General features: G+C 35.1%; 4 protein-coding genes and 1 long non-coding RNA gene across 8 annotated transcripts in view; 4 read left to right on the forward strand and 1 right to left on the reverse strand.

Moving 5' to 3' along the window:
- The first annotated feature begins 7,796 nt into the window (after positions 1–7,796).
- On the forward strand, positions 7,797–22,628 carry LOC132644612 (telomerase reverse transcriptase). 3 transcript variants are annotated; one of them, XM_060361213.1, is made up of 13 exons: positions 7,799–8,281; positions 11,191–11,268; positions 11,410–11,475; positions 11,570–11,735; positions 13,651–13,714; positions 13,803–14,097; positions 16,069–16,195; positions 16,485–16,629; positions 17,725–17,863; positions 18,270–19,367; positions 20,177–20,736; positions 21,405–21,677; positions 21,908–22,628. In XM_060361213.1, exons 1-13 carry the CDS (start codon positions 7,982–7,984, stop codon positions 22,176–22,178), a joined length of 3,582 nt encoding a protein of 1,193 aa, XP_060217196.1. In that variant the 5' UTR covers positions 7,799–7,981; the 3' UTR covers positions 22,179–22,628. The 3 variants fall into 3 exon arrangements, 2 of the variants coding, with proteins under 2 accessions (XP_060217196.1, XP_060217197.1); XM_060361214.1 differs by having other exon boundaries at positions 8,149–10,933; positions 21,908–22,627; XR_009583875.1 differs by lacking the exon at positions 21,908–22,628 and having other exon boundaries at positions 7,797–8,281; positions 20,177–21,112; positions 21,405–21,523.
- A 35,129-nt stretch (positions 22,629–57,757) lies between these two features.
- On the forward strand, positions 57,758–60,459 carry LOC132644157 (uncharacterized). The gene is made up of 3 exons (XM_060360735.1): positions 57,758–57,775; positions 58,085–59,832; positions 60,027–60,459. The coding sequence occupies exons 1-3, from the start codon at positions 57,758–57,760 to the stop codon at positions 60,457–60,459; spliced, it is 2,199 nt and encodes a 732-aa protein (XP_060216718.1).
- A 19,004-nt stretch (positions 60,460–79,463) lies between these two features.
- On the forward strand, positions 79,464–84,936 carry LOC132644616 (ATP synthase subunit O, mitochondrial). Its single transcript, XM_060361219.1, has 6 exons — positions 79,464–79,681; positions 80,457–80,504; positions 81,548–81,791; positions 83,590–83,702; positions 84,347–84,433; positions 84,517–84,936. Exons 1-6 carry the CDS (start codon positions 79,595–79,597, stop codon positions 84,634–84,636), a joined length of 699 nt encoding a protein of 232 aa, XP_060217202.1. The 5' UTR covers positions 79,464–79,594; the 3' UTR covers positions 84,637–84,936.
- A 24,184-nt stretch (positions 84,937–109,120) lies between these two features.
- Positions 109,121–119,315, forward strand: LOC132644617 (uncharacterized). 2 transcript variants are annotated; one of them, XR_009583877.1, is made up of 4 exons: positions 109,121–109,829; positions 110,185–110,264; positions 110,475–114,873; positions 115,052–119,034. It is a non-coding gene; the product is annotated as an uncharacterized LOC132644617 (long non-coding RNA). The 2 variants fall into 2 exon arrangements; XR_009583876.1 differs by lacking the exon at positions 115,052–119,034 and adding an exon at positions 119,043–119,315 and having other exon boundaries at positions 109,122–109,829.
- An 8,692-nt stretch (positions 119,316–128,007) lies between these two features.
- LOC132644158 (probable carbohydrate esterase At4g34215) overlaps positions 128,008–144,179 on the reverse strand; it is a 29,728-nt gene continuing 13,556 nt past the window's right edge. Inside the window, exon 3 of the mRNA XM_060360736.1 lies at positions 128,008–128,220. Within this exon, the coding sequence (XP_060216719.1) occupies positions 128,008–128,220 (213 nt within the window). The remainder of the gene's footprint in view (positions 128,221–144,179) is intronic.

The following is a 144,179-nucleotide window of genomic DNA, read 5'->3' on the forward strand; positions in this document are numbered from 1 at the left end:
CACTTAACTGTGCTTTTTGTTTGTTTGTTTCTGTTTGTGGTAAAAAATGTGGAAATATGTTAGACTGCCCCTGAGTAGAACATTTGGAGTGAGTGGTTGTGATATGATTAATTCTAACGGTTTCTCTAAAGGTTGCTATAATAAGCTAGGTTCAGGGTAGCTTTAAGTGGCCTATGTTTAATAAAGAAAAAGGGGCAAATCATTTAGCTTAACAGGTCGGTTAAGGGGGATGATTATTATGTGCTTGCTCTCATCTATCAAATGGAATATGTCTATTCTTATAAATGGCACAAAAGAAGGATTTAACTACTGGAAGTTTGGTTAGGAGTGTGTGTGCATGTGTGAGTCCTGTTTGGAAGAAAATCTTGTTCCTTCTGATGAGGATCTACCACCTAGTTACAATATTAGGTAAATAAAGGGTAAAAGAAAGAAGGATGATAAGATCTCTGGTATTTTGTTACAAATATTGCCTAACTTGTCCTTGTGTGGTCTTTTCTGGACACTGTGGTGTTTTCTACTTGACATTAAGAGATGAGTTTCCTTTAAAGAAAGTGGTAGTAAGGCTAAAAAGATGGTGATGAAATCTATTTGATTGCTTCCTTGTGTGGTTTGATCTTGATAAGCAAAAAATGTGTATTCTTTCCTTTGAACTATAATGTAGTCAAAAACAAAGATTCTCTCCATAATCTTGGGTTTAGTTTGAAGTTGTTAGGGAAAACTAGTCTGTTCCCACCTATTATGTGCCTATGAAATGCTTGTTCCCAGTGCATGATGTCTTAACTTGATAGTCAAGGCTTATTTATATAACCTGGACATAGTCTTAGGATTTAATCAGCCTGTTATTGTGTGCTACATGTTATAAGGGGGTCTTTCCCCAGTATTTACATTTTGGATTTGATAACAAAGGTCTCTATAACCTGAAAACATAGTCCTCATGAATTAGTTTGTTTGCTATTGCTTGGTGTGTATTTACGAGAGGCTTGTTCCCAGTATTTACAACTAACTTTGGCCACAAAAATTCTTTAGACCTAGACCACAGCTTCATGGGTTTGTTAAAGGGAAGTTATGACAGGGTTGGATGTTTGTGAATCTACCTAGGACCTCTGGTGTTGTTACTAGATGATTAAGGTAAGGAGATTAGGATGGGGGAAAGGGTTTTAGGAGAGGAAAAGGTGAGCTTGGGCATGAACTGGAGGTAGTGACCAGTAGGGCCTAGGATCCCTTTTGCTGAAAAGAGAATCAGGAAAAAGAGATGGGGAGGTGATGACCCCACCCTATCTTGTTTCCCTTTCAAGGGCCTGAAACTCTTAGTTTCATTTTCCTTGGACCTTCCCCTCATGATCCTGGGACTCACAAAGGCCTCAGGTAGGGGAGAACAACCTAATCATGTCTAACAGGGAAGGAAAGATACACCTAAAACCAAATAAGCTACTGCAAATACTTGCCAAGTCTAAGTGTTATGTGTTCCCTACCTTGCTCCTTTTTGAAAAGCCTTTTTGTCTGAAAGGTTTGTAGGTTCCTGAGACTTGTTTGTTTGAAATTGGTTTTGTGTAAAAAGAGAATGGGGGTTGATGGTTGTGCCATGTGAGCCTGAGTTCATCTGTGAGAAACTGAGAGTTAAGTGTGCTAAGTGTGTATCATTTGTTTTGCTGTTGGATATATGCCCTTGTCTATTTTTAAATGCACTTCATCCATGACTGATGTTTAAAACTTGCCACCTAGTGTTTGGTGTAGGCTTGTCCCTTGTATGATGTTTGGTCTCTTTATTTTGCCAAAGTTGTGATCATGTTGTCAACTCATCTCTTGCTTTCTCTTCTCCCTCTTCTGTTCTTTGGGAAAAACTTTGGATTAGTCTAAAATTTGTTGAAGGAACACCCCTTTTTTTTTAGGAATCAAAGTTGTTGACAGATTGTTTAAGTTGATTTGTCCATTGAGATTTCCCTCCCCTTTGCAAGGTTCTTTCAAAGTTCACTTGTCTATTAGTTCAGGTCTCTGCTTTATGTAGCAGTCTGTGGTGCGTTGATAAAGAAGAGTAGTTTTAAGGGATGCCAGTTCTGAATATATACTCTAAAAAGCTTTAAACTTTCCCATGAGCCTTGGCTATCTATGAGGTGCTCCTAGGTTTTTGTTTTTCCTTTCCTCTGAAAATACTGTTGTTTTTTATTATGTACTTGTTTGTGAGCAATCTTGAATTTTACTGGGATAAGGTGAATGCTCTCAATTGGACTAGTGTCATCAGCTATTGTCTCCTTTGGGCAGTTTTTTTTTTTTTTTTGGAACCTTAAGCAAATAAGTAGGATAGGCTGTTTTGGGAATCTGGGACCTATTTTCCTCCATTTATGAGAAGTCCCAGATGGAGTGATTGACTGAAAAGAGACCAGACTATGAAATCCCTTGAACCTGTTTTGGAACATCTGAAGTGTTTCAATTTATTCTCTGTTTTTTTTTAATTATCTTAACCAGCCCATGGTCTTAAGTGATCATCATTTGTGTTTCCTTTTATGACTGTTGTATACATTACCTTTAGTCATGAAGCTGAATTTTCCCTTTATTATTCTCTTGTATTTGCTGGTTGTCTAGCCTCACTTAAGGTGCTGCTACCATTTTGGTATCAATATCTCCTGTAGAGTATGGCACTTGGTTGTTTATTTGTGTATGAGCTTGCTTGAAATATGTTGCTACTCCCAAGTTCCATGCTCCTTTTTCCTCTTGTTTGGAGGCACTGGTTGGAGCTAAGCTATGGTACTTTGGTGTCGTCCAGGCCTTCTTGGTGTTAGCCATGCCTGGGGTTCTTAGAAGCCCCTTGGAACTTGTGCGACATCAAGGATAAAAGGCCAGGACTCAGTCCCCATACCATTGCAAAATCCTCAACCAAGGCAAACTCATTCAAGGAGAAGAGAGGCAAGTATAGAACAATGTGGATACCTTTTTTTTTGTGTCTTCATATATACTATGCACAGTCTTTATTATTTTAGTGATAAGTTCAGCGTTTATAAACTAACTGGGTCTCTTTTTCTTTTCCTTCCTCCACTTGCATAGCCATTCGGCTCAAGACCAGCCTCTTGTTGGGCCAAAGACCCAATCATACCTCCATGCAATTAAGATCGAGTCTGAGAAGAAAAATAATAGTGAGGCACGCAGAAGGCCCAACCATGGGTGAAAATGGCCACTAGGGGCTTAGTACGCCCCTAGTTTAAATTTATTTCTGTATATGTATGATCTTATTTGTATGTAATTATGTGTATTCAACTCATATTATAGTGGAAATCCCTTATGATTGGAATTAGACGTCTTAGGACAACGGGTCTTATGCCGTTTAGTCGACTTTAGGTCCCCGTACGCAACTTTCGGAAACCACGGACTCAAACATAATGACTTTTACAACTAAAGTATAAAACCGAGCTCTTTTCAAAACTGCTTTCAAAGAAAATGAATCACCATTAATTTTCTAAGTTTGAATGGCAATCCCGTTTTTATATAAAAGTTACTTTCACAAAAAATGAGTTAATTAACTTAATGACTGAATTTCCAAAATCAGTTTTAAATAGGATAATTTAAATGCAATTGGCTTTAACCTATATTGATAAGTGGAAAAATCCTTTTTGACAAAATATTGGATCAAGTTTTTTAAACAAAAACCCGATTTTTACCAAGTTATGAAAACCCATTTCTAGAAAACAGGGGCAAAAATGAAGGATTTTAGCACAAAACACTGTTTTGGCCCAAAGTTGGCCCAAATTAACTTACATTTTCAGACGGGATATACACGTTCAAATATAAAATTCTTTTTATAAACATTTAAAGAACCTACGCATAATATAAAGTCCTGGATAAGATTGAAACGTACCAATACGAGTCAAACCGAGCCCAGTGTATGAGTACAAAATAAGAACTTTTCTTTTACTCTTCTTTTACAAACTCATACGTATTCCTTATATATAAAAGGAAACTACTTATACTCGGATATAATAAATCCAAAACTACGATACCCTATAAATAAAACGGGTATATTTAAATTCTTCCAAAAAATGTCATATGCAAAAAACTCTCTGTGACAGTTCTTTTACGGGAAAATAAACACAAAATAAGCAGTTTAAGCAAATACTCATACACTGAGATTTGAAGGTCAACCGTATAGTACAGATCCTTAATACTAGGGTGCCTAACACCTTCCCCAGGTGATCATCAGAACCCTTACCTAGAACTCTGGATTACGAAGATTTTTTCACGGTATTTGAATAAGCCCTTCACAACTGGTTTTCCTAATTTTCTAAAAATTGGGTGGCGACTCTTTTTCAAAAAAGGTTCAAAAGAGCACCAACGAGTTTGTAGTAGCCTTTTTACGCCCTAAACCCGCGTGAAAAAACGAACCGTTACAGAACGAACACACACACACACACACACATACATACATACCTATGACCCCTCAGGCGTTATATACGTGTATATTATGCATTATATATATATGTGTATGGAGTATGGGGAAGGTGACGACATTATATACGCACTACCACCTGATAGGCTGGTCACATGATGATGATGATGATGATAATGATGCCCACAGAGGCCGATATGATACGATGAGATGCCCACAGAGGCTTGAGATGCGTTATATATGCATATATATGTATGACTCCTATGCATGCATAGTATTTATGCATATCATTGGCCCTTAGAGGTAGTTCAGACATACATATTGCATTCATTTCATCCTATGTACTTTTATATCTTTTTATGTTACTCTCATGCCTTAGATACTCAGTACTCTGTCCGGACTGACGTCCTTTTTCTGGGGGCGTTGCGTTTCATGCCCGCACGTTCAGGCAGATAGGTTGACGATCCGCCCCTGTAGGTTGTTGTTCAGCTGGTATTGGAGCACTCCTCTTGTTCCGGAGTTGTTGTTATGTTTTTGGTACGTTATACTTTTCTGTACATATGGGTATGGCGGGGCCTTGTCCCAACCTTATTATGTCATATACTCCAATAAAGACTTGTAGACAGTTATGGTATAGTTAGACGTTGTATGGCCCCCTCGGCCTATATTTGTGATGCAAAGAATTTCATGATGGCTTTGTCGGCTTGCATAGTTTTTGTCCAACATAGCTATATAGTATGTCTTTTCGGACTCATCTCTTTTCAACATATTTCTCATATGATTTAACAGATTTCCATCTGATGACTTCGAGGTCCACTCTTGATTATGGTTATGATATGAAGGTACGTTTAGCGGTGCTCGACAGGTAGGGCTCGGGTGCCCGTCATGGCCCTCCGATTTGGCTCGTAACACAAGGGTTCATTCGTATTCTCATTAGAAAATTATATTTGCATATATAAAGTTAATTTTTTTTTTTTTACATATATTTAGTAATAAGGATCCAATTTCTTTGAGTTCTTCGTGCATCTACTTTTTATATTTTCAATTTCGTTACTGAAAACCCCGTCTCTGACCCTACGAGAAACCAGCAAATTCACGAATCATGAGTCAAGAAGTGATTTATTACGCTTTTATTCATTAGCTACGCTTCTTGGACGGCAAAGATGGACCTCTCATGTTCAATTAAGGAGGCAAATTTGCACGCCCCTTAAGAATTAATAAATGAAGTATATATTTTATCATAATACTCATATTACAGTCTCAATAGATTTAGAAATGATTTGGAAATGAGTAATAAATGTTAAGGGTAAAATAATAAAGTAAAGTTTGTCTTTATCTTGATATGTTAAAGTGGACAAGTAAAAATAAAATTTATTTTTATTATAGCAAATAAGTAAAAGTAAACAGAAAGAGTACTTAACAGCAAAAAAGTTTCTTTAGTTGAGCATCTGTTGCAAAAGTTTTCCTTTTCGTGTTTGGATCATACTAAAGCAGGGGAGAAGATATGTAATGCGTAATGTTTTCCTTTTCAATCCATAAATTTAATTCAATGAAAAAAAAACATTGAACAATGTTCCATTTGCTTTTTGGGAAAATTGGTACGCATAATTCTATTTTTATATTTGCGATGAGAAAAAAGGGCCGAAAGTACTCCGTTGCTATCCAAAGTACTGTATCTTATTTTACCTTCTGGTATTTGCTCTTCATTGCAACAAATTAAAAGTCCAACATGAAATATTATGACATGGAAAGAGCTTCATTAAAACTAAGAGCAAATACCTTTTTTGACAATGTATATATTTACACGCAGAATCCGTCCACATCTCATTAAAGTCAAGTTTCTCACAAAGTATTTTAACAGGTAAAATCCATCCAACCTTTAATAAAGTTAGGAGAGGTGAGTTACGTAGGTATTAAATTCTACGTAAATAAGATCGTGTTTTCTATTTAGTTAGGAGGTAAGTTATTCATGTATGAAATTAATAGACCATTTGTTTGAAATTAAGAAATCTGCATAACTAATACATGTATACATTGTGAGAGAATCTATATTAAGCAGGATAGAAGGTGGATTAACTAATACAACTAATACATGAATAACTAAATCCTGTATAAAATAATATATAAATTTCTCATAAGGAATCCCTAACTAAATCCTGTATAAAATAATATATAAATTTCTCATAAGGAATCCCGTCTTACTAATGCCTGCATAACTCTAAGCAGCTACGAAATAACCCCTTTGGGGTCGCTTGGTAGCTGGTTAAGAGATCACTTCTTTATGTATTATTCTCTGCATAACTAATACAACGTTTAGTAGATAATAAAGAGACATCTTATTTATGTAATAATTTTTGCATACTTATATCGCGTTTGGTAGCTAGTTAGAAAGTAAGTTATTCATGTATTAAATTAGTACGATGTTTGGTTTGCAATTTAGAAACCCGCATAACTAATACATGTATAAGACTATAAGTTATGAGAGAATATATGTATTATTTTATGCGGGGGAGAAAATGGAATAGCTAATACATGAAAAATTAATACATGAATAAAAAGTTGAAATGACAATATCCCTTATCACTTCCCACTTAAATACTTTCCATTTTCTAAACAAATATTTTTTATAATTTTTAATATAATATTTTAATATATTTTTTTAAAAATACTAATATTTTTAATTTCAATTGTAACAAATATTTAAATTTTAAAAAGTATATAATATTTATTAACATTTAATATAACAAACCAACATTCAAGGAATAATTTATGCATAATTAAACCATTCATAAATAAATCCTGCATAATTAGTATATGCATAACTAATACCTGCATTACTAATATCTGCATAATATTAACCAACTACCACACGACCCCTTAATGTTCCCAAAGTGTCACTGGGAATAAATTTACAATATATTTTATACCGTAAAAGGGTAATTTTGAACCATTCTCCTAAGTCCTAATTGAAATTATGACTTGTTGACCAGGAGACTTTACAGGCCTCACATTACACTGTACATAGTCTTTAGAACTATGCAAATGTGAACTAAGAAATTCAGTTTAACTTCGGGAACCAGAGTTATCGGGAGGGAACAAAAGAAAAAAAGTAGATTTTCTTCATTGTTGACTCTTATATGTAATTGCCTATGTGTGGCTTGACACAGTCCAATACCCCTAATTATTACTTTCTCCATTTTAATTTGTTTGTGTATTCACCCTTTTAGAATGTCTCTTTAACTTTTTTTTTTTGATAACTCATCAATTTAAAATTTTCATTTTGATACATTCTACACATCTTTAATTTAAGATTAAAAGATTTAAAAATCTTCTTTTTTTTTATTAAATTTCGTTTCAAATTAAAATCAAACAAACAAATTAAAAATGAAGAAATATAAATCATTTCACTCACTGGGAAATGAATTGGAAAATGGGAAAACGTGTCAAGTCAAACCAGACTACCCTAAACCCTAAATTATCTCTTAATATTTTAAATTGGACAAGTTAAAAATCAATAAGTAAAAATGGAGGGAGGGAGTAGTTTCTAAAATATTTAAATCGTCACACTATAGCTTATTCGGTTTTCACTCAGAATCCTGTTTGGCGATGGTGATGAAGAAAAAGAGAGTTCCAGAGGTTCTATGGAGGTTGTTCCACAAGCGTGCACGTACTCTGGCAGATACAATCTTATCTCTAATTCCTCCACAAACATCACTTAATTGCAAATGCAAGGGTAGCAAATGTCTTGGTTGCGTTGGCGAAAATGAGGCCATGTTGTCGTATCTTATCAGGGAAAAAGATGTAGATGATTATCGGAAGCTTCTCAACCAGTGCTTCATTGTCGTCTCCGATAACGCGCCTCCTCTTCGCAGCTATGATCCTCATTGCCGCTGGCCCCACCTTGAGGTATCTGTTTTATTTCGATGATCATGTCAACAAAAGTAAGTATTTCTCGAAATAATTTTTTTGAAAAATATTTTGGCGGGAAACTGTTCATCTTGTCTACCTTTTTTTTTTTTGCCCTTTTCTGTTTTTGTCGGACTTTAAAAAGATACCCTTATGTTTCTATTTGTTTGTCTGGTTTTGACTTGACAGGGGACTTAAGAAAGTAAAAAAATATTCTTGAATCTTGTGCTCGTAAATTAGAGATATGTAGAATGTACCAGATAAAAATGCCGTTTAATCTTGTGGTTTTAAATATGTCATGTGAAAAGCTGGAATTAAAGAGTTGCCCAAAATAGGAAGGAGATATTCTTTTTGAAACGGACTGAAATGGAAAGCAAGACAAACAAATTGATAATGAAGGGAGTATAATTTTGAGAGGTTGCTTGTTGATTTTGACTGTTGTGCTGAAATGTTGATGCCAATCTACTGCAGTTGAGAGAAAACTCTAAGCGTATGAATTTTGTAAATTGTTTCGAAATGGAATTTTACGAACCATATTAGAATATACTATGAGATGAAAGTCTTTAATTTGAATATATTTCAGCAAAATTCTTTCAGAAATTAATTGAAGAGCGATACAGTTGACACTTGAATAGCAAAATATGGTCTTTTTTTTTGGCTGAAATGCGGATTTAATCTAAAATCTGCTGGTTATTTAGCTGATTGAATTAGGCTGTCAATCGATCTCAATAGTTTTTTTGTTAATAACATTTAGAATTGACAAACTTGGCAGAAACCTGAGAGTATAAAAGGGTATTTCATGTGTTTGGTCTAGGAAATAGCTGAAGTAGTTCAATTTTTTACCCTCTATAGTGACAATAATCCAATAGAAGCAACAGTTTTACGAGAGAAGATTCATGTGTATTCCGTTTCATGCCTTAAGATCAACTTATTCCTATCATTTCATCCTTGTTGCCTGGGCTAACTATACTCATGTTTTTTCCTGTATATCACGGAAAAAAGGTGTTCCTGTATTTAACAGCCCAAGAAGCCTCGTGTCAGATTATTACTACTATCATAATCGTTTGGTACATCGAAGACAAATCTTTTCTCTGATTACCGTGTGAAATGGATTCTGGAAGTGTAACTGGTTCAAATGTTTGATGGTACACAATTTGTTAAGTTTAGCTTGGCAAAGGGAAGAACATGGACCGTAGAATGACAGCCCTAGGAAAAAGAGCCAGTTTGAAAGGCTAAATATCAATGTACTTTGGAGCAGTTTCAAATAGTTTAATGCTGAAATTTGGGGGTGATCGTGATGTTTTTGGATGTATTTCTTTTTTGAAATGGGTTTATGAGTATTTGATTGTTAGTTCTTTTCCCTTTTTTTTGGTTTTTCATTCATTCACTAGTCCTCTTTTTTCTTCTTCTTTATGTAAATACATTCTGTAAATAGAGAACTTTCATGTTTCTTGGGGTTTTCTTTTTGATAAGTACCATCATACACTTGGCCTGTACCTATTAGAATTCATCTGACAGCCTGATGTATTGGTCATTCACCTGATGAATATATGTTACCCATAATTATAAGTTTGAGAGCCTATTGATCCATTTGGCTCTGGGGACAACATCAAAATACACCTTACAGTAGGTGTTAGTGTGAGCATGGCTCTACATTGGATGTACTCTGTGCTGCCTAGAATGGGGATGAGGTTGCTGAAGATGTTGTGCCTCCAGAGTGCGATTATTAACTCCTTCAAGTAAGCCCCACACAAGTTACAAAATATAGTCATGACTTAAAAGGATAACTAGGATATCCTTTTAGTTTAGCAGAATGGTGGCTGAAATGTTATCTTTGTTGATTGTAGTCTCAGGACTAGATAACTACATAAACTTGCAAAGCACTGCCTAGAATAGGTCCAGGAAAGGCTTTGAATGTTGAATTAAGCAGCAATTTTTCGACCATGACAAGTTTCGATGCTCCTGGTTTGCTAAATGAGAAGGTATCTAAGGAGGGAAGCTCTAGAGACATTTCAAATGTTGTACTAATTGTCCAAATTCATGAAACACAACTAACAGTGATTAATTATTTTAAGTGGCTAGGTTTTCATAACAAGTTTGTATGTGTTCACATCCTAAGAGATGGATTCAATATAAGGCTTCAAACCCTGAAATGTGCTGCTTGTCTAGAAGAACAAGCTATATGGATGTAAAACAGTAGTCACTGGAGTAATTAAAATTTTCCGTGTTTGTATACATTTGTTTCATAATGGGTAAACTTGTTTCTATTTCTTTTAAAAAGTTCTTGCATTTGACTTATAATCAGTACATGCCTGGGGCTATACTCGTTCAGTATGTAGGCAACATTATGTCATAATGTGTATATACAGCCTTAAAGTTACTCTAAAATGAAAAGCACTATAAAATTTCTTAATTTCTAGATTTATATATCTTCAAATATGGTTCCTATATATGCAGGAATTAATGTGGGAATGAGTATGATGGTGCAAGGGTGCGGAATATGCTTTGTTGGGAATTCGTATTGTGTTTTGATTGAACGTGCTATCTGTTTGATATATGTGCTATCAGTTTGATTAATGCTTGGATTAGCTCATCTCAAAGTAAGGGCTAGGAACAATTCATCCAATATGACATTCATTTGAAGATGATTAGGTATTTCATAAATAACATTGATGACAACTCTCTAATTATATGATGCTTAACATATTAATATGATTGTAATATCCTTGGATTTAAGATTTTCTCAACCTTGTTACATTTCAATACTGCTGCTCTGGTAGAAATTCTTGATAACTGTTACTGCAATATATGCAACTCTATAGCACACTAAATTTAACTTGAATTTTGATAAAGATGTCAATCTTTTGTTTGAACTCAGACTGAAAATCTTTTACACCCTGCCATTTCAGCTTGTTAAAAGGACAATTGAAATGACAATAAGTGAGCAATGCAGCAGTTCTAACATTATAAGTTTTGGTTATGATAAGGTAACAGCAACGCCTTTGTCAAGCTGATTTCCTTTGTTTGCATTTTTATTTCTGCATTTTTTTCCCTTCAAGGTGGCAATTCTTTTGATTACAACTGTTCTATGTTTCCTATCTTTTAATTTTCTTCTTGTTGTTGTATAGATGAGCCGCTTTAGTGACACTGTAAAGCTTCTGACATCACCATCATGGAGCCTTCTCCTTAAAAGGGTGTGAGATAGTAGCTTTTCTGGTGTACTATTTTGTTTTCTTATGTGGTAGTAAGCAAGTAAACTTTATTAAAGTGTACTTTGTCAACCTGCAGATTGGGGATGTTCTCATGGTTTATTTACTAAAGAACACCTCAATATTTTTGCGGCTTCCTCGAAACAAACACCATCAGGTGGCAGGAGTTCCCATCAGTGACTTGTGCCTAAAATCTCACCTGCACATATCTGCCACTACCTATAAGCCTTCATTACTTCATCCTGGTAACTACCAGTTTAAAGACGTCTTCTTTTGAGAGGCTTTGAATTCTCTCTTCGTGGTTAAAAAGATTCTTGATCTACTGTTGCAGCATAATTAAATTTCATATGAGTAGGCTAATGAATTGTCTTCTTGATTTCTCTTTTTTTGCCCGAATGCTGCTTATTGTGAAGCTTAGCACTATTGTGCCATATCTCAAACTTTTAACGGGAAGAGATTTCAATCAAGTTCTAATCATCCTTGTCATTATACCCCTCAAAAGCATCACGTCCTGTACTGATCAATCTGAATTTTAAGTTGTCATATGGTGGAGTAGCTTCTGAACTCACTAGTCGGTAGATTTGGATGCAGATTTACTCATATGACATTTCTCCTGTTTCAAAATGATAAAAAGTTAGTAGTTGATAGCTAAGTTACACGGATTCGCCATTTTGGGTGCCGTCCCCGTCCCGGATACGGAGGGGTGCGGGTGCCGGAACGGCAAACGTTCCGGATATGGTCAATCACATACGGTTACTTTGACCGGAGTCCGTCGACTAATTTGGGGGAAAAATTTGAGATTTTGATTTCTCAAAATTAAAAATAAAACAGATTTAAGATAAGGAAAATGACATACCTTCAATATTATAGTACTTTTATTTCATATATGTTGCTTCATGTTTCAGATAAACCAAGAAGTACTTTTATTTCATATACATGTACTTTTATTTCATATACATGTAAGTTCATAAGAATATCTCTCAAAATTTGTAATATCTTTATAGCTCTATTTTTTATATAATTTTGAATTTTCTTAGCCGAATCCCCACACCTGTATCCATAACTGGATACGCACCCCCGAATCTTAAATTTAGATTTTGCCGAATCCGACGCTCGAATCCGTATCCGTATCGGATACCTGCAGCCGAGTCCGTGTAACTTAGGTTGATAGTCTTCATTACTCAATAGCGGATTTTCCTGTTCATTTAAACTTCTATTATTGTCTTTATCTCATACGGGGAGAGCAAGTACATCAGTTTCTTTGACTAAAGTATGCCAATTTCCCTGGTAAAAGGAACAGTGGATTTCCAGCAATAACTACTGAACAGTCAGTCGACTTTCCTGACAGAAGAGTACAGTAGGTTCCTGACTTTCGACGACAGTTTTATTATTTCATGGTTAAAAGCCATTGGAATATTGAGATAAGTTGTAGATAACTGAACAATGCATAAGTAGGTATAGTTGGTGAACCTAATTTACACAGTCAAAGGATATCTTGTGTATTATATCTTCTGTTATCTAGCCTTGTCGTCACCAAGCGTGTGATGAAATGGTTGGGTTACCTCCACCCTTAACTAGAGATCTCAAGTTTGAGCCATATGAATGAAGAACATCTCCAATCTCAGTAGGGAGTCACTTTACCCCCTTAGTGGGCCTACCGGTAATTCAGATTAGTCGGGCCAGTGAACTTCGAATACTTGATGGTTTTTTTTTTTTTTTTTTTTTGTGATAACCGTGGTGTCCAGGCAGCTTGTGCGCACCTCGACTAATTCCATGGGATACCTGCCACCTCCTAACCAGCAATAGGTACCATGTACTTTGTCCACCAAGGCTAGAACAGATGAGAAGAAATTATCTAGTGTTTTTTGTCTGTGTTGTGATTTGAACCTGAAACCTCATGGTTCTCAACCCACTTTCATTGACCACTAGGCCACACCCTTGGGTGTTTAAAGGTTGGCCTTGTCATGTTAGGTATGCAAAATGTTCTCTCAGATATTAGTACCACAAGTCTATATGCTTCACGGGGTGCTCATATTTCATTTCTTTCCTCATGTGGCTTCTAAATATACTTTGAAGTCGTAGATTTCTGCTCAACATAAGCAGATCTGAATTCCACATTGTTTGAATTGTTGAAAAACTTTTAACCATTGCTAATCCCAGAATCTAGGAAAAAGAGGAGGGTAGACGAAGTTTACTCATCAACGAGGAAAAAGACGTGCATTAGGTTTGTGTCCTGATGGTGTTACAGTAAATTGTACTAGCTGGCTTTGCTGTCATTGTAGGATTATAGTTTCCATTCCCTGGTGCTGCAGGAAAAAATGTATGATGGAGAAGTTATCTACAGAAACTACAGTATCTGCTGAAGCTAATTCCACTTGTTGTGAAGTGCTTCCATCTAGGAAAGGACAATGTTACTCAAATACACCGACTCCATCGTATGGGAAGCGTAAAAGACAGTATAAATGGCAGCGTCAAAGGAAGCTTAGGCAGTTGAAGGCTCAAGGAACACATTCCTTAATCTCGTGTATGAGTTTCAACACTAAGGTCAACTGGTCGGGAGACCTGAAGTGTGATGTAAGCTCAAATTCAAGATCTCCTCTTGAAAAGGTGATTTATGAAACTTATACTGCCGTTATCAACTTTGATCTTATAGTCTAGCTTGTGGTATTTTATGCCTATAATATGGTCCAATTCCCCTGATGCATATGCTGATAAAGAAATCACTGACTTGTAAGATGTTTCAGAATATTGCAGTTGAAGGTTTCCAATCTTATAAAATCATTGCATTTGCATTTTATTCTTGTGAAATGATGCACTTTTATGATTATAGTGCATGTTTCATAGGGATAACTCAAAATGAGGAGGAATTGGAATGATCGAATCCTACTTATCTCTTCTCGGGATGCTCAAGGGTGTGTATTGAGATGAGTCATTCTTAACCCCAATTTATCTAAGGGGTGAATGTTGTCAAAGCTTCGGTTGAGGTGCGCTGAAGAAGCTAGGTGCATTGTAGGATAGGTGCTTCGCTTTGCTTAGGCAGCATTTCAGTGTTGGTACCAAGGCAATAAGCATGTGCTGTTTCGCCATCATTCTCAATCTTGATGAGGGCGACTGAACAATTGCTATTGCTTGCATATCTATTGTTATTTCTTGAATGAATTTGATACGATTAGGAATAGGAAAGTAGCAATTTAGTATAGGATACTGGTCATCAAGCCTGAATCAAAAACTTGATACTCCATTTTGAATCTGAATCAAAATTTCTAGATGGTCTTTGAATTTGATGTACATGATTTTTACTTCATATATTTCACTAGTTGTATTTTGTTTCAATTTATTTATTCATATAGTTGCTATTGTGTTTGTAATTACCTTTTTCTACGATAAACATGCATGCACACATATGTTATTTTCCTTCGCACCTTTATTTTCACTATAACCCATGCCTCAGTTGAGCTTTGCACTTAACCAATGAAACCTCAGCAGACTTTGGCACTTTTCGAAGCCTTTTGCCTTTTAGCAACAGTCAAAGGGATTATTCAACACTGATAGATAGGTGGGATTTTCGAGTAGATTGGATTTGCCTTTACCTGAACATTTTCTCTTTATACAAATTGCTAATGCTGTACAGATATAAGATTTTCAATGATCATGTTAAAAAAAAGTAATTTTATGTGTTTTTTAATTGTAAATTTTAAGCTTAGAAAAAATGTGATTATTAAAGTTATATAAGTTATTATCATTTAATTAGTTTGGCTAACCTTCATAGTCTTGTACAGTTTCTATTACTTTGTAGATTTCTCAAAATCATCAGTGGAGAATTAGTTTAATTTCATCTCTATTACACACACATGAGCATTATAGTTGTGTCTCGCTGTCTTATCTGAATATTTATCCAGAACTAACCAAAAATATGACAGGATTATTAATAGGACCAGGGGAATGTAACACAGCATGGGCATTATTTGAGAATGCTTTATCTAGGATTGTTCTGTTGTGGATGGCTTATCTTCCTTTATGCAATATGAGTATGAACATGCACATATAGGATAATAGAAAGTCTGCCTAGGAACCCTAGCAGTGATATTTCCTGTCAGTCTTTATCACACATGTCGCATTCAGGAAAATAAACACTACTCTTTTGCCAGAGATCTAAAGTGGGAGAACGTGGAAAAGAATACCAAGATGAAAACTGAAGAAGCACAAAAAAGAAATAATTTTATCGATTTAACAGAAGAAAGAAGAAGAATTTTTTTAGAAAGAAAAACAATAAGTCACTCAAAAGTGTAACTATCCAAACTAGTTCTGATAAGAGAAGAATGTTTTCCTTGCGGAAGTCATTTCTATCAGGGTTGAGCCTTTCCTTATCAGTAGATTTAGAGTACTTAAATTCCTCTATGAAGAGGCTCAGAAAGTTTTCTTTTTGATGAAAAAGGTAAAAGTTTTAACAATCAGAACTCAGGAAGTTCTGCATGTTGTTCACAAGTAATTCAGCTATAAATATTTCAGCATGTATTTAGACCTTCACCCTCAATTTTTTTGCTTTAATAAAAAGTTTGCCCTTTTTCTTATCAACAGACAAATGTGTGTTGCTCTTGTTGTTTGGTCTTTCAAATCCTTCCAGAGGTCAAAAAGGAAACTCAAATCAACAGGCAAACCATGTTCTACAAGTTGGAAAGTTGTTCGTCAGTATTCCCACCCAAGCGTATCCTTTTACTTTGTCCCCATGCTAATCTGGCTTGAGATTATGGTTCACTTTCATTGCTACTAGTCAAAATTAAGAAAGGACTGGAGTTTCACTTCTATTCATATTTGTTCTGAAATTTTCTGCTTATAAAGAGTTAAATGATTTCACTCCCTTTTAATTTAGTGAGGAGTTTTGCCTTTATTACCAAGTCACTCCAGAAAATAAAAAAACTAAAATTGAAACTGATTGTTGTTGGCCTCTGCACCACCTTAAGGGAAACTTTGTTGACAAACTCAAGAATACTCAGACATCCTGAATTATTTGAAGCCAAACTCTTCTGGAGCAACTAGACTCTTCAAGGAAATTTTTGGATCTCTTGGCGTTTATGTCACTACTCAGGAAGCTCCTTGCGTGCACAGCAGCAACTGTAATCTCATCACATCCTCTTGTCTGTGAGCAACAGCTTTCCCTTGTTCTTTTATTGATCATAATCTATGTTCATTGCTTCTCTTTTAAGTTGTCTTTTCCTTCAAGGATTTTTATCTCATGTAGTCTCTTTGGTCGTTCTTCATGTACTGAAGGCATACCTCTCAGATGAATATGCAGATAATCTTTGTCAAGAATACTCTAAAATGTAATGATTTAGCACTGTACTTTTATCTTTCTTACTAACATCCAAAGATTTTGAGATTTTACCCCTTCTGAAAAGATATGGTGCTCTTCTTATCATGTTTTCAGTTTCTTTTTGTCTGCTCAAGCTTAAAGTGTCTGCAGTTAGGGGCTAGTGAATATGGAATGATTATGGATGACCAACATACATGACAAAGCTTATAGACTGTGCTGAAGCTTTATGCAATAGTCAAGCATTGGGTTGTTTGTCGAGAAAATGCTAAGAGTCAAGTTTTAGAAGCTGGTTTTTGCTTCTTGGTAAGAGAAAGGCCAAAAAGAAATATGGTGTGACCTGATAGAGGGAGCCGGATCATCATAACAATGCTGTTTAATTTGTGCTCTAGTAGATGGCAATGCTGTAGGAGCTTAAGTGAATTCAATATCTGTTGGGGGCTGCTGGGGCTAGTTTATCAGAAAAGTCTTTCGTCAATATTTTTGTATTCTTAATACGTAGTCAATTGTTAGTTTACGTTTGAATTGATTATTCGAGAGCTGCCTGCAGCTATCATCGTGAAGCTTTATAATTCTAATTCTATTTAACTACTACGTTATAGTTAATTTCAATTTGCTAATGGAGTTTAACTGAAGTAACCAGAGAAGGTTGAATGGGTTTTTTTGGGCCAACTCTTGAATGGGTTTTTTTGGGCCAACTCTCTTTCATTCTGTTCCGTGCTCTGCACTATTATCTTCACTTTCTTTTATCAGTGAAAGTGTGGACCACTATGTTGTTTATCCTAAAATACCTGAACATGTTACATGTCTCAGCACAAGTTATTTTGTTCATTTGACATTGTCCTTTAGTTCTGTTTTTGGGACAGGAGTGAACTTCTTTACCTGTATTACTTGGTCTTTTTTCTAACACTTGTTGTTTTGCCTAGATACCATTCAATTATTAAGTTGCTGAAATCTCTCATCCGCAAAGCTCACCAGTGCCAACACTTAAGGCTGTTGAAAAAACACTGTTCTACTCCATCATTGGATCAAGGTACCAAAAGCATTGCTGCAACTATCTTGGAGGTTAGTCTTTGTTGAACTTCTTAAATTTTAGTTTATCCCTTCTTGTTTCCGGTCCCTTTGAGGTTTAAAAGTTATATGAAAAGAAAGAAAAATAGTCTTTATTCACCGGTACTCTCTACCATTTGACTCCCAAAGACTTATCAACCGAGCCACATATATTTTTGAGATTTTGGGTATTACTTCAATTTGTGGGCCAGGCTGTTGCCTACTGCAATCTCTTATTGTTATCCAATAGAAGAAATCTGGTCCTATGACCTTTTCTTCGATGCCACTTTTTATCTGACATAACTAGGTGCACTTAGTCAAAACTGAAAAGTCAATGAATGGTCCAACTCAGTTCTCCATAACTAGCATTTCCAGATATATGATTATTGAATGTGTGATGTTCTGAACTGTTTGGAATCAGGGAAACAAATCTGAAGCAAGTTTACTTGCAAATGATAGTCCGGAATCTCTGTTGCAGCCAACCAATTATTATTGTATGAAGGAGCAAGTTGTATCATTTGCTTGGGCTGTTTGTCGAAGTATAGTGCCCATAGATTTGCTGGGGACTACTTCTAATTGGAGAGTTCTAACGAATAATATATACAAGTTTGTTAAGCTACGAAGGTTTGAGAAATTCACGTCCAAGCAGTGCATGAGGAAAGTTAAACTATCTAGTTATCCTCTACTATCAGATGAATACTCCTTTTTATTGAAACATGAACTACTAGAACGCTGGATATTTTGGTTATTTTCTTCTTTTGTTTTGCCTCTGGTTCAAGCCAACTTTTACGTAACTGAAGCTGAGCATGAGAAACAAGATATATTTTACTATCGCAAGCCTACTTGGGAGAATATTATTTCCAAAGCTGTGACCTGCTTAAGAGATCAAGGTTATGAAGAATTAACTGCTGCATCTGTCAGGAAAATAATAAGGACTAGGTCATTTGGCTTCTCAAAAGTACGTCTACTTCCAAAAAAAAGGGGAGTAAGAATGCTGGCAAATCTTAAAGCATCACTAAAGTTGCCTGTGAATCATCCTCTGCAACCCAGAGGTCACAGAAAAGTAGGCGCTGGTAGAAATGTCAAGTATCACAATTACAAGTCTGTTAATGAAATCCTCAAAGATTTGCATTTAGTGCTCAAATGTATAGTAGCAAAAGAACCAGAGAGGTTGGGTTCATCTGTATTTGACTATAACGATGTGTATAAAAGGCTTGTCCCTTTCTTATCAAATCTGAAGAGTGTTTTTTCTGTCAAACCTGGACTATTCATCATTGTATCAGATGTCGAAAGAGCTTTTGATTCTGTAGACCAAGATAAGCTACTAAGTGTGCTGGATGATCTCAATTTGGAGGATGAATATTTTTTTAACAAAGTTGTTCAAGTTGTGTGCACCAAGAAATCACTGCAGATACCACCAAACTGGACATTAGGAAGTAAAGAGGATGTCCCTGATCTTGCCAACGTCAGGTCTTGTCTTCCCAATCACTCGTTGCGTGGCATTCTTGTAAAGAAACAGGTAGGATATTCTGAACTGCTTTAGAGTAAACACATCTACATGCAAATTTCATGGTCGTCTTTTGGCTTCTTTTGTTTCATAATTTCTTGGCCCTGATTGTGTTTGTTTGAGAGAGCACATACTTATTACCATTATATGGAACTGTCTTGTGGCAAACACATCTACATTTACATTTCATGGTCTTCTCTTGGCTTCTCTCCCTTCTATGCGAATTTGTTTCATAATTTCTTTGCCTTATTGTGTTTGTTTGAAAGCACACATACACATTACCATTATTTGAACTGCCTTACGGTAAACACATCCACATGTACATTTCATGGTCTTCTCTTGGCTTCTTTCACTTCTGTGTGAATTTGTTTCATAATTCTTTGGTACTAATTGCATTTTTTTGAAGGCATGGTACAATGTGCATATAGAGAATACTGTTCCGAAAAAGAAGAAATACATGAGATTGGATGAACAACCAACTAACTTAAGGCAGTGAATTGACGTGGATGTTTGCAGTTCAAAAAGAAATTGCACATTGAGCTCTAGGTAGGTATCCCAAGGTTATAATGATCTATGAGGAATGAGGTGTGGGGTGGGAAGGGCATATCAACCAAAGATCCTACTCCTAGAAAGAGGAACGAATCATTTTTCTGATTTGTCATTTTGTATTAAGGCTCCATCAACCAAAGAACAAATTAGAAAATAATAATTTAATGAACAGTTATATCTTTCAGTTAAAACATTACCTGACATTGATATGCTTTAAGAACCTTACTTCCAAAAAGTGGGTATAACAAAATCTAAATTACTGAATGTTCCAGGTGCAAGGCAGAAAAGTAAGAAAAGAACAGCTTCAAAATGATTTGAAGGAGCACATAAAGCGCAATGTGCTGCAGCTAGGTGTCAAGTTTTTCTTGCAATCTGTTGGTATACCTCAAGGAAGTGTTTTGTCCTCTCTGGTCTGCTCCTTGTATTATGGGCATCTTGAGAATTCAGTAATATTTCCATTTCTTGAGAAAGCTTGTAAACCTGACCCTGAATTTCCTTCAGAGGAATGTCCCGTTGATGATACAGCTGCAAGATATAATCACCTCGTAACGTGTAAACCTAACTATCTGTCGCTTAGGTTTATCGATGACTTGCTTTTCATCTCAACCTCAAAGGAACAGGCTTCTAAGTTCTTCTCCCGGTTGCAGAGAGGGTTTCGTGCCTACAACTGTAACATGAATAAACAAAAATTTGGAACGAACTTTCAGACGAATATTATACAAGGTTTGGGATCAGATAGATTATATGTGGTTGAAGATGGAACCTCATTTCTTCGATGGAGTGGACTATTTATCAACTGCTCGACTTTGGAAATTCAGGCAGATTACACGAGGTCGGCTATCTTCTTAGTAGCAACATGGCATCACTTGCGAATTTTCATGCGAGCTGTTATTTTATTTGTTCCAGTGTTTCTTAAAGGCTTATATTATGATAAAGAGGAGTTGGCCACTCTAGGAATCAAACACTCACTTGCTGAAGAAAATGATACTTTCCTATTAAGCATATAGCAGAACAAAATGACTCTTCTAACATGAACTGCAGTTTCAATAGTTGGTTGATGACGCATCACTTATTTTGTAGAGGTCTGCCTTGCTGTAAACTGAATCTGGGAAAGATCCAAGTACATTTTCAGAGTGTCCATTTTCCACAGGAAAGATTACCTTGGGTTGTTGTGGAAGTCATTTTTGGCTTTCGAGATGTTGTAATTGGTGTGTAGCAGATCTTCACGTCAGCTTATTTTTATATTTATTCATATTATTGACTTGGAAGTGTCTTGTAGACTGAAATGGTGTTTTTGTTGCAACCAACATTTGCTTTAGCATTTTGGCATCAACTATGACCGTATTTGGCTATCAATTGACCTATTAAAACAATTTTTGATAACCGAACCTATCAAAACAGCAATATTTTCCTCTGCACGATGTTTGTACTCTTCTTTCTCAATGCTCAAAGGAATTTGATAATTGGTAGATATTTATTGATGTGATCCTTTGCTGACAGGTATTTGAATTCCCCGCTAAGTTCAGCCCTCACTGTTGGCTGGATAAATAAACCAGGCCGTGACTTAAAGGCTAAGTTGTGCGGTTATCTGAGACCGAAGTGCCATCCTATATTTTATGATTCTAACATAAATTCAGCAGTTGTGGTCAGACTTAACATTTATCAAGCTTTTCTTCTGTGTTCCATGAAGTTCCACTGCTACATCTCTGATTTATCATGCTTGTGTAGATTCAGCACCGAATTTTATGCAGATGCTTTGGGAAAATCATTGAGGTATGAAACATCTAGTACATCCTCATTGGTGCTGTTTGTTCTTTTTATACACTGGTGTTGGACCTACATTGGTAGAGAGCCTCTTCAATTATTTTAAATCTAAGCTCAGCTAGTTTGTCTAAGTTCTTAAACATGAAAGTATCAGGAACAACTCTAAATGAAAGGGGTTGGTGGCAAGGGGGAATGCATCACATATTCACTCCGTTTTCGCTTCATTTTTTCCCCACTAGGTATATGAAAAGGCTCATCAAGAAGAGGATGTTCTCCTTCAAAACTGGTTCAGATTTTCGTCCAATTCTTGATGTGGAGAAAGGGGAAATCGAATGGCTTGGATTAACTGCTTATATTCGAGTGTTGAAGAGAAAACAATCAAGGTATAAGGAGTTGTTACATGTATTAGAGGCTAAGCTCAAGGCACTTGGTAAGCTAGAAAGTACATCAGTATTGCAACAAGCCACAGATGATAAACGTTCCTCTATACTATGGAAGATTAAGTATTGACAACAGAAGGAAACATACCTGTATTTTGATTAAACATACCTGTATTTTGATTGAGTAATTTTTGCCATTGTGTCCACAAGGCACTTTAATTCGAAAAGAAGGCTGTAAAAGTTTTAAATGCTTCAGTCCAGAGCCTTCTAAAATGAGCTTGATATGAAAACCTAAACCATGTTTTGTTCCAGGTACATTTTGCAACCTATTTAAAGCGATACTATTTGGATCATATCCTGCATAATGGATCTTACCGTAATCACTCAATAGTTTGGTATAATCTATGTCACAAGTACCAAAAAAAAAAAAAAAACCTGAAAACGAGAGTTCACATCGGCTAGGCCCCTTTTCTCATTTCTTTTTGTGTATTAACATGAAGCAAATTGCTTGCCTTTCTTTATTTCGTTTTGCTATCCTTTTCTTATTGTCTTGTTGGAGCAATTTGCTTCCAACTTTAATCCCTAGTCGACTTCTACTAGTTCTGAGCATAAGCGAATGTATATATACTAGACGGCCTATGCCCGTGCTGTTCACGGGTCTAACACTTTAGATTATAGTGTATTTATGTGTATGTAGTTGTCTTTGAATAGTGATTATACATATATATATATATATATATATATATATATATATATATATATAGTATATATGATGTTCAAAACACGATTAATATAACATTGTAGTTTGTGCTCCGTATTTAAAATTTTATTATATTAATGTTTGCTACGAATACAAAATCGGCAAATTTATTAATATTTTTTAAAAGAGAAGACTTGTTTAAAAGGAAATTATTTTCTTTTTTACCAAATTTTGATTTGGATAATTCTAATTCAAATTATTAAATTAATTTTACATGTTTAAGACGAAACAAAGTAGAAATTGATTTTCTATTTAAACGAAAAAATACTATTTTTTAATTTTTGGTAAATATTCTCGGTTTAGCTCATTTTACTTGTCATGTTGTCTTTTGCATGGTTTTTTAAGAAAACGTCGATTAGAATTGTAATTTGACTAATTTACTTTATTCATTATTTGATCTCCATTTGATATATTTTTTGTTACGACATTAATTTTTTTTTACATTTATTAGAGTAAGAATAAAAATAAAGAAGTAATTAAATTCTATCTTATTTTAAAATATAAATATTTTAAGTATATTTATTTTAGTGAACATAACAAATAAATGACATGGCGGAATAGCAAATACAACAGTTTAATAGCTAGATTAGATCTCAGGCTAATATAAAAAAAGAAAGAAAACTGTATGGTTTGACTACTTAACTTTTTGAAGAAAAACAATTTCATTTGCTCTCACTAATGGATTGATACGCTCGTGGCAATGAATCCATCATTATTGACTTAATGAGATACTTTGGAAATTACATGAATATTGTTTGATTTTTTAATATGGAGTGCACTTTTGTTTTTGGACATTATTAATTTGTACTATTTTTATGCATATATATATATGAATTATGGGGCCCACAATTTTTTTTGCACTTTTTTTTGACATTGTTTGTTTTTTTAATATGGGATTCACTTTTTTTTTTATATATATATTGTTTGATTTTGTCAATATGGGATACTATGTTCAAAACACGATTAATATAACATTGTAGTTTGTGCTCCGTATTTAAAACTTTATTATATTAGTGTTTGCTACGAATACGTACGTGGCAATGAATCCATCATTATTAACTTAATGAGATACTTTGGAAATTACATGAATATTGATTGATTTTTTAATATGGGGTGCACTTTTTTTTTTGACATTATTAATTTGCATTATTTTTTTTAATATTAGTTGTTGTTTAATATATATGGGGCCCATAATTTTTTTTTAATTAAATTGGAACGGATATATATATATACCATAGAATTATGGGGCCCATAATTTTTTTCTACAATGGGTATTGTTTATTTTTACTTATGTTTATGTTTCTGATGTTGAATTTTTTGTTTTGGTGAGTATTTAGAAGACAGGGTTTTACTCTGGATTTAACATTAACTTACGTTCCGTTGTTCTGTTCTTGAAGTTTACCTGAAAAGTTCCAATTTTTCGTTGGGCTGATGTAAAGTTTGATTCTTTAGCTTTGGTATCTGCAATTTTCCTTCAATGGGTTTTGTGGTATTGTTTAATTTTGCTTATTTTTATCGTTCTTAGGTTAGACACTTTTTTTTTTTTTAACATCATTAGTTTGTACTATTTTTATGCATATAATATATATACATATACTATGTTCAAAACACGATTAATATAACATTATAGTTTGTGCTCCGTATCTAAAACTTTATTATATTAGTGTTTGCTACGAATACAAAACCAACACTTTTTTTTAACATTATATTTTTTTTAATATGAGGTTCACTTTTTTTTTTGTGATATTGCTTGATATATTATTAGTTTGCACTATTTTTATGCATATAATATATATATATATATATATATACTATGTTCAAAACACGATTGATATAACATTGTAATTTGTGCTCCGTATCTAAAACTTTATTATATTAGTGTTTGCTACGAATACAAGTCTGTACTCTTTTTTTTTGACATTGTTTATTTTTTTAATATGGGATTCACCTTTTTTTTTTTTTTTTTTTTGTATATTGCTTGATTTTGTCAATATGGGATACTATGTTCAAAACATGATTAATATAATATTGTAGTTTGTGCACCATATTTAAAACTTTATTATATTAGTGTTTGCTACGAATACGCACGGGGCAATGAATTCATCATTATTGACTTAATGAGATACTTTGGAAATTATATGAATATTGTTTGATTTTTTAATACGGGGTGCACTTTTTTTTTGACATTATTAATTTGCACTATTTTTATGCATATATATATTAGAATTATGGGGCCCACAATTTTTTTTGCACTTTTTTTTGACATTGTTTGTTTTTTTAATATGGGATTCACTTTTTTTTTTTTATATATATATATATATATTGCTTGATTTTGTCAATATGGGATACTATGTTCAAAACACGATTAATATAACATTGTTGTTTGTGCTCCGTATTTAAAACTTTATTATATTAGTGTTTGCTACGAATACGCACGTGGCAATGAATCCATTATTATTAACTTAATGAGATACTTTGGAAATTACATGAATATTGTTTGATTTTTTAATATGGGGTGCACTTTTTTTTTTTACATTATTAATTTGCACTATTTTTTAATATTAGTTGTTGTTTAATATATATGGAGCCCACAATTTCTTTTAATTAAATTGGAACGGATATATTACTACTAATATAGAAGGGCCCACAATTTTTTTTTATATATTTTGACAACGAAAAAGCACACGGACGACGAAAAAGCACACGGACTGGTGCTTCTATATAGTTAGAATTATAAGGCTAGGCATAAAAGAGGTGATGTGGCACCCCTCTATGGTCAGAATTAGTATTAATCTATTTTATCAAATTTTTAGAATTTTTTCCCTCGATTAAATACAATTTTCTATTACTATTACAATTAAAAATTAAGGTATTAATTGCAGCATAATAAATACGGAAAGGAAAAGGTGTCGTTTCAAAAAAAAAGGTTAGTTACATCTCCATAAACAGGGAAAGAGACTTGTAAATCCAAAACATATGGCATTTTGTGTAACATAAGACGTTATAATTTCTTTTTAGAAGATAGAATTATGATGTACTTATTGCAAATTTTATTATGAAACAATCAATTGATCTGTATAATACATACAGAACTCGATAAGGCAAAGGTATGACTAGAACTCGAGAAGCAGAGCCTTATGAAGCTGCTGCAATTGTTTTTTGAAGCTATATTTTTTGGCTTTGAAGTAAGAAATAACATGAAGACGTAAGAAATAACATGAAGACGTCGGCTTTCAAGTGCTTTATGTTTTCTCTTCTCCATCTGTAATTCATACTATTTTTCTTTTGAGCTATTGGTATTTATCCGGTTCGATTACAGGTAGGATGGGAAGAGATAAAAAAGGTAGATTGTGATGATAAGAAGTTATAACCATTCTTACATCTTTTAGAGTTTGTTCGGTGAAAGAGTAGTTACACCCATTGTTTGCAAATTCTGGCTAAGCAAAGAAATAAAGGAGATAGTCAATTGTACTCTTTTTGAAGCTACATGTTTTTTTTCTCTTCAAATCTTTCAGGATTTGAAGCCGGGTTGGGCAGATATAAAAGTGAAGAAACATTTGGTAAAATTGAATTTCGGACCTATGTCATGCAGCTACAATCACAATAGAATAACCAAAGAATAATACTATATTTTTTAAATCCATTTTGCAGGTGTAGATACAATTAGTCAAGAGAGTGAAGATGGGAAACAGGGGATTGAAGATCAAGGTAATGAAAAATAAATGATAGTAGACCCTATGGTGAAATTGAAGGTCCAGACCCTTATAATACTTACACTTTTTATGCGGAGTACCCATTTTGCAGCAACAATTTTGTTGCCTCGGTGACATCTTACATCTCCATAAATATTCTTTTATTCTTTTTCTTTTAAAAGTTTTAATTGAGAGGTGAGCATCATTCTTTTTTTAAATTTCGTTACTGGGTGCTTTTTGTAATTTTTCTTTTTAAATGTGATCTTCTCATCCATTTTGAAAGTATGCCAATGAAAAAATGTAGTTCTATTTAGTTCTACATTTAATAGAAATATTTATATTTGTGATTTAACAAATTCTATGATAAATAATTATCATATGCATATACATGAAAATCTTCATCTATTTTATCTTTACTAAGTTCATACCAATTTCAGTTGCAAATTTATTAATGTTGTTTATAACCGCGCGAAGCGCGGGTTACTTCACTAGTAGTAGTTGAAAACCTCGGCTAGAAGCTTTCGAAGTTTTCTGTGTTCCTGCATATTTAAAGCTTGAAACACGTATATAGGGAGTAGAACTACGTAGCAGATAAACTTGCACATTTTGGTTCAGACTTGACGGGAAGTCGGATAACTTTTTTTGACCAGCCTCCCCCTTTTGTTAACCAAGTTCTTTCCGATGATTATGCTGGAAGCATACACATTCGCCATGTGAACAAGCACCGCACATCTGGAGATTAAACAAAACAGATCTTTTGTACAACATCAACAATCTCCACAGCTTCAATGGCGCAGCAATCGCCTGTTGTTAGCAATCCTCTAGGACATCAACGGGAGTCTGTAACTCCCACAGTAGCTAGTGAAGGATCACTTTGTAATATTTCCGTTCATGATGTAGATGCCATAGAGCATCAACTCCCTGTATACTTTTAGTATTTTAATATAATGCAATCTTAATTACCAAAAGCGAAAAAAAGCTAATAATTGGTTAACGACAAACATCTATTAATTACCTTTGGGAATTAATAGCTTGAGAAAAAAAGCGAAAAAAAGCTTGCAGAAGACTTTAGAAAAAGGAACCTAATAATTGGTTAATGACAAACATCTATTAATTACCTTTGGGAACATCCGATAAAAAAACAAAAGGAACTGTTATTTCAGGTTTTACGATTTACATTTATTTCATTGTGTGATTGTCAAACTGTCAATTTTTGTTAATAATTTTATATATTTTTGGACAACGGGTACGAAAATGATGCTACCATCATCAAGAGATTACGATCATGGTAAATTTCAATAGGTAACTTGTTTGTATAAGGTGTATGTAAGCTATTTAACATGATTAATTGAAGGTTTGTTTGAGCCATAACGGACCGTAGAACAGACTAGGCCTGCCTCTCTATTACGATTATTTGTCACTCTCTTGATATGATCATAGAGAAAGAACAATTGTGGCTTTATAGGGTTAGATGAGAGACCTAGTTGCAATTACTGAAATCCTAATGGGTTCTCCCATTACGGGCTTCATTGGGTTAAGCCCACACTTATCACCAAGCACATAAAGTGCACGACCATACCAATTATCACACTATAATTGGGCGCACGTTTATGGATTATCATTCAACCTAAAGTAGTTAAAATATAAATAAGTGTTTTAAAAAATGTAAGTTCATATTTTTTTTCTAACATTCTCCACTTGGGCTACATTAGCAAAAACTTTATTTTCGAAAACAAAACTTTGACTTGCTTAAAAAAGATTTTTTCCAGGTTGATGAAAGAAAATATTTGTGGCCACATTTTTTAAAAAACAATCCATGAACTTTAATCGACCTTTGCAATCACAATCTTAAATATCAAACTATCGCGCTCTATTTGTTCTTTGGAATACGAACCTTCCCTAATCACATTATTTTCAATTAAGCCAACAAGATCAAAGTCTAGCAGTGTAGTAAGGAATAGTGTCATAGGTGATATATATGTACAAGATTATGTACTCAAGTACTATTACCTTATCGGTTCTCCATATGTCATAAAAGCATATAAATGAAGATTCACCTCTTGGACAAACCAGTTTCACCTCAAGATACCATATTACCGAATTGCATCATACACAAAAATGGATGCCCTCTTAGAAGAACCAAATTTCATCTCAAGATACTGTGCATTACCGAAATGCAATCAAAATACAGAGCAACTAATGTTGCAAACCATTGCACATTGGAATTACCTCTTGGGCGAACCAATTTCCACCTCAAGATACCATGATTTGATTAACCAATAATGTGAACCATAATGATAATAATCATAATGCAAAATATGAAAGTAATGAGCATTTTATTTCATATATTAAAAGTTCACAATAATATAATATTACGGACTCCTACTAACTCAAAGAATCAAAAGACTCTAAGACACCTATATTAGTTACATGATGTTTAAAGTCAATGGGCCTAAAACCCTTAGTTAGTTGATTAGCTAGCCTTGCGTCTGCCCTAATATTCTGTATAACAATGTCTCCTTGTCAAACCAAATTCATGACTGTCAAGAACTTAATCTACATTTGTTTGGTGTCAATACTCAACTTATTATTCTTGAAAAAGAATACAGGTGCACTGTCACAGTACATCACAATGGGCCTCTGAATCGAGTCAACAACTATGAGTTCTCCAATAATTTTTTTAAAGTCAAGCAGCTTGCATAAATGCACTATAACAAGGTACGAGCTCAGTATACATAGTAGAAAATGTGATCAATGTCTACTTAACACTTTTCCAAGATATGGCACCACTAGCAGGTGTGAAAACGTAACCAGAAATGAAAGTATAATCATATGTGCACCCGCCAAAGTCAGCATTTGAATAACCAACAACTTCAAGACTGTCAACCTTTCGTTATATCAACATGTGGTCTTTAGTCTTCTGAAGATATCTGATGACCTTCTTGACAGCACCCAATGATCATCTTGCTAAGGACATTCACAACAAAAGCTATGTTAGATCTCATACACACCTGTGCATATATCAAACTGCCCACTGCACTAGCATAAGAAATGTTTGTCATAGTGTAACGACCCGCTTGGTCATTATGCATGCGTTGTCCATTCTATCCTTGGTAGTACTTTTCCGAGGTTAGGAATAAGCGGACTTAAATAAGTTGGGTGTGTTTTGTGACTTATAAGTGACTATGGTGTGTTTTAACTTGATCTGTGTTTTGGCTGTGTTATTAAGGCCTTAGAATAATTTTTAGAGACTAAGTATAAAAAGTGAAAATTTTCCGAGCTCACTGCCCAAAATCCACCGCTGCAGCGAGGGAGGGTCCCACTGTAGCGAAGGGTCGGTTTTCCAAATGGCCGCTGGAGCGAGCGCTGCAGCGAAGGTGTTGCTTGCTGCAGCGGTCCTCGGCCGCTGCAGCGGACCTCAGTAAGTCAGAATCCCCATTTAAATACCTTATTTCGACCCCACTCCTTACAAAATCCCAAAAACAGTTCCCAAGAGCATAGAGGCGACTTTCTAAGGCTAGGGCACTATTCTCCATCAAAGGTAATCCTTAATTACTAACTTCTACGCGTAATGTTCTTAGTTGATTATTTTTTCAATCAAAGGACCTTTAATGGGAATTGAAGGGTAGAACATAAACACTAAGGAAAACCCTAGAATATTAATAGGCATTGTTTATTGTTGGTTAATGTTGTTTATTTATCTAAGAATAGAGATTATCACTTCATAGCATGAGAACTTATTATTCAATGATGGAAATTGGTTGTTGAGACCTAGGGTTCCAATAAAAATGGAGACTTTGGCTAAAATCAGATGGGTAGGATTAAAATTATTAGAGAAACCATGAATTGAGTTCATACTCCATTACTTACTTAAGCATTGTGATTTCTAGACTTTGAGCGTCCCGAAGCTTTGAGGAAAGGAAAAGCTATTGCAGAGTGATTGCATTTTTCCAGATCGGCTTCGAGGTAGGTTACGGTTTACTTGAGTTAGACTTTGATTAGTTGACTGTATATGTCGTAGAATCTATAGGAGAAAGCATGTCTAGGACTTCAGATATGGAGTTTGGGTGATTGTTCTTAGTTGTATGATTTAATTGTGTAAAGTGATTCTCCATTGTTGAGGCTGATGAACTTGAATTGTATTTTTGAAATTGTAGAAAGGAAGGTTTTCATATATATCCTTCAGAGAAGAATTGTTGTTAGTGACATGTTCTATTACATTGAGTAAACTAATTGTGAGTCTTATTGTGACTTGTGTTATTGAACTATAATTCATCGATTTTGACTTGATACGTGTTCTTGAGTCATTCCTTATGATTTGATTATGAGACGTTGTTGACGATGATTGAGATGGAACATATACATCTTTTAAGGCACATTTGACAGGGGGTGATGATGTAGCCTAGTGTGAGCTCGTGGTCCAAGGTTCTTTTCGGAATGAGTGGTACAAGGACACCATGGGTCCCCTACAGGTCATGGCTATTTGGGAAAAACAATACCATTTAGAATGTGTGTACAGATATGTGACAGAGAGGAGAACTTCATTGTTTGTTTTACTTCCTTTGGCTTGAGCATTGGTGTTCGTTATTGATAATTGGTGACTTATTCTGAAGGCAGATTATTTGAGGGTATTATTTGTGATACATGTTTGTTATACGTGTCTGCCTGTTTCATTTATTTTACGTATGTGTGCATGATACTAATCTTAGTTGGCCTATGACACCTACCAGTACGTGTTGTTTGTATTGACCTACACTTGCTGCACTTTTTTTGTGAGTGCAGACGTTGAGCCAGAGAAGTCTTCCAGACCTCGCATCTAGTTGAGGTTATTCGCTACAAGATCAGATTGTGAGCTCTTATCTATTCCATGTCACCTGAAGATCTTTCTTTATTTCAGATGTCTATTTTCATCCCAGACATTATGTTATTTTTAGACAGTACTTCTTCTTAGACATTGTTGGTTAGATTCCTTGTACGGTGACTTTCAGATTTAGGGGATGTAATAGCTAGGTTTCTGCACTTGCTATTTATTTATATTATTGCTAGGTTCTCCTTATCATTTATTTGTGAGTAATGTTTTATAATTGGTTAAGTAATTGGAATTGGCTTGGTAATGGGTTAAGGGATTGATTCGCCCACTATAGGACTAGTGTGGGTGCCATTCACGTCTGTTTGGGACGTGACACATAGCTTTTCTCTCCAAATCTCTCATTTGGCTACTAGTACATCTCCAGCCTTGCAAGATTGCATATTAAATCGAGAAATAATTCGATCAACATAATTCTTCTAAGACAACCCAAGAATATCGTGAGATCTATCACGATGAATCTCTATGCCAAGTACAAAAGAAACTTTCCCAAGATCTTTCATCTTAAAGTTTCTGGATAAAAATTGTTTGGTGTCATAAAGCAATCCATGATCACTACTAGCAAGCAGAATGTCATCTATATAAAGAACAAGAAAAGTGAATCAGCTCCTATCACTGATCTTCAGATATTTTCACGCCCCGAATCGGGGCCTAAGAGAGACTAGCACCCGGTGCCGGAGCTACTGGATTGAGCGAGTCATTTAAATCATGTTGAACTATTGAAAAGTCTACTAACTAAACTGCTGAAAATATTATTGTGTGGAATGTACTTAAAGCATGTTGAACTACTGAAAAGTCTACTAACTAAACTGCTAAAAATATTATTGTGTGGAATGTACTTAAAGCATGTTGAACTACTGAAAAGTCTAACTAAATATCATAATTATGAATACTGAAGCCTAACTGAATATCATAATTATGAATACTGAGATAAGTATGATAATATAAAGATATGGCCAACACAGGTAACTCAATATCTGAAAATACTGACTGACTGCTAGTCTAGTCTATGAAGCCTCTGAAGAATACTAAAATACTAACTTTCATAGGGACAAGGCCCCTGGCATACTTGATTGCCTAACATAATTGAATATATGAAAGTAAACTAGGGCTCACCAAGCAGTTGATACGAGAGAGGTCCTAATGAACAGATCCATCGTCCTATAAATCAGTACGTGCATTGTGATTTATAGGACACATATATAAATAGATAATTGTGTTCATCATTCGACAGTTTTTAACATGAATCTGAGAGCCATATTGTAGTACTGACATGTGATTTATATACTGAAATATGAAACCATACTGAGGTTCTAATATGAAATACTGACTATTACTGTTGACACTAATTTTTGACCTCCCGTAATTTATTTTAAGTGCTCGGAGTCCTTGGACAATAAATAAAATCAGTTGTGCGCCCTAAAGGATCTAGGTAACTTTTATGAAATTATTTGGGATAATATTTCACCCTTTTAAACTGATAAAGAAACCTACAGGGTATCTTTAAATTTTTTAATTTTATTTGATGATACTTAAGGAATATTTTTATTGAAAATCAATCAAAGGGGCAAGAAAACCCTTTTTGGATAATTGCCTGATTAATTAATTAAATCAAGGAAAATTAGTAGTTTTATTCCAGTTTTATTGTCCAAGGCACTTTGGGTAACTAAAAGAAGTGATCATTTTACCCTTTAAATCTTGATTTTGTGTGCATTTGCATATTTGATTATTTTTTCTTTTATTTGGTCAATTAATTCAAAGCAGTATCTGCAAAATGATTTCTATTTTATTTATGAGTCATGTTTTAAATTATTCAAGTCCTAATGGACTAATAATTAGTTTTCTTTATTTATTTATTAGTTTATTTTTTCCCTCCGACCTTTTCTGCATATATATGTATATACCAATATACATGGTGCATATACAATATATGTGTATATATAGAGAGAGGCCCAACGTTTTAAGGAATAAAGGACCAGGACCCATTCCATTAAGAGGTTAAAAGAGGGGAGTAGTATACTCCTCCCATCCGTTTCACAAAAGAAGACCCTAGGGGTCTGTTTGCAAACAAAAGAGAGGAGAGGCGGCTAGGGTAAAACCCTAGTGCTGCCTCCTGTTTCCACCACCTACCCTGCCTATTTCTCGGTCCTGTCCCATCGTGATTGACTTGTGGCGTGAAGAGAGAAGGCGAAGCCATTAATGCTTCGTCCTTCTCTCCACGAAATTAGGCCAAACAAGCCCTTAAATGTACAATCCTTTTTCTTTTATATTTTTCTGTTGTTGATGCTGGTATAGAGGCTTGTAAGCCATTGGTTTTATTGTTACACCATAGATATGGACCGTATGTTTGAGTTTGGGAGTAGGACTTGCATAAAATTTGCAAGTCCCACATCGGTGGTGATAGTTTAAAGCCATTCGGGGGTTTCTATAAATATAAACCTCCATTCATTCGAGAAAAGGGGTTGGAAACCACAAATAGACTGAAAATCGCCATTTTTAGTCTTAAGAGTTCCAAAGTCAAAAAATTCGTTTTAAAGTTAAGTTTTTTTTTTAAGTTTTCCCAGATCTAAAATTTATATTTTTATTGTTGTTGGTCTTCGTGGTGGTTTGAGTTTGGTGTTGGAGCACAAGGGCTTCCAAATCCATCGCTTGACCTCGGTTGCACTCACAAAAGGTAAATACCTTTTAATTTAATGCCTTTTTCACATTTATGTCATGTTTATTTAATAAGATTCTGTTTAGGGTAGTGTTTTAGTTCATTCTTTTCTTACTTATGTTGTGTTTAGTTAATAAGATTCTGTTTAAGGTAGTATTTTAGTTCATTGTTTTCTTACTTGGATTCTACTTAGGTTGGGTTTAGTTAATAAGAATATGTGAGATTTTATGATGAAGATCAAGTAGTTACTGTTCTTTATGCTTAGCTTCTGTTTGGTATGATGTTTAGGTAGCATAATTGTATGGTTTATGATAGGATTCAAGTTAGTACATTAGTTTATCATTTTTATATCTTGGTCATGTCTACACCATGCCTAGTTAAGGGGTGTGTGTGTGATGTTTAGGATAGATGTCTGAACCCATATGCTGGTCTGTTTCCTTTTTTTTTTTTTAGCTTATGTCCATGTTATACTTGGTTAAGATAATTGTTGGTACTGTAGGACAAAGATCAAAATATGATATGCTTATAGTGATTCCCTCTTGATCTTATCTGCATTTTACTCACTTAGGGAGTTTCATGTGAGTTATAGAATAGTTTCAAATTGATAGGTTGTTTTGACTCAACTTCTTAGTCTGGACTTCTATTCATGCTTTGTCACTAGTTGCTCCTTTCTCCTTGCACCTAATCTAGGCTATGCTATTAAGCTAATGAACCTACCTCACTTAGATTTCCATTTAGCTTTCCTACTTGTACCATTGGCTGTTCAGTTGTGATTAAGGACCTCCAAGGGTAGCTTGGGACCATAGTTTGAGTTGAGGATGTTTGTCTAAAATAGATCTTCCTCTGGACTTCCTATTTTGTCATGACTGTCTAAACATCTCTAGGTGTTCTATGTAAGGGTCTGGTTGTAGTTTATACTAATGTATTGCTTGGTATAAGTTCTGTGCTCTGAATCAGGGTCAAGATGGGTCTGTTGAAATCATGATTGGTCTAGTCCTGTGTATCTCATGTAATAAATTAGGTTCATGGGGTTAGTTTGAAGTCGCAAGCTTTTTTGAATGATTTGATTTGTCTTACGTCTTGTTATTTATCACTTGGGGGTTTGTCCTGGTCTGGGGATTAATTAAGGGAAGGGTCAAGGAGTCTGTTTGAAGTAAGTATCTAAACTGGCCATTGCCTACCCTATGTGTCCTATGTAATCATGTATTATCTGGAAGTTTGAAGTTTTGAACCCAACTTGATTATAGTTTGCCTTGCTTGATCATATGTGTCATGGGAAGAATGAGGTTCTGCTATGTTAAAAGCTTGTTATGTTGAACCCAATTTGATTACTACTTGTCTCATTATGGTTAAGTGTCATGGGAAAGTCAAGCTTTATTATGTTTGAACCCAACCTGATTATTGCTTGTTTTATGTGGTTATGTGTCAAGAAATAGTAAAGGCTCATTGTGTTGAACTTTAGCCTGGTTGTTAGTGTCTCATCTGACCATGTACCTATGGGAAAGATTGAAATTCTAAAAAGAATTAGACCTAGCTAGTCTGGTCACCACATGGTCCTCTTTTAGATAATTTTGTTTGTTTGAAAGTTGAAGTTGTCATGTGTTGGACCTGGCCAGATCATGTCTGTTCTATAATGGTATTTTGGTTCTAAAAAAGTAAAAATGTATTATGTGCTCTTTGTGGAATCCCACTTGTTTTCACTTATCAACCTGTTTGGCCTGATTCTTGTTGTCTCACCTAAATCTTACCTATCTGATGAAACTTGGCATTTTGTGGTTGGAATGATATATATTGAAACAAAGGTTGTAAAAAGGTGATTCTGGGAGGAAGGGTTTTAACTTGACCAAGGTGCTTCACTTAGCTTTACTTCTTGTTGGGTTGTCCTATTTGTGGCAAATATGGGAATTTGTTAGACTACCTCTGAGTAGAACATGTGGAGTGTGTCGTTGTGATGTGTTTGAGTCTAAAAAGTTTTTCTAAAGTCGCTATAATAAGCTAGGTTCAGGGCAGTTCTAAGATAGCTCATGCCTGATAAAAGAGGAGGCAAATCATCTAGTCTAGCAGGTTGATTAATAGGTAATTGTTGTTTGTTTCTCACCGAGCAAAACGAATATGGTTGTTCTGATAAAAGGGGCATAAAAGGATTTTAAGGTTGATAGTTTGGCTAGGAGTATATGCATGTGTGTGTGGCCCATGGGCCATGTCTATGTGCAGGAAACCTTTTCCTTTGAGAACTTGCCGCCTAGTTACAATAATAGATAAGTAAACGATAAAAGAAGGAAGGATGATAGGATCTTTGGTATTTTTGTTACAAATATTGCTTAACTTGTCCTTGGGTGGTCTTCTCTAGACACTGTGGTGTTTTCTTTTGATATTAAGAGATGAATTCTTTCAAAAAAGAGTGGTGATAAGGCTAAAATAATGGTGTGGAAGTCTGTTGATTGTCTCTTTGTGTGGCCTGATCCTGGTGGAAAAGACAAGTGTGTACTCTTCCCTTTGAACTACAATGTGATAAAAAACAAAGACTTTTTTCTATGGTCTTGGTTTTAAGTTTGAAGTTGTTTGGAAAAACTAGTTTTATTGTCATTTGTTATATGTCCATGTTGTGTTTGTCTTCTAGTACTCATAAGGGAATTTGATAAAAAAAAGACTTTTTGGGTTCATTTTGGAAACAATGTGAGATAATTAAGTTGTCCTAGATCTTCCATGGCCTTTAGTAGAGTCACTAGGGTATGAGGGGGAGGGCATAAATGAGAGGAAAGAGGTCTTAGGAGAGTGAAGGTGAGCCTGGGCATGAACTGGAGGTAATGACCAGTGGAACCCACGATCTCTTTGCCGAAAGGGAGATTCAGGAGGAGGAGATGGGGAGGTGATGACCCCACCCTATCCTGCTTCTCCTTTCCTTACCCTGAGAGCGCATCCTTTTCTTTTAGAACTCTTTTTCATGGCTTTGGGATACACAAAGGTATAAAGTGATTTTGGAACAGCTTAACTATGTCTAACAGGGGGGAAAAACACACCTAGAACCAAATAAATAACTGTCAATACTATTTAAGTCTGAGTGTTATGTGATTCCCACCTTGTCCTGCTGGAATTCCCTTTTGTCGGAAAGATTTGAGCCTTATTTGTTTGAAATTTGTTGTGTGTAAAAGGAGAATAGGGGCTGATGGTTGTGCTATGTGAACCTGAGTTCATCTATAAGAAACTGAGGGTCAAGTGTGTTACGTGTTCCACTTACTTTGTTGTTGTCCATATGCCTTTGTCTACTTTCTCTAACTTGCTTCATCCATGACTGATGTCTAAGACCTGCCATATTGGTTTAGGCTTATCCCTTATGTGATGTTTGGTTTCTTTGTTTGCCAAAAACTGTGGTCATGCTATAATTTCATTTCTTGCCCTTCTTTTCCTCCCTTTTTGTGCTTTGGGAAAAGGCCTTGGAGTAGTTTAAAATATGTTGAAAGAATGCTTTTAGGAACCAAGAATGTTGTAAGGCTGTCTAGTTGAAGTATATATATGACTTGTCCAGTAAGACCTCCCTCCCTTAAAAAGTTTTCTTTAAGGTCACTTATCTATTAATCAAGGGTCCTATTTTATGTATCAGTTTGTGATGTGTTCAAGTTAACAAAGAAGAATAAGTTTTGAAATATGTTAAATTCTAAATGTGTTATTCTAAAAGTTTTAAACATGGTCATAAGCCTGGGCTATCTGTGAGGCCCTCCCACATCTTTTTTTTTTCTCTTCTGAAAATGTTGTGTTTGTTCTGGACTAGTTTGTGAACAATCTTGAGTTTGACTAGGATAAGATGAATGCCCTCAATTGAACAAGTGTTACCAGATTTGTTTCCTTTGGGTAGTGGTTTTGAACCTTAATAAATAAGTAGGATAGCCTATTTGAACATGGGAATCTAGGACCTCTCTTCCTTCATTCATGAGAAGTCCTGGGCTGAGTGACTGCCTGAAAAGAGACCAGTTGGTGTTTGACTATGAAATCCCTTGAACTTGTCTTGATATACCTGAAGTGTTCCAGTTTACTCCTTCTGTTTATGTGATTGTCTTAACAAGTCCATGGTTTTGAGTGATCATCATCTATGTTCCCTCTAAAGCAGTTGTGTGCATTACCTTTAGTCATGAAACTGAGTTTTCCCCTTATTATTTTTATGCTTGCTTGTTGTCTAGTCTCGCTTAAGGTGTTGTTGCTATTTTGATATAAATGTCTCCCTTTAGAGTATGGCACTTGGCTGCTTGTTTGTGTGTGAGTTTGCTGGAAATATGTTGTTACACCCAAGTTCCATACTCCCTTTTTTCCTCTTGATTGGAGGCACTGGTTGAAGTTAAGCTATGGTAGTTCAAGGTCATCCACGCCTTCTTGGTGTTAGCCATGCCTGGGGTTCTTAGAAGCCCCTTGGAACTTGTGGGACATCAAGAGTATATGGCAAGGACTCAGTCCTCATGCCATTGCAAAATCTCCAACCAAGGCAAATCCATTCAAGGAGAAATGGGGTAAGTATAGAATAATATGGGTACCTTTGCTTGTTTTTATACTATGCATAATTTTATTATTTTAGTGATAAGTTCAGTGTTAATAAACTAACCTGGTCCTTTTTTTTCTCTCCTCCACTTGCATGACCATTTGGGTCAAGACCAGCCTCCTATTGGGCCAAATAGGACATCTATTCAAATTAGGACCGAGTCTGTGAAGAAAATAATAGCGAGGCGCGCAGAAGGCCTAGCCATGGGTGAAAATGGCCAATTAGGGGCTTGGCACGCCCCTAGTCTATCTCTCCTCGTCATTCTTTATATATATTTAATGTATTTGTAAAATTTGTATTAAACTCATATTATAGTGGAACCTTATAGTTTGAACTAGCCGTCTTAGGATAACGGTTCTTATGCTGTTTAGGTGACTTTAGGCCCCCAAGCGAATTTTCAAAACTACAATCAACTCCGATGTTTTTTAGGTGAAGCATAAAACCGATTCCCAAGACTTGTTTTACATAAATAAATACGGATCAGCCTCTTTCAAAACTAAAAATGGCAAAAATGGTTTGGTAGTGACAAAATTCAAATCGGGTATTCAAAAGAAATTTGACAACTCTTTTCCTTGATCTTTTTGAAAAAAGGCAAACTCGTTTCACTTAAGTTCGTTTTAAAGGGGAACTTTGTATAAAGGCCTCAAAAAAACAAGAATTTTGGGGCCCAATGCAAATAGGTGGATTTTGACCCAAAACAGTTTGGTTTATTTGTAACTTGTATAAAATTCAGAAGGCTAAAAGATTTAGGCAAACTCCAAACGTGGTTTTCAAATGAGAGCTAATTAGATTTTGACAAAAACTTGACTTGCATTTTCTTGAAAACTAAAGCAAGACTCGGTCCTTTATTTTTAAAGGTTTTTGGGCCAGGAAAAGGCCATAAAATACGAGTATATACAACCAAGATATACTCTTTTAAACATACAAAAACACTCTTTTATAACATAAAAAAACAATTGTAAAACAAAGTTCTGGATAAGACTGAACGTACCAAAAGCGAAGTGATACGAGACAAAGTATGAGTATAAACATGAATTACTTCTTCCTTTTCATTTATAAAAAACCCCCCAAAAATATATATTCCTCATATAAAGGAAGAAGATTTATATTCGGATATTATGAATCCAAAACTGCGATACCCCATATATAAGGGGTACATATTCAATTTTTTTCAAAAATGATATGCGATTTCCAAAAAAATGACAGTTTTCATTAAACGCGGAAATAAACACAAAATAGACAGTTCAAGCAAATACTCATACTTTGGAATTTGAAGGTCAACCGTATAGTACGGATCCTTAATACTGGGGTGCCTAACACCTTCCCCAGGGGATCGTCAAAACCCTTACCTAGAACTCTGGATTACGAAGGATTTTTCAGTGTATTTGAATAAACCCTTCAAAATCGGTTTTCCTAATTTCCTAAAAATTAGGTAGTGACTCTTTTAAAACAAAGTCCGAAAGAGCACCAATGAGCTCGTAGTATCCTTTTACGCCCTAACCCCGCGTAAAAATTGAACCGTTACAATTACTATACTGAACTGAGACATGGATTCATGAACTATTCATAGGTTTTAGAGTATTACTATACATAAGCATTTTGTGTTCTGTGACTGAGATTCATGGGATGTCAAGCATGAGCATACACTGATTACGTACTAAGTCCACGATATGCGGAATGACAATCATGAACAACTATGAAACTATATCATTAAATAATATAAGTTCTGAACCTTTTTATGAAACTAAGTCATAATCTCTATTTCTAATGTAATTCGTAGTAATTATGAAGGACGAGGCATGGTGAAGATCTATAACATTCCCACACGTAGAGAGTTAGCCTTAGACACCTGTATTTTTTTCTGCCAACAAAATCATAACTTGGATTGCTAGAGAAGGATTTACATTAGAAATCTTATGTTTTTGCTTAAGACTCATTTTAAGAGTCATGAAATTAATGCTAGAATTGATTAAGAATCACAGAAATAATTTTACCTTGATGTGGGAGGTTGAGAGGAGATGAAAACTTATGCTAAGGGTTTTTCCACGAAGTTAGAAAGACTGAAAAATGAATTTTCGTCTTAAATGCTGAATTTATAGGACTGGGTCTGGCTTGCCTGGTGGACGAGCCCAATAACGAGGTGATGCAACGTTTTGAGCTTCACTCGACGAGTCTTCCCCGATTTATCTTACTTAGTCAAAAAATTTATTTTTGTTTTTCACATAACTATGCCTCACCAAGTGAGGCCTATAACGAGATCTTGTCTCACTTTGGAGCTTGCTCCGCAACACTGAAAAATTCTACTCTTCTGATTTAATGGTTCTATACTTTAGTTTAGGAGTACGGAATGTTACAACATTCATCAATTTTTTTTTTCACAAAATCAAACAATGTCAGAACAATATCATATTTGAGATATCATTGACGAGAAGTTTGCTTCAAGCAATAAATAGATTTCTTCATTTTGCACACTAAGTGCTCCTTTCCATTTTCAACGAAATCCTCGTGTTGTTTCATGTACATTTCCTCAGAGAAGTTTTCATTGAGAAAATCTATCTTGACATATATCTGGTGGAGCTCGAGATCAAAAGTGAGTCATCGGTGCTATGATAATTCTGAAAGCATTTTTAGTAGACAGGGGTGAAATTCTCTCATTGTAATTAATTTTTTCTTTCAGAGTAAAATCCTTTGCCATCAATCGGGCCTTAAACCTGTCAATATTCTCTCAACCGTTTTTTGTTTTATTTTATGTACCCATTTACAATTAGTAGGTTTGTTACCTTGAGGCAACTCAACAATGTCCCAAACGCCATTATCATAGATGTGTTCCATTTCATCATTCATGGCGTCTAGGCATTTATCTAATTCATGACTATTAACAACTTGATTATAAGTCACGACCTTACGGGATCCTCAACTTGTCCAATATCATAATCAGCTTCACCAAGACATACTTGATAATCACTAGAAATAACGGACCTCTTATAGCTTTGTGATCTTCGAAGTGAATCTCTGAAACTTCAGAAAGTGGTTCATCAGCTTGAACATTCTCATTTTCTACCGTCATGGGACCAATATCATGTGCATTGCCATTGCTCTCCCTTGGTTGAGAATTACTTCCTTCAGCAAAATCTAACTCCAGAAATTTTGGCCGTGCGAGATTCAACAACTCTAGTACCTTAAGAGGGTCAATAGAACCTATATCTTTGGGAATGGTCTGTACATCCCATGAAATAACAATGAACAGTCCTGGGATCAGTTTTCTTCTGCAGCGGATCAAAGAATTTAATTGTTGCATGACAACCCCAAACCTCAAAATGATTCAGACTTGATTTCCTGCCAGTTCACAATTTAAATGGTATTATAAGAACAACCATACTCGAGACTCGATTCAGAATATAAGCGGTAGTTTTTATGGCTTCACCTTGAAGAAATTCGGGCATATTGGTCCGACTCATCATAGTTCTTTACATGTCCATTAATGTATGATTACGTCTTTCAGCCACACCATTCTGCTCAGGATTTGCAGGCATAGTAACTTGACCGATGATACCATTTTCTTGAAGATACTTGACAAAGGGCCCAAGTGTTGACCAGTTTCAGTATATATCCCATAATATTCACATCCACGGTCAGATATCATAATTTTGATAACTTTTCTCAATTGCTTCTCAACTTCAGCCCGAAAGATCTTGAAAACATCAAGAGAATCGGACTTTTTCTTAATCAAATAAAGATAAAAACAACGATAATGGTCATCAATAAAGGTGATGAAGTATTTGTTGCCACACAGAGTAGTAGAATATGGTCTACTGATATCAGTACGAACTATCTCTAAAAGACCTTAACTTCGAGTTACACCTTATATGCTGGTATTAGTTAACTTACCACGAAGGCAGTTAACACATAATCCGACATCATCATGACTAAGAGACAGAAGAATCGATTTTCACCAATATATCAATGCATTCCTTAGAAATATGACAGAATCGTTCATGCCAAAGTGTTCGAGACTTCTCTTTAATTGAAGACCACTTAGAGTTAGCAGTCTCAATATGAACGTGTAGTTAAGAGTCAGATGCAATTTATATAAATTAGTAACAAAAGGAAAAATACCAACACATTTCGAGTCAACAATATTTCAGCTTTATTATTATCAAAAGTCATAACATAACCAGCCTTGTCCAAAAACTGAATGAAAGTTATATTTTTTCCAAAATATGAAAGATAAAACACATTATTAAAAAAAACTGAAATTCACTATCTAGCTCCAAGTGGAATGTCGCAACAGCCACAACGTCAAAGAAAAATGCTTTCACCAACTCTAACTTTTGCTTCCTTTAGACTTGGCTTCCTTTGATCTCTAACCCCATGCAAAAAATTTTTTTGCTATGAATAGAAGAACCACTATCTAATAATCAAGAATCTTTTGGTGCATCAGTTAAATTAGGTTCCTAGCAAACATATGCAAACTCCCTTTGATCAACCTTTTGTTTCTCTTTGTAAGCCTTGAACTTGAAGCAATCTGCGATCTTGTGACCTTTCTTGTCACAAAAATGACATTTCATATCAGTACCTTTTTTTTTTATTTCCATTGCCATTAGTTTGTCTAGTTTTACCATTCCTTTTGAATATCAGAGTTTTCTTAGGGCACTTGTCAATTTTTGTTTCCCTTGAACTTGTTAGCAAAAAATTTGGCTTGAGACCATGTTTGCGGATTCTACCTTTCATTAGTAGACACCACTTTTTCTCTTTTCGCTTTTGCTTCCTTGGCATCACATTTAGTAATAAGCTCATTAATAGTCCACGGTTGGATGCTTGTATTATAAGCGGTCATCATCTGACTAAATTATGACAAAAGCTATGACAGAAATTCTTGAACAATAAAACTATAAAGAAGAGACCATTCTCAAAATAAATTGACGGACTCCCACTATTTCATCATAACTTAAATTCCTTAGCTTACCATCAATCTTAAGGCTTCAGCATTATCAGAAACTCGAAAACGCTCACCCACAGCCTAGAAAAATTTCTTGGCGCTGGCATGTCCTATTTTTTCCGATTCGCATTTGCACTTGCCTCATTTAAAAAAGGAAAGTGTCCCGGGGAACTACGGTTGTCAATCATACCGGGAAAAGGAAAAAAATATACTTCTACGTAATGGTACTCTAAATTGACTTATTTTTAGAGTCGCCACCTAATTTTTAGGAAATTAGGAAAAATCGAGTCGAAAAGGGTTCATTTAAAACAATTATGTTATGATTATTTTAAAAGAAACCTAATTTACACAGAGTCTAGGTAAGGGTTCTGGTGATCCCCCGAGAAAGGTGTTAGGCACCCCGGTATTAAGGATCCTCTCAATTGCGGTTTACCTACGGGTTCTAACAATATGTTCATATAGATATAAACTGGTTTGTGATAGAAAATATTTTTTGTTTAATATTTTCGCAAATAAATATTAGTCATTTATGCAAAAATAACGCATTTCAAGAATCAAAAGTGATAGACTTTTGCCCAACATTGGGCGTTTGGGGTGTCGGACTAGAACACTTAGGCTAATAACCGAAGGCTCTTAGACTAAGTAGGACCCTACGTAAGTCCACCCAAAATGGTTTTTGAAAAAAGTGTTTTAAGTATAGGAAATAGTTTTATACGAAAAATAGTTTTTGTATATAATGGTAATCATATATAAATCATAATTATACCAAGTTATTTGTACTGAGTTATTTATACCTAAGTTATTCCAATTTTTAATCCCAACTTTTATCCCATTTTATCTGTTTTATACAAGTTCTTATACAAGTCTAAGAATATCGAAATCAGTCCAACACTTTCAAAACGGTCCATATCAGTTAGAATCCTTGAAATTTTTAAAATGTCAGTTTCAGTCACAAGGTTTCATAAATTGAGCAGATTTGGTCCTTTGAAGTCCAAACGGTCCGTTTTCCCATTTTATACCATACTCAGGTTAATTAGTCTATGAAAATTGTTTTGGGCAACTCTAATGAGCGGTTTAATCATATGGGTTCCAATATGAAATTTAAAATGCATGTAATGGTAACATAACGCATGAATTGCAAAGTTTAAGGGGGTTGGGCCTACTAAGCCCAACAGAAAAAATGTTTATCAAAATTCTAAGTTCATTCCCAATCCCGCTCCAAATGCTTTGCTCGTCCATGATTCGTGTTTGACTCAATCTATACTCATTGGTGGGCCTCATGGAAACCCACCAATGGGTTTTGAGAGGTATGAAATGCAAAGGGTATGTTTAACATTAGTATACATCCACTAATTAAGCTAAGTACAAAAATAAAGAGGTATAACAATTATTAAAAAGCAAAAAATGAATTACAATTTATTGGGCCTAGTCCACTAAATGATCCACGACGTCAAATAATCAAAATGGCCCAGATGTGGAATAGGCCCAAAAATAATAGCAGTGACAAGTCAAGTATGGAAACGCAAGTGACAGACCCACACAATAAGCCCAGTCCCTTCTCTTCTAAAAAGCTTTTCTAAGTGTTAAGGGGTGTTGTTCATAATATGCTACTGGTATACTCCCCGTTTTTCTTAAATTTTTCTAAGTGTCAAAAGGTGATATACAGGATTACGGGTGTCAAATGGGCGGGTTGGGCTGAAATTGGCCCAATCAAAATGGGTTGAGGTGATAAATGGATTGGGCTAGCATTGGCCCAAAAATTACTTGGGCTGAATTGGGCTAAAAATGGGCTAGGTCATGACCCGCCCAACTTGACCCAATTTGTTTGAAGGTCTATTTTCTAGAAAAACATTTTTCGCAAAAAATATTTTCGTGAAATTTTTTTTTGAGGAAAACATTTTCCATGGTAAATATTTTCGAGAAAAACATTTTTCGCGAAAACTATTTCCCTTCATATTAAACATAATTTCGTGAAAAAATATTTCCCTTCATATTAAACATACCACAAACTTATAAGATACATGATTCAAAAAAAGTGTATACATAAAAAATAAAAAAAAATAAAAAAATAAAAAAAAAAGTAAATCTCAAGCAATAAACTCAAATTTAAGTAAATCTTAAAAATGAGCTAGAATTGAGCTAAGTTGGAGATCACTTTAAAATGAACTATGTTGGGTTGGGCTAAAATCAGCCCAATATGAAATTATCTTGAGCCCAACCCATAAAATTTTGGGCGGGTTGGGCGGACCATCACCTTTTGGGCCAAATTTGACACCCCTATACAGGATTTACCACTACTATACTAGTAATTTTTCTCAGATTTGTTTTTTCTAAGCATCTAGAATATGGTATACCTGATATACCATTGATATACCATCGAAGAGCAAAACTCCTTAAAGGGCATCCCCTCCAGATATACCAGATATATGATTGCTTTATATTTTATTAGCCCTTAGACTACCATACTCAAGCTAAAAAAAACTTCAAAGCCTTTAGGAAAGATTCTGCCTCTCTTCTAAAACCAAATTCTTAACTTCAGTCAAAGCTAACAAGAAGAACTCTACAGCATACAACCCCACTGCCAAATCTTGACACACATGAAGCAAGGAGGCCACAGAAAAGATTCAACTAGCCCTCAAAAGCAAAGAAAATCAAGTAGCATTTAGGTAGTATGAAGGTTTTGATAATGCAAAGCTTCTCATATATCATAATTCAGCAAACAACAATGGCATTGCAGACATAGGGTTAAGAGTGAAGTAGAAAAAGACCAGACAAGACCTCAATAATCCTACTCCAAATACTAGTTTCAAATTTCTTTTGAGGAAATCAAGGATTAATAGGGTAATGAAGGACCTAGCCAGGAGTTTTCATTTTTTAAACCAAGAAGAAAACTGAACCAAATACTTGGAAAACCACCTTGAAAACCATTTACCACTTACAAAGGCAAATTTAAAGCCCAAAGTCAATTATATAGCTATTTTACTTGAACAAGTTCAGATTTTAAACAAATTTAAGGTGCAGATTCCTAATACTTCCTAAGTCCCTATTATCCTTATTCATACTCAATCATTGAGTCACGCTGATCACAACCAGTCCCCATATCATCTCAGCATATAAGCAGTCACATAGGAAACATTGCAGAACTTAAAATGACAACTTGACTTAGTTAATTTTATAGAATCAAACACAGGAATCCAAACTCAAAGATGAGGTCAAATAAGGTTTTAATCAAGGAATAAGGAATGAACTCAAAGATGAGGTCAAATAAGGTATTAATCAAGGAATAAGGGATGATCAGAACAGAATCAGTAGGTTTTCAAAAAGAGAGCATGAAGTCATCCTAGGTGTAGTCCTCATATTGTATAGATTTGGGTCATAAGCAGGTAAACAAGGGTGGAAGTCATATATATAAGCCTCAAGACCTTACCAACAATCCATTCAGTCCTATACAAACAAGCAGTTGCTATCTCTGTCCCTTTAAAGCAGTTTTGAATTCAACTTAGCATTGCATTAGATGTCACAATATTTCACAAAATTAGGCAGTTTAGATAGGACTAATTCTGTTACACCTCCTACTTTTATAGCATGAGTATGCCATTTACTTCACCATATTAATAGAGTATCATAGACGTTCCATGAAGTTTTGGAAGGCACAAGCCATGGGAAGAACGTAATAGTGAAGTAAATGATACATTACGATCTCGTAAGTCGTAATCAGAAAGGACAACCTTGGAACCAAAGGAAATGACTATTATCAAGTATTATCAATGATAAATATCATGTATGGAGAGTTTCGGAAGATTCCAGGACCAAGTAAAGCAAACAAAATAAGTTGGTCGAAAATTTGGAAAACAAAAGTTGGCAGAATTCTGGACAAAATTTTGAGTCAACTTTGGAGGGGTATATCTCCAGGTATATAAGGATTTTTGTCACGACCCGACTCGGGGCCGTGACGAGCGCCCGGTGCTAGCCCACCCGAGCACCCTCTTAGCTTACTCTTATACTTACATCTAGGTGAGCCGCATAGTTATACATACATTTCCATTCATTCGTCAACTAGTCCCAATTGGACAACAGTACATTTATATCACCATAGGCATCTATGCCACATCAATGTACGTGGCCAACGTGGCCGACAAAATGATATACAAAACATAGGCCGACAAGGCCGGACCTATCTAACCATATACACATGACTACGAGCCTCTAGGAAGAGTATGACACATCACATGAGCGGGACAGGACCCCGCTATGCCCATAATTATATACACAAAAGAATAAGTACCCAAAATCTATGGCTCTGAAGGAAATGGAGCTCCGCTATGTAATCTCTGAATAAGCAGTTATGGATCAAGTCTGTCTCCCTGTGTACCTGCGGGCATGACGCAGCGTCCACAAACAAAAGGACGTCAGTACGAAGAATGTACTGAGTATGTAAAGCATGATTAACATCAATATAGAATCATCATAGACAATATATGAAGTGGCATAGGAGGGAAGACAATAATATCATCATTATGGCACTTACCTGCCTTTCATAGGGACTTTCCATTTCTCATGCGTATTTCATAATAGTGCTCGTATTCGTATACATGCCCCTATTCGCATTCATATACATAGTATTTTCACATTCATATTCATATTATATACATAGACATACACTTATATACATACATAGCGTACCCGACCATAAGGTTCGGTGTTTCATACATACTTGGCCAACCAAGGCTCAATGTTATTTCTACCTGGCCCTACCAAGGCTTCAGGGTTATCCGTACCATCTGCAGATGTGTGCACGCGTTACGTAATCATATACATACATATATATATACATCCATATACATATATTCTACCCGGCATTATAAGCTCGGGGTGTCATTATAGCCCTTCATAGGCACATGTGAATATAATAGCCCGTAGGCACCTTTAGCATCATTATTATTATCATCGTCATCACTATCATCATCATTTTCGCTACATCTCTATCTTATGCTTACTCGTCAATGGGGTGCGTAGTACATTCGTAGCACGTATCGAGGGTCGTGAGCTTATGAGCTCGGAGTGTCAATCACTTGAATACAACATACTCATATAGAGGATTTAAGAGTTTGGCCAAGGAACCATGCCTTATGAAAGAAGGGTTAGCCTTACATACCTTTTCGTCGGACTATTCTACACTTGCACGCTTCCTTCCAATGCTAGCGTCTATACCTTCATTAATATCGTAACAATGGCCATTAGTCATTCACGTTATCTACATTATTTAGATTCCTTAATTTGCCTCTAATTCGCCCATACTCATGGTCATAACATCCAACTTCGTTCATTCGTCTAAAGTGTATAGTTCATGATCTTAGTACCATTTATAATGCATTCATATCACAACACAACAACATTCATGATTCAATTCAAACTATTCCTCAAAATGTCACTATTCATCATTCATGACCTACTTGACCATATTTTCTACAATCCATGTATTTCAACTCTTCAATACCTTAAACATCATGTAAAAATCATGAATCTTACCTTAGAAGTTGTAGGAACAAGCTTTGGTTAATAATACTCCACTTTGAGCAAAACACTAGTTTTTCTCCATTTTGCATTTCTTGACTTGAATGGTATTTAATGGCTTGCTTACACTTGATTCACTTGTTTATGTTGTTGGTGGCTTATAGTCCTTGAACACTTATGAAATAAATATAGAGAGATGATTCTAGAGAGAAGTGGTGTAGTGTAGAAATGAAATAAAACAAGTCTTGGTCCTTATATTTAATGAACTGAAAATTTGTGCTGGGGTGAACAGTGGTCGTCCATGGAGGTTTACGGTCCGTATTTCAGTTTACGGACCGTCCCTCGTGGTCGTCTTTAACCTTAAGCAGCGCCAGAAACTTTAGGCTGCATGCATGGTGATTTACGACCATGGTTTACGGGCCGTAAATCACTTTACGGTCCGTCCTCCTGGTCGTATTTTACCATTTCTCCACTAGGCAGAAAGTCGAAGCCTTGCATTGCAGTTTACGACCTTCCAATTTACGGACCGTATACCAATTTACGGTCCGTATTTTGCACTTTACGACCACTGGGCAGTTTTGCCAACTTTCAACTTTTCAAATTTCTCGACTTTTCATTCTAATCATTCTCGTCCATTTACACACATTGCTCATGAAACATTATACACTCGCACTCCTCGCACACATCACTAGTTCGTTCACTTACGTATCAACGGGAAATTTTTCGAGGTGTAACAATTTTTAAGGTGTTTCAAAAGCCTAAAATGAAGTTCTTCGAGTCTAGTTTCCAATGCAACAAACCGCTCGTCAATGCGATATCGGAGCAGGGATTTATGGACGTTACAAGTTAGGTGGACGAAGCAGAAAATGCTGCTACAGTACCCGAGTTCTACGGTAACCCGGCCCACACACACCTATAAATACCCCTCTAACCCATTAATTTTCATCAATTTTCACCATTTTCTCATCCTCCCCACTTCTAAAGAGTTCTATGATTCTCCACAACTTTCCATAACTTTCTATAATTTTTCCTAATCCTTTATAATACTCCATAACCCTACATAATCTTCCATAACCTTTCCATATCATCAAGAGAGAATATCAACATCAAAATCTCAAAGAAAATTTATGGAAGATAATTGTTCTTGTTTCTCTTCAAGGTGGTGATGAACTTAATCTTGGAAAGGGGTGAATGAAGTGAAGCTCTTCCACTATAAGGTATGTTTTTCCTATTATTCACATGATTAAGATGATGTAAAGGTTTAAAAATTCTTAGAAAGGAAAGAATCATAGAAGAAAAATCATAAAGAGTTGAATTGAAGTTGATGGCCATGAGGTGAGTTTGAAAGAGAATTTTGGATTAATTTGAGACTAAATTGAATATAATTCTTTGATTATGGTATTATGGATGTTGTTATGGTTGGTTTGCAAATGGGAGAAACATTGTGTGGGATGTTTTGTGGAATATATTGATATTGATATTGTTGTTGATGTTGTTGATATTGTTTGGAGTTGTTTTGGTATTTGGAGGAGGTAAAGAATATAGGGGAGATGCTGCCCGAATTTCGGCAGATACTAAAAAGATTTCATTTGAATGCTTGAGACAAGTGTATGATATTGAGCCTAATGATAACGTGGATGGTTTATGTGTAGAGTTGCGAGCTTGGAAGAATAAACGTTGAACGGCTAAGGCGATCGAAAGGTATGTTAAGGATAAATCCTTTCTTTCTAAAGGCATGGTTGTTTTGTTATAAACCCTTGTGCCATATCCATAATATCCTTGCTTCCACAAATGCTAGAATTCTATGGATCTCATGATCCTTATGATATTATTGAGCTTATTCATGATCTTGAGACTATTCTTTGTGATTGATCTCACCTCATAATACTTGTTCTTTCGATGTGAGATATAGCGATGACGATTTTATTTCTAATGCTATCTAAGTTCATGATTCTCGAGACTCCCATGACATCGTCGACTTCACCTTAAGATAGTTGATCTTCTAAGGAAGGATATAGTGATAATGATAATGCTAATGATGATGTTGATTTTATTTATGTATTTCTATGTATATGTATGTATGTATGTATGCCTTGCACTCCCACTAATCAGTTGGGTATAACAACGAGTCCCGAAAGGGCCGTGTACGGATAACAACGAGTCCCAAAAGAGCCGTGTACGGATAACAACGAGTCCCGAAAGGTCCGTGTACGGATGACACCGAGTCCCGAAAGGGCTGGGTACGAATGACACCGAGTCCCAAAAGGGTCGGGTAGGGATGACACCGAGTCAGATAAGGGCCGGGTATGGATATGACAAATGTATGTATAGTAAGTGTATGTGAATGCATATGTATGTATGTTGTGTATGGATGTGTATGAAATGTTTTTTTTCCTGTAGACGAGTAGTTTACATGACAGAGATCTTGAGAAGAGTATGTGGTATAATTACGTACTTTATCTTATGTTATCTTCATTCTGATATCATACTCCTATTCATGCCTTACATACTCAGCACATTGCTCATACTGACGTCCCTTCTTGTGGACGCTGCGTTCATGCCCGCAGGTGTAGATAGACGAGACGAGGATCTTTCATCGTAGGCTGCCTTCAGGTACTGGTCTTGAGTGGTGGCTCCATTTCTTCCCGGAGCATTGCCGAGTCTGAGTCTATATATATATATATATATATATATGAATTGTGTTAAGGGTACGTCGGGGGCCCTGTTCTGACTTGTATACCTCACTCATGTTCATAGAGGCTTTGCAGACAGTTTTTGTGTACAGCCTAGTCATTGTGTGACAGTAGTAATGTCGGAATCATGGGTATATTGTACATATACTTATGCATGATATTATGTTCATATTTAGCCTCTTGATCTTATTGTTGCCATTCGGGACATAGAGGATGTGAGTTGTAAGTTGGTTCGCTCGGTTTTTGCAAGGTGTCGGGTGCCAATCACGCCTTACCTTAGGGTGGGGTGTGACAAATTCTCAGTAGCTTAGGGTGATTCAGCAATGAAACTATGGACATGTTGCAGTATCTTCCAAACAGACAGCAAGAATGATGCACAAAAATGGTTTAGTGTTCAAAAAGAGTGATCAAGAGAGGTTCATGTTGCTTCTCCTAAGTCATAAAATGATGTATTCAGAAATAGGATATGCCAACAAAATGTAAAGAGCAGAAGTGTTCAAGGTCTAGAATCAGATTTGGAGAAAAAGGACAGAAAATGTCTAAGTCACTACTGTTCCTGATTTCAAACCTCTTCCCTTTTAAAAAAAAGAAAAGAAATAAACTCTGAGTTTCCTTGTATAACTAACTCCTAATGATCTAACAGTCAATGGGGTATTCAAGATCCACTTAATGAAAAAATAGATTCATAAAGCTTTCTTCACAACAAACCAAACATCAAGACAAAGCTAAAAGGGACTAATCATAATAAGCTCAACAAAGAAGACAAATCATGCTAAGATCACAAAACACACACAACAAACCCCAAAGACCTTAGCCTAGGCCATTGATTTTCAAATTTGGACAAATGACAAGTTCCCTTATCCCTTTGTCATTTAATCCCTGCACTGCCCTGAAGCTAATGAGTAAATACACACACATAGCCAAGCAGGGCCCAGACTTGTTCCAAAACAAACATGACAAAATTATAAATTCCTGAATTTCTAAAGAAGAAACAGATTCTTAGTTTTTTAGAGGATTCTAGTTTCACTTAACAGCTTCAGACTCTGCAAAGAACAAGTTAAGAGGTCCATTTTATACTCTCCTAAGACTAAACAGGTTTTAGAGATGACAAAATGTACACCCATACAGCCCATTGATCACATAAACCAATGAATCCCTTTATTACAGGTTTAAAGGTCACTTAGTCAAGAAAAAGAAGATGATGAAAGTCTGAAGTTCAGGCTTCAAAAAAATCACGTGATGCTATAGTTTTCTGATCTTTAAAAGACTATTTTTTGCAAGTTTTGAGAAGTTTTAGCCTTTACAGAATAGGAGAGGTAAAGTCAGCACAGGTAAGAATGAAGCTAACACAGATTCAAGAGCCTCTAAGCTCAACTGGTGGGTTGTAAAGAAACAAGCCAATGCATCTCAGGTTTAAGAGACCATCTTAGTTCACAATTAATCTAAGGCAGCCATACAAGATCATAACATAGCTCAGACCCCCTAAAATCTCATGGAAGTGCACTAATTCATTCAAGTGAAAACACAGATCTGAACTTCATTTTCTCTTCCTTTTCTTTAGAAATCAAAAGTTTTCACTCAAAGGGTGTTCAACCCCTTTTTAAAACTAATTTGCAGATAGTGAGCACGTAGACAACACCAAGGCAAGTCCCCAAATTCTTTTCTCTCTTTTCTTTATATTTTTTTTTTTTTTTGAAGACTAACACAATAGAACTTGCAATAGGCCAAACTAAACAAGACACATATGAATATTTTGGGCCATTATTCATCTTGGTTTTTTACCTTAAAACCTCTTTCACATCTTAAACAAAATTCAGATTTGTAATCTCATGTAAACTATCACAAACAAGGAAAACAAACTAGATTATTTTCTGACTCAGTTTTAGAAACATCATGCCCTTTAGATAACAACAAGACACTACTATTAAATACCTTAGAAACTCAGAACCAAACTTGCACACCTCAGCACAAAAGGAAAATCCAATGAAACAGTAACCATGGACACAGAAGATCCCCTTTCAATCAAGCAAGCATTTTAAGACTACAAAAACACTTATTGAAGATGGTAAAATGCATCTACACCACTATATTGTCACATCCCACATATCAAGAAAGTTTCACAAGTCAAATAACCTATCATGATTCATCAACATAAATAACAATACAAAACAAAAAAATGACAGAATGGAATAGGTAAAATTGAAGTATTACCTTTTTGTAGGGCAACCTAAGGATCAAAATGGGGATTGAATCTCCAAACTTCAAACACAAACAACCAAAGCACCCTTAACAGCTTTCAAAACCTTTTGGTTCTTCGAAAATATTAATCTTTCTATCAAAAGAAATTTTTCAGAACCCCCTTTCCTTCACGAATACTAGCTATTTATTGGACAATAAGTGAGAACAAAAAATAGAAAGTTCTAGGTGCCCTCCCTTCAACAGATTTTCCCCCTATTTTTCGAAAACAATTTCAAAATCCTATAACAACTCAGCAAATTTTCTCAGACATCTCACAAATTGTACTATTCCCCCAATCATAGAACAACACATATCATCAAATATAATGTCACACCCTAACCTTGCTAGGGTGTGATGGGCACCCGACCCCATATTCGGAGCCGAGCGAACCCGCTGACTCTTATTACACACATAATCGCTTGGACTCCTAGCTCAGATAAAACGAAATACATAATAAGAGCTTTATGAAACATTCTTTCCGTCGTTCTCAGGTTAAACAAAATCTGTAATCATATGGAATTTATAACACAACGCAAAATGACACATCAGCTGATGGAGCCGCTTACAAGACTGACATTCTATACCCACGACTCTGTCTGCAAAGTCTCTAACATCAATAAGGAATCATAGCATATGTACTCAGACTCGGCAACACTCCGGAAGGAAATGGAGCTCGCCAATCTCGCTGGAACATCCTCTAGAAATGTCTTCTACTCATCTGGGTGTACCTGCGTGGCATGAAACGCAGCCCCCGAAGAAAGGGGGTCAGTACGGAATATGTACTGAGTATGTAAGGCATGGAATACAGAAAACAGAACCATAATCGAAACAAGCAGTACAAAAAGTAAGTACATTATTCAGAATACCAAAATGCTTATTTTTCAAAACGCAAATCGTATATGCCGATGTCATATGTCAGAAGAAGTACAGAAAGTAAGTAAATCATCCAGAATATCAAAATGCTTGTTTTCCAGACACAAATCATGTATGCCGACATCATATATCATATATGCATATAACAGATCCCGGCCCTCTAGGGAGAGACGCGGTGAATAGGATCATCACATGCCATCCTGGCCGCCATCCCATATCATCATATCATCGTATACAGATACACATATAACAGATCCCGGCTCTCCAATGAGGGACGCGGTGAACAATGCAGAGGAAGACGCACGATAACATATCCTGGCCCGGGCTCAGTGAAGGACATATTGAGGCATCCACGAGCAGAGTAGTGAGAAACCATATGCACATAAATCATTTTTTAAGAATCAATAGATAAGTACACTGATCGACACTTGAGGGGTCATAAACACGTTTCAAGTCAATCCGAGTTGGCATAAGAAAGTTATGGACATTTTAGTACAGAAACCTCTACGAACGTTTCAGAAGCTATCTTTGGAAAATCAGAGCAATGGTCATATCAAATACCTTTCAAATATCGCTATGGATCAAATCAAAATAGAACTTTTGGAACCACACACACATATCAATGCATAGCAAAACAGTTTTCGGAAGTCAAGAACATTAGCCATCCTAGTGGCTCTAAGAATAGAAGTTTTCTTTGAAATCATACATATACTTTGTCTGTTTGTTTCACAAGGATCATGCCAAAGAAAGAAAGGGTAAGCCTTACATACCTGCTCCACGTCCTATTAGCTACGCTTAATTGTCCAAGCTCGCTATCGCTAGTCTACATTCAAGAAGATTTACACAATCATTAAATACATCGTCACACACTTGTCTTAGTTTTTCAAATAAACTCATTTATAATCTGCCGAAATTTCGGCAGCATTTCCCCTGTAAATACAACCATCCCCGAGAATCCAACTCGGCCAAATCATCAATCAACAATCCGATAATTCAACTCGGCCAATTTATCAACAACAATACCAACAATCATACTAACAACTTCAACAATCAATCCAAAACATATTCTAACATTAACAACCCTTGTCACACAATTCCACGGCATTTCATTTATATTCAATTCAATCACATATAGTCAAGCTAACACCAATGATCTCACATTCAAGTATTAATCCGAAATCATTCTAACATGATTCAAGAACACTTCAAACAATTCACACAATATTCAAAACAACCCAACCAACATACCACTTCACCCGAAACCTTCCAAATTCAACAAGAACAATAACAACACATTTCCTTTCCTTCCAAATTCATAAACTACACCAACAATCTACACATTAACAACTCCATTCTCATAATTATAAGAAACCATACTAAGGTCACATTAACTTCTTCAACAATCCTTCAACAATTACAACTTCATTTCAAGCCATCAAATCTTCATTTTTATTATGGAATCCACAACAACAACAATCAAAATACTAAATAAACTCAATTCATCACATCCTACCAACATCACTCCTATTCGGCCACACCACACACATACATCCATATTTCATGAATTTCACCCATTTCTACATACTACAACATTCACAAATCATCCATAACACATGAAAGGAAAGATTAAACCTTACCTTTATCCTTTGATTCCTTCACTCGGCTAGGGTTCATAACTTGCCCAATGGATGCTTTGCTTGCTCCAACAACCACTCCATGTTAAAGAGGACCTTCCAATTGGTTGGATTGCTAGAAGAGAATAATTTTTCTTGATCAATTCCATGGACACAATTTTTTGGAACCATGGCCGAATGGCCCTTATTTTTTTTTTCTCCAAGTTTTCTTCTTGAAGTTTCATGAATAATTTGTCTTGCTTGTAAGCTCTTATATATATATATATATATATATATAGTCCACACAAGGGTGGCCACATGTCCCCACCCTTGGCTTGAGTCAATTGGCCAAGACTTGGAGTGGGGCCACACCCACACACCACACGGCCAACATGGCCCTTTCAAGAACCTTCTTGAATATTTTGTGAAATTCCCATTTTTCCCCTAGCCTTCCACAATATTACCCTGAACCTCCTTGTGAATTTCCTTAGCCTTTCTCAATATTTCCATACTAATAAACAACTTGTATATTAAAATAATTTCTGGAAAATAGTCTTGCCCTTAACTGACCACGACTACCTTGAAATATCCGGATGTACAAAATACGGGATATAACATATAACCAAATTTGTCCTTAAAATTCAAATAAAATCAAATAAATCAGCAAAATTCTAAGATAGTACGCATAGTCACAAATAAAACAAAAGAACCAGTACATATAACGTATACATTATACAAATAGGATAGAAATCCTAAAATAGTACCCCAATTACTCAAATATTTTGGGAAATTGCCCTATGTCCCTTGTTTATGGTACGAGGCAAGCAAGTTGGCTAGGAAATCTTGGTTCCGCCCATCAGGGGCGGACCTACAAGGGTGCAAGGGGTGTCAATTGAACCCCCTTCTTCGAAAAATTGCACTATATATATACAGTCTATTTTTTTATTCATGTATAAATATTAATTTTGCATCCCCTTAACATAATGGACAATTCAGCTCAGCGGCTGAGGCGCCTCCTATTGAGCCCGTGGTTGCGGGTTCGATTCTAGGCAACGACTCTTTTTTAACCTTTTTCATCCAATCCTTTTTTTTTAATTTAATAGAAACGACGTCGTGCTAGACTATTGGACTATGTTTATTATTATTATTTAAAAAAAGGTGATCCATTTGGGATAAAACAATCCCTAATTTCAAAAGGTCAGACGTCATAGCTTTCTTATTTATCAACTCACGTTGGCTGCTCACTGCTAGCTGCTGCCTTTTTGTTTCAAGGTCCTTTGTTCTAGTTATCTTCTCCGCCCCTGCTCTGTCATCTTCTTCGACCTTCGTTTTTATGATGGCTTCCAGTTCCAAGGTTTTTTTTTGTTTGTTTTTTCTCTTATTTTTCAATTTTCACCATACTCAAAATCACAAAAAACCCATTATTATTTTTTGTTAGTTGTTAATCAACCCATTTTGTGAAATGGGTAGCTGACCCATTTTCCATCCATGAACCCTAAGCCTTAATTGTTTTAATTCTTAAATGTTGTTTGTTTGCAAAATTGGTTTTCTAGATATTTATTTTTAGCTGATAAAAGAATCAAAGTGTAGAATTTTATTTAGTAATCAATTCCTTTTTATGTGTGCTGGATTGTGATTAAGTTGTTTTCTTATTATAATTCAGTCTCAAAAGTCAGTGAAGAATTATTTTACCAAAGTTCCAAAATCATGTTTGGACTCTCATGATCAACCTAATCCAGAAGAAAATGTCAACCACTCAGAAGTACCATTGTTTTCTTCTCAGAAATTTGATTTGAATTCTTTAAAGCATGATCCGGGTGAAAGAACTAAAATCTTGGACTTTCATCCAAATCATTATGATGTTATTCGAAGAGAATACCTTAGGAGAGGTACTTGTCAACCTCGTCTTAAAGAGTATCCTAAAACAAACGTTTCTAGATACATGCGTCGTTTTAATCCTCAGTGGTTTAGTGAATATTCTAATTGGTTGGAATATAGTGAAAGTAAAGATACAGTCTTTTGTTTGAATTTCTATCTATTTAAAGACGATAATATTCATCAAGGTGGGGGTGATGTATTTTCGACCATAGGGTTTAAGATTTGGCAAAAAAAGAAGAGTCTTAAAAAACATGTTGGTGGCAGAAATAACATTCATAATCAGGCAAGAAAGAATTGTGAAGATCTAGAGCGACAAGAACAATCTATTGAATCTTCACTTGTGATGCAAGATACTCATTTTAAGCATGAGTATCGGCTCTGCTTAACTGCTTCAGTTGATGTTGTAAGGCTTCTTTTGAATCAGGGATTGGCATTTCGGGGTCATGATGAATCTAAATCATCACTTAGTAGAGGTTGTTTTCTTGAAATTCTTTCATGGTATTCTGAAAGGTGTGATAACATTAAAGATTTTGTATTGAAACATGCTCCAAAAAATTATCTGATGACTTCTCCAATGATTCAAAAAGAAATTGTGACTGCGTGCAAAATTGAAACAATTAAGGCTATCATAGAAGAATTAAATGGTGATTACTTTGCCTTGTTGGTTGATGAAGCTTTTGATGTGTCGCGCAAGGAGCAAATGGCCATTGTTTTACGATATGTTGGTAGAATGGGATTTGTGATGGAGCGACTTATTGACATTATTCATGTTCAAGATACTTGTGCATCATCTCTAAAAGAAGCAATTGTTAATTTACTTGCTCAACATTCCTTGAGTCTTTCTTATGTACGTGGACAATGTTACGATGGGGCAAGTAATATGCAAGGTAGAATCAATGGCCTTAAAATGTTGATTAGGCAAGAAAGTAGATCGGCTCATTTTGTTCATTGCTATGCTTATCAACTTCAACTAAGTCTTGTTGCGGTTTCTAAAAAGTGTGTTGAAGTGGGGGAGCTTGTACTATTGGTTTCGAGTATTTTGAATATGTTGGGAGCTTCTTTTAAACGCATGGATGAATATCAAGACTCTCAAAAGAAAAGAATTCAAGGGGCATTAGATATGGGTGGACTTGAAACTGGTAGGGGCTTGCATCAAGAATTTGGTCTTACTAGAGCTTGTGATACCCGTTGGGGATCCCACTACAAATCTTTTAGTAACTTTATTCTTATGTTTGGTTCAATTGTTGATGTACTTGATGATATTGTTGTTGATTCACATTGTCCAGATGAAAGTGTCAAGGCAATGGGATTTCTCAGAGCATGTCAAACATTTGATGTTGTGTTCATATTGCATTTGATGAGAGATATTTTAGCAATCATAGATGAGCTTAACAAATGCTTACAAAAAAAGGAGCAAGATATCGCAAATGCCATGCTACTTTTTCAAGTAGCAAAGAAAAGGTTGCAAAAGTTAAGAGAGGAAGAATGGGGTTTGCTTATTGATAAAGTATCTAAATTTTGTATCAAATTTTGGTACCTAATTTAGATGAGCCGTACTTCACCTCTTTGAGATCACGACGTAAACTTGCTGGTTGTACTATCTCACACCATTATTACATTGAAGAGTTTTGCAAAGTTATTGATTGGCAAATTTAAGAGCTTTCTTATCGTTTTGACGAAGTAACGACTGATATTGCATGTTTAAATCCAATCGACTCATTTTCTAGTTTTGATCTCAGGAAAATAATGAGAATGGATGAACATTATCCTGATGACTTTGATGAATTTAGTATGGGGGCTCTTGAAAATCAACTTGCGAGAAACATTATTGATGTTCGTGATCTTAATGAAAGGTTCTCCGATCTAAAAGGACTTTGTGATCTTTCAAAAAGATTAGTTCAGACAAAGAAGCATTCAAATTATCCTCTTGTATTCCGCTTAGTGAAACTTGCCTTGCTTTGTCCAGTTGTCATTGCATCCGTTGAAAGAGCTTTTTCGGCAATGAAGTTTATCAAGAATGACTTTCGGAGTCGAATGAATGAGGGTTATTTTGGTGGTTGCTTGGTGCCTTATGTAGAAAAAGATGTGTTTAATAGGATTCCTAATGATGTTATTATAAAAACATTTCAAGAAATGAAACATCGTCGTGTACAGTTGTAGTAATATACTTGCACTTGCACTTTCAATATAGAATTGTGTTTGTTTTGATTTCTTTGTGTGTTTATTTTTTAATTTTCTTAAACCCCCTTATAAAATGTTCTGGCTCCGCCCATGGCAACCTCGTACTCAAGGAATCTGAGTAACATCCCTTTAAATCGATCCTATTCGAACCCAAATGTTTACCAAAATCACGAAATTGAACCTGGGATGATGATAAGATGAGACGAAGGGTAAAAAACCCTCAAAAATCCGGCCAAAAATGGCCGTGAAATAGCCATGGAGGCGGAACCCTAGGGACGCCTCAAATCGCCTAACAGAGAAAGGAGAGGATCGAGCTAGGGAAAATGGAAACATGGGGGTGGAATTTTGTTTTTACAAACTTCCACTTCCCCCTTTTTTTTAAACAAATGCCCCCCAATACTTTTTTTAAAAGGTTAATTTAAAACCCACTTTTTAATTTAAACCAACTAATAACTAAATAATATAATAATCATATAACTAAATAAAAATAGTTTTTTAGGCTAATTTAAAACTCGCAAACTTAGAAAATTAGCTTCAAAACGAGCCTAATATCGATATAGTTCTGGATAATTTTTAAGAATGTGAAAAATGCGGTAAAAAATGAACCGTAATTCATACGGAGCGGGATATGTATCTCCTTTTCAAATCACGTTTGTGAAAGTAAATAACTCGTAATTTTTCCTAATTGTTAATTTTTCATAAAAATAAAACGTCAATTTTTGCAATTTTCTCGGGATTTTTAAAAATCTTAAATTTTTAAGGGCATCCTTACTCCGTCTTGGACTTGGGAAATTCAAAAAACTAAAACACGCATTTCATGAGGTGAAAATTAGGTGTCAACAGGCGCTATCTGTTTCTGGTAAAGACCCGATAAATGCTCAGCAATTGACCTCTCAAGGCCTTTAGGAAAAACCTTATGCATCTTTTCCATTTAGCATATTCATTTTTCTCTTTGTTACTATTATCCTCAGTTGGTACTGGCGGTACATCTTTTAGGATAGTCATATCTATCTCAACCAATTTAAAAGCAAATTCCACTTCACGTTTCCTTTTTCTGTAATTTGATCCAGTCAGGATTAATTTCAATTTCAACAACTTTTTTGTTCTTTGTAAATAAGACTGAAATAAATGCAGCTTGATTAATTAAGGCAATATATTTTTCACCAAAATATATGCAAGTAGATGTATAATTATTAGCTCCCTTTTAGGTAGAGAAAATAAACACACAGCTGATCATGCACCAAGTTCCTATTAGAACAACAATTTAATTATGGGATAGTCTTTATCTAATTTCAACATAAAGTAACCTCAATATACTCTAAAATTAGACAGTAATTATTCAAAGTCTGTTTCAGGCTTGTGATGTCTGTCATTATATTCAGGATGACTCAAAATGATTTTCAATAAAATGTGAAAAAATGTTACTGCCTAAATTATTTTCTGTGACTTTTCAAATCCCAGAATTAACAAATCCAAAATAAATACTTCTACAGCTAAAAAATTGTCAAATAATAGCAGAACATCCAGAACAATGTGAGGATTCTACAGTTAAAATGTTCGAAGCAACGAACAATCAGAGATAGGCGTGTGGACCTCACTCTCCTCTACTCGAAAGTGCCCTTGACAGCTGGGCCTGTCATCTTCTTCAACGTCAAGTGGGTTAGGGTTGCAGAAAACGGGGTTCTTGTGACCTGTTTTGACCCTTTTTCCATTCCTCACTTTTTGTCAGTTTTGTTTCAAATTAATACATGAAAATTGAGTAAAAATGTATGTAGACATATCTGTGACAATTAAATACTCAAAAAAACTTCAAACAAATATTAAAGCTTTAAATTTCGGATTAATGGCTTTTAAAGAATCCAACTCTTGATTTTTCAAAACCTTTTCTTTTCAAGATAAAAATAATATCACAATTGTGAATATGTTATAAAATCCGTTTAAGTGTTTTCACCAATTAGTAGGATTAAAAATATATTATATGAACCAAAATTGAAGTTTTAAACATTTGAACCTTGGAATTTTCTTCACCGGAAAAGATCAATTTTCTAGTAATATTTACTTTTCCAGCGACTCAAAGAATACAAAAATTTTCAAAATTTCATATTCAGTTTCGCTCGAAAATAACGAAAATCCATCCACAATTCAATTTTAGAAGACAAAATCTGAAAATTGAGCCATTCTTTGAGGAAATTCTTGCAATTGATTTGATACTTTAGACATCAACTACACGATAAACATAAACCACAACAAGATGTCAACCAATTCCGTCAATATTTCAAGATTTAAATGAATTACAAGTGAGTTTATTCATATGAACCCTAAATTTTGAAAATGCAATAGCTCTCTCAATTTTAAGAGTTAGAAAATGAGCTACCTATCAATTCGAAGGTCTCAATGAGAGGAAGAAAAGCCTAAAGTTCCAGTCTGAATTTTAAAAAATTTGACATGAAATTGCAGCAATCAATTTCAGGTTTAAAAAACTCTAATCTCCACTAATCATAAAAATTTGATCCTAAATCATGCCTTTTAGGCTCTGCTACCACATGCAAGATATTTAACATGATAAATTCAAGATCAGACATGATAATAGGAAACAATAAATAAATAACGGTAGAATCGAACGTCATACCTGTTTGAGCCATAACGGACTGTAGAACAGACTATGCATTCCTCTCTATTACCATTTCTCAAGACGGTGGTGTCAATGGGACAACTACCACACACTTATCTGTCACTCTCTTGATATGATTATAGAGAAGACAAAAGTGTGTGTTTTATAGGGTTAGAGAGAGGACCTAGCTGCAATTACTGAAACTTTAATGACCCTCCCAATAGAGCCTCATTGGGCTAAGCCTAGGTGTGGGCATATTTCGATTTGAACCGAAAAAACCCATCGAACTGATTTTTTTTTTTTTAAATTCAATTTTTATTTTTCGGTTTGTTCGGCCGGTTTCGGTTTTAATTTTTAAAAATTCAGTTTTTCGATTTGAGTTTTGCATATATAAATTTGGTTAACCGAAAAAATGAATTTTTAGGCTATATATGTAACGTTTGCATGATACATATTGTGTTACTTATTCCTACCCATAACCCACAAACCAAAATACAATATGACCAAATACAAAATATCCAACCTAATCATCAGATAAGTCCTATGTCACGACCCAACCGGAGGGCCATGACGGGCACCCGGTGCTAACCCACCCGGGTACCTCTTATCATACTCTCATATTCACATCTAGGTGAGCCACATGGCTTACTCATAATTTATATGCATCAATAGTGATAATCTCGTTGGGCAACAACACATTTATATCATCATCAATAACAATGCCCATATCCATATATACAAGCTGATGAGGCTATCAAAATGATATACAAAATATAAGTCGACAAGGCTACAAGACATCTAACCATACACAACTATCTACGAGCCTCTAAGAAGAGTATGTCACATCATATAGACGGGACAGGACCCCGCCATGCCCATAGGTATGTACACAAAAGAATAAATACCAAAAGTTGTAGCTTTGGATGAAATGGAGCTCCTCTATGCAGTCCCTGAACAAGATATCTATGGATCAAGCCTGTCTCCCTGTCCACCTGCGGGCATGACGCAATGTCCACAAACAAAAGGACGTCAGTACGAATAATGTACTGAGTATGTAAAGCATAATCAACTTCATAATAGGAGCATAAGAGGCAGCATAAGAAATAGCATAAGATGGGAGAATCAGGAGATAGTAGCCATCATCGTAATTACTTACTTGTCTTTCATAGGGACCTTACATTTCTAATGCGTGCTCGTGTACATACATATATACATATACAAATATCCATATCCATATCCATATTCGCATTCGTATTCGTATACATATTCGCATCCATAGCATACCCGACCTTGAAGGTTCGGTGGTTTCACATACCCGGCCATGACAAGGCTCGGTGTTATACATACCTAGCCCTACCAAGGCTCAATGTTATACATACCTGGCCCTACCAAGTCTCAGTGTTATCCGTACCCAACTGCAGTGGTGTGCGCGCAATAGGTATCATACCCGGCCATATAAGCTCGGTGTTACGTAATGGTCATACATGCTTAAATCCGTATACGTAGGAGTTCATGAGTATCATCATTATTATTGACAACATCATTTTCGTTATATCTATCCTTAGAGGATCAACTATCATATAAAAGAGACAATAGAATCATGAACGTATCGAGAATCGTAAGCTTTGGTAATCTTAGAGATAGAGTCATTTGGAAGACATTATGGAGCTCATGAAAGGATACATATAGCAAGGGAACCATGCCTTAATGAAAGAAGGGTTAGCCTTACATACCTCTTCGACTTCTTAACTATTTAGCGTTTACCGTTGAAGCTTGATTAATCTACATTTAGAAGGATTCATACTACGGTTAAGCCTTGGTGATACTCTTAAATTCAAACTAGGATAATTCATGTTCTAATGAAAATTGGGCAGCATTTCCCCTATTTCGTCAACTTCCACTACATCACAAAACAACTCCCAAACAACCACAATAATATCCACAATACTATAATCAAGTATTCACATTCGATTTAGCCTTCAAAATTCATCCTTGTGTTCAACTTATGCTAGCAACTTCATACCCATTTTAGCACATTTTCATATAATGCTTCTTCATCACCATTATTACTTTCCATAGCAAGATTATATCCATATTATACTAAGAATCATAACTCAAGTTAGCTTACCACTCAAAAACATCATAAAAAACTACATTTGGAACTCATTTTCTACTTTCTCCTTCCACCCAAGTTGTTCAACAACTAAACATTCTTGATAATATGCAATAAGCATGAAAACTAACCTTTTATCTCATAAGAATGAGCTTTGGAGCAAGCTATCAACTTATATGAAAACCCTAGCTTCAATATCCAAAGAACTCTTGGAGTTTATTAACCCTAGCAAGACCTCTAGCACATGAGAATCTTGATTCTTGCCTCTTGATATTTAATCTCCCTTGGATTTTGGCTTGGATTAGTTTATAGAGTTGAAGAGAGGGTTTTTGAAGAGCTTTTGGATCTGATTTGATGAAATAAAATGTCCAAATGAAGTGGAGCGAATTATATAAAGCGAAACTTAAAATCCCGTCGGGCAATTCTGCACCCATTTTGACGGGCCGTAAAAATTCCTTCGGACTGTCAAAATGGTCCGTAGAACTGCCCAATCAAATATGGTTCACTGTGACCATTTGACGCTGGGCTGGTGCAATTTGACGGACCGCAGAATTTTCTGCGGGGCGTCAAAATTTCTGTGGGCTATCAAATGGTCCGCAGAAATTTTCTGCTCAGATAGTCTGTCGTAAAACATGCATAACTTTTTACTCAGACGTCACATTGACGAACGATTTGTTGCATTGGAAACTAGACTCGATGAACTTCAATTTGGATAAAAGAAACACACCAAAAACTCCTCATATTCTAGGAGTTATGCCTCCCCCAATCTGGACCAAAATCCTGTCCGAAAATTTTGCCAAGTTTTACCAAAGTTCCCACAAACTCCATTCCTTTATTTGTTTGTTCTTAAATCCTTTCATAGCTCATTTCATGGGCTTAAACCCCCATAACCATATTATGGGAACATGTAATCTCATATATCCTAAGGTAACTCCCGTTTCCACGATTAGGCCAACTAACGCCTAACGAATCTCAACGGACGAAACTACGAGGTGTAACATCCTATGTCCTATCCGGCAATCTAAGAGACTTCAGAATACTCTACGCTGCTGCCCCTGCTCTCTAAAATTTGGGTTCTTCTTCTTCAAGTCTTCATATGCCTATCTAAGAGATTTCATATTTCTCATTATTAGGATTTTGCTCTTGTAAAGATTATTAGTAGAACGTAATTATAGAATTGGAACTAGATATTTGCACAGGTTGCTGAAATCAAAGTGTAGCCTTCTGGAAACATAAATTAAGATATGAATTTTAGTTCATTGCTTGGTGAGCAGATTTGTAAACAATTAGAACAACTCTCCACATTCTGAAGAAAAACTCATCAACTCCCTTCTATAAGTTTTATTTATCATATCAACAGACCGTCATAGGCTCTAATCAAATCGGTTTCGTAAAATCGAACTGAACTGAAGTTATTTCAGTCACCATTTTTATCAAATTTAAAAACCGAACCGAACCGACCGAACACCCACCCCTATTTTTTTCCGATGGTAGCCCACCCCTAATTAAGCCTACACTAACCACATCACTAGACCCACTAAGCACATAAAATGCAGGTCCCAATACCAATTATCAATTATAATTGGGCACAGGTTTATGGACTACCATGCAACCCGAAATAGTTATAATATAAATAAAATATTTTAAATAATGTATGCACATTTTTTCCAAATATATACCAAAGTATGTAAATTTGATATTTTAATCATTTCATAAGGTAAGAATACATATCAGTTAATCATAATTATGTGCTAAAAGTCTATATGCAAACACATATTATGTATTTATTGACTTAATATAAACCCCGAATATAAATACGTTATAAATATAATTTTTTATATAATTTGAAATTTGCATGGCAAGGCGAAAAGTAATGCACTTGCAAAGGTTCTGTTTAATTGCACCCATGAGAGTTTTGCCGCTCTTGAGGATCATCCATCATAAGCTAATTCATGATTTAAATTTGATAAATTTGTCTTTTAAGGTCCTCAGCAATCAAAGAAGGATGTAGTCATTCACTGTCAGGTTCATCTGAACCCACTTTTTTTAGTGCAGTGCATAAATTTATGTATCAAAATTTATTAAAATTGCAACAAATAGTAGATATGAACCCATAATCTTAAAAAATATATTGAATCAAATGTTAGGAACCTGTAATTGTTGAACCCATAAAATTTAAAGCTCAGGTCCGCCTTTGTTAATAATTGGCTCATTATATTTTAGGAAAAGAGCACAAATGCCCACTGCAAGCAAAATAATTACCCGAAAATGCACCTTACTTTCATGGCCCTAAAATTATTTATCCGGATACCCGCAAAACTATGATACCAAGATGGTATCGCCATACCTCTTATGTAATACCTCGTACCTCCTAACGAAGTAACATTCAGGATTCGAGACTTAGAAATAAAGATGGGAAATGTTTGGATTAAAATTTCTCTTAGACGGTAAAAATACTCCTTACGTCAAATTGTACGAGTATTTTTTGGACGTACCTCACATGGGAAAATCAAAAGTCACTGGAATTTGACAATTCTAGGTATGGGCAAGTTATACGGGCCGTACTTCTAAGTACAGGCCGTACTTTTAAGGCGTACAATTTATAGGGCCGTACTTTAATGTATGGGTCGTACTTTCCATCAAGTACCTCATAGACTAAATATCGTGATTTCTGAAATTTGTCACATGAGGTATGCCCAGATTATACGGTACGTACAATATTGTACGGGCGTACATTGTGCTCGTACTTCTTCCCGCTTCAGCAAATAGTATAAATTCGGGACTTCAGTTTTTAATCCCACTTTTCATATTCTCAAGCCCTAGCGCAAAGTTCTTCTCCTCTCACCATTAGAATACATCAAGGTAAGTCTATTCTAAGCATCCCAAGTGAATTCCAACATATATTCTTGAGAATTAAATAGGAAAGCATTGTTCTAAACCTAGGGTTTTCAAGAAAATCACAAGGATTCAAGATTAAGAGCCCGTTTGGATTGGCTTATAAGTTGCTTATAAGCTGTTTTCAGTTTTTTTGAGTGTTTGGCTGGCCAGCTTAAAGTCATTTTGTGCTTAAAATAAGCTCAAAAAAATAATTGGGCCCATTTGACTTAGCTTATCTAAAGCAGCTTATAAGCTGAAAACAGCTTATAAGCCAAAAAAAATAAGTTAGACTACCCCAACTTATTTTTTTTGGCTTATAAGCTGTTTTTAGCTTATAGACATAAGCCCATCCAAACGAGCTCTAAAGCTTTTGGGATTCTTCTCAAGTTCAGACCATTAGTTACAAGTTTTGGAGTAGTAGCAGGTATGTAGGATTTCTATCTACGTGTGTGAACATCATTGTTCTTCCCATGCCACATTCTTCCATGATTATACAAAAGTTTAGCAAAACTAGGGTTCTAGACATGTTCATAATAACCCTAAGTAAATGTATGATGATCTACAATCTTTGCTTTAATAGTTCGTTTTTGTGTTCTTAATATTCCCTTTTGGTTATTGATAATCTGTCTGTAATCCATGAAAACCCATACTTTGCATTCCATGGGTTCTCAAATGCAAGATATGAACTTTTATGTTTATTTTCATGAACTTCTACATGCTTCCATGTTTTCATTCAGGTTATACTATATATCTATCTTCATGTTACAATACAATCACGAATCATATTTACAATCATGTTTATATAATTCATAGGCTACTAAGACAATTATATCCATGTTCATGTTTTGGGAGTTGCACAGATTACTGAGAAGGTTTAATACCTGAAACTACATATGCCAATGTAGGATAAGGATCGCTCTGCCCAATTAAGATGATTCATTCGTGTTTACCCATTGCGGGTTATTGGATCCATTCATATCATGTTCATGTCTTGTACCCCGACAAGGTACAAAATGGCTTAGTTGATCGGGCAGAGATCAGACACCATGTGCTTACGTGATGGTTACATGTCGGTTATACTAATGCTCTCCCACATATATCTTTACAGACTTAAAATATCTTATTCATGTTATACATATTCATGTCAGATGATATTCATGTTAATGTTCAACCTACAGATACAAATACAATTTCAATTCTGTTATTTCATGGGCCATGCTCATTTCATTCAGTTGTTTTACATACTAGTACAATTCGAATGTACTGACGTCCCCTTTTATTTGCCTGGGGACCTGCATTTCACGATGCAGATTTACAGGACGACGGATCAACTCGTTAGGACTCTACACGTACCAGCTATTGGTGAGCCCCATCTCATTTCGGGGTTTTATCTTTATTTATTTATTATAAGCTATGCAGTAAAGGTATGCCAGGAGCCTTGTCCCGGTAAACTGTTTAGCAGTCAGACTCATGTCAGAGGTTTTATAGACTAGACTAGTCCAGTTATGTCATGTCAGATATTCATAGTCATATAGCCAGTATTGGTTCAACATTTATCATTTAATTTTAGACTTATGATAATTACTTAACTTATGCTTCATTCTCACCATTCATGTTATATTAAATTCCGCATCAGTACATGCCCAATGTTTATTCAACAAGTCATGTGGTTCACTCGGTCACATGCAGCAAGGCATCGAGTGCCGTCTTACACCCAGGTCATGGTTCAGGGTGTGAAATCTTATATCTCTTGATGGTATCACAAATAACTTCTTTCATTTCTTCAAAAACACTCATCAACCCTTTATGAAACCCATATAATATATATAATAAACAAACAGGGTATCATAGAGAAAAAAACATACTTTCCTCAAAAACTATGATACCATCATCTTATATGCATATACTGAGATGGGGTCATGGAGGACTGCTTCAGTCCTCCAATGAGACACTCGTTAGTGCTTCGAATGAGACCCTCTCTAGTGCTCTGTGATACTACCATGGTATATAAATATACTGAGATAGTATCAAGGAGAAAACCTTTTTTTTTTGGGCGGGGGGGGGGGGGGGGGGGGGGGGTACTCAACTAAATATTTTCGACCGGACTAGGTAGAAGCGAAATTAGTTTATGAGGGGGCATGGTCATGTAAATATTTTGTCTTTTATGAGTATTTTGTGTTGTTTTGCCTATATTTTATAACTATGAGTTCAATATAATATTTGTTCAATTTCTGGAAATTCTTATGTATAAATTTATGCTCGATCGAAACTATTAAATTCAGATGAGCTCATGGATAAATAGGTGCATCCGCCACCAATCACCATATAGTATTTAGTATAGAAGGGGTATAATATTTCTAAAATTAGGACCGCGTCCACACTAAACAAAATAAGAAATTCAATTAATTGAACCACAACTTTGGCCCCCAAGGATATGTGTCATAGGCTAAGTTATTGTGGCGGGAAGATCGCGATGATCGCCTTGAAATATAAACTTTATAAAGCGATGGATAAAAATCCTTGTAGATAACTCAAATGCGCGACTATATTATTGCCATGATCCACTAAAATTTCAACTCATATTCCCTCCTTCCAAGTTTACTTGTCCAGTATTGACTTGACATATCCTTATGAAACAATAAATAACATGATAATTTTACTATATCCACCCACAATCATTATAAGTTGGGAAATGAATTGGATATAAACAGTACTTAATAATAATAAGGATAACGTGAGTATAAAATGATAAATTATCTTTTGATTTTTCAAACTGAACAAGTTCAAATGAACATCTATTTTTAGTATAGTGGACAAGTAAACACGTAATCCCTTCGGGTAAAAAAGAGTGTCCACTTAACCATTTTACACCCTTTAAGAAAATACTAATTCCTAGACAAAAATAGGTAATTTAATTAAAATGCCCCTAATTAAATAGATATTGAGATTTGATCACTTAACACCTAATAAGAATAAATTTGGATAAAGGCTAAGTGTGGACACTATTTTTGATCCGGAGGGAGTAGTAGTGAGTATTTCTCTAATTCCCAAATTTCCTTTTTAGGCTTTTTTTCGTTTAATTGTTTTCCTTGTATAAAAATAAAAATAAAATAAGAAGGTATACAGCCTGCAGGGGAAAAAAAAAGAGTACACGTGTCACTTAGGGCTTGTTTGGAAAGCCACCCAGGTAATTGGAATTGGGTGTAATTACACAGTTTGGCCTGTTTGTTTGACCAGGTAATTACACAGTTAGGTGAGAATTAGGTGTAATTGAGAGGGTGTAATTACACTCTCCAATTCTCAAGGGGGGCTGAGAATTGAGTGTAATTACACCCTGTAATTAGAGGGTTACTTTTTAGTCTATTTCTTTTTAATTTTATTTTAATTTCTTTTTTTTAATTTATTTTTTATTTCTATTATTTAATTTCTTTTTTATTTCTATTATTTAATTTCTTTTTTATTTTTTACTTTTTAATTATTTGTATTTTTAAAATATATTTTTCTTTTTTATAGAATTTATATTTCATTTCCTTTCTTCTCATTCCCAATATTTACTTCTTGTGGTTCCATGTAATTGCTCATATTTGTTTTAGTTTTTGTTTTATTCATTAACCGTGTTAATATTCTAATTTTTTAAACTATATCTCTTAATATTAGAAAGAATGAGTCATTAACAAATTTGGCATATAATAAGTGACGTAATTAAAGTAGAATTTCGTTGTGAATGAGGTTATAGACTTATATTTTCCCTTTCTTTTGAATTATAGGAGTATTTACTTATGTTACATTGAAACTTACTTATGTAACGTTGCAATTTGACATAAGAGTATTATGTTAAAAAAATATCTTTTGGATTTTGAATTTAGGTTATATTTTCAATTTAAACAATATTTGCTTTAGTACTATTGGCTTATTATTTTCACATTGTATATTGTTTATTTTTCACTTCCAGTTGATAGAATTATTGTCAAACATTTGAATAGTGTTATGACATTATATTTATAAATATTCTTTTTTTGTCAAACATCCAATCCCATGACGTTCTCACAAAAAAAGGTATGTTTTTAAGTTTTATAATCAATTAAAATTAAGATATTATTAATTTTGAAATTATTTATTGATACGCTCAAATTACACCTATTAATGGTATAACGCGGACGTTGGGATGAATCCCACAGAGAACAATATGTAGGCAATTTAAGCAGATTATGAATTATCACTAACAATAGCTAGACCGAACGCATCAATGGTGGTTTTTGATAAAATACGGAAATAAAAATTCTAATCTAGAAAGCGAGTAAATTGATCAATGGCCACACGAATGGAATAAAGGAAACTACTTCTCAAGTAACGATCCAATATATTTCACGAATTATAAATAATAGCAAGTTTATTTTATTTAGCCTCGGATAATGACTCTAAATTAACTTCTCCCGAAGATTAACTAGACTACCCAATTGAAGATCCCTCAAGCAATTAGGAGCATTAAAACCACCTGAATATGGCTACAAGTGGTATCGCCTATTCCTAGGTCAATTTCCATTAGATGAGGGTTAACGCCCCAAATTCATGTTAATTATTCTATCCCAACCCCGTTCTTCCTCTTCCGAGTTTCAAACAAAGTAAATGGGCAAGTCCTAGGGTTAGCTACTCCCTTGAGAAACGTTGAAAAATAAGAATAATTAAAATAACAAGAACTTACTTGATTAAAAATAATGTCGATGAATAAATAAGCACAACAAGAGTATCAATCTTAATTATCACCAAGAAATTCCCATAAACAAGGATTAAATAAAAGAAAGAATATTTACGTAGGAACCCTAGCCTCCAAACTTGTGTTTTATGCCAAAGATAATTTTACAATGCTCTCAGTTGGCTTTTTAAAAGAACTGGAATAGCAAAAATCGTCAAAGTCCAAGTTCTGCTCGGACTGGCCGGAAAACCTTCAACGCGAACGTGCCACGTGTCTGCGCGAACGCGTGGCTGACGTCAGCATCACTTCTCTTACTTCAGCGCGAACGCGTGACAGACTAGCGCGAACGTGCAGAGTCGCTGACGCGCGTGGGCACGAACGCGTGACTTACCTGCGCGAACGCGCAGAGTAATTTTCCACCAAAATTTCCAGAATCTCTAGTTGTTTCCAGTGATCAACCTTTTTCCTCTTTTTCACTTGTTTTCCACACTTAGGCTCTAGGGGCCTCGTATTACCTGAAACATAATAAAAACCACGTAAAATCACATAGACTTGATTAAAAACTTATAGCCGAAAAGCATCGATTGTGGCGTAAAATCACGCCACATCAACACCCCCAACTTAAAGTATTTTCTTGTCCTCAAGCAAGCCATACAAAACAACGACTTAATCTAACACCTAGATATCATAGAATAATAATGTCTACATTGGTTTTGACTCTGAACTACCGGCATGCATGTTTTTCTTCCAAGGACCACCCTAATTTTCTATTTTAATGCAATATACACAACTCAGGAATGCTATGACTAACAATGAAGCTTCAATGCATGACATTACATTATCGAACATATTATGATGCACACAAACGCTACTTTAGGGGGTCACTTTATTTTGCTCAATTCTCATCCTTATGCCCTCACATAGACCAAAGAATGTCCCAACACACATATATACAACAAGAATGTGACGAAGACGAAATAGAAGAGAAAACCACTCACACTCACAAAGAACTTCATATCTACACATGCAAATACCATAGGTTTGCCCTTATTTTCTATGTTTTCATCCTAGGCTCGCTCGGTTGTGATCACATTAGGACTTGTTTTGGCTTGTAATGTAGGCTTAAGGACGGTTAGGATACTTTTTGGATATTAGTGACTCACCCTCCTTGAACACTACAACATCTCTTCACCTTAATTCACCTCTTTTCTTTCCAACCCCTTTATTTTCTTTCAAGTTTTTGACCTCGATGTGGTTTTACTCCTAACCAACTTACAAATCTTTTTGTGTTACAATTTTATGGTTTTTCTTTTTTTTTTCTTTTTTTTTATATGCAACTACCACATCGAATCTCCACTAGCAAACTCCACCACCCCAACTTATGTTTTTAACATCTACTCCACATTTAATTCACCCCCAACTTAGGCATTTTGCCTCATCTATCTAGTAGCATCAAGGAGGGAACGGGTGCGAAGATGGATTAATTGCAAAGGGTAAGGTTTCATAATTGGCTAGCCAAGAAAAAGGTCAAAAGGCTCAAAAAGGGAAACTAGGGATATTTGAATCTTTTGGTAAGGCTTATTTAGGCAAAGTGACTATTTACACAAAGAAAGCCTAAGATCATCTCACAACCAAACTAACTTTCGGATTTCATACAAGACCAACCGGGCAAGTTCTAGATTATACATGCATAAACAGAACCAAACTAACAGCTCACACACACATTGGCATAAGGACAATTATTTTTACACTTTGACCTCCTAAGTAGTCATTTATCACACACAATACCCCAATAATCATAATGTCATATAGAGAATCAATCATGTCAACTAATAACTGTTCTAAGTATGCATTTTTAAAAATTTCGAGGGGTCCAAAATTTCCAACAGCCATAACAACATACCATCAGTTCCAGAGTAACACCAAATAAGTCACAACTACTCTATTCAACCTAAGCAACATCCTAAACATGCCAGTTTCAACAAAAAATATAAAACCCCTTAGGAAAAGAACTCTGGCAAAGCAAAGCCGAGGGGGGTCCTAAACACATATTTACAATACAACAATACCAGATAATCACCCCCAACTAAAAAAATTTGCAGTGTCCTCACTGCATCATATAAGCGTACAAAAAATCTAAGGCATACCTGCTAGCACTGAGTGCTATAGTCATCTCTGCTCACCCTCGGAGCTGGAGCTGCTGGGCTCTGGCAGGACAAAATCTTCCTCATTTTCCTCCTCCTCATTCTGTGCTCCGCATTCACTCCTCAAAATACTCATCATCTTATTCAAAAACTTGCTTTGCTTTTTGGCGTGCTCTCTTGCCTTTTTCTGCCTCCTCTCCATCTTACCCTGCTTTTTCTTTATATGCTTCAGCTCTTCCACTACACCTGTTAATGTCGGACCACCAGATCCAGAAGGAGCTGTAGATGTGCCCTCTCCAGATGGGCCCGAAGGGAGACTAGCCACTAGCTGCTGAATCCGAGTGTCCACCCTATGGACCTGGGTGGAGATATACTGAAAATGCCTGGTGGCCTCTTGCAGTGGTGGCAAGAGTGGTATAGCTGGAGTAGGAGCAGGCGCCCCATCAGTCGAATCCGATGCAGTAGAGGTGAACTGCCCAAATGACGGGGCTGCTACATCAATCTTCCTTTTCTTCTGCACATTACCGGGCCCTCTCTTCTTCAATGGATGAATCGGTCCACCGGGCCCCTTTTCTTTGTCACCTGGCCTTGTGGGCACCCCATTGGTGGAGCACAAATAAGTGATCAACAATGGGAAGAATAGACTCTTAGTCCTTTCAAGCACCACCTCCCGTATTTCTCGCATAATAAGCCTCCCCACATCAACAGGCAACCCTTCCATCACAATACAAATTAATTTAGCCCTCTCAAGGGGCACATCTGAATCATATTTACAAGGCAGCACCCTGGATGTCACAATATCTAGCCAAGTTTTGGCCTCAACAGTGAATTCTGTGGAGTCAATCTTCCTTTGCATTGTGGTCAACCACTTTGGTTGCTCCCCACCGTGAAGGTGGGTCACAAACCATTATTGCTTTATTTGTTCGTACCTCTGCGCCATCTCACTGTTATCACCATCCTGCAGATTGTAGTAGGCATTGATTCGAAAAGCATTGCACAGGACATCTACGCCTCTGACTTTGACAATCGCCCGATCCGTAATGTCTGCCTCTGCAGCATTTGCATAGAATTCCCGCACAAGGGTATAATTTGCCTTGATTGGTTCATCCGCAAAGCGTATCCATCAGCTTGTTACCAGCCTTTCATAGAACTCGGGCATTTTTTCTTCCAAATTTTCTGTTACGATGCCCCTTTCTTCGATGAAGCTCTTTCCCAGCAGTCTATCATAGAGCTTCGAACATTTTGCTGACTGAAAGGTGGTGGTATCGTAGTATTCAATCAAGGGCACTTGGGCAACATTGGATGTTGTAGCCATTTTCAAGCTTAGGTACCTACAAAACGAACACACATGTCGAACATACATATGAATACCTAAAACGATGTATAATGAGGCAATTAGGCCAAAGAAATTTGTCACAAAAGTTTCGAGCAGCTCTGTGCGAGCATTCTGTTTCTGCACTGCCTGTTTTCCTTCAGCGCGTTCGCGCTGTTTTAAATATTTATTTCAGCGCGTTCGCGCAAGGGATCAGCGCGATCGCGTTGAGTCGGTAATAGTTCAGATTTTCAGAAGGCATTTTCACAAACAGGTTATGGGCATGATTTTGGGGCTTCGATTTAATGATTTTAAGCACGTATTTTGCCCCATCTTTTGCACACATCAACACCCAACTCTCAACTCACATCACTCAACAACTAACAACAATTTACATGACAGGAAATTCAACAATTTCATCAAATTTTTATGCTTAAACAAGTGAAAGTAAAAAAATTATTTCACAATTTCTAACATGAAAAGATGATAAAAACAACCCTGTGAACAAGAGAATGAGAGAATCACATACCTTGTGGTTGCAACTTGAAGAAGTTTTTAAGATTTGAAGTTGGGTTTGAGAGAAAAGTGAGAGAAAAGGGAGGGAAATGGGGGTTATACCCCATTTGCTTCTGTTTTGTAACCGTATGCTTACCTGGGAAATCCGCGTTGGCGCGTTCGCGTGGTCATATGGCACGTTCGCGCTGACCAATATTTCTCTTTTCTTTTTTTTTTGTTCAGCGCGTTCGCGCCAAATAGTACGCGTTCGGGCAGAGGTATATGAAACCCCCTTTTTCCAGATCGCTTTTTATTTTTATTTTTTATAGGTTAGTCAAAAATAATAAAATAAACTATTCTAAAATTTTATAAATGATGGGTTGCCTCCCACCAAGCGCTTGATTTAACGTCGCGGCACGACGGTTACCAACTTTACCGCTTTTCTCTCCATTTGGAGCTTATGAATTGGGCACCCAACTTGGATTCAAGTTTGTGACCATGAGCAGCGGGGGGTTGTAAATAGATGACCATGCCAAGTAACATATTTTTCATCTTACACTTCTTGGCTTTCAAGTAAGGAATGTCGTTCTGCCTTCTTGAATTTTCAAATTGCAAAATATAAGGCTCTTGAACTTCTTGAATTACGACATCCTCTTCTTCCCTCTGATTGGAGTCAACACCAACCAGATTTTTCAGAACAATGGTTGACTCCACTTTATTTTTTTCTTTGACATTCCCAATAAACTCATCTTCATGATTTACCCTTTCATCTTGAGCATTGGGTAGTTCATAATGATTTGCCCATGGAGGATTTTCTTCGTCTGTCATCAAACCAAGTTGGAGACTAGTTTCCAAGTATTCTTCGAAAGCTTTTTGATTTTCGTTACCCTTACCTAGCAGGCACTCCATCATGAGTTTGAACTCACCAATCTGGCCATGCTCACAATAAAAATCACTACTAAACAAGTTTTCATGGAAAGATGCCATTTTTTTTTTCAAGATAAAATAAAACTAGAAAACAACTATACAAATATTCTCAGGCTCGGTTCAAAGAAAGTTAGCTTATTTCCTAAATTAGCCAAAATACGCCAATTGTTCCTCAGCAACGGCGCCAAAATTTGATACGCTCAAATTACACCTATTAATGGTATAACGCGGACGTTGTCAAATATAGTAACCCAACAAGGTTGGGGTCGAATCCCACAGAGAACAATATGTAGGAAATTTAAGCAGATTAGGAATTATCACTAACAATAGCTAGACCGAACGCATCAATGGTGGTTTTTGATAAAACACGGAAATATAAATTCAAATCTAGAAAGCAAGTAAATCGATCAATGGCCACAAGAATGGAATAAAGGAAACTACTTCTCAAGTAACAATCCAATATATTTCACGAATTATAAATAATAGCAAGTTTATTTTATTTAGCCTCGGATAATGACTCTAAATTAACTTCTCCCGAAGATTAACTAGACTACCCAATTGAAGATCCTTCAAGCAATTAGGAGCATTAAGAACACCCGAATATGGCTACAAGTGGTATCGCCTATTCCTAGGTCAATTTCCATTAGATGAGGGTTAACGCCCCAAATTCATGTTAATTATTCTATCCCAATCCCGTTCTTCCTCTTTCGAAGTTTCAAACAAAGTAAATGGGCAAGTCCTAGGATTAGCTACTCCCTTGAGAAACATTGAAAAATAAGAATAATTAAAATAACAAGAGCTTACTTGATTAAAAATAATGTCGATGAATAAATAAGCACAACAAGAGTATCAATCTTAATTGTCACCAAGAAATTCCCATAAACAAGGATTAAATAAAAGAAAGAATATTTACGTTGAAACCCTAGCCTCCAAACTTGTGTTTTATGCCAAAGAGAATTTTACAATGCTCTCAGTTGGCTTTTTAAAAGAACTGGAATAGCAAAAATCGTCAAAGTCCAAGTTCTGCTCGGACTGGGCCGGAAAACCTTCAACGCGAACGTGCCACGTGTCTGCGTGAACGCGTGGCTGACGTCAACATCACTTCTCTTACTTCAGCTCGAACGCGTGACACACTAGCGCGAACGCGCAGAGTCACTGACGCGCGTGGGGGCGAACGCGTGACTTACCTGCGCGAACGCCCAGAGTAATTTTCCACCAAAATTTCCAGAATCTCCAATTGTTTTCAGTGATCAACTTTTTTCCTCTTTTTCGCTTGTTTTCCACACTTAGGCTCTAGGGACCTTGTATTACCTGAAACATAATGAAAACCACGTAAAATCACATAGACTTGCTTAAAAACAAGTAAAACTTAAAGCCGAAAAGCATCGATTGTGGCGTAAAATCACGCCACATCATATATCAATTATTTTTTACAATATTAGTTACAAATATATGATTATTAATTAACATATTTTGCAATAAACAATGTATTATTAAATAACTAATTTAATATCATTTATAAAGGCACATATTTTTTAAATATTAATTTTTTTTTTTTTTATAATTAAATTTTATTTTTAAATTAAACTAACTGTGTAATTACACTTGTGCAACCAAACAGTACGCTTGTAATTATACTATAATTATATTATGATAAACAAATAAGTCATAATAATTACAATACTATATAATTACTAGGCTACGTCATTACTAGGATATTAATTACACAAATTCCAATTACCAGGTGGCTTTCCAAACAGGCTCTTAACACTAGGGGGTGGTACAGAAAATCGTATGGCCCCTTAGGTCTGAAATGTTAAGGCAGTAAGTAAAATCACAGCCTCTTTGTTTACCCCTAACCCTCACCCACTACAAAAGCATTCATACATCTCTCTCTCTCTCTCTCTGTGAAAAACAAATCAGAAAAGCTGCTTTCGGTTGAATGGCAATGGCAGGGCGTATTAGATCTACGGTCCCTATCGTACGCAAAGCCCTTTCTTCTGATTCAAGATCCGCTCTTTATCCCCAGGTATTATCCATTCCTTCATTCTTATCACAGATATATCGCTGATCTATTTGTATTTATGGGTTTCATTTGTTAGTTATGCTTTGATCTGTATCTTGATTTTAGATTCTTCGATTTGTATTTTTTTTCCTTTGACTTTGAAACTGGATATTTTTGATTCTCGATTTATGTTTATTGTGAAATGGGTGAATGTTGTTTTTGGGTTCTTATCTTTTTTTTTTTGGTTATATACACTGTCAGAACAGACCCTGGTAAGTGGATTTGCACTTTAAAATTGAAGGAAATGGTTATATGCTTGCAGATTGGGCTCTGATTGATATGTAGGAGTGTTGTCTTTGTCATCGGAAGTACCTTTTTTCTGTTATTTGTCCTCATCGTTTATTGCAAATCAAAACATATTTTTGACCTTGGTATATGTAGGGGTTGGAGGTGGTTGTGGGGGTGGGGGGTGGGGTGGGTGGGGAGGTAGTAATTTTAAGATTATCCTCACATCATTCGCAAGCATTAACCTTTTGAAACTTTTATTCAAAAGGGTTGTTAGCTTGTGATTATTATGCTTGTTTCCTTGAATTCCTGGTGGAAGAATTGGTACTTTTATTTACACACAAACTACTTGAAAAGAGAAACCTTTTGGATGTGCATAAGCGCATCTCATTTGAACTTTAACTCAATGGATTTTCTCTACACAACTGTTAAAAGTGTCTGTGCTGTTTCAATTTGGTAAAGTTGTTTTTCTAATTGATGTTTTTATTGAATGTTGGTCATTTCTTTTTTGCAGTTGTCAAGAAATTATGCTACTGCCCCAGCCAAAGAGCAAAAAGTTAAGGTTAGTAATCCTATGAGATTGTAGGTGTATTTGTGTGTGTAATATTTGTTTCTGGCAGAGGTTCTTACTTTATTGGGGTATATGTTTTGAAGTGTCAAGGTGAATCCTTCGCTATGCCACTTATTGCTGCAGAAAGCACTGCATTCCTAGCTAAATTAAATGCATATTGAACCCATCGGGGTACATCAAATCCTCAAAGTGATTTCTGCATCGCGCTAGATTTTCCACTGAATTAAACCTGAAGTTTCAAATGTGAAATCTAATTTACTGATGCATTTCCATATTAGCCTCTTTGATTTCAAATTTAATTTGGAGCCCGTTGGCCTTTCTTGAATTATTTGCAAATTTGTCAATATTTTCAAGCAAAATTCAACTTCTTTCTTTTTGAAGGTTGGATGTAAACCCACATCATATATTGACATTTGACACCAACTTTGATGTCTCACAGTTGGAATTTGACCTTCATTAGCAAAATATCGAGCTCCCTTATGTTGATAGGATATGTATCTTGCATGTAAAAGTACTGATGTTTCTTGGAAATGAAGAATGATCTAACTTTTTTTTTTTCGCGCACTGCACATCTCATTAAATTAATACCTTCATTTAGTATATCATTTTACCAATGAATCGTTACTAGACTCGGATTGATTATATATGTTTTCAAGCTGTTTGTAGAGAAAAACTAATCATCTTCTCATTATTGTTGTAGAATACTGTGGTTGTGAGAGTTGATTATTAACCATATGTGAACTGTCCTTGTTCTCCTAAAAAAATTATAGTTTTGACTCGTGATATCTCAACAGTGTCTTCTTCTCTCATCTCTCTTCCTGTAAGTGCGTTTAAGTTTAAATTCGAAATAAATATCAATCTGTCACTTGAAGCAATTACGTCATGTCCTTTCCTTTTTTTTTTTAATTTTTTTTTTATCAATCCCTGTCCTTTCCTTCATATCCTGAGAGATGGGAAGACATCCTCTTATTCAAATCCTCTTGCAATACGAGTCTTACATGTGTTACTTAGTTTGCTTCTCTATGATGTTTTAGGTTCCTGTGACGATGTATGGGGTTTCTGGGAATTATGCCTCAGCTTTGTACATCGCAGCTGTAAAAGCTAATGCATTGGAGAAGGTTGAGACCGAGCTTTTGGACCTTATTGAGGCTTCAAAGACGAGTCCTAAATTTTCTCAGTTTATGAAGGATCTATCTGTACCTACGGATACGAGAGTGAAGGCCATGACTGACATCGCTTCACAGGCTAAATTTGGAGATCTCACAAAGAACTTCTTGGGTATGACAAAATTATAATGTTATTTTTTGAAAGTACTAGTGTGTCGTTTCTTAAAAATTTGAGGAATTTGTAGTTTTAGAAGCAATTAGAGATGCCATAAATAAACAGAATCTCATCTTTCACCTTGTTTTTGGAATCACTTGATAGTTGGTTCCAAGATATGTAGTTAGAGATACATCCATTTCGAAATCAGACTGTACACCCATTGTTGCGGCTTCAAGATTTTGATCCTGGCTGACTGGTTCTTTGCTAACTCAAAAGAATTACATCAATTTGGTGTCTATATTCTGGTTTAGATGAGCAAGTTCCTTGATCAATGTGAATCTTAATAGCAAGATAGTAAATTATTCTTCAATGTAACTATTTGTTGTTTTTATTATCCTAGCTGCATGATCATCTCTTCATACTGGAAACTGAAGGCTTCTGTTGTTGTTAGTTCATGTGTTCTTTTTTACTCCCTGGGGAAGTTGTGATAATGTTTGGTGTATATCTTTAGGAAATTCTAACTGTAGTTTCACCCCTTCAAAGTTCATGTGCTCTTTTTTACTCCCTGGGGAAGTTGTGATAATGTTTGGTGTATTTCTTTAGGAAATTCTAACTGTAGTTTCACCCCTTCAACATTGTAGTGCTTCAGATTAATGCTTGAGCCAAACAAGACAATCCAAAAGATACATCCCTTTTAATCAGTTTTGTAGGATTTGTTTGTACATTTGCCGTATATATTTTTTTGATTAGTTATTACCATTGTTACTTATTAAAAGAAAGCAAAAAGGACAGTGATGTTCTTTTCTCGACAGTGAAAATGATTTAGGTGATGAATTCTGGCCGGAAGGTCTGGATGAACAATGATAGGATTGAAGGTTGACTTCGGATTATCTGATCCTTGTGTGTTGTTGGTGTCTTTCATAAGTGGAAGGATGGTTCCGTGTGATTTATGTATAAGACATGTTTTGATTGGACTGAGGGAAGAAAAAGAAAATTGAACCAATCAATTGGGTTTGAAAGATCATGGGATTAGCGGGTTACTATGCTCAGTTTGCTCCCTCATGCTGGACTAATCAATCTGGAGAGATTATTCTAACCTGACCGATATTTACCGTTTTGCATTTCTGTAATCTCCCCCTACTCCCCAAGTCTGCTTCTAGTCATAGTAGCTATTTTTTCCATCAACTGTCCAGAAAATATTAGTTTGAGCATTAAAGTAAGAAGTTCAGAAAATATTTTAGTAGAGTGACTTGTTAAAAAATAATTTAGTAGAGTTATTTTTCTTGAAATATTTATTTATGTGGTCGAGTGATATAAATTATGTATGGGTATTCCTTAATACTTATTTGTGCAAAATGCATAACCAATCGATACTCCCAACTACAATCATGACCGTGATCCTTCCACAAATGTGGTCCATCATCATTCAGAATCCCTGTACTACTTCCCCTAAGCTATTTTGCAGAGCTTACAACTTCGTCTTGTCAACTCTTGTGAACTTCAAGAACAATTCATTTTGCATTTCTCTTTTGATTCTGGTGTCTGTTTCTGTCATTTATGGTTTCTATTCCGCATTTTCCCCGCTTTCATTGCCTCAGGAATAGTTCATGCTTGTTATCACATTAGCAACATAAGCTGTAAAGTTACTCCATTGGTTGCTATTTTGATTTAAAGATTAGACCTTCAAATCACTAAGATTAAATAGTTCATCTCTTTGTTTGTTACTGTCACGTGTGTATTTTTTATTAACCTGCTCAGTTAATATCTTCTTTCCGTTTATGTTTGTCCTTTTCTTTGACCTTTTTATTTCTAGTTGTTTTGGCTGAAAATGGGAGGCTGAAGCATGTTGATGCCATAGCAAAAAGGTTTGCAGAGTTAACCATGGCACACAAGGGGGAACTTAAAGCCACTGTAACAACTGTTATTGTAAGTTAACCTATTTGGAACTAAAAGTTTGCTTTCGAATATAGATCCTTATCTTTCGGTCTTTGTGTTTAATTTGGCAAGGGCTATTTCAAGTTAAAAAAGACTATATTTTCGATACGGTATTTACTTAATGGTACTTTGAAGAGTTAGTTATACTCAAATTTTGAGGATGAAAGCAGTATGGAGCCGACTTATACACTGCTTATGGCGATTCTTTAAAATTTGTGCATGAAGTAACTGTCTTTTCTAGTGGAAAGATAGTGACTGCAGTTCCTACGTTGCAGTTTGCTTCAAAATTCAATATACCTGCACTTCTAATGTGACTACAAAACGAGTAGGTGGGTAATTCTGTTCTAATATTTCAATGTCTAATAATCATTATTGGTGAGGACCCTTCAATATTTTCCGTAATGGAGTGCATGATGGTTTGATTTGAATTCTTTGTTACCCTGCTCTCTTGCTTCCTGAGGGTGGGGGTGGCTAACTGCTGTAATGATACTTCATAATTGTTGGCTGTAATTTGTATATGTTACTTCATATGATTGTCATAGTTTTTTTTTTTTTTTTGATGAAGTGATTGTCGTAGTTTGTTATTTTCTTGTAGTTAGATATCTGTTTATTGTTTCTTTGTTTTCTTTACCCAGCCACTTCCTCCAGAAGAGGAGAAAGAATTGAAGGAAACATTGCAAGAGGTGATGGGAAAAGGGAAGAAAGTGAACATTGAACAGAAGGTACATTATGACACTCAATTTCTTTTAGAAAATTCTTAACGACAAAGATTGCATCTGTTTATGATATTGTTTCCTTGTTACAGATTGATCCTAGCATTCTTGGTGGGCTTGTGATAGAATTTGGCCAGAAAGTTTTTGACATGTCAATAAGGACTAGGGCACGCCAGATGGAGAGACTATTGAAGGAACCTATCAACTTCTGATTGCGTGAAAGCCCATTTTAGTTATTTTACCCTTTTGTGGTTTTAGCTGAAGATGAGCATTCTCTTACTTTGGACTGCTTGAGGTGTTTCTTTCTCATACAATGTTCTTCTTCTTGCACAAATAAAAGCACACTTTACATTTGAATCTTCCAAAGGAGAGCCTTGATGAGGATCATTTTTTTTTTTTTGCATGAAGGTTTATGGAAGTGGTATCTATGTGTACTCACTCGTGTATCAAACCTTCTTTAGAGTTCGAATAACATCTTCCTTTGTTTATTTGATGATGTGAGAATTAGCTTATATTGAGCCTTGTGTTATAAAATAATATTAAGAGTATACGACACGAGATATAGCCAAAGAAGTTGGGAGAGAGAGTGAGAGATTTTTATTGCCTCTTCAATTCATCAAATGGACCTCCTATTTATAGGAGGAAAATGGTGGTAAAAAACATGATAATGGCTTGAAGGCCATGTAATGAACTTGGTGGCCAAGTAATTTCCTTGGTGATCAAGTATTCATGGTTTTCAAGTATATTAAATGGATATACATCACTGATATTTACAACATTTTTCCTTGGATGTCATTAATAGATGATATGTTTCGTTAAAATTTTATTAGGAAAAATCCTGTGGGAAAAAGTCCTAATGAAGGAAAGAGAGTACTCATATCTAGTAATACGCTTTGAGAGCTGTCTCATTAAAAATCTTACTAAGAAAACTTAATGGGACAAAATTTTGGTTAAGGGAAAAAGAGTACAACACGTATTTCACCCTTCCTGACGAAGACCAAAATTCAGATGTCAGAGTCTTCAGATTCCAATCTTGAATATCATCTCCTTAAGAGTTGAAGTTGACAAAGATTTAGTGAACAAATCTGTAGTATTATCACTTGAACGGATTTGTTGCACATCAATATCACCATTCTTGAAGATAATATACTTTAATCTTGTATACCAACTTATCATATCTTGAGGTTGGTAGAGGATTTGTGTCAGATCTGTCAAATGATCATTTGACGAACTGGTTGATGATCTGCATCTTCATTCCTTAGATAGAATTGCATCATCACCATATAGTATTGTTGCAATCATGCTAAGTACATTCTTGACTTACTTTTATAAATTTTATGATGTTATCATTCTATGCTTTGACTGCCATGTATAATAACATGGTTTGACGGTAATCCTTCATGGAAAAGGATAATGTATTTGGATCGAACTCTTATGTCGGTCAGATGAATGCCCTGTATATCCAAAACACTTGACAATATTTGTTAGGATAAACACATTCATGCCATACTTTCATTAGCAGTATGCAATTGATCTTATTTCAATATCTCCATATAGGAGTAAATTATATCATGCTCGTAGTTATAGCAAGATATATAAGTGCATCAATTGCATAAAGATATGGTATTTCATGACCAATTCAATTTTCTTATTTCAACTTCTTTCAATAGATAATGTACTGCTTTTAAAAACTCTTCGAGAGCTCGAATGATATTCAAGCCATCATCAACTTTGCATAATAATATGAAAGGTTCCGGTTATCATAAAGAGACAAAGATAAACACGGTCATTTTTGTTCCCTTCGTCAATGAATATTTACATTAAGGCGAATTCAGTACATCAACCTTGATTCATTTAATCCATTTAAGGATTATAAACCAGTTTCCCAAGAATTTGTATATGCTTCAGGCATTTTGAATCCTTCAGAAATTTTCATATAAATTTTGTCAAGTAAGCCATATAGGCTGTGACAACTTCCATCATTATAAATTGTGACATCTTCTAATGTCTAGACTACAGGTCTAATCGCTTACCAAGATGCATCATTTCACTTGCTAATTATTTCTACGTCAGCATGCTTTAAGAGACGTAGAATTCTGATCCTCACAACCTTATACTATATTGCGCGCTCTATCGTATCAAAGATATCGTCGACGATATATCATTTATATCGGTTCACAATTCGACATAACTTACTGAAATCTCATCACTTCATTATTTTCAGGTACCTGAACCTTGCATAAGGTTTATGAAGTGTTATGTCATAGCTCTTCAAGAGCACATTGCCTCCTTATTATGATCATTTGCTCCTCCCTTTTTCAAGTATTATTATATTTGAAACCGATCGGTCTACCATGCTCCATGCATGCTGTAGACTCTATCCTTCAGGGACTTTAAGAGCATTTTGCTGATGAAATATGAAATAGATGGGTCAGCAAATGTTTCCAGCATTTGAATTGAATTATCTGAGGATCATACTGGTGATAATTCACAACATATTTCTTAGCTGCTTATTCTCTCCCCCTTATTTAGTGACATATGTCCCCATTTTCTTTGAAAAAATCCATCTGTGTGCATCATGGTATATCCATTAACCATATACCGCACATCAAACGCTATAAGATGGAAATATCTAGTTCCTGACCCTGAACCAAATATGAGGGAATAATTTATCAAAATTTATTGATCTGAAGCATACAAGTGCTGTTGTATGCAATATATCATATCTCAAACCAACATCTGAAGCTCTGTTCTTATAAGCAATGGTTTAGCTATATTATGGAGGCATCTAATGCCAAACCAGCTTAGATATAAGCCAACATTATCAAGATGAATTTTCTTGATTACATGTTCTGAAAATTGCGCTTCCAACTCAATTATTGAGCAAGCAACTTCGTAAATGTCAAACTGCAGGTTGACAATAAATGCACATGTGACTATCTCATAGATGCATCTATTTAGGACATCACATTGCAGGTGAACGGGCCCACATTCACCTTTTATATTTTTCAGAATTTAGGGGATTCAGTCCCAACATTAGCTGGTGTAATAAACTTATCATGAGAACAAGCAACATAAACGAATTTTTGAAGAATCTTCTAGTTTTTCAATATTTTCGAATACTTGATTAGCACATCAGATTTAAATCAGGACGACCAAAATGGTCTGGTCAACTGATAAAATTATCTGTACCCGTAAAGTTCAAGTTTACCATGACGGGTGCTTTCTATTTTAATAAAATTCTAGTTTACTATTGCATGAGATTGTATGTCAATAAACTTCTGGTTTATCATAATATGTGATCTCATTATGCTTGGGTAACATTTCACATGCATATTTCTTACTCGTAGTAACTTGATGATATTTAATATTTCGATCATTTGTAGTCTTAATATGATAACCATTATTATTGTTAGTAAACTTCAGGTCTACCACAGTTTGTTTTCCGAACGTAACAATTACGATCTAGGATAAATGGTGCTATCACATATAACCTCTTCGAGAGACTTCAATTTATCTACCATAATCAGATATTATTTGAACACTGCTAGTGTCATGATACTTGTAAATAAATAATTAGCTCTTCTGGAGCCTTTGATCATTAATTTCTATTACCAAATATTTCTTAAATACTTCTGGTACCATGAAAGCAAATTTCGACACTACTGGTGTCACGAAATATATATTGAATTCTAAACTTCAATATTTCAAACATCTCCTTCAGGGAGATTCATCATTAACTGAATATTTTGTATCTAAGCGTCAACCACATAATAATAACATCCTTCATAAAGAGATACATTAATTGTTATTTCCTTCAAGGAAATCAATAACAACTAACCATAATGTATCAATGTGGTTATAGTAGAAACATTCTATTTTGCTTTCTTTTTTCTTAAAAAGATACATTGATAAAATTATTAAAGATGTTTCTGCGTACGATAGGTACGTGTTACTATGTCTTAATTTCATACCACAAAAATAGCATGTATATTCCTTGTATTTTATCTCTCCAGGAGATAAGTTGAAAAGAAGACTTTTTTCTTCTCTTAACTCTTAAGTTAAGTAAAAACAATGAAATTGAACTACATATGGTAGAAAACCGTGTGAATCATCAATACAATATTTGATTCACAAGGTCCGCGCGCTGGTTCATACAATGCGCCGCCCGCTCTTGTATTTGGAATAACTTGTCTTGAATTCAATTAAATGTTTTTTAGAGTATTTCTCAGATATTTTGCTAATTCTTTTTGCTTCAGGAGTAAAGTTTCAGAGTTTTACTGCTTCAGGAGTAAAGTTTCAAGTTTTACCACTTCGGGAGTAAAGTTTAAAGGTTTACTAATTCAGGCGTAAATTTCAGAATTCTACTATTTCAGGAGTAGATTTCAGAGTTGTACTACTTCGGGAGTAGAATTCAAAGTCTTACTACTTCAGGAGTAAACTTCACAGTCTTACTGCTTCTGGAGTAGAATTCAGAGTCTTACTATTTTGAGAGTAGAGCTCAATGTTCTACTACTTTGGGAGTAGAGTTCAAAGTTTGCTACTCGAGGAGCAAATTTATGAGTTTAGTACAATATTCAGAATATTTCTTCTCAAATATTCTATCTCTTCTGGAGATGAATCATGATATTTTCACAATCAAATGCACATTCATATTTATAGGCTTTACTGCATACTATCACATTCACTTCAGAAAATGGATCTGTACTTGCAACATTTACCAAAAGTTTTCATTCTTCTGTAATAAAACATAATTATCAGAAAGTGCCTTAAGCATATCAAATTTTGATAGCGTATAACCTCTATAAGATATTGCTACTTCAGGAGAAAATCGAGACATACATCTGATGTTGAGAAGTTTTCTCTAACATATCTTTCAGAATATACCTAGCTTCAAGGCAATTGCTACTTTTGGGAGTCAATATGAAGCACCGTAATACAACAATTTATAAAATTATTGTAGAATAAATTCTAATATTGATAGTGTTATACCCCATTTAAACAGGTTAAAGTAGAGTACAACATATTGGTGATTCCTATTTTTGCTTATTTTAAGGGGTCGCCACCTAATTAGTTTATTGGTGAATTAGGACACCTAAACATTAACTAAGGCAAAGTCAAACTAAACCTCTATTAATGGTCTGCTTAATCAGCGTGATTCTAGGTAAGGGTTCTAGATTATCCTAAAGGGAAGGGGTTAGGCATCCTTTAGAATCCGTTAACTACGGTTATCCGGTCAAACTTAAGTTAATTAATTAAAGTTAAAGATGCAAATGTAGTATTTAGATTCTAAGAAAATGGCTTGTAAATGTTGCTAAGGTTTTAAAGGAAAAATATGATAATACTATTTAAAATAAGACTTATAAATATTGCTAAGGCTTTAAGTAAAAAAAGCTATTTAAAACAAGACTTGTAAAAAATATAATAATTGGCATAAAAGGAGACTTCAAATGCCATTTAAAATAAAACTTATAAATGTTGATAAGGCTCTAAATAATAATGCTATTTGAATAAGACTTATAAATGTAATAATTTGCATATAAGTAGAAAAAAATGCGGGTTTGTGCAGCGTTTTAATAAATATTTGAAATAACTCAAATGGCGAAATATTAATTGATTGCGGTTTAGGAGTATAAAAAAATACAAAAATATCTAATGAGAGTTTTCCTTATCCTTTGATTATTTCTTATTAATTATGCTTAGCTAAAAATACACACGATTTGGATAAATCTTGAAAAATTGTTTACAAAACATTCTTTAGTTCATATTTTCGTATTAGTGGCGTTTTAAAATTTCTAAGATAATAAGGATAAAATATGATTCCTTTAACTCAAAAATATGAATTTACACTATTGAAAATCAATTATTCCAATAAAAATAAAGATACTATAAATAGTTTTAACATAAAAAGAAGAGAATGAAACTTATGAGATTAATTGTTGGTTTTTCTTAAATTAACTACCCACTACTAAAACTAAACCCCACTAATTTTGCTAAGGTTCATCTAAATTAAGACAATAAAGCAAAATAAAGAGTTAGTCGTGCAAGGAAGATTAAAATACACAATAAAATAGGATAGAGGAAAACATATATCGGATCTGGCCCATTTTTAGGCCCAACTGCTGCGGACTATTCATGTTTTGGGCTTTGGCCCGGAATTTCATTTCTTTCTGTTTTGTTTTGCTGCGGATAGGGCTGGACAGAGAGAAGTTACGTTGGGCTTTTAGCCCAACCCCGAATGCGGAAGAAGACGAGTCCCTTGGACTCGTATGCGATGGTCATGCATAAAATGAAAAGAAAAGGATTAGTATACAATCAACGAATAAGGTTAAACATGTAAAAAATATAAACTCAAAACAGCTCGGTAGATTATGTATATACTATGTATATTTAAGTATACCTCATGTATACACATTCATAGGGATGTATAGAAGGTTAATATTGGAAAGCTTTCGCCCCCGTCTTCCCGATGTTGCACAAGTTCCAAGGGATTTCGTGAATCCCAGGCATGGCTAACACCGGGGAGGGTTCAAGCTTGATCCATAATGACCAATCTAACCTCCCCATTAACATGTTCTCATAAAGGTTTACCAGTAATATACATGAATATACATAACCAACTGAAATGTACTTGCAACCAGCGTACAAAATATATACATGTAACGACCCATTTGGTCGTTTAGCACTTTTAGGCCTAATATCCCTAAAACACCCTTTTCGTGGTCTAATTTTAGGGTGTCTATAGCTTACGATAACGGGTGATTCAGTTATTTAATTGTCACGTAAATTTTAGAATATATGTATTTAATGTGTGTGAATAGTTTATTCATAGAAATATTATTTGCACACATATAAGGTGTAAGTGGGTAAATATGGTATTTGACGGAGTGAATAATTTTTAAATAAAACAAAATGGTGGAGTAAAAAGATTATTTTGGACAATGATTTTAGTTGGGGAGTAATAGGACAAGCCTATAATTAAATTATGTGAGTAGGAGTTAAATATTGGATTTTAGTGGGAGACTAAATAATTAATTAGTGGATTAGGGATAAATGTCATAGTGGACATCATCCACCCACTACATTTTGTTGAACTTTGGAATACATATCATTATGGGAGATTAATCATTTAATTAATCAATTGTGGATGGCTATTGTAGTGCACTGCCACGTTGAAGTGGTGCAAAACAATGACTAAGGGTTATGTAGAAAAATGTGGCATCCTAGGAAGGAGTATTAGTGGGTGAGTATTACTTGGAGCCCACATTTAAAGAAATAAAAATAGAGTTATATTATATCATATCATTTCCCCATTTTATGTTATAAATGTGTATGCAGCCATTATGTTATTTCGTACAACAACATTTAGTAAATATAACAGCAAAAAGATGACTATGACTATATTTTAATATCTGACACTTTAGGGAGATAGATAAAATGTAATGATTAGATGAGACCCATTTGCATTTAATGTGTACAATTCTTATCGTACTTTATTAAAGGCAAACATATCTTTGGATTTTGTTGACAAGGAGGCAACTTTATTTATATATATATATATATATATAAATAAAGTGAGAGATATATGCTTTTTCTTATCTTAAGTTAGAAGAATCTTATATGAATTAAGTAGCAATAACTTGACATTCAATTTAGGCGGCTACGTGATTTAAGGGGGTGGACAACCTCTAATGACTAGAGGTGGTCCTAACGTGTCCTTCTAGGTGCAAGGACCCAATTAAATCCAACACCTTATTTTATATAGTAGAAACTTGTCTTGAAAGAACACAAACGTTTTTCAGCAACATTAATCCCATTTTCTGGTTGAAGGAGCAATATTATTCTTTGGAGGAACGAAAAATATTTCTATTAACTCTCATACCCCTTTTGAATAAATCTATTAGTAGCAGCTGCATACGGCTGTAGTTGTTTGAAGCTCTCGGCTAAGCTTCATTTATTGAGAAGAGGATTTATGACTTCCAGCAAAACTTTTAAGAGGCCAAGCTTGCTAAGGAGGCAGCAACATAAGGAAATTGAATTAAGGAAGAAGAAGCGGTGTAATTGGTGCAAGTGATTATAGGATCTGTCCTAATTACATTAAGACTTTGTCCGTTCGGAAGCACTTCAAAAGGAAAAAGCTTTGGCGTGGAAGTTCGTGACACCTGTTCGGCATTGAGGTAGGTTACGGCTTACTTTATGTCTAGACTCCGGTTAGCAAAATGTATGTAGATAGTAGTGATTGACGGGGAAAGCATGATAGGTCTTCAGGCATGGTGTGAAGGTAAATTCCATCTAGGTTGATATTGTCAGCTGTTACGTGGGCTTGTCGCCATTATTGTGATATTGTTATGTGGGCTCGTCGCCATTAATGCGATATTGTTATGTGAGCTTGTCACTGTATTGTGATTTCATGTACTTGATATAATTTCCTCTCTCTAGTTATCTCACTGGTCATATGGAAGAGGAAGGTTATTACTGAGAAATTGACTATTGAATTACACTTCCTAGTATGAATCTATGGAACCTATGACTGCGGTGATTATTGAGGTTGATTTCATGCGAGGCATGCATCCCATATTCTATGTGCTATGTGATGTAATTATCACCTAGTTGTATCTTTATCACATACTAGCTCACTCACCTTATGAAAGGGAAGGGTAATATTGATTATTGAGCCATGGACAATAATATGACTTGTACTTGTTTATTGCATATTGGTGATATAGTTGAGACTGATATCATGCATGACATGCTTCCATATTACTTTTATGTTGTCCTAATGGTGAGGAGAGTGATTGAGAGACTCCGAGGTCTTTGCCGGAGATTGAGAGTGACAGAGAGACTCTGAGGTCTTTGCCGGAGATTGTGAGTGACAGAGAGACTCCGAGGTCTTTGCCGGAGATTGATTATGATTGATAGCCTCCGAGGTTTCTGCCGGAGAGCACGAGTGGTACATGGACTTCGCGGGTCCCCCATGGGTCATGACTATGAGGCATTGCCATAGCATATGTGTACGAGAGTGGAGCGTGAGAGGTGACTACTACATCGCATAACATTTACATAGCACGACATTGCATTGCATAACACTCCATTTGAATTGCTATTCATGTCATTCCATGGTACATTCTCTGATTAATTCTTGATTTGTAAACTATTGAGTTGTTATTTGTAAGTATTTATTTTAGAGGCTTGATGGACTCGAAGTTTAGAGATTTCCCCCTAGACTTATAACCTGAGATATTGAAATCCCGTGTGACTATCGTTACTGCAAGACTTTCATATGTGCTAGAGTTGTGACTGTGTTTGATTACTTATCTGCTTATTGTTAGTTGCTTCTTGTTTATATGCGTGAACTAACCATTGTCGGCCTATGATACCTACGAGCCTTGTGTTGTGCTCATACTACTCTTGCTACACTCCTTGTGGAGTGTAGAGTTATTTTCAGGTTATGTTCGGAGTCTCACGACCGTTTCGAGGCATTCGTCAAAGGCGTTTGAGTGAGTTATTGAGATCTTGCAACCCAGAGGCTCTCCTTAGATTTCTGTTTTTCTCTATCCTTAAATAGAAGTCGTATCCAGTTTGAGTCTGTTATCTACTTCAAATTGTAAACTTCTTAGAAGCTCTTATATGAGTCTAGACCAGATTTTGGGAATTTCTTATAACAAAAGTATTTATTCCGCATGTTGTATCAAATTAAGGTAGTTACCTGAAAGGTTCGCTGTTATATCCCGTAATTTTGAACATTCGAATAAATTGAAATAAGTGTGACTTGTATGAGATAGAACAATATTTTTATTCTAGTCAATATATATGTTGCTTATGAAGAATATGGATGCGGAAGTGTTGAGGGAGGCCAAGGGTAAAATTGAAATTTCGGAAATTAGTTTCGTGAATTACGGAATGCGGACCAAAAGAGTTTGGGCTCCAAAAAAAAAATGAAAACAAAGGCCCAACATGGAAGGGTGGCCGGCCATATGGCCCAAGCCCATGGTAATTCATTAATCCATGTATTAAATGAGAAATTAGACCACAATTCTTTCATTTTCAAGAAGCTTCAAGAACAAAAATTGAGAGAAAAAGGAAAAGAAGGCCTACGGCCAAGAGAAAGAGAGAAAAGAAAAGAAAAGAAAAAAATTCAAAGCCATCCAATTTTGATGTAAGAATTCCTTTCTTCTTGAATTCTTAACAAGTTCAAGGCCCTCTTCAAGATGATATAATTATCTTGGCAAGAAACTACCTTTTGTGGCAAGTGGAGGAATTGAGAAAAGGTAAGAACTTTATCATTTTTATACTTTGGAAGACATATACAAATGTTGTAGCATGTGTAAAGTGTATGAAAATCATGAAATTTGTGTGAGTGTGTGCATGGCCGTGTGGTGTGTGTATGAGGCCGTGTGGTGTGGTAGTGAAGGGGAGATGGATTAATTTCACTTAGCTTGTAAATTGTGTTGTTGTGTTCTTGTGGAGTAAATGAAAGAGAATGGTTCAAGTTGGCATGAAAATCCATTGTTAAGTTGTTGTAGGAAAATATGCAACTTTATTGTAGTTTATGTAATTAGGGGAATGAATTGTTAAGGTGCAAATTATGAATATTATTGATGAAATTGGAAGGTGGAAATATGTTATGAATATGTATGTTGAAGATTGGAAGTTTCGGATGAATTATGGTTTTGGTGGAAAATTTGTATATTTTGTGAATATTTCGTAAAATGACATAAAATGTTTCCGAATTGTATTGGAGCGATCTTGATTGGTAAATGAATATGAGAAGGTTGCTATTGAATTGAAAATGTGAAGTTGGGATGAAAGCTATTGCACTATGTTGGAAAGAAGACTAGTTATGCTATGTTGTGTTTTGTAATAATTGTTGATGTTGTTGGATTGTTGGGTTGTTGTTGTTGATACATTGGGCCGAGCTAAGTCTCGGGGATGCTATAGGTATAGGGGAAATGCTGCCGAAATTTCGGTAGACAAATATAGGCTTAAGTTTGAATTCTTAAAAGCTTGCAACTCATAGTTGGTAACTATGACCAATTGTAGGTTTTGGGCAAAACGGAGATTGAGTTTGGACAAGCGTAAGAAGCGCAAAAGGTATGTAAGGCTTTGCTTTTCATTCTCTTGGCATATCCTAGGTGTACTAGATTCAGATTTGAGCCTCGTAGGTTATTCTGCTCATAGGAATGCGAGTTTGAATTTTGGTACTATTCATTCACCACAATTGAATTTTAGCCCTTAAGTTTTGTTGGAAAACTGTTCAAACATCCATAACCCGTACAGACGCGATAGGCTCGCTTTGAAACCTTCATGGATGACTCCATAGAGTCCAATGTTTGTAATTTATATCCGCCACCTCGACTTGACCCGAGGTGGGCCCACAAGTTCCGAAACTTCCTTCGTTTGTCTCACTTAAGCTATTTTTGTATGATATAAAAGTAAGACTTTCGTCTATGAATCTAAGACTCCGTTTGATTCGTTTCATAAGTCATTGGAAAGCTCCTTAATGTGAATATCCTGATGTGAGCATGTAATTTGATATAAGGAGTCTGCTATGAGTAATCTGATATAAGTATCCGAAATAAATGTTCGGTTATAAATAATCCGTTATGAATATCCTGATAATACATTCGATTCTTTCATCGGGTTTTAATTTATGTGCACCTAGTTTCTTACTGATCCGCTCGTATATATGCTATGATCCCTTTCACCGAGTTCCGGGCCGGTATGTATCGTGCGTACGGTTCGCCGAGTCCCTTGTCTAGGGGTCGGGTTCCATGTATGTAATTTCGAAGTATGATGTGTCCGGCTCCGGGGTACTGTGGTATATGTCCGTCCCCGGTTGCCGTGTATATGGGGTATGATGTGTTCGGTTCTGGAGTACTGTGGTATATGTCCGTCTCCGGTTACCGTGTACGGTTCTGGGGTACTGTGGTATATGTCCGTTCCCAATTACTGTGTATATGGATTATGATGTGACTGGTCCCCGGGTTCTCGTGGTATTTGTCCGGTTCCTGGGGTACCGTGTGCCCGGTTCTCGGGTTCTCGTGGTATATGTCCGGTTCCCTAGATACCGTGTACATGTTATGAAATCTTATGGAGTATGGTGTGTTATGGCGCCAGAGACGGGAGTGGCGACCATGTTCCTGTGCCCTTTCCATGACTTTGATATGCATCATTTGTGATTGAAAAGTAAGTATTCTGATATTCTGGATAAGCTACTTACCTTCTGTATTTTTCTGATATACGATTTTGGCATACATGAATCTATTCACCGAGTCCCTCACCGAGGGCCGGGGCACGCTGTATGTATGTGCGATGCATGATTCTGACATGTGTGATTTATGTTTGGAAAGTAATAAATTTGGCATTCTGTTATTACCTCTTTCGCCAAGTCCCGAGCCGGTTATATTATTGTGCGCACTATGTGATATTGACCGCTGGACCCCTGACCGCGGTATGTGCGACATTGACCGCTGGACTCCTGACCGCGGTATGCCGGACTTGTGACACTGATAGCTGGACTCCTGACCGCGGTATCTGCGACATTGACCGCTGGACTCCTGACCGCGGTATGTCGGGTTTGGGATGTTAACCGCTGGGTACTTGGCCGCGGTATGTGTGATAGTGACCGCTGGACTTTTGGCAGCGGTAATTGTGTGTTTGATTTTCTGTGTGTATGAGAAGGAAATGTTTTTCAAAAGAAAGCAAAGCATTTTGGCATTTTGATTTCCGTATTTGTCTTCCGGAACCTCTTATGTGTGATTTGTACGTCAGATGCAACACTTTGGTATTCTGGTTATTGTGCTCACCTTCTGTACATTTTACTTCGGTTATGACTTCGTTTTCTGTAATTCATGCCTTACATGCTCAGTACATATTCCGTACTGACCCCCTCTTCTTCGGGGGCTGCGTTTCATGCCGCGCAGGTGCTCCCAGATGAGTTGAAGATATTATGGAAGATGTTCCAGCGAAGATGGCAAGCTCCATTTGCTCCCGGAGAACTGCCGAGTCAGAATATATGTGTTAAAGGTTCTGTTAATGTTAGAGACTTTGCAGACAGAGTCGTGGGTATGGTATGTCGGTTTAGTAAGCGGCTCTATCAGCCGATATGTCGTTTTGTATCATGTTATAAAGTCCGTATGATTACAGATTTGTTTGACTTGAAAGCTACAAAATATATATATGTTTCAGTAAGTTTTACTGTGTATTACATTCTATTTGATTAAAAGTCTGGAAATATTATGTATGAAATGAAAGTCTGTGGGTTCGCTCGGCTCCGGATATGGGGTCGGGTGCCCATCACACCCTATTGGGATTAGGGTGTGACATTCGCCCACTAGGGAGCGTTAGTGTGGGTGCCCGCATGATCCATGATTTGGGTCGTGACAATACAACACCAAACTGATAACAAACTATACCCGAGACTCGCTAATACATGTTTACTCATACGAAAATGCATATGATCTAGACTAAGCGTATTCGCAACATTCAACCACTTGAAGAATTTAAATCAGGCATTTTGCATATGTAGCACGTGCATAGTTTTAAAAAAAAGTGTGCTGCCAATTCATGATACATACCAAGTCCAAACATGATAGGTAAATGATATACAAAATATCTACTGAATTCAGGAGAGATTTTATGGTATTCAGGCACATTTTCCAGCTCATATTCTTTACATTAACAAAGCAAAACACTAATATTTGTAGCAAAATGTCATCACTGCCAGTGGCTTATAATACTAAAGCTATAGCAAAATATCATCGCATTTCAGTTCATATTTTAGTTGTTTCCAGAAAGAATAATTTCAACACTCATTAAAGCCTAGATAGCACCTAATCCCCACAAACCCGACTGAAATTATGCCATTTGAAAGGGGTTGATCATGTTTAGAGGAATGCTTGCATGCAGGGAATCGTATAAGGGAGAACAGCTGCGTTCAAAAATAGAATGGTCTTTTATGTCTCCAAATCTCCAACTCGAGTTAAAGAAGGTTTCAACAGATTCAGATTTTAACAACACCGCACTCAAACCATTTAAGCCACTGTCCTGCTCAAACTAACTAGGGACTACATTATCGTACCCCATTTTAACCGGGTTATATTAGAGTACAACATATTGGTGATTCCTATTTATTTTGTTTTAAGGAGTCGCCACCTAATTAATTTAACGGTGAATTAGGACACCTAGATGTTAACTAAGGTAAAGTTAAAACTAAACCTCTGTTAATAGTCTGCTTAACCAATGTGATTCTAGGTAAGGGCTCTATGTTATCCTAAAGGGAAGGTGTTAGGCATCCTTTAGAATCCGTTAACTACGGTTATCCGGCCAAACTTAGGTTAATTAATTAAGACTAAACGTAATGTTTAAATTTTAAAAATGATTTACAAATATTGCCAAAGTTTTAAAGGAAAATAATGTTAGTTATAATAAGATTTATAGAAAATAGAAGATCTTTAAGATCTATTTTAGAATAAGACTTATAAAGGTTGTTAAGGTTTTGAAGGAAGAGTATAACAATGCTATTTAAATAAGACTTGTAGAAAATATGATAATTTGGCTATAAATAATAACTTTGAGAAGAGATTTAACAATTTTGAACTTTGAATAAATTATGTTATATGAATGTAGCAATATAGAAAAATCTAGATTTATAAATAGAATTCAAAAGGAAGTGAGTTTTCTTTCTCCTTTTTATTATTTCTTATTGATTATGCTTAGCTAAAAATATGCATGATTGATTCAAACTTGAAGAGTTACCTATAAAATATACTTGAGTTTATACTTGCATATTAGTGACGTTTTGAAACGTTTATGATAAAAATATGATTCCCTTTACTTAAAATATATAGTCATGCTCTTTTGAAAATCAATTATTCTAATGAAGCCAAATACTATTAAGTATTATAAATAATTTTAACGTAAAAAATGAAAAGAGAATGAAACTTATGGCATTAATTATCAGTTTAACTAACCATTACTAAACTAAACCCCACTAGTTTGCTAAGGTTCATCTAACTTAAGAAAATAAAGCAAGATAAAGGGTTAGTTGCATAATACAAGTTAAATGCACAAAATAAAATAAAAGGGGTAAATAAATATCGAATGGGCCAGCCCATTTTCTAGGGACTGCTGCGGATCTGATCGCTATTGGGCTTCGGCCCAGTAACACTCTTATGTACTGCTGCTGTTGTCATGCATATTGGGCCTTGGCCCAGAATTTGTGTTTTCCATTTTTTGCGGTGAAAAGAGGGCTGGACGGAGAACGGAGTCATGTTGGGCTTTTAGCCCAACATCAAATGCGGAGGAAAACGAGTCCTCGGACTCGTATGCGATAGTCATGCATAACAATGAAAGAAAAGGATTAATATGTGATCAACAAATAAAGTTAAAATGTATAATGCAAATTAAAGAACAGACCAATGGATTGCACATATACTATGTATATTTAATGTATACCTCATGTATTACACATTCATAGGGATATATAGAAGGTCAATATTGGAAAGTTTTCGCCCCTATTAATGTATGTTTTATGAGCATGCTTCAAATATACATTTATATACATACTACAAACTGAAATATACTTGCAAGATATGCAGGATTCTAACAAAGATATGTACTGGTACCAGAATGCATACATGACTTAACTAACACATATTTCACCCATTCATTCGAAATGATTTCAACAATATTTCGGATATACAACAAATATCACACTGCCCGTGTTCTAAGACGCTGGTACAACACATAAAAAGGAAAAATACAAACTGAGTTGCAATCCTCTTATACTTCTCAAATTTTATCCTGGGCATGGTTTAACCCTAGTTCATGACAGTGAAGCAAATGTCAAGTTGAATTTTAAACTACAGGAGGAGGCATACATACATTACAGAAGGAGTATAGAATTCTAAAAGCCAAACTAGTCCAATAAAAAAAAAACAGCGTAGCAAGAGGAGCATACTGGGCAGAGAAACCCATCAAGTTGGACATATATCCTTTGTGCTCAAATAAATAGTCAAAAACTTCGAACATCTTAAAACATGTGATCTTTTAAAGGTAACAGAGTCTTAATAAGGCATATATTCTTTATAATATCTTGGTTAGAAAAATAACTCCATCCTGGAAATCCAAACAAGTCGAATCCAAGGTCATGTCCTATACATTAAACTGTGCTACAGTCCTCCTAACTTACACAGAGACCTTAAATGCCCATTTCAGATCACATTAGGCATTAAGATTTAAACAAAGTTGGACACAAAACACAACCAAACAGTTATCTTTAAATTTATCTCACAAGGGCAACTAAACATGTAATCATGTATTGATCAAATATAAGGCATAGCTAGTATGAATTAGACAAGGTTATTTATTCTAATTAGTCATGATAGGAAACTGAGCAGGCATGACTTCCTAAGGATAGCAAATACCAACATTTTTAGGCTAAGTGTTTCTGAACTTTTAACAGACCAACAATATATGCAGAAATAGGTAAGAACAGGACAGGTTCAGCAAAGAGCGAGTTTCTTGATACGCAATTAACATTTCAGCATTAATCAGTCATTAATGCACCTTAAAATCACACACAGGATTCACTTGAGATGTTATATATATGCAGAATAATAGACTTTACAGATTTGAATCATCTTAAAACCAAAGCAAGACGAAACAGGTGCCTGAGACTAAGTCTCTTTTCACATATGCTCTTATAAGAAATTCTTTACATATTTCAACCAACTTGTAACTTATCAATAAATTATGGACTAATCATAGTGTCGAACAGGAAAACATGCATTGTCTAATGTATATTTAATCGTATTGATCAAGTCCAACTCCTTTAATCCAGATTTGACACAAACAGTTAATAGAATGACTAATCATAACAAATTTTAACCATATTAGCATGATTAGCGGACTTCTAGGTCACAACTGATCGCAAAACTCATTGGGTGTCATAGTAGTGAAACAACAAATCCAGGTTTCAGAGAATAAGCAAGGATTAACATCATTCTTCTAAGTAATACGTAGAAGCAAACATAATAGGCATGCTAATAATCCTTATCAGACTTTAATCAGATCAGATTCGGGCTAATTAATCATAGAAAAAGAGCTAAAGCGCACAAACACGATTAATAGGTTACCTAATTTAAACTAACATATGATTAACTCAGTGATATACAAGCAAACAAAAGACCCACTTAAAGCACAAGGTTAATCTAAACTTGCATATGAATCTAAAACTGTCACGAAAACTAAACTAAACAGGACTAAACACGCTTAACGCAACTAGAATGACTATAACAGAACTGAAATAAAACTAAGCAAACAAAATTAGGTAGACAGTTTCAAACGTTCAAACAAATACCAAAAACAATAATTTCAAGAAAGGAGATTACCTTCTTCGGGTGCAGCGAAGTGGGTGCGAAGCCTTCGATATACACTAGAACACTACAGACTCCGGTCTCGAATTTACTCGGACTCGAATCAGTTGCCGGAACCAAAAGGGAACCAGTATAATTTTCTATTTTCGAATGAATATCAAAACAAGATTAAAACTGATGAAGACTTAGTAATTTCCACGGAAATTTGAAGCGATCAAAAGAACTTAAAATTTTTAGAGGATTTCTGCGGCTAAACAACTTGTTCTTGGGGAATTTTATGAATCGAAAAATCCTCCAGGTTCTTGGGGAATTTTAAGGGGTTTTCTCAAAACTTGTTTGAAAAGATTTCGGGTTTTTCGATCTGATTTCAGTGTCTTTCGATGATCTTCTTTTTTGCAAGGGAATTCTTTTTTTGGGTTCAAAAACATCCCTTTTTCAGACGATTCCACCCCATTTTATAGGGTTTTGGGTCGAAGGAAATGATGAAGGGAACAGAGGGAGAAGAGGAGCGGGGACAGAGGGAAGTGGAGGCGGCAAAGGCGTGGGGGACAAGAGAAGGTGGAGGCGACAGTGGCGTGGGGGGACAGGAGAAGATGGGGCGGCAGAGGCATGGGCGTGGGAGAGAAGAGAGGGAGAGAAGGAGAGAGAAGGGAGGAGGAAAGAGAAAGGTAGGGGAGGCAACGGCTGAAGGAGATGAGGGAACCTTAGGGTTTCCCTTGTTAAATGAGAATTGGGCCTGGTCCAAGTGATTTAATGGACTGGGTCAGCTAAAATATGGACTGGGTCTGAAGATGTGGGCTGGTAATATAACGTGGGTTAATCGATTCGGGCTAATGAATTAAAAGAACGGGATGATTGAATTAAAATGTGGCCAGGTAAATTGAAAATGTAGGTTGATTTTATGAATTGGTCCGAAAATAGTACGAGTTGATTGGGCTACTACATTTAAATAAAGACCTATTTAAATAACTCGATACTAGAGATTGTTAAAATATTACTTAATATAAAATATGCAATTATTAGTGCTCAGATAATAAAATTATATGCCGTCGTAATAGTCGTGCAACAATATTTCGAAAGTCCACAGTAAATAAACATTATTATTTAATTATGCGAAGATAAATGCGATGCGTGTGCGTAAGCTGGTAAAAAGTGCTGAAATGACAAAAATGTGAATTATAATAGTACTGGTAACATAATAATAATAATAATAATAATAATAATAATAATAATAATAGTAGTAGTAGTAGCTAGTAACTGTAATAGATTAATGAAACGCCAGTATTGATAAGAGTAAAATATAAATATATTTTTTAATTTGCCAAAAATATTGAAAGCGTAAATAGGTATTTCGGAGGAAAGGCGGGACAAAATTTGGTGTCAACATACATCTAACACAATATAAACTAAATGACATGCCCAGATGACGAAGGAAGCAGAGAAACTGGGCTTAAAATAGCAAGATTTAGGAAACAACAATATCTTGACCATGTCATTATTTCAACTCAACTGCCCAATCTTTATGCAAAGCAGTTTCAGATTAACAAAAGATTGAATTAACGCATGATAAGCTTGACTGGATCGGCTAACTTAACACAGATTCACACACAACAGTGGTATTCGACAAGGATATTCATATTTGCAAATGGACATATTTAACAGACACAGAGATTGGATGCCAGGTTCAAATACAGAGGACTAATTCATTATACCATATTGTATAATTCATTCATATACTCCGAATTCTCAAGTTAACAAAATTCACACCTAAGCTTGAAACAGGTTTATTTCTTATGTCCTTTAATCCATTTTACTCAAATAAGCAGCAAGATAAAGGCAGGCTGATTACGCTATCATGCCTAACCAAACTGAATCCAATCATGCCTAGACCTTACTACGTAATAATCAACTAACCACTCTTACCATGGTAGTATATTAACACAGGACACGCGTTTAAACTGGACAAGTCATACTCATATAATGCCCAAAGACATGCTTAAAACAGACCAGGCTAACAACCAGTCATGCTAAACAAACTAAATGCCTTGAATCTACTGAACAACAAAAAATGCAACCGAACTAAAGCATATTAAACTGAACCAAAACAAGAAGGTAACTACCAGAAAAGAGACTGAACAAACAGGGGACTAATTACCACAACTTGTGCCTAGTAAACTTTAACAAAACAAGAAACCAACCAACATAATCTAAACATGATAAGCTAATCAAAACAACGGAAAAAAAAACAACCAATTTCCATAAATTAAACACATAAAATGCGAAATAAAAGGGAAAGGGGAATTACCTTCTTCGGGTGCAGCGAAGTGAGGCTTCGAGTCTCCAGTTTACCTCGAAACACCACCAAATCCGAACTTGTGCGTGCTCGAATTCGAAGCAATACCAGGCAAACGAAAACAAAAGATGGTGAGTAGATTTTTTGACTCGATATCAGAAACTGTTACAACTCAATTTTTAGGGATTTGATGGCGGCTTAAAAAAAGAACTCCCCTTAACTGACTGAAAACGCGATTATTTATAGGAAAAAACATCTAGGGTTCTACTGATACTCAAAATTTGGGCGGGATTTTAAGGTTCAAACGTTTGGATTTTCGTATGTATTCTAACCTATTCGATCAGAAAAAGAAGGGAAATGGACAAAATTCATTAAGATCTGTACTCGAAAGTGAAAGGGGAACTGATAAGCACAGATTTGAACTTACAAGCGGACAAGAGCTCATTAAAGCTTCAAATCGGAACAAAAACAAGAAAGGGGATGAACGCCTCTTCAACGTTGAACTTATGACAGAGCATTAATTATCCTTTCCTTAAATCGACCATGCATGGTCTGTAGGAGTGAAAGGAGTCTGTGGTTTTGCTCTGTTCGTCGATGAAGAGAGAGGAAGAGAAGAGAGAGGGGAAAGAAGGAAGGGGGGGGGGGGGTGTGCGGCGTGAAGATGAAAAGAAACCTAATGGTTTCATTTGTTGAACCGAGTCAGGTCGGATCGGGGGTAGTGGGCCGGTGAATTTAAAAAGTGGGCTGGGTCGGATGAAAATAATGGGTTAATCGATTTGGGCTAGTGAATTAAAAGAATGGGCTGATTGTAAATGGACCGAATTAATATGGGCTGATTTTATGAATTGGTCCGAAAATAGTATGAGTTGATTGGGCTCGGATTTGGGTTGATAAATTAAAAATATGGGCTGCATGCAAGAAATAAATTGGGCTTCTAAATTTAAATACAAGACCTATTCGAATTAACTATATACTAACATCTGCTAAAATATTATAAAATATGTATTTATCAGTGCCCGGACAAAATAAAATTATACGACGTCGTAATAGTCGTGCAATAACATTTTTTAAAGTTCAATAGTAAATAAACGCTATTATTTAATTATGCGAAAATAAATGCGATGCATGTGCATAGGATGGTAAAAAATGCTGAGACGATTATAATGCGGATTATAATAATACCGGTAATAAAATAATAATAATAATAATAATGATAATAATAATAGTAATAATAATGACAATAATAATAATAATAATAATAATAATAATAATAATAATAATAATAATAAGGATAATAGTGATAGTGGTAATAAAAATAATGACAGCTAGTGACTGCAATAGAACAATGAAACGCCGGTATTAATAAAAGCTAAAATATAAATAGTTATTCCTTAAGTCGCCGAAAAATATTAGAAGCGTAAATAGATATTTTGGGGAAGGCGGGACAAAATTAGGCGTCAACAGATAGACCGTAACTAAAATCGCATCAACCATTACGGATATTTAATTTAATGGAACGAATGTTATAAGCCGATAAATGGTTGTATATATGCTCTTGAAAATGTACTGATGACACTTCTTCAATAAGATAAGTTTATGCTATGGAAAAATAGGATATGCATGAACTCATGGATCCCAAAGCACAAGGAAAAATAATACTTCTGTAAAACTTGTGAAGCTTACCCAAAGGCAAGTGACAGATATACAACTACCAGAAGTTAAACAAAGAATATACAAAAGTTAAACAAAGAATATGCTTTAATACGTTTTCTTTTTAAACAATCTTGTTTATGGTAAAACAAAAGCCAAGATTGAATCACAACCAACTAGAAACGTTGGTAAGATTCTCTCCTGGCCACAGCCACAGTATCCGAAATAACAAAGTAAACAAATAAAAGGGAGAACCGAGTAAGGGCTAACAGGAATACATGATGCAGCTTTACTTTCTTCATCTTGTGTTCCAAAATTTTATTACAATTACTTACCCAATATGGCAGAGTCTCTTGCTGATAACGTGTTATAAAATAATATTAAGAGTACACGACACAAGAGATATAGCCAAAGAAGTTGGGGGAGAGAGAGATTTTTATTCCCTCTTCAATTCATCAAATGGACCTCCTATTTATAGGAAGGAAATGGTGGCCAAAAACATGATAATAGCTTGAAGGCCATGTAATGAACTTGGTGGCCAAGTAATTTCATTGGTGATCAAGTATTCATGGTTTTCAAGTATATTAAATGGATATCCATCATTGATATTTACAACACCTTGGTTATTGTTATGAAGGGTAAAAAGTCTTGATTTTTGGGCACTGCGGTTCCATGTTAGGTCATGGTGGGTTTCACATGGATGCCCGTAGAAACAACTCGTGCGCAATTCGCAGGAATGCCTTTATTTTGGGATGGTCTTCAATTTTTGCCCCTCAAATTGGTGGTCTTTAATTTTGCCCTTCACCTAATATCATGAGGTATGGGGTTCGAACCCCGTCTCATTAAAAAAAAGAAATTCGCAAGACAGAGTTTTATACTAAACTTAGGCCTATTCGGGCCAAAGTTAGGCCCACAGGTAGAATTTTGCCTGCTTCAGGCAGTGTTTGGGAGTTTTGCTTTTGAAATTCTGCCTTAAGGTAGAGTTTCCTTATGAATCCAAAGTTTTACCTGGCGAAATATTTTTAAATTTTGACTGAGCGGGGGTTCGAACCTGGAACCTAGGAGTTTAGGTGAAGAACAAAAATTAAAGACCAACAGTTTGAGGGGCAAAAATTAAAGACCATTGCATTTGAAGGGAATTCCGCACAAAAAAAAAAAAAAAATGATAACCCACAACAACCCAATGAATACATGGCAATAATTTTTTTAAGGGTTATAGCGGTACATGAATTGAGTTAAATTTCTTTAATCAACTAATTCCTTTGAGTTGGTGTTGAAGGCCAAGTTCTTTAACCTTCTAATATCCTCTTTTTGCTTCTCAAAGGTAAACCAAAATCCTGGAACCAAGCCCTCATGCAATTCTATTGTGACTCCACCCTAAAGGCGTTCCTCGCCTTTTTTACCCTTTTGATATAAAGTAATACTTCCGGCTATCAAATGCTAGCAATGGATTTTCTTAAAACTTTCTCCAGCATATCAAACACACAAATTAACATTCTTAATTATAACTTATTCAGTTTTTTGCAGTTGCCTTCACTGGTTAAAATGAGTAAGTTGATATTCAGAAACAAAATGAGTGTAGCTTCTTTACAGTAAAGCTGTACCCTGAAGATATTGATAAGTCTACTTGCATGAGTATCAAGTCAAAATTTTACTTGCTTAGACTCCCCCAGCTGATTCAATTCTTGGAATCATGTAGAAGAAAGAAAATTCCATAGCGCTCTATTTTATTTCATAACAGAGAAATCTATTAATGTATAATGTTGAAGTTCGGTGAAGAACGAGCCCTTTTATTTTTTCCCCTTAAATGTTAAGCTTGATTCTTCGTCCAGCATGATTCCAACTTGTGTTTTTCACCAATCGCACATTCCACACTATACTACATTGTCTCTTGAAGACTATCAAGAGTACTCTCTCACTCTATAGTGTCAAGTGTGAGGTAAGGTTTTATATGTCGAAGTGCGGCTACTAGCATAGTGCCAATTGTATGTGTGGAATTATTCTCTCCATCAAGAACTAAATTTCGCTTTTTCAATTCTTTTAAGTGTGTCAGCTTGCTAAGGTTGGGCACCCAAGATCAACAGGATCCTTACAATCAGCCCAGATAAGAAGAAATGAGAATTGCTTTTAACTTGAGAAAATGGCCAAATGCATCCTTAACATACTATCGGATTACCAACTACACACCTTTACTGTACGTGAATCCTATTACCCCTGAAATGTTTAAAACTGAAATTATTACCTCCCTAAATGCTTACTGGCAAAGCGAATGCACTTAGCACCAAAAATAGATATTAATTTTTTTTCTTTTCATAAGTATATGTAAGTATTATTAATTTGTTTTTTCTTTTCTCTCCCTCTTACTACCGGCGCTAGAGCTGACCACCGACTTGCCGGCCGGTGACCACAACCCTTCAGTAGATTTTGCATTTGTGAAAACCATCCTCGGGTATCTGTGACCAACTGTAACCCGTCAATTCAGCCATTTTCTCATCAAACACAATAAAACCACTTACAAAGATCTCATTTTTCAAGACTGACTAAGCAAAAACAAAATTGTGTTATTGAATAATCAATCACTAGCAGGGGATGTCGGAGAAACTTTGTAGCAACGCCATCAGATTTTTCCAGTAACTTTTTTGCCTAGACTTGTATTTGTAGCAACTCCATCAGATTTTTCCAGTAACTTTTTTGCCCAGACTTGTATTTGTAGCAACGCCATCAGATTACCACTCTCTTTTTTCCTTCTCCCTCTCCCTCTGTTACTATCGTACGAGTAGTGTCGCCACCGGGATTTTTTTACTCTCTCCCCCTCCCTAGAACACCCACTGTTTCCACCATTAACACCACCCCTTAGAACCTCCATAGCACCACTACTTTTAATCATCGGGAAAAGAGAAGCTCTAAAATAAACCTATATCTTTCTCTAGAGAATGTTAGAAACAACGGCCGTTTCCTCTCTTTGCTTATGTGGGTTAGCCACCAAACTATGCTGGATAATCACCAACTGCAAATGTTGACGGAGAAAGCTTGACTCCCTAATGTTGATGCTCAGTTCAAGCCAATTAAAAAAAAAAAAATAGAATAATAAATCAAAAAATAAAAAATAATTTTTTTTATTGTAAATTTACATGTGTCAAGTGCATGTGCTTCACCAGAGAACATATACGTGGGTATGGACTTTTAGGGAGATAATAGTTTCAGTTTTAAATAGCTCAAGGGTAACAGGATCCCATATAATAAAGGTGTGTAGTTGATAATCCGGTCATACGTTGAGGTGCATTTGGCCATTTTCTCTTTTAACTTCCAATAAGTAATTTCCTATATTTTAGGACCTTCTTCCCTAAGGATCATGGGCCAATAACTTCATATACATAAGACATTACATGATTTTTCAAAAAACGGGTACTTAGACAACATTGTATCAGGTGAAAAGAAAGAGGTGGTAGTTTTTATTAGGGCTCAAACCTACATGAATATCACCATTGTCAGCGATAAATTTCAACCAATTAAACTATAAGCCCCTATGAATATCTGCACGCAATTTGCTCACTTTGAGAAGGGATCAAAATTCACATGTAGTTGACAATAGAACCTTCCCTTTACAGTCGTTGCTAAAGCAAATAGTGAAAACTTTCTTATTGATTTATGTCACGGTAAAACTAGAACGAGATAGCTATGAAATTTGTCACTAGATTGCCACAGACTGAGAGTCAACATGGCGTACTAATTTCTACTCTCTCTCTATATATATATCAAAAGGAACAAAAATTGTACAAGGGAGATTGCAGACTGAATTTTGGTATTTTTTAAAAAGTTTTACTGTGCTGCCATGTGTCCCACTTGTTTATAAATAGAGAGCACGTGTCCTGCCGTAGCTATACCTACTAGCAATGTGTCCCATTTTTACTTTGCTTCTTTAGTGAAATGTGTTTGAATGATCCCTTAGCCCTGACCTACTGCGTCTGTTCTTTTTCTAATTTTGTTCTGATTTCCGCAAGTTCTTTTTGAAGCTCAGATGGACTCGGTAGTTTATTCATTGGTGATTAAATTTTCAGAGTTCAACTCCAAATAGTTGTTTGAGGTATATTCTTTTGCTGATTGTTCAAATTTAGTGAAGTTTTAATTTCTTATAGATGTAAATGTTATTTCTTCCGCTTGCTTTTCGAATTTATTATCACCTATTTGCTTCATTATCTGAGTGAGTCGCCATTTTCGGTCTTCCTTCCTTTTCCTTGACGCTAAAAAGGACAAAAGTATTTGTCTTGATAACAAAAAGAAAGAAAGAAGAGACCAGAGGGAGAGCATAGAGAGAGCGGACAATATTACCATAGACAGAAAATGCAACTTAATGACTCTCAGTACTTATAGCATTGCACACTCGAGGTGTTTGATGATATGCCTGGTACTACTAACAATAGATTGTTATTTTGTTTTAGCGGATTTTTCAGAACATTCTGATGTATTGTGCAACCATTCGAAAGGCACATCGTCATGATAAAAAAAAATATCTCAAAAGGTACATTCTTTATTTCTACTAGATAGCTCTGGTAAAGAACTTGCAATGCTCATAATTGGCCATAATCTGACTTGAGCAGCGAAAGAGCTCTTCTGATACTCAAGTGAAGCCATTATACTTATGTTAAAAATTTATGTATGTTTCAAATGTATATTTCTGTCACAGCATTTCCTACTATTTGTTTAATTTTGTGTTTACAAAATAAATTAGGTATGACGTAGACCTCAAAATACTAAGGAACAACAGATTGCTGATAGAGCTTGCTAAAGCCGTCCCTTGTGGGTTCTTCTCTCTCCCTGAAACATATGCATTGTAATTTTTGAGTTTCTAGCTTAACCATTTTATCATCGTATCTAAATCTCAACATACATTTCTAGAATTGGTAGACACATTCATGTTACTTTTTTAAATGAGCTATTGTATATGTACAATCAATAACCAAAAGCTTATAGCATAAAAAAAAAATGTAAATCTTAGTAAATTAGTAATATAGGCATAAACAGTACGTTGATTTTTCACACTTTTGGGGGTGTTATTTGGATCTGCTATAATAATCTTTGCTAGCTGGTTCTGAGATCCTCAGAAGATTTACGTTACATGCATCCATTTTGGCTCTTTGATAAAGAACCCTTAACTTGCAATAAAATGAAAGAGATTTATAAGCAAAACAATATTGAGCCAAAAGAGAATGGTTATGGATGATTTATATAGTTAACTCTAATTTTGTTCCGTATTGAAGTTTAGTTGGCTCTTTTCATTTTTGGGATTTATTCATATAACTTGACTCTAACCGTTATTTGGGTTTACAACCCAGGAAGCGAGCTTCATGATATGAGGGATAGAGTATGCTATATTCTTTTCAGTGACACAAAATTTAATTATGGAACTTTAATATACTGCTGTATTTTACATGATTGATCATTGGGCAGAAAATTGTAGTTGTTATATAATGGTTTAAAAGTGATCGGGTAAGAGCTTTTTAACAGGGGAGGGAGTTTCATGTTCTGTTTTTTAAAGTGCTGTTTGGTAGATAAAGAAAGTATACTAAATTATGCACCCAAATTCTAGGATAATCTCAGTAATATAAAGGAGCCTTCATTTGAAATTTAATATTTTTTGCCTTTTTAATTTTTTCAATGAGGCACTCCATAAGGATCATGTAAGCAGACCCTACAAGCTGACTGATTTCATCAGCTACAAGGCTGGGATGAGATTGAGAAAGAATTTTAGCTGTGTATTCACATTGTTCATTTGTATTAGCACTTAGACATGGTAAATAACAATAACTTTGGTTTCTCGCATTGCTTTCTCCGGCCTTAGGGTGTGAGACAATACTATTATGTTGTCATTTGAATGCATGGTCGGCTTAATAGTGATATGTGGACCGCTCATACTAATTGAGGTAAGAATGAACTTTATAATGATATGTGGGCAGCTCATATTAAGCAAGGTAAGAATAAACTTTGCAGTTCCTTGGTAAACTATAAGAAATTCTTTCCAGTTTCTTTATCAAAAATAACTTTTTCCGTTTACTTTAATTTTGATATCAGTGATCATGATATCTTATTAGCTGTTATTTCAATGTTTATAGTATATAATAAAAGGAATGACCGCTACTTTGGTTGTCAATGAGTTTGATTGACCGATAACTTCCCAAAAGAAAAAAGTGAAAGGTACACGAATGTATTAGTTTATGGGTTAGGCATGTCCCTATAAATTTAAGTTCTAAAAAAATGAGTGTCTAGGTAAATGCTTCATCACAGTGCAAAGCACATGAAGAACTGCTGCCTCAACTTTGACTTATTAGGGAGTTTGAAATTAGTCATTGAATTTATCTGCGTAGATGTTTAGAACTTCATAATGAATATGACTCTCGGTCATTCTTCTAGCCTCTATTGTGTTTGATAAGTTTGGTGAGTTTTCTCTTCTTTATTTCTTTCTTTCTTTTTCCTTGAAAGTTTTGTCCATCTTTTTGTTTGATTTTGGATTTTTTATTGTTTTGAATACTTTGTTGCTACATTTGTACATGCATTTCTGGAATTATATCTGATTTTGATATGCAAAATTGGAAAGAAATACCTAAATTCATGTCAGTGTTTTAAAAGGCAGTTTTGAGACTCGTCTCGGGGCTCGCCCCGGGGCGGGGCACTAGTAAAACGCCCCAGGGCTCACGTGCGAGGCTTAGTTCTTATGAGGCTTACGCCCTAAGCGCCCGATTGTACGCCCTAAACATGCCTAACGCCCAACGCTGGGGGATTGCCTAACAATTCTTACACAATTATATGTTAAATTCCTTAATTAAAATCATTGACCTTCATAATTCTTTAACAAATGATTGATACTTAATAGTTTTTCATTTACCGAAATAAGAAGGTTGGGTATAACTCAAATAACAAGTCGTAGTATTGCATATTTACTATTTGAGAACATCGAAAGGGTGAATATTACTTAATATTTCTTTTAAAAATACATAACCAAATTGTGAGTTTTCACTTGTCATTAGTCTTTTGTCCTATGTATCAAAATTATCATATTTTATCATTTCTCTATTTGAAAGTAATTTTATTTTTATTCATAAAGGAGTTACGTTTCAATTATAATATTGATAAAGTTGTTTATAGGAAGATAAAATGAATAGTATGATAGTAATATTGTTTTAAGAAATTATGATTTTTTCATTGTTTGAAAGTTAAAATGTTGGAGTTGATTTGCATTTCATAACAACCTTTATTTCATTGTATGCTTTATACTTGTAAGGTTATATTATATATAATTACAAGTTGTAAGTGGTGTATGATGGATTGTTTTTGATTAACAACCTTTACAATTTTCTTGTATTTTTATGTAATTTTACCTATTTAAAAATATTTATTGTAATTAAATTATTTTATGAAATATAAAAAATTAAATACTCATGGGGCTTACGCTCCCGCCTTTTAAAACACTGATTCATGTTCTTATTTGTTTCTGATTTTGAGAATCTTAAGATAGGGAGGGACATTGTAGATATCATATGTCCTTTCTTTCTTCTATCAGTTTGCTTTAAGGGATATTACAATTGCTTTCCGAAAGCAGACTTCGCTTTTGATTTTGGGTCATTGAAGGACATTCGAGGCTAAACAGTAAGTTCCGTCGTCTAGCTTTTGTTCTTCATGTGTTGTACATATTGTTATAGTTCAGTTCGGGTGTTGTTCAAGCCTTTTATTAGTTTGCTATAGTTCAGTCGGGGTGCTGTTTGTTGACACCTAATTTTTGACCTCCCGTAATTTATTTTAAGTACTCGGAGCCCATGGATAGTAAATAAAATCAGCTGCATACCCTAAAGGGTCTAGGTAAATTTTTATGAAATTATTTGGGATAATATCTCATCTTTTTAAATTGATCAAGAAGTCTCCAGGGTAATTTTAGTTTTGTAGAAATTAATTATATTCGAAGAATTTTCTTTTATTATTGAAATTAATCAAAGGGGCAAGAAAACCCTTTTTGATAATCATTTGTCTCATTAATTAAATCAAGGAAAAATTAAATTAATAGATGATTTTATTCCATATTACTGTCCAAGGTATTTTGAGTAATTGAAAGAGTTGACCATTTTTACCTTTTAAATCCTGATTCTGTGTGAATGCGTAGTTGATTAATTTTTCTTTTATTTGGTCAATTAATTCAAAGCAGTATCTGCAAAATGTTTTTTATTTTTTTTATTTATGAGTCATGTTTTAAATTATTTTAAGTCCTGATGGACTAATAATTAGTTTTTCGTTATTTATTTATTTATTTACTAGTTTATTTTTTCCCCCGACCTTTTATGCACATATATGTATATACACCATGGATATACCAATATACACGGTGCATATACAATATATGTGTATATATAATAGCAGGCCTGGCGTTTTAAAAAATAAAGGACCAGGACCCGGTCCGTTAAAGGATTAAAAGAAGGGGGAGTATTATACTCCTCCCATCCGTTCACAAAAAGACCCTAGGGTTCTGCTTGCAAACGAAAGAGAGGAGAGGTGGCTAAGGTGAAACCCTAGCGCCGCCTCCGGTTCGCACCACCTACCCCGCCGGTTCTCGGTCCTGTCCTATCGTATTTGGCTAGTGGCGTGAAGAGAGAAGGCGAAGCCATTAATGCTTCGTCCTTCTCTCCACAAAATCGGGCCAAATGAACCCTTAAAGGTACAATCCCTTCATTTTATATTTTTTCCGTCATCATTGTTAGTATAGAAGCTTGTAAGCCGTCGATTTCGTTGTTACACCTTGAATCTGGATCGTGCGTTTGGGTTTGTGGGTAGGACTTGCATAAATTTGCAATTCCCACATTGGTGGTAGCAGATCTTAAAGCCATTCTGGGGTTTCTATAAATAGAAACCCCCATTCATTTGAGGTTAAAGGGTTGGAAACCACATATAGACTGAAAATTTGCCATTTTTAGTCTTAAGAATTCCAAAGTCAAAAAATTTCGTTTTAAACTTAAGTTTCTTTAAGTTTCCAGTTCTAAAATTCATTTTTTTTTTATTGTTGTTGGCGTCTGTGGTGGCCTGAGTTGGGAGTTGGAGCATAAAGGCTTCCTAATCCATCGCTTGTGCCACGGTTGCACTCACAAAAGGTAAATACCTTTTAGTTTAATGCGTTTGCTTATTTTATGTCATGTTTAGTTCATAAGATTCTAGTTAGGGTAGTGATGTGCCGTGAATTTTGGCACATTTTATGCCTTTGTAACTAGAAGTGTTGCTTGTTTTTAAGTGTTTTTACATTGTTTCTTATGATATTTTTGTGTTTTATAGGGTTGATTAACTAAGGATAGGAAATGAGATGAAATGCTGAAAAACGGACAAATTGGAGCTAAATGACGGTCCGTAACTCATGTTACGGACCGTAACGTGATCCGTAACTCATGTTACGGTTCGTACCATTGAACCGTAACAGGGCCTAAATTTCCAGAAAGTTTTCATTGAAACCATCAGTGTTACGGTGTGGTGTTACGGTCTGTAACATATCACCGTAACATCAGCTAAATTTTCAGAAAGTTTTCAATGAAACCATCAGTGTTACGGTGTAGTGTTACGGTCCGTAACATATCACCGTAACATCAGCCAAATTTCCAGAGAGTTGCCAAGTAAAGTCACAAGTTACGCCTCAGAAGGACGGACCGTAACACAGGTTACGGTCCGTCGCATGGTGGCCGTAACATAAAAGCTGACAAATGACGAACTGAAGGACGGACCGTAACACAGGTTACGGTCCGTAACAATGCGGCGTAAGGGCATTTTTGTGCAGAAACTTGGCGCGATTTTTGGCTCTATAAATACTTAATGTAGGGTTTTAATTTAGTATTCAGATTTTCTTTTGGAGGCAAAAACCCTAGGTCTTTAATCTTAGAAGTGGTTGGAGCATTTAAGGCAACAACTTCACTCTCATTCCATCTTGTATTTTTGCATTGTAAGTTCATTATGTTTACTTGTAAGCTTTCTTTGTTATCCAAAATCATGAGTAGCTAATTTTAAAGCTAAGGTTGTGGAACCCATAATGGATATTATGTGAATGAGTTTCTGTTATTGATATATGCATAATGGTTGTTTGTATTCATTCAGTTTTTATAATTTAGCGTTGGGTGATGATTGCAAGCATTATCCTAAGCTATTATATTAACTGTTCTTGGGAAAGAAAGTTAGTATTGGTAAGATTGAATGACAATTACTCGAGGCGTTAACCCTCGTTTAATAGACTAACTTAGGGATGAGAATAAGTCTAAATTGACATTTTTGGTCATTCTTCGATTGCAACTCTTTTACATTCGGAAGAATCATAAAGAGGAAATACGATTTAACTGTTGGAAAACATTAAGAAGTTCTTAAGAGACCAAGTGCATATTCATAGAACAACTATTAGAAGTATATCACATTAAACCTGAAGCATAATATCTAATCAAATTGGGGAACACAACCTTAGTCTCTATTTCGCATTAAATACAATTTCAGTCAAAATACTTAATTACATTATTCAACAACTATTTCAAACTATCAGGAATAGGATTAAAGCCTTTAAAGAATAGTATGGCATACGATTAGTACTCTTTTCTCTCCATATTCCCTGTGGGATTCGACCCCAACCTTGTTGGGTTACTATATTTGACAACGTCCGCTTTACGCCATTAATAGGTGTAATTTGAGCGTATCAGGTAGTGCTTTAGTTTATTGTTTTTCTTATTTATGTTGTGTTTAACTTAGTAGTTTAGTTAATGAAGATTCTGTTGTAACGACCAAACTCTTTCCGGTAATTTCGCCCTTTTCCCGAGCATTGATTAGCTCATTTTGACCCGAGGAGACCGGTGACACACTTCCCGAGGTGTTTTGACCGAATTCGGGCACCTTTTGGGAAATATAGGCTTAAAGTGAAAGATGGTTGACCCAAAGTTGACTTTTGGGCAAACGAACCTTTTTAGGAATTTCGTCGATTCCGAGAGGTCCGGATGGTCGTTTAGAACTTGATGTGTATTTAGTTCGGTTTCCTATGCACTTGGATGCATTTTGAGACTTGGGTTGGGAATTTGGAATTAAGGCATCAGGGTTGACTCGGTGAACGAGGCCTTCGTTGGAAATTCCAAGGCTACGGGCTCATTCGTAGCGCGTTTTTATGTGTGTCTAGGTGTATGGTATATAAGCAGATCACCTCGGGAACTAGTCGGAAAATCGGATCGAATTGTGAGACTAGGAGTTTTCTGGTGTCTGGTGCCCACTTTGGCGTGCCCCAGCACCGCGGCAGCGGTACTGCTGGAGCAGTCAATGACTTTTGGCCATTACCGTTGAAGCGGTCGAGTGACCGCTAGAGCAGTATTGCTGGGGCGGTCCCAGTGCCGCTGAAGCGGGTGACGAGCAGTTTTGTAAAGTTAATGAAGTGTTAAAAATCCTTAGACTCTCATTATATCCCATTTCGATATTTGAGCTTGAAGAAACTGCTCTTAAGGATATTTGGAAGAGAATCTTGGAGGCAAATCCTACTTATTTCTTCACTCTCCCTTTAACTATAATCATGCTAGATTCACCCTTTTACCCTTAATAAACCCATGGTGATGGGAGTTAAAAGAGGGTTTTGGAAGAACATTGTCCCTAGGATTATTAATGATAAATTGGTGATGTTTATGCTAGATATTGACTAATCTAAGCTTATTAATCATATATCTTCCACTTTTAGCATTGAATTTTGGAATTGAAGACTTAGGGTATATACCCAATTTTGGGATTTTGCTTGAAATCAGAAATTAGACTAATTCTTGAGCTAACTCAACAAGTAGTGGTTGGGGTATGATTACCTAGTACTTAATTTGATATTTTGCCCTTGTGGACTCGTATTCCCCAATTTCTAGGGTTAGAATTGACCGAATTGAAATAGTAGCAATATTAGTATCATTCTTCATGATTTCTAATATAGAATTCGATTATGCTTCGACTACTTTGGTTTTGAGGTTCAGCGGAAGGGCAAGGCAAAGGAGTGAGTTGTCGGTGTTGCGGTTCTGCAATCCAGGTAGGTTATGGCTTACCTTGGGTGAGACTTCGTATAGCGAAGCACATATTTAGATTATAATGTCGGAGACAGCATGTAAACCTTCAGGTATGAAGTCGAGTTAGATATTGCCTTAGGTTGGGTCCTGTTGTATGTTGGGACTAGCCACCCCGTTATGTGTGCTTTTATTGTTCCATTGAGATAGAATTGATATACCCATTATTGGTATTTATACTCGGATATGTTGTTGGCGTACCAACCGTTGGTACTTGTGATATTGATATATTGTTGGCATACCACTGTTGGTATTGTGATATGATACATTATTGGCGTACCCCATTGTTGGTGCTTGTGATTTTGAACTTGATTGTTGATGATTGATATACGCATTGCACACATTCTTACACATTCATGATGCATGGCTGATACACGATGATGATCTGGTATCGTTGATTGAGTAAACTGATATTTTGATAAACTCTTTTACTTGAGTGATTGTGAAAAGGTCGATGTCCGAAGATCAATTCCGAAATCGTTGATTGTATGAAATAGATATTTGATAAACTCTTTTACTTGAGTGATTGTGAGAAGGCCGATGTCCGAGGTTCAATTCCGAAATCGTTGATTGTGTGAAACTGATATTTGACAAACTCTTTTACTTGAGTGATTGTGAGATGGCCGGTGTTCGATGATCTATTCTAACATCGTTATTGCATGGCCGATTCCGATGATATCTCAGAATCGTTGTTAGTGCATGGACTTCGCGGGTCCCCCAGGGTGGTGCCGGTGAGAACCCCCCGTGGGTAAAGATCCAGGGTCCTGTCTGTCGGTTGAGCAAAGATTCGGGACGGGTGGCACTTAGACTTCGCGAGTCATGCTGGGTTGTGCTACCGAGATGTCGATATTTCCGTCCGAATTATATGTGTACACCTCATTTGCATGGCATTGTATTGCATTCATATCATTATTGTATTGCATTGCATTCATACCATTATTGTACTGCGTTGCATTATGACTTGATTGGGATGCTTGGTGATTGGATTGTGATGATTGGATTGGTTCGGATATATTCAGACTTGACATATTTGGGTTTAGATGCTTTACATAGGCGATGACGGATGCTCGGTTATGATTATATTGTCTTATGCTGGTTGGTTTATTTGCTTATCTGCTTTATTATCTGAATTGTGTTAACTATGCTTAGTCGGCCGATGATGCCTACCAGTACTATTGTTTGTACTGACTTGCACTTACTGTATTCTTTTATGAATGCAGAGTACCAGGTCGGATCCACTTCTGTGACCCTTAGCTGACAGACGCGTTCAGCTTTCTCTCAAGTTTCCAGGGTGAGCATGGCGTCCGCTGACCTTGAAGACTTTCCTATCATATGTCCTACTTTTATTTCCTACACATAGACATTTATTTAGTATTCCAGATTGTATTATTCTCCTTAGAGGCTCTTGTATTATTTAGACTAGACCCTGGGGGTGTTTATTGTCTTCCGCACTTTCTACTACTTATATATAGATATATCGTGAGACTTACGTATTTGTTCTATTCCGCTGTTTAAATTCATTCTTTCGTGTATTTATTCATTGTTGGGTTGAGGGTTCGCTTACCGAGGTGGGAAGGTAAGTGCCCGCACGGCCTAAGCAAAATGGGTCGTGACATCTGTTTAAGGTGACATTTTAGTTCGTTGTTTTTCCTTGCTTGAATTCTACTTATGTTGTGCTTAGTTGATAGAAATATGTGAGAGTTTGTCATGAAGATTAAGTAGTTATGGCTCTTTATGCTCAGTTTCTGTTTGATGTGATGTTTAGGTAGCATAATTGTATGGTCTATGATGGGGTGTGAGTCAGTGTATTAGCTTGTCATCCTTTATATCTTGGTTCTGCTTGCGCTATATCTAGTTAAGGTGTGTAGGGTTTAGAATAAGATGTCTGAGTCAATATGCTTGGTTCATTCCTTTTCTTCCTAGTTTTGTGTCCACATTGTGCCTAGTCCATATAATTGCATATGGTTTAAAAACAAAGCTCAAACCTGATGTACTTGTTATGATTCCCTTTTGATCTTGTCTGTGTTTTACTCAATTAGGGAGTCTCATGTGAGTTATAAAATAATTGTCAAACTGATTAGATTGTTTTGACTCAGCTTCTTAGTTTGGATTTTTTTCATGCTTTGTATGACTAATTGTTTCTTTTTCCTTATGCCTAACCTAGGCTATAATACTAAGCTAATGAACCTGCCTCACTTAGATTTCCATTTAGCTTCCCTACTTGTAACCTTGGCTGTTCAGTTGTGATCAAAGACCTTTGAATGTGGCTTGGGGCCATAGTCTGAGTTGAGAGAGTTTGTTTAATGTGGATTTCCTTCTGGATTTCCCTGTCTTATCGTGATTGTCTAAATATTTTTAAGTGTTTCATGTAAGGGTCTGGTTTGTGGTTCATGCTAGTGTATTGCTTAGTACAAGTTCTATGTTGTGAATTAAGGTCAAGATGGATCTCTTGAAGTCATGAATTCTAGTCCTGTGTATCTCATATAATAAAATTAGGTTCATGAGGTTAGTTTGAAGTCACAAGCTCTTTGAGTAACTTGATTTGCCTTGTGTCTTGTCATTTATCAGTGGGAGTTTTGTCCTGGTCTGGGGATTAATAAAGAGAAGTGTCAAAAGGTTTGTCTGAAGTAGGCTACCTAATCAGGTCATTGCTTGACCTATGTGGTGATATGTTAGTTGGGAGTTTGATGTCTTGAATTCATTGGATCATAGTTTGTCTTGTTTGATCACATATGTCATGGGAAAAGTGAGGTCCTGTCATGTTAAAAGCTTGTTGTGCTGGGTCAAGTCTGGTCATTGTTTGACCTATGTGATTATATGTTAGTCGAGAGTTTAATGTCTTGAACTAGTTTATCATGGTCTGTCCTGCTTAATCACAAGTGTCATTAGAAAGTTAAGCTTACCTATGTGTGAACCCAACATGATTATTGCTTGTTTAATGTGGTTATGTGTCAAAAATAGTAAAGGCTCATCATGTTGAGCCTCAGCCTGGTCGCTAATGTCTTGCCTGGTCAAATACTTGTTGGAGAGACTGAAAAGTCTAAGTAGAATTGGACCCAGTCTAGGTGTCACATTTGTCTTTTCTTAAATGATTTGGTCTGTTTGAAAGTTTGAAGTTGTCATGTGTTGGGCCTGGACAGCCCATGTCTGTTCTCTAATGGTGTTTTGATTCCAAAACTGGTAAATGTCCTGTGTGCTCTTTGTGGATTCCCATTTGTTTTTCTTGGAAACTTGTTTGGCCTGATTCATGTTGTCTCACCTAAACCTTACCTATTTGGTAAAACTTGACACCTTGGGGCTGTAATAAGGTATATTGAAACAAAGGTTTTAAAGGGGGGTGATTCTGGGGGGAAAAGCTTTAACTTGACCAAGGTGCCTCACTTAGCTGTGCTTTTGTTTGGTTGTTTCTGTTTGCGGTAAAATAAGTGTAGAAATCTGTTAGACTGCCCCTGAGTAGGACATGTGGAGTGAGTGGTTGTGATGTGATTAAGTCTAAAAGGTTTCTCTAAAAGTTGTTATAATAAGCTAGGTTCAGGACAACTTTAAGTGGCCTATGTTTAATAAAGTTGAAAGGGGCAAATCACTTAGCTTAACAGGTTGGTTAAGGGGGATAATTATTATGTGCTTGTTCTCACCTAGCAAATGGAATATGTCTATTCTGATAAATGGCACAAAAGAAGGGTTTAAATGCTGGAAATTTGGTCAGGAGTGTGTGTGTGTGAGTCCTGTTTGGAGGAAAATCTTGTTCCCTCTGTTGAGGATCTACCACCTAGTTACAATAATAGGTAAATAAAGGATAAAAGAAAGAATGATGATAGGATCTCTGGTATTTTGTTACAAATATTGCCTAACTTGCCCTTGTGTGGTCTTTTTTTTCTGGACACTGTGGTGCTTTTTTCTTGACATTAAGAGATGAGTTCCCTTTAAAGAAAGTGGCAATAAGTCTAAAATGATGGTGTGGAAATTTGTTGATTGTTTCCTTGTGTGGTTTGATCTTGATAAACAGAAGATGTGTGCTTTTCCTTTGAACTATAATGTTATAAAAAACAAAGATGTCTTCCATGATTTTGGGTTTAGTTTGAAGTTGTCAGGGAAGACTAGTTTGTTCCCACCTATTATGTGCCTATGAAATGCTTGCTCCCAGTATATCATATCTTAACTTGATAACCAAGGCTCTTTTTTTTTTTACTTGACCCGGACATAGTCATGTGACTTAATCAGCCTGTTATTGTGTGTTCTATGTTTATAAGGGGATCGTTTTTCCAGTATTCACATTTGAATTTGGTAACAAAGCTCTCTAAAACCTGAACATAGTCCTTATGAATCAGTTAGTTTTGCTATTTCTTGGTGTGTATTTATGAGAGGCTTGTTCCCGTTACTTACAACTAACTTTGGTCACAAAGAGTCTTTAGACCTGGACCACAGCTTTATGAGTTTGTTAAAGGGAAGTTATGACAGGGTTGATTGTTTGTGAATCTGCCTAGGACCTCTGATGTTGTTATTGGAAGATTAGGGTACGGACATTAGGATAGGGGGAAAGGGTTTTAGGAGAGGAAAAGGTGAGCTTGGACATGAATTGGAGGTTGTGACCAGTGGGGCCCAGGATACCCTTTTGCTGAAAGGAGACTCAAGAAAAGGAGATGGAGAGGTGATAACCCCACCCTATCCTGTTTCCCTTTCAGGGGCCTGAAACTTTTACGTCCATTTTCTTGGACCTTCCTCTCATGATCCTGGGACTCACAAAGGCCTCAGGTAGGGGAGAACATTCTAATAATGTCTAACAAGGAAGGAAGATGCACTTAGAACCAAACAAGCTACTATGAATGTTTGCCAAGTCTGAGTGTTCTGTGATCCCTACCTTTTTTTTTTTTTTGAAAATCCCTTTTGTCTGAAAGGTTTGTAGGTTTCCTGAGCCTTATTTTTTTGAAATTGGGTGTGTGTAAAAGGAGAATAGGGGTTGATGGTTATGCTATGAGAACCTGAGTTTATCTGTGAGAAACTAAGAGTTAAGTGTGTTATGTGTGTCACTTGCTTTGCTGTTGTCTATATGCCCTTGTCTATTTTTAAGTCACTTCATCCATGATTGATGTTTAAAACTCGCCACCTAGTCTGTTTGGTTTAGGCTTGTCCCTCATATGATGTTTGGTCTCTTTCTTTTACCAAAACTGCGGTCCTCCTGTCAATTCATTTCTTGCTTTCTCTTCTCCCTCTTCTGTTCTTTTCGGAAAAACTTTAGATTAGCCTAAAACATGTTGAAGGAGCATCTTCTTAGGAATCAAAGTTGTTGACAGGTTGTTTAAGTTGGCTTGTCCATTGAGATTTCCTTCCCCTTAGTAAAGTTCTTTCAAAGTTCACTTGTCTATTAATTTAGGGTCTTGCTTTATGTATCAGTCCGTGTTGTGTTATTAAAGAGGAGTAGTGTTAAGGGATGCCAGTTCTGAATATGTGCTCTAAAAAGGTTTTAAAATTGTCCATGGGCCTTGGCCATCTATAAAGGTCCTCTTGGGTTTTTCTCCTCTTTCTTTCCCTTGAAAATACTGTGTTTTTGTTCTGGACCTATTTGTGAGCAATTCCGGAAACAACCTCCCTACCTAAGGTGGGGGTAAGGTCTGCGTACACTCTACCCTCCCTAGACCCCACGTTGTGGGATTCACTGGGTATGTTGTTGTACCTATTTGTGAGCAATCTTGAATCTGACTGGGATAAGATGAATGCCTTCAATTGAACTAGTGATATCAGTTTTGTTTCCTCTGGGCAGTGGTTTTTGAATCTCAAACAAATAAGTAGGGTAGGCTATTTAAAACTGTGAATCTGGGACCTACCTTTTTATGAGAAGTCCTGGGTTGAGTGACTGCCTGAAAAGAGACCAGTTCGTGTTTGACTATGAAATCTCTTGAACCTGTTTTGATATACTTGAAGTGTTCCAGTTTACTCCTTTTGTTTTTATTTTTATTTTAACAAGTCCATAGTTTTGAGTGATCATCCTCTATGTTCTTCGTATAGCACTTATATACATTACCTTTAGTCATGAAGCTGAATTTTCTCTTTATTATTTTTCTTATACTTGCTGGTTGTCTAGTCTTACTTAAGGTGCTATTGTTATTTTTGGTATTAATGCCTCCATTAGAATAAGACACTTGGTTGTTTTTTATATGTGAGTTTGCTTGAGATATGTTGTTGTTCCCAAGTTCCATACTCTTTTTTCGTCTTGTTTGGAGGCACTGGTTGAAGCTAAGCTATGGTAGTTTGGGGTCGTCCAGGCCGTCTTGGTATTAGCCATGCTTGGGGTTCTCAGAAGCCCCTTGGAACTTGTGCGACATCAAGGATATAAGGTCAGGACTCAGTCCCCATGCCATTGCAAAATCCCCAACCAAAGCAAACCCATTTAAGGAGAAGAGGGGCAAGTATAGAACAAGGCGGGTATCTTTTTCCGTGTTTTTCATATTATGCATAGTCTTTATTATTTTAGTGATAAGTTCAGCGTTTATAAACTAATTGGGTCCCCTTTTTTCTTTTCCTCCTCCACTTGCATGACCATTCGGGTCAAGACCAGCCCCCCTATTGGGCCAAAGGCCCAATAGGACCTCTATTAAATTAAGATCGAGTCCGAGAAGAAGAATATAGCGAGGCGCGCAGAAGGCCCAACCTATGGGTGTCAAGTGGGTCGGGCCGGGCCATTTTAACGTAGGCCACAAGGGGCCGGGTTGGGGCCGGGCCGGGCCGTAAGTTAGGGGGGCGGGCTTGGAGAGGGAAAGGGTGTCCGGCCCAGCCCACCTCGGATAGGGGCTACACCTCGGGCTAACCGGGCCCGTTAGTGGGCCGGGCCGGGTTTTAGTTAGTGGACCGGGCCGGATTTTAGTTAGTGGGCCGGGCCGGGGTTTAGTTAGTGGGCCGAGCCGGATTTTAATTTTTTTTTAAAAAAATTCTAATACTAAAATTTATTAAGTTTGATACTTTAAAATCTAGTTGTTGTCAACTTTATTTTAACCATCAAGTTCCTTAAATTATACTTTGGCCATATTTTCAATCTATAAATACCATTCATTCCTCTCCATATTATCTCACAATTCCCTACTCTCCTCTTTCTCTAAATTTCCTACTCATCTAAATGGGAACAATGCACATGAGTTTTGATACTAAACCAAAGTTCTTAATTTAATTATCTCATCCGATCCTAAGTCCTAATGTCATGTGCAGATTGTCACGCCTCCATCATCGGCGGAGACATTTCAATACGCTAAAAAATATTTAATTATTATTATATATAAAATATTTGAAACTAATAAGATTTTATTAATATTATATTATATATATATATATATATATATATTATTATTATTATTATTATATACTGTATAACCTATTGAAATATTTTTGAACTTGTGTAAGCCAACAACAAGATAGTAAATTAAAAGGGTATTTGATTTATTTCACGCATCAGCAATTTCAGAGGCTTGTCATTTCACTGATTTTGTCAGCCTCTTATAATGTCTTGTTGCTTTTGGGCACTGATCAATGTTTGTCCCTCCTTGCAGAAATTTATCTTGGAGTTGCTGCTTGTATAGGATTAGTTTTACACAATTACATTTATAGTTCTATTTTGACTGCGTACAGATTATTATTCTTGTAAATAAAATTATAACACAAATTTGAAAAGAAATTCAAAGGCTCAGTGAGCCTTTAGTTTTATTAATCGATAATTGCAAAGTCGAATTTAAACTTTAAAGCTTACAAACTTACATTTACTTTTCTTTGATTTCGTAAACTTAAACTAGAAAAAGAAAATTTAATTTGACAGCTCTTCAAATTTAAATCTACATATTTTCCACCATTTTATTCAATTCTTCCATATTAACATTAGGAGGAATTGGCTCAAAATTTTCATAATCGACATCTCCATACATTGGAGATGTTTGTAAGAGCTAACTAGTTTTCAAACGTTGGAAAAGGTCACTGCCCACTTTATTAATTCTGTGGGGCTCAGCTGACCAGTGACCACTATTTGTTTTTAAAAAAAAGGAGACCTAATTAGTTTTCATTTAGTAGCAATTAAATATTAACGGATCCGACTCCTCTCCATTTTCATTGTCTCCATTTTCCCCAAGTTCTTACTTGAATAAGAGACACATTACATGAGTTAAAATTAATGGTTAAGTTTTAATTAACTAAAGTAAGATTCTAACTATGGTTTGAATAATTAATAAATATTTCATATATTTGCTTCCAAAATTTTAAGAATCCCACAATTATAGCTACAGCTATTTTATTGGGATACAATGTTTTTAAAATACTTATTATTAGTAATAAATGTAGTACTTATCTTTTTTTTTTTATTATTTGAAGTGGGTTGGGCCGGGCCGGTGCCCCGGTGGGCCATCACCCGGGCTGATGGTGGGCTGTCCACCTTGTCCGGCCCAGCCCCCTAATAAAACCCACCTAGCCCAGCCCCTTACACCTCTTAGTGTGCTTGGGCCGGGCCGGGTCCGGGCTGGCCCGGCCCACTTGACACCGTTAGCCCAACCATAGGTGAAAATGGCCACTAGGGGCTTGGTACGCCCCTACTTTAAATTTATTCCATATATTTATGATTTTATTTGTATGTATTTATGTGTAAACTCATATTATAGTGGAAAATCCTTATGATTGGAATTAGACGTCTTAAGACAACAGTTCTTATGCCGTTTAGTCGATTTTAGGTCCCCATACGCAACTTTCGAAAAACCACGGACTCAAACATAATGCATTTTACAACTAAGGTACAAAATGAAACCTTCTTTTCAAAACTGATTTTCAAAAATAAATCACCATTAATTTTCCAAGTTTGAATGGCAATCCCGTTTTTATATAATTGAGGTAGTTTCACAAAAAATGGGTTAATTAACTTAATGACTGAATTTTCGAAAATCAGTTTTAGATAGAATAATGTGACACAATTGGCTTTAACTTGTATTGATAAGTGGCAAATCTTTTGACAAAATATTGGACCAGGTTTTTAACTCAAACAAGAACCAGATTTTTCCCACCAAGACATTAAATCCCATTTTTGGAATATAGAGACAAACGAAGGATTTTTAGCACAAAACACTATTTTGGCCCAAATTAACTTACATTTTCAGACGGTATATACTCGTTCAAATATAAAATGCCTTTATAAATGTCTAACGAACCTACACGTAATATAAAGTTCCGAATAAGACAGAAACGTACCAATACGAGTTAACCCGAGCCCCGGTGTATGAGTACAAAATAAATAACTCACAAATGATAAACATTTCTTTTACTCTTCTATTACAAACTTATACTTATTCCTTATATATAAAAGGAAACTACTTATACTCGGATATAATGAATCCAAAACTACGATACCTTATAAATAAAGGGGATATATTTAAATTCTTCCAAAAAAATGTGATATGCGAAAAACTCTCTATGACAGTTCTTTTTACGGAAAGATAAACACAAAATAAGCAGTTTAAACAAATACTCATACACTGGAATTCGAAAGTCAACCGTATAGTACAGATCCTTAATACTGGGGTGCCTAATACCTTCCCCAGGGGATCATCAGAACCCTTACTTAGAACTCTGGATTACGAAGGTTTTTTCACGGTATTTGAATAAACCTTTCACAATTGGTTTTCCTAATTTCCTAAAAATTAGGTGACGACTCTTTTAAAACAAAGTCCGAAAGAGCACTAACGAGTTCGTAGTAGCCTTTTATGCCTTAACACCGCGTAAAAAGCGAACCGCGACACTGTTCATGCCTCTTATTAGCAGACTTAGTTTTCCGACTTGAAAATGAAAAATGTCGTGCCTGTGCTCAGCACGGGCCGTACCCATCTAGTATTCTATTCATACCATGGATGTGGTAAATTCACACTCTTACGTTTTGGCCTTTGGAGGAAGAGTTCGCAGGAAAATAATCCTTTTCCTTATTTACAAAGTGATTATTACCAAATAAGTAGGATTTTTGACCCTGTTAATTTAACTATTGAAGATCGCAATCACTTTTTCATTGGGAGCCGAGGAAGTTAAAAAACTTAACTACAATAATCTTAAATCACATTAAGGTGATAGTATATATTAAATCATTGTTTAAAGTACGATTAAAAAATTCCAAAGTCTAGCAAGTTTTTAAAGATCACAAGAAAGACAAAAAGGATGAAGAAGTAAATAATAAGACTGCTATTGCGTTGCTTTGAATGTATAACGGGCTTTTACGAATGCATCAGCCAACTTATATCCAAGTTGGACTTGGGCTAGAGTACCAAGGTGTAGCCCATCTGGTTCCAAAGGTAGGCCCAAACAATCCACAGTTATTACATCGGCAGGGTTAATTCCAAGCTGGCCTTCTCTCACCCCTTCAATAAAAGGTCCTTGTCCAGAAGCTAGGGCTACCTGTACAATTATAGCTGAAATCATTAAAAATAAATGAATTTGACATAAAAGAAGGTAATTTGGTAACAAGAACACTGAAACTTTATGATAATATCAAATTTTTGGTATAAGATTAAGAATGAAATAAATAAATAAAAAAGTACATGAATATTTTTCCTTTCATGATCACCAGCATATATATAAAACGCAAGAATTAGAATTAGAAAGAAAAATTCAGATTTTAATTAGCAAATCGAATTTAGAAAAATCACCCATAAAGACTGAAATAGAAAAGTTAATTAAGGCTATTCTAGAAAAGCCTAAAGAAATAGAAATAAAGACAAACCACATAATAACACAAACGACACAACAAATAGAAAAACTAAATAGCGATATTAAATATTTGAAAAAGACATTAGAGGAACTTAAAGAAATTACTCTTTCATGAATAAATTAACTATATTTGGGAAAAATAGCAGGACCATTGTATTCAAAGACTGGATCTAATGGTCAAAAACACTTTAATACTGAAGACATTAAATTAGTACAAAAAATAAAAGAAAAAATAAAAAACATTCTCGATTTAAACATGCCTCTAGAAACAGACAATTTAATTATAGAAACAGAGTTATATAATTTTAAAACAGGAATAGAAAGAATAGGAGTAATAAAGAATCAAAAAGACCTAGATAATATAATAAAAATACTAGATGAAATAGAAATTATAGGAGAAACACCATTAAAACATTGGAAAAATAATAGGATTGTATGTAAATTAGATATAATAAATCCAGACTATATAATTAAAACAGCTTCGATTGAAGCAACAAATCAAGATGTAGAAGATTTTAAAGTACAAATAAAAGAACTATTGGATTTAGGAGTAATACGGAGATCTACTTATAAACATAGATCTGCAACATTTATGGTAAGAAATCGTAGCGAAATAGTAAGAGAAAAAGCGAGAATGGTAATAAACTATAAAATACTTAATAATAATACTAGGACAGATGGATATAAGTTACCAGACAAAACAGAATTAATAAATAGAATACAAGGAAAGAAAATATTTAGTAAATTTGATTGTAAATCAGGATATTGGCAGGTACGAATGCATGAAGAAAGTATAGAATGGACTGCATTCACCTGTCCTGAAGGACATTTCGAATGGTTAGTAATGCCATTTGGATTAAAGACAGCTCCGCCAATTTTTCAAAGAAAAATGGATAGTATATTTGGAGAATACAAAAGGTTTGTATTAGTATATGTAGATGATATACTAGTATTTAGTAGAGATATTAAGGAACACTTAGGACACCTACAAACGGTAGTTAGACTATTTGTAAAAAATGGAATAATAATTAGTAAGAAAAAAATGGAATTATGTAAATATTATATAAACTTTTTAGGAGTAGTACTAGAAGAGGGTAAAATAAAGTTACAACCTCACATAGCCAAAAAAGCTTTAGAAATGCCAGATAAGTTAGACAATGTTAAAGAATTACAATTTCTTTTTAGGAATAGTCAATTATGCTAGAAATTTTATAAAAGATTTAGGAAAAATAGCAGGACCATTGTATTCAAAGACTGGATCTAATGGTCAAAAACACTTTAATACTGAAGACATTAAATTAGTACAAAAAATAAAATAAAAAATAAAAAACATTCCCGATTTAAACATGCCTCTAGAAAAAGACTATTTAATTATACAAACAGACGGTAGTTTTGAAGGATGGGGAGCAGTACTAAAAGCAAAACCCAATAAATATAGTAATAAAAATGAAGAAAAGATAAGCGCTTATCAAAGTGGTAAGTATAAAGAAAAAGGAAATATGAGTAGTATAGATGCAGAGATTTTAGCTGTAATATATGGATTAAATAGTTTTAAACTATATATCCTAAATAAACCAGAAATACTAGTTAGAACAGACTGCGAAGCTATAGTTAAATTCTATTAAAAGATAAATGATAAAAATAGTAGTAGAAGACGATGGCTAAATTTCTTAGATACCATTTCAATTTATAATTTAAAATTTGAACATATAAAAGGAAAAGATAATAATTTAGCAGACCAATTAAGTAGACTAAAGATTATTGTTAACTTATTTTCTGATTGAACAACATGAGACCTTCCAGTTCTCAGACAACAGACAAGGGGAAAGGCATGGCCTCAACCCAAGACACATACAGACAAACAGTATTAGGTAACCTTCATTTTAGACCTACATCTTTATTAGAGAGAAATACTATGGAAAGAATACAATTCGGAGCCAATAATCTAGTAGCTTTTCCACTATCAAATTGGACTTTTAAAGTATTACCAGAATATGTAATAGACAGACAACAAAGATGCTTAGTAGATAATCTATGGATCTCGCATAGTAGAAAGCATGCTAAACATTTTGTAGCTACTATAAATTCTCTTTGTCAGTATTTTACAGATTGAAATTTAGACAAAAAATTTAAATTTTATGTTGTAGTGCATGGTAAAACTAATGGTGTTTTTCAAACTTGGCTAGAAGTTGTACACTCTATTAAAGACATAAGAAAACCTCTTTTTAAAGGATTTAATGATTTTACCGAGACATTAAACTATACTAGAGGAATGTTGGGTCCGAATTACTATATTTCTCTAGCTATTAGACAAAACCCAGACAAAATCCCTTAGTACAACGTACAAAAAGACACAGACAAGATAATTTTTTGTGATCACTGTTCTACTATGACTGAAGTGGTCAAGAGATTAAACTAGCAGAAAGAGACATTGGTTCAAGAAAAAATGAAACTCTTGGATCAAGTGAAAACATTAGAACAAAGACTACAAGCAGTTAAGTTGGAGTTAGTGCAATCGCAGAGCTCTCCATCTCCGATAAAAATGGATGAGACGGGTGTGCATTCTCCAATGAATGCAGTCAGACCCACTGTATTGGGTAAGGATACAGCTAGTCCGGTTCAAACGGTAGCCGGTAAAGACTCGTCTTATTCCTTTGATGGCTGTCACTTTCCCAAAAAGTGAAGATAAGGGATATTCATCTCTCTAAACAAGACGGAGACTACCAAAGACACTTACGCAAGGAGCAACTCCTACAAAGAAGAGCATACTTGCAAAAAAAAAAAAAGAATGAAAAAATAGAAAATATAGTAAAATAGACACTAGAAAATTTTTTCCAGACAAAAGAACAAGATAAACATATAGTTAAAAATCCTAGTCTAGAATTATCTCTAAGTCAAGGGATGTCACCAGTCCATAGTTCAGATTTCGAAGGAGATGATATTAATTTCCAGGACAATGCATTTCAAGACTCTCAAAATCAAAATGATGTAGACTTAGGCATGAGTTTTGATTCGATTGCTCTACACAATCTAGACACTTAGATCAGTTAATGGAGAAAATAATAGAACCTAAGTCAAAAGAGATGGTTGAAGACATTGGTTGAAAACAATAAGCCTAGCAAGAAGGCAAAATAAAAAAAATAAAAAAAAGTGATACAGAAAACAAAGATAGAAAGACATTTCAGAAAGGAAAATGAAAGGAAAACGAACCAAAGACAATGACATTTGAAGACTTTAGTGGCATCATCTTTCAGAAAGAAAAAAGATGACAAGACAATGACAATAGAAAAGGAAGACTTTTGGTGGAAATCTGACAAGGACATCTCAGAAAAAGAAGACCAGACTTTATTAAAGTAGCTTTAATAAAGTAATGGGATAGCTCAGCAAACGGACAAAATTATAAAGTATCTTTTGAAAAGTTTCACGTGACGATGGGGCCCAAAAGCACTCGGCTGAACTCAAAAGATTCTTCACAAATTTGAAGTCCGCAGTTGAAGTCCGCCAGACTCCTATAAATAGCAGTGTTTGTGGAGAAGCAAATCATCGAGAAAAAGAAAACTTCTGACACTTCTCTCAAAAAACCTCTCCATATTCTTCTTCCCTTTCACAATGCCCCAACTCCTTTTTCCAGTAAAACCATTTGTAATATAACTTCCTTGTAAAATAGTATTAAGCCTTCAAGCAATTTTCTATTAGTGTGAAGTAGTTTTTGGGTTCCCCGAAAGGGAAACCTCTCTCCATCTTCAAGTCATGTATATTTTTATCTATGTTTTCTGTACTAATCTCCCTACTATGTAAATTATTCTATGTTTAATTAAAATATTATGTTGATAATGTTTGAGTAATTACTTACTTATTATTATGAATCTATTACTCTTAGTATATGGTTATTCTCTTAATTTCTTAATATACTCGATGGTTTAACCTGTAAATTCCTAGGTGTTTGAAAGGCCGTTTTAATGTCCAAATGATAAGGGATGATGTTGGTCGTGGTAACCGGGGTGTGGTTAAAGAAGAGGGATATTAAGAACCAAGATTAAGAGAAAGAGATGAACAGTGTAATAAGATTCATAACTGAACAGAGTTTAAAAAAAAACGTAAAAATTGGGAGAATAGGCAGAAAATAAGAAATACACCTACATGATAAGAGGAATCAAGAGGAATCTCCCTCACTCCTTGATTCCTCTTATCATGTAGGTGTATTTCTTATTTTCTGCCTATTCTCCCAATTTTTACGTTTTTTTTTAAAACTCTGTTCAGTTATGAATCTTATTACACTGTTCATCTCTTTCTCTTAATCTTGGTTCTTAATATCCCTCTTCTTTAACCACACCCCGGTTACCACGGCCAACATCGTCCCTTATCATTTGGACATTAAAACGGTCTTTCAAACACCTAGGAATTTACAGGTTAATCCATCGAGTATATTAAGAAATTAAGAGAATAACCATATAATAAGAGTAATAGATTCATAATAATAAGTAAGTAATTACTCAAACATTATCAACATAATACTTTAATTAAACATAGATTAATTTACATAGTAGGGAGATTAGTATAGAAAACATAGATAAAAACATACATGACTTGAAGATGGAGAGAGGTTTCCCTTTCGGGGAACCCGAAAACTACTTCACACTAATAGAAAATTACTTGAAGGCTTAATACTATTTTACAAGGAAGTTATATAACAAAAGGTTTTACTGGAAAAAGGAGTTGGGGCATTGTGAAAGGGAAGAGGAATATGGAGAGGTTTTTTGAGAGAAGTGTCAGAAATTCTCTTTTTCTCGATGATTTTCTTCTCTACAAACGCTGTTATTTATAGGAGTCTGGTGGACTTCAACTGCGGACTTCAAATTTGTGAAGAATCTTTTGAGTTCAGCCGGGTGCTCGTGGGGCCTCATCGTCACGTGAAACTTTTCAAAAGATACTTTATAATTTTGTCCGTTTGCTGAGCTGTCCCATTACTTTATTAAAGCTACTATTTTATTAAAGCTACTTTAATAAAGTCTGCTCTTCTTTTTCTGAGATGTCCTTGTCAGATTTCCACCAAAAGTCTTCCTTTTCTATTGTCATTGTCTTGTCTTCTTTTTTCTTTCTGAAAGATGATGCCACTAAAGTCTTGAAATGTCATTGTCTTTGGCTTCTTTTTCCTTTCATTTTCCTTTCTGAAATTTTTTTCTATCTTTGTTCTCTGTATCACCTTTTTTTTTATTTTTTATTTTTTTATTTTGTCTCTTCCAAGGCTTATTGTTTTCAACCAATGTCTTCAACCGTCTCTTTTAACTTAAGTTCTATTATTTTTTTCATTAACTGATCTAAGTGTCAAGATTGTGTAGAGCAATTGAATCAAAACTCATGCCTGAGTCTACATCATTTGGATCTTGAGAGTCTTGAAATGCACTATCCTGGAAATTAATATCATCTGCTTCGAAATCTGAACTATGGACTGGTGACATCCCTTGACTTGGAGATAATTCTGGACTAGGATTTTTAACTATATGTTTATCTTGTTCTTTTATCTGGAATTGTTTTTCTAGTGTCTCTTTTACTATATTTTCATTCTTTTTCTTTTTTGCAAGTATGCTTTTCTTTGTAGGAGTTGCTCCTTGCGTAAGGGTCTTTGGTAGTCTCCGTCTTGTTTGGAGAGATGAACATCGCTCATCTTCACTTTTTGGCAAAGTGACAGCCATCAACAGATTTGATGAGTCTTTACCGGCTACCGTTTGAACCGGACTAGCTGTATCTTTACCCGATACAATGGGTCTGACTGCATTCATTGGGGAATGCACACCCGTCTCATCCATTTTTATCGGAGATGGAGAGCTCTGCGATTGCACTAACTCCAACTTAACTGTTTTTAGTCTTTGTTCTAATGTCTTCACTTGATCCAAGAGTTTCATTTTTTCTTGAACAAATGTCTCTTTCTGCTGGTTTAATCTCTTGACCACTTCAGTCATAGTAGAATAGTGATCACAAAAAATTATCTTGTTTGTGTCTTTTTGTACGTTGTACTGAGGGATTTTGTCTGGGTTTTGTCTAAGAGCTGGAGAAATATAGTAATTTGGACCCAGCATTCCTCTAGCATAGTCTAATGCCTCAGTAAAATCATTAAATCCTTTAAAAAGAGGTTTTCTTATGTCTTTAATATGGTCTACAACTTCTAGCAGAGTTTGAAAAACACAATTAATTTTTTGTCTAAATTTCAATCTGTAAAATACTGACAAAGAGAATTTATAGTAGCTGCAAAATGTTTAGCATCATTTCTATTATGCGAGATCCGTAGATTATCTACTAAGCATCTTTGTTGTCTGTCTATTACATATTCTGGTAATACTTTAAAAGTCCAATTTGATGGCGGAAAAGCTACTAGATTATTGGCTCCGAATTGTATTCTTTCCATAGTATTTCTCTCTAATAAAGATGTAGGTCTAAAATGAAGGTTACCTAATACTGTCTGTCTGTATGTGTCTTGGGTTAATGCTATGCCTTCCCCCTTGTCTGCTGTCTGAGAACTAGAAGGTCTCATGTTGTTCAAATAGAAAATCAGTTAGCAGTAATCTTTAGTCTACTTAATTGGTCTGCTAAATTATTATCTTTTCCTTTTATATGTTCAAATTTTAAATTATAAATTGAAATGGTATCTATGAAATTTAGCCATCGTCTTCTACTACTATTTTTATTATTTATCTTTTGATAGAATTTAACCATAGCTTCGCAGTCTGTTCTAACTAGTATTTCTGGTTTATTTAGGATATATAGTCTAAAACTATTTAATCCATATATTACAGCTAAAATCTCTGCATCTATATTACTCATATTTCCTTTTTCTTTATACTTACCACTTTGATAAGCGCTTATCTTTTCTTCATTTTTATTACTATATTTATTGGGTTTTGCTTTTAGTACTGCTCCCCATCCTTCAAAACTACCGTCTGTTTCTATAATTAAATAGTCTGTTTCTAGAGGCATGTTTAAATCGGGAAGGTTTTTTGTTTTTTGTTTTATTTTTTGTACTAATTTAATGTCTTCAGTATTAAAGTGGTTTTGACCATTAGATCCAGTCTTTGAATACAATGGTCCTGCTATTTTTCCTAAAATCTTTTATAAAATTTCTAGCATAAATGACTATTCCTAAAAAGTTTTGTAATTCTTTAACATTGTCTAACTTATTTGGCATTTCTAAAGCTTTTTTTGGCTATATGAGGTTGTAACTTTATTTTACCCTCTCCTAGTATACTCCTAAAAAGTTTATATAATTTTTACATAATTCCATTTTTTTCTTACTAATTGTTATTCCATTTTCTACAAATAGTCTAAATACCGTTTGTAGGTATCCTAAGTGTTCCTTAATATCTCTACTAAATACTAGTATATCATCTACATATACTAATACAAACCTTTTGTATTCTCGAAATATACTATCCATTTTTCTTTGAAAAATTGGCGGAGCCGTCTTTAATCCAAATGGCATTACTAACCATTCGAAATGTCCTTCAGGACAGGTGAATGCAGTCCATTCTATACTTTCTTCATGCATCCGTACCTGCCAATATCCTGATTTACAATCAAATTTACTAAATATTTTCTTTCCTTGTATTCTATTTATTAAATTTGTTTTGTCTGGTAACTTATATCCATATGTCCTAGTATTATCATTAAGTCTTTTATAGTTTATTACCATTGTCGCTTTTCTTCTTACTATTTCGCTATGATTTCTTACCATAAATGTTGCAGATCTATGTTTAGAAGTAGATCTCCGTATTACTCCTAAATCCAATAGTTCTTTTATTTGTACTTTAAAATCTTCTACATCTTGATTTGTTGCTTCAATCCAAACTGTTTTAATTATATAGTTTGGTTTTATTACATCTAATTTACATACAATCCTATTATTTTTCCAATGTTTTAATGGTTTTTCTCCTATAATTTCTATTTCATCTAGTATTTTTATTATATTATCTAGGTATTTTTGATTCTTTATTAATCCTATTCTTTCTATTCCCGTTTTAAAATTATATAACTCTATTTCTATATCTATTAAAGTATAATTTTTTTCTAACGAATCCTCTTCTCCTAGAATTTCTTCTTCTTTTAGAGTTAAATTTTTTATTTCTGGCTTATCTTTACAACATGTATTATTTTCTTGACACTCTTTACAACAACTATCTTCTTTCTTTTGCAGGTTGATTCGGTCTGTGGTAGGGATCTTCTTATGACGGATTCTAGTTTCAGTCTTAAGAACTTGTACTGGTGTATGAGTAATATTTTAAGAAAATTACTCCATCTCTTGTAATCATACAACTGCCATTATTATGTAACATAAAGTCTAATGCTATGACATAATCTACATTTATATTAAGGTCTCTTACCCATATCTTGTAGGCCTTGTGAACATAATGTCTATATATGTTATGTGTTCCATCCATTTGCATGGCTGCAACTGGTTTTTCTAGAATTTTTATTAAATTAGGTGAAACTATTCTTTTATTTATTATGCACTTCGTGCACCCTGAATCTACTAATGTTAATGTTTCTATCTCATAATCATCTATTTTAATTCTTGCAAGTATTTTTATTGTTCCTAATTTTTTATCTTCATTACATACTAATGCTTCATGATCTTCTATACTCATTAATTCAGCTTGAGAATCTTCTGGTATTATTCTTAATGGTCTCATTATTGGTTGTATATTCGATAATCTTATTTCTTCATCTTCATTATCTACTTCTTTTTGTTTTCCTTTTTCCAGTTTACATAATCTAGTTTCTAATTCATTTATTCTTGTTTATAATGTTATCATTCTTAGATTAATAGTCGGGTCTTTCATTTTTTTATGGGTTTCTTCTCTATTTATTTTTGTTTTAAATTCTTTTTCTATACACATTGTACATCCTTCTGTATAACAATTTTACATTTAGCTCTTTTGTCTCTACTAGGATACCATTTACAAAAGAAACATGCATTACTATCCAATCCCTTATTTCTTTCGAACTCATGGTTATAGTCTTCCGCTATATTTGCTAAATTATCTATTGCTTCTAAGTCTAGAATTTCTAATCCTATTTCATTGATTAATTCTTCTGCTTCTGAGTCTGACGAGTCTGTTTTGATTTTTTCTTCAGTGTCTACACTTACTATAGAATATATACTTTCCGTATCTGACATAATCTTCAATTAGTTGAGAATTTCTTGTCTTAATATTTATTCTTTTTAGACATGTATTTGCTAAGTGTTCTACACTTCCACAAGTAAAGCATTTTAGTTTATTTTTATAATCCTTTCTGTTCGATATTTTCTTACATGCCTATTTCTGTCTAAATAAGGTTTTCTAGCTGCTGATTTTCTAAGATAATATTTCTTTCTATTATAATTTCTTTCTATTACATTGAGAATAATTTCTATTATAATGTGTTCTGTATTTTTTATGCTTTTTCTTTTTATAATTGTCTTTATCATAGCTTTGAGTAGTGTAAACCACACTTTTACAAAAGTTCATTTCATTTTGTTTTAGTTGTTTTTGTATTTGTATATGGGTACATTTTTCTTGTAGTATATCCATTATATGTTGTATTCTATGTCCTATAGACCATTTTAGATTAGGATTCTGCACTACTCCGTCTCTCCTATTCCATCTATCTTCTATTTCTCTTCCTAAGGCTCCTGGTAGTTTATTAAATAATTTTTTACCTAATTCTTGATCAAACGCATTTCCACTAATAGTACAGTAGTAAAAATAATCGTTTAAAAAATTCTTAGTATGAAACCAACTACTTATGCTTAGTTGTTCTAATTTTATTACCACATTTCTTTGTAGTACTAATAATCCACTATTTGGATCTTTCCCTGTAATTAAAGTATGTATTTTATTAGTAAAATTATATGGATTTGCTCCCATGGATACTAAGTGTTGAAATTCCATTGGAAAATTTTCCTTATAAGCTTTCCATAAAGCTTTGGCCGATTCTCCTAAAAACGTTTCTAAATATTTATACATTGTTTCTGCGTCTGTATCAATATATGTTTTTATATAGTCTGCTACTACTATTCCTTTCCAAAGATCTATTACTGAATTCCATCTTTGTGGATCATGTGCTGCTATATTTAATATTTTACCTTTATTACCTCCTTCTTGAAGAATAATAGGTTCTTCTATAGGCATTCTTTTCCCTGATGGTTTGACATTGTCTAAGGGTTCTCCTGCTGTTCTAAAAACTCTTCTTCTTGGTACATTTCCTGTACTAGTATCTACAGTGTATTGTTCTCCAACAGTTGTTCTTTGGAATGGACTAGAACTAGACGCGCTAGATTCCATTAATTCTTTTTGACTTATTATCGAGTCTATCTCTATTTCGTCATCACTATATTGCATATCTTCTAATATTTTATCGAATTCGTCTGATTTCTTTTGGTATATATGTTGTTGTTATACCTTGAAAAATTCCTCGTTAACGTACAGTGAATAGGCTAGCAAAGAGCACCACGTATGCGATGTCTCGATAAGTAAGAAATAGCATTTAATGATCCTAGTCGAGATTCAAAGACATTTGACTAAAAGGGAGAAGTTTGTCAAAGAAAGTAAATGATATGTTATGTGTCGGGTAGGAAATTATGAGCAACGAGTCAAGACAAGAGAAAGATCAGTGAAAATATGAGTTATACGGTCGATTATATGGACCGTATAATGTTATACGGCCCGTATAATGGACCGTAGAAGTGTTACAGAATGAAGTTGCTGAAGGATTAATTTCACGGTCACTTATACGGACCGTATAAAATTCTACGGCCCGTATAATGTGCCGTCAAATTGACACAGAGTGGGATGGTCACTAGAGCAATTTTACGGTCAATTATACGGACCGTATGAATTTATACGGACCGTATAATTGTCTGTATAATGATGTCGGGATAGATTTCAAGTTTTAAATGAGAGACCCAATCACATTTTTTTTCATTTCATTTTTCTCCTCCACAACTCAAGAACTCTCTAGAATATTCTCCACTCTTCATCCACAAGAAACCAAAGGAAATTGATGATCAACTTCATCAAACCAACAAAAATCAAGAGTGTGAAGCACATTAAAGTCATCTAAGCCAAGAAATTTCAAGGAAAGTGAACTAGGGTTTTGGTGTAAGAAGGGTAATACCACTCAAGGCTTGTTCCCACAATATGTAAGGTAAGTTTTATGATATTTTCATGATGTTTGAGATATTGTGAAGTTGAAACACTTGGATTGTTGAAGAATATAGAAAATGGGTCATAAATGTGGGAATAGTGCTATTGTTGAGTAGTAGTTTGGGATGGATCATGAATATGGATATGTTGTGATTGTAAATAGATTATGAATGACATTTAGAAAATGAAATGAGCATTAAACGTAAAAGAACGTAATAGTGAGTTATGACCATGATTATGAGGGAATTGAAGTGAAATTGTGAAATGTGGATAATGTAGATACACGATGATGGTTATTTATGATATCATGAATGATGTTACGGATGTTTGGGGGTTGATATAGAATATGGGAAAAGTTGTATAAACAAAGGAAATGCTACCCAATTTTCTCTAGCTTTAGTAAGTACTTTCTTATAATCGCTTAGCTAATGTAATGCGAATTCTTTCGAAGGCAAAGACGTGAGCATTAAAGGAGAACGAGCAAGCAATAGAGTAGTAAATGACAAAGGTATGTGAGGCTATTCCTTTCTTTCTATGGCATGAATCCGATAGCATGATTTCTCCTCTCCTCTCCATGAATTCTCTATATTCCGGAAAGTCAAGCATCTATGATCATGAATAGCTATATGAGATAAGAGATATGATATGAGTTCAATAATGATGTTGTTATTGTACACACTCACCTTATATACTATTTCCTTCAAGGTGAGGCAGAATACTATTAAGTTAGTGATGTCAGTTATTGTATACACTCACTTTATGTACTATTTCCTTCAAGGTGAGGCAGGGTACTTATAGATGTCCATAATGGAATTGGGGGATCACGACCTTAAGTCACCCCGATAAAGTATAGTTGTCCTTGAGTCTTTATGCATGTACTATGATGAGCATATTATGATAAGCATATTATGATGATGATATTACACCGTACTTATTTATGGACGGGCAAACATACACACCACTATAGTGGGCAGCTTATACCCCGGACGCGGGAGGCCTGGACTCAGGTTAATTATTATCACACCGTACCTATATGGACGGGCAGCTTATACATTATCACACCGTGTCTATATGGATGGGCAGATTATACATTATTGCATATATGATATGATGGTGATAATGAGTAAGTCAGCATGTGTCATTTCTTCTATAAGCGACAGTTGTACACAGTTGCTTCTTATTGATGCTTCCTTTATCTCAGTGATGTATTATTGTTTCTTATGCCTCTCATACTCAGTACAATGTTCGTACTGACGTTCGTTTTATTTGGACGCTATGTTCATGCCCACAGGTAGACAGGGAGGTGATCCTGATCCAGACTCATAGGAGCTAGCAGCTGATTTGAAGAGCACTCCATTTTTCGGAGGTGCCATTGATTATTCTTTTGGTATATATGTCTATGTATGTTTTGGGCACGACGGGGTCCTGTCCCATCCTTGTGTCTAGCTCCAGTAGAGGCTCGTAGATACGCAGTGTGGGTTATATGGTCTCACAAGGTCACTATTGTATATATGTATATTTTCATTTTGATAGCTGAGAGGTTTATGTATATAAAAGTATATATGTTCTCAAATGGAAAATGTTTTTCTTATGAATTGAGTATAAACTTGATAAAAGAGCATTAAATGAGTATGATGAGTAATAGAACGAGCGGTGCTCGGTGGTTAGCCCCGGGTACTCGTCGGGGCCCCTAGTCGGGTCGTGACAGTTGTACTCTATATCCCCAATTATTAGTTCGAGCTTCACATAATTTAAAATGACTTATGGTTTCTTCTATTGTTAGTTCTCCTAACTTACACCCTTTGCATCTAAAAAGCATACTTTTGTTTTCTTTTTGGAGTCTTTTTGCTTCTTCTATAGCTATGTCTACCGCAAACTCGTCTTGTATTAGTTCTATATTTATAAAATTTGATTCTGTAATTTCATTTTCGTCTAAAGTACTTTCTTCTTCTATGTCTTTTTGTGGCGTATAATTATAATTAGTAAAACGTATAGATGTCTCTCCCCTAGAATTAGTGTACATTAGGTGAGATTCTGGCTGTAGAATCTTTTTTCTATTAAAATCTTCTAGATTCCATTCCATCCCGGCATATTCTTCAGGATTTATTTTTATGGGTTTTATTAGTCTTATTCCTCTATTTCCAATTACTTCTACTACATCTTCTACCTTAATTTTAAATTTTGTATTACTATTATTAGTCATTTTTCCTAGAAATCCTACGCATATTAATAAATTATTACCGTCACACATCTCTTCATATCCCTTGGTCTGTATTCCTATTTTTATGTGCTTTCCAAATTCTGCTAAATTCATTATAAAATCCGAGCTAATATAAAAGATTCCTCCATTATTTGTCATGTCTACTTCCGTTAGTCCTATTATTGATTTTTTCATGTCTGGTCATCTATCGTCATAAATTACTATTAAAACTTTAGTTCCTAAGTTCTTTCTAGTTAATCCTTTTAATCCTACTACTATTAATCCCATATGCATTAAACTTCTTCCAGTATTTTTTATTTGTCTTACAACCGCTGGGTCTATTAAACTTATTGTAGTAACTTTAGTTCCTACAGCTGATAATTGTTCTTCTCTATAATGTTTTGTTGGAAAATTTATATATCTCTATCTACGTCTATTACCTCACTTAGTTGTTGATTGTTTTCTTCTGGTCTTCTCCTATTTAGAATTCTTGATAAAAGATTATTACCTATTCTATTGTCTGAAAAACTTACTCTGGGTCTTTCTTGTCCTTGCCTTTCTGGTCCTCCTTCGTTTCTTGGTCTAGTTGAAAGAAAGTCCATTTTTGTGGTTTTCTAATTACTTTAACTTTTTCTTTCTGAGGTGTTATTTCAACCTTCTTCAATTGTTCTATTAGTTCCTCAACTTCTTTATTCTTTGGGGTTTCTATATTTTTCTCTTTTTGTTTTTCAACGATTACTCTTAAGTGCTCGCTTATTATTTCTAGCCTTGGAATTATGGCCTGTTCTACGTTCTTAGTTATTTCCAATAATAAAGAAAGTATAGTAATATTTTGTTTTAGTACTATTTGATCAGATATAGCGTTAGGTTTATAGTCTATATAGTCTTGTGGTAAAGATATAGATTTTTCTATTAACTTTGAGGCTTCTTGTTGAACTATAGTTAATTTATTCATGAAAGAGTAATTTCTTTAAGTTCCTCTAATGTCTTTTTCAAATCTTTAATATCGCTATTTAGTTTTTCTATTTGTTGTGTCGTTTGTGTTATTATGTGGTTTGTCTTTATTTCTATTTCTTTAGGCTTTTCTAGAATAGCCTTAATTAACTTTTCTATTCCAATCTTTATGGGCGATTTTTCTAAATTTGATTTGTTAATTAAAATCTGAATTTTTCTTTCTAATTCTAATTCTTGCGTTTTTAAGTAATCAAAATTCTGCTCGAATTTTTCGGCTTCTTCTTTTGATTAGTTTGAGAAACTTCTATGACTTCTAATATTCTAGTAATATCTTTATTATTTTCTTGAGTCTTTTCACTAAAATTTATGACTAAATCAACTAGTGTATTAAATTGTTTGTCTTCACTATGTAATATATGTTCTCCGTTACTAAAATTACACTTTATAATACTATGATCTTTTAATGCTTTATATTTCTTTTCTGGGTATATTCTTAAGTCTAAATATTCTAGATTCTTTAGTGTATCTATTTTATCAAAAAAAAATTATTATCCTAAAGGAATTCTTATTTTACAAATTTTCTTTTGATATTCTATATTGTCTGTAAGTCGGTTTATGAGCCTGTTTGGATGAGCTTATGCCTATAAGCTGCAAACAACTTATAAGCTAAAAAAATAAGTTGGGGTAGTCTAACTTATTTTTTTTGGCTTATAAGCTGCTTTAGATAAGCTAAGTCAAATGGGCCCAATTATTTTTTTGAGCTTATTTTAAGCACAAAATGACTTTAAGCTAGCCAGCCAAACACTCAAAAAAGCTGAAAACAGCTTATAAGCAACTTATCAGCCAATCCAAACAGGATCTATATCTTCTCTTATGCCTTGTAATTCCCAAGTTATAGCCGAAATAGTATCTTCGTTAATTTGGCTTTGTAACAGTCTATTTTCTATTAGGGATGACAAAGTTTCTGTATTTATTATTTCTAAATATGAACTTAGGGCTTTTTCGACTTTTCTATATTCTCTTCTTTTCTCTATATCTCTATATAAATACCAATGGTTTATAGTTATTTGTCTAACAAAGGGTAGTGTTCTCATAAAAATAACTAATATGGCTTAAATCGTTCCTGGGTCTGCTTTTGAGAGTATTTCCTAGATCTTATATGTCCTAATAATTTATATTCTAAACCTGATATTATATCTATAAATTCTTGTAATCTTAACTGCTTCTCTTTAGTATTACTTTGTCTGATATATTCCTAATATAGTTTTTCTAGCTCTTGTTTTACCTCTAAATAATTATCTTGCATTACCCTAAGG

This window comes from Lycium barbarum, chromosome 6 (assembly GCF_019175385.1).
Source record: "Lycium barbarum isolate Lr01 chromosome 6, ASM1917538v2, whole genome shotgun sequence".
In the NCBI taxonomy this organism is placed as follows: domain Eukaryota; kingdom Viridiplantae; phylum Streptophyta; class Magnoliopsida; order Solanales; family Solanaceae; genus Lycium; species Lycium barbarum.

Coding starts and splice junctions, on each gene's coding strand:
- LOC132644612 (XM_060361213.1), top strand. CDS start 7,982: ATGGTGATGAAGAAAAAGAGAGTTCCAGAGGTTCTATGGAGGTTGTTC. Junction 13,715..13,802: donor AGGAAAAAGACGTGCATTAG/GTTTGTGTCCTG, acceptor CTGGTGCTGCAG/GAAAAAATGTATGATGGAGA. Junction 19,368..20,176: donor GCATTCTTGTAAAGAAACAG/GTAGGATATTCT, acceptor TGAATGTTCCAG/GTGCAAGGCAGAAAAGTAAG.
- LOC132644616 (XM_060361219.1), top strand. CDS start 79,595: ATGGCAATGGCAGGGCGTATTAGATCTACGGTCCCTATCGTACGCAAA. Junction 81,792..83,589: donor TCTCACAAAGAACTTCTTGG/GTATGACAAAAT, acceptor TTTTATTTCTAG/TTGTTTTGGCTGAAAATGGG. Junction 84,434..84,516: donor AAGTGAACATTGAACAGAAG/GTACATTATGAC, acceptor TCCTTGTTACAG/ATTGATCCTAGCATTCTTGG.
- LOC132644157 (XM_060360735.1), top strand. Junction 59,833..60,026: donor AAATTTTGTATCAAATTTTG/GTACCTAATTTA, acceptor CTCATTTTCTAG/TTTTGATCTCAGGAAAATAA.